This window comes from Cupressus sempervirens, chromosome 7 (genome assembly GCF_028749045.1).
Source record: "Cupressus sempervirens isolate cs-2001-9-10 chromosome 7, ASM2874904v1, whole genome shotgun sequence".
Lineage (NCBI taxonomy): Eukaryota > Viridiplantae > Streptophyta > Pinopsida > Cupressales > Cupressaceae > Cupressus > Cupressus sempervirens.
Window position 1 is genome coordinate 890,634,507 of NC_143124.1, and position 144,179 is coordinate 890,778,685.

The 144,179-nt window shown below is 35.6% G+C and overlaps 1 protein-coding gene and 1 pseudogene across 1 annotated transcript; both read left to right on the top strand.

Annotated features, from left to right (window-relative positions):
• Positions 1–11,252: 11,252 nt before the first annotated feature.
• Positions 11,253–78,581, top strand: LOC149550357 (uncharacterized; annotated as a pseudogene).
• A 4,483-nt stretch (positions 78,582–83,064) lies between these two features.
• LOC149550358 (9-cis-epoxycarotenoid dioxygenase NCED4, chloroplastic-like) lies at positions 83,065–84,861 on the top strand. The gene has a single exon (XM_089794462.1). The coding sequence runs from the start codon at positions 83,065–83,067 to the stop codon at positions 84,859–84,861; it is 1,797 nt and encodes a 598-aa protein (XP_089650588.1).
• The last annotated feature ends 59,318 nt before the right edge of the window (positions 84,862–144,179 follow it).

A 144,179-nucleotide genomic window follows, 5' to 3' on the forward strand; every position in this document is an offset into this window, starting at 1 on the left:
ACATTGTTTTGAGACAATTGTACTTGTACTATGTTTATAAAGTACCATGGGGGGATAGTTGTATGCTGCTTTTGTGGCCTCTTCCTTTTTGCCCCATGATATGTTGATGACACATGCCTTTATAGGTGTTCGTACCTCTCACTCTCTCTCGTTGTTCTTAGTTCTTTCTATAGAGTCCTTGGGCCCGCTTTCTCAGTTGCCTATCACCTCACCCTATCTATATTAAGAGGGTTATATTGTTGTTTCTAATGCTTCCTTGGTTTGATGGTTCATTAGAGTGAGTTATGCATTTAGTACCTGATCCTATATAATAGGTGATTATAGTGGCTGACTACCTATGCATTTCAATGAGATTGATCATCTACCATATAGACACTCTCGGTTCATGCCTTCTTTTTCCATGGAGGTTCTTCAAATCACCAACTTCATTTTGACAAAGTTTGCAGCTTCTTCATGCTTTAGTGATGATCTTCATGATCTTCTTGTTCCTATTTTCTGGGACATTCCTCTAGTTGGAGGCTTCTTCAGTCCTTCACTAGGTTTTTGTTATCTCTTTTTGGAAAGGGGTTCTTCCCACTGGGTTTTCTCCTTTGTCTCCCATTTACAAAGATTGTATTGCATTTCTTATGCACTTGTTCATGGGTACTTAACATGGCTTTGTTGCCGGGACCCATCCTGCATTTCATCTTAGCTTTTGTGAGGTTGAGTGCATTCCCCTAAGTTGTACTTAAGGGGGGGTGTTAGAGTAAATAATTATTTATTATTATTTACGCTTTTACTTAAGTTTACTTAGGTTAAATGCATTAGACATTAGTTGTCACCTTGGAGTTAGCATAGCTTTACATGTTGACAACATAGAAGTTTGTGTACATGTTGTCAACAACTTGTCATACTTATCCTTTCACCTACTTGGAGGATAATCGACTTTTTGTGGATGTATTCTTAGTTGTCATGCTTATCTCCTAGCACTTTCTAGCTTGTTCTAGAAGCTTCCTTGAGGCCTTTATATTCAGGCTCTCTCATTGTATTTCATAACATATTGGCATTGAGAATATTGTATAGCAAATTTAAATTTTTTTATGTGTTGGAATATTTTTCTCTCAAGTCTGTTTAGTTTCTCCAAGTTCTTGCTCCTTCCTCCTTTGGTTTCTCTTCGACAGGTTATTTGCATGCAGGTGATCTTGGTGCACTGTGAAGTTGGCTTTGATCAACTTCTACAACCTCTTCATGCACTAGAAATAACTTACATCAAAATAATCTAAAATCAAAACTTGCTTTTAAAAAAGTGTATAGAATCAAGTGTAGAATAATAATATGTAATTTATTTTCCATTTGGTTAAGTAAGTCAAAAGTTATTAAAAAATGGTAGACATATGTTTGAAAGGATTGTCAAGAAAGTGATATAGAAAATCAACTTCACAATGCTAATCTTGTCCAAAAATTAAAAAAATAATATGGTTAGAAAGGTAAGAAAATGTGTGAGATTATGGTGGTAATTTAAGAGATACCCACTTCACCATTTACAAACCTAATGAAGTCAAAGATGACAATTGATTTTTGAAGTTGAAAAAACATCTAAACCAATGAAAAATGGAGGGAAACCATCAATCCAAGCCTAAATGGGATCACATTTTTGTTAACAAAATGCGATCGCGTGATGCTTTGTATGACTAAGCTATCATACTAGACATAACACGATTGCATTATGTCTATGCAAACATATAGTCAATTATTCAGAGGCCTATTAGGCCTAATTACACCAAATTAACGAAGCAATTACCTAAAAATGGATTAAATCATCAAATAAATGATTGGAGGGATGATGGAAAATGGGTTTTATACAAAGAAAGAGTGTGGTGGAGGGATGAAGCACAATGGGTTTTATCTAGATATTCAAAAGCCATATGTTTCAAGGAAAGTTTAGCTTTTGGAACTGAGAATGTGGGTCTTGGAATCATTCAGTTTGTTGTTCATCTAGATGGAGTTCCTTACAAGTAAAACCTAATTACAATGCAACAATATGATGTAAGGTCAGGATATAGGAGAGAATGAGAAACGAAGAATCCTATAGCAATATTCTTCTTGAGTGGCCAGAGAAATTATTGGAGCTCTTGCCAAGATGAAAGAAAAAATTGATGCTCAATATTAATAGCCAATTTAGCATAGATATTGAAACAATGAAACATGTTTTACAATCCAATAGTTATAGGTGCCATCTTCATCACAAGTTTTCCATGACTGACTAGTAGTTGGAGGTGTCATTTTCATCACAAGTCTTCTGTGATAATCTAGTAGTTGTAGGTGGTATCTTCATCACAAGTTTTACATGATAGTCTAGTAGTTGCAGGTACCATCTTCATCAAAAGTTTTCTAAGTATATACATATTGAAGACATTCTATCACTACTTGAACTACTAGTAGATGGTGGGTATTCTTCATCATCATCTGACATAGGCTCACATGTGCATATCACGTGTTAAGTGTAACCAAGATGAATGTTAACTAGGTCTTACCAGTATCGACAATCTCAACAATCATTAGACCCCATCAATATGCCACCACCACCAGATTTGGAGGTCATGAAAATGCAACCATCATTATCCTATGTGGTACACTTAATTTCATATATTGCGATCATTTTGTCACTTGTAAATATGAGCTTGTTTCCATTGTAACAAATTTTTGTATATGTATTTGGGTTTAAGTATGTAGTTATGACTCTGCATGTTAATGGGGTATGTAGAGCTTATCAATAAACTTCAAATTTTGAAAGCTTCAAAACTTAAAAAATGACATGACATCAATTGACATCAACTAACAAGATGGTGATTATTCATCATCATCATCTGATAGAGGCTCACATGCATATCATGTGTTAAGTACAACCAAGGTGAGTATTAACTAGGTCCTCCCAGTCTCAATAATCTTAGGATTCATTCAGAGCCTATCAGTATGCCACCACTACGATATTTGGAGGGTATGGAGATGCATATCTAGTATGGGGTAAATATTGTTGATTCCATGAAATAAACATTTCTTTTGGATTTATCATGAAGCTTCTATACAACCATTGAATCTTAATTCATAAAATTCATTAGAGTGGCAAGAGAAAGATCAATAACAAATTGGCTGGGTCTAATGTTTTGAAAGGGGTCATGAGGGGCCATAGTTTATTGAAAGGGACATTAGGACCACTTAAGATCTCTTAGGATCCTATAAGATCCCTTAGAATATTGTTTCTAAGTACATGTGCATGGAAGACTTCTTGTTACTACTTGAGCTACTAGTAGATGGTGAGTATTCACCATCATCATCATCTGAAATCTAGGCTCACATGCATATCATGTGTTAATTGAAACTAGGGTAACTATTAACTAGGTATTTCCAGTCACAACAATCTTAGGAATCATCAGAGCCTGTCAATGTATGAGACTCTAGGAGCTCAAAAACTATCACAAGTAATAGAGAAAAAGGACGTGCCTATTTCAAATATCATCTATTTGCATAGACTTCAAGTAGGAGAAGTTTTGTTAAAAAAAGGTTTTTATATGATTATCCTTGGATATCTTGCCTATCCATCATTCAAATCATCAACATATAGAAGGCATCAAGTTGTTAGAGGTCTTTTGGAGTCTATAGCTTGTGAAGTTGATAAACCCTTTGCAGTTATGTACACTCTGACAATAATAACTAAAGATGATAAGACATAGCACATTAAAGTGGTTGTACATTCCTATGTATGTTGGGAAAAAGACATTAAGACCTGATTTTGATACTAAAATCTAATCCACACAACTGAAAGGAAAATACATGCTTGACAACTGAATTTGCTAAAGTAGTTGCAAAGTTTTAGACAAGCATTTGAAAACATGAAAGAAGCCTCCCCCAGTTCTTTGAAGATTAAGCTGGTAAGAATCCTACTCCCTTCAGAATCATTGGATAAAGAACAATTAGAAAGTAGTTTAGTACTGGAATCTAAGCCACATAACCAAAAGGAAAAAATGTGCTTGACAACTGAATTTGTTGAAGTAGTTGCAAAGTTTTAGACAAGCATTTGAAAACATGAAAGAAGCCTCACACATTTCTTTGAAGATTAAGCTGGTAAGGATACTATTCCCTTCAAAAGCATTGGATAAAGAACAACCAGAAAGTAGTTCAGGTCTTCATCTTATGAGGATGATGGGGGATGACTACCTTAAAATGCTTTTTCTTTCAAAAGTTCTTGTTGTCAATGAAAACTGTCAAATGGTGCAATTAAAAGTTGAAAATTTACTGGGTTCATGATGAAGTTTTAAAATTGCGGATCTAATACCACTCTTCCATAAGATCTAGATTTCAATTCTTTTGTGGATCTAGAGATTCAATCATATGCCTAAAGGATTGGCCAATAGAAAACTATGATTGTATATCAACTAATTACAAAATGTTCAGTTGAGGAGAAAATATTGCAGCAACCAAGAAGAAAACTAGCTATGGAGAATATGATTATGAATTCTATTAAGAATGAAACTAGTAACCAATTACTTAGGATTAAGAGACAAAGTCCACCTAGTTAATGGAAAAGAGTGGGAAGAGCTTCTTGGACCCTTGAAAAAAGTTACAGATAATGACCTGAAGGGCAAGGAAGGGGAAATAAACAAAGGAATGAAGTAAGATATGCATGTGAGCCTATGTATCATCATGATGATCATGGATATTCACCATCTACTAGTAGTTCAAGTGGTGATAGAAGGTCTTTAGTACACATGCACTTAAAAATAAAAATTTCAAATAGAGAAGTGACAAGTGCTATGGAATAATCCATAGAGAAATGTGAACTCTATCAACCCTCCCCCCTCTCTCTATCCCCATTAATCTCTCATCCCTCCCTTGCATCTACTTCACCCCCTCTCTCTATCTCTCTCTCTCTCATTGCTTCTGGTTCTTCATAACCCGATGGGGTTATGAAGAGTTAGAAACCATGCTTCTAGTTCTTAATAACACAATTGCATTATGTTAAGCATAACACGACTGCGTTTGTGACATGATTGTGTTACTTAAAAGTTCAAAATTTTAAGTGTTTTTTCCTTGACTTGTTACTGAGCCAGTGCCCATTTTGAAATTTGATCGAAAGTGAACATAACATGATCACATTATGTGTACTTTTGACTTTTTTTCATGGTGTCCAATTTTTTGCACATTGTCTTTGTGCATATGCCCAACTACGGAGTTGTTAAAGTGCCCAGGTTATTTGTGTTCTACTTGGTCTTTGTGTGTTTTGGTTAGTGGTCTTTTTGAGGTAGCTTTTCCCTTTTTGGTCATGTTGTCTTTTTCTATGGCTAATATTTGTCCTTTTCCATGCTTATTTTATGTTTGTTTTTGTTTAATGGTTGTTATTTAATGATTTAAATCTTTAGCTTTATTCTGTAAAGGGTTTCAGGCTTCCTTTGAAACCTGCTATAACTTAATAAAAATAATAATGTAACACTAACTATTATAGTAATCCTAACCATAACAAGTGTTAAACAAAACTCCAAATGTAAACCTATACCTAAATCAAAATGTATTACCAAGTATGAAACTAATCCTAACTCTAAAACCTCCATCCAATCATTAATTACATCCATAATCTCACCCTCCCACAAACCCTTTAATATTAACACTATCATTTAACCTATGTGAAATGCTAAAGTAACTATTATATTAACCCTAATTCTAATTTAACCTATGTGAAATGCTAAAGTAACTATTATATTAACCCGAATTCTAATCATAACTATAACAGTAAGTTTAACACTAACCCTAGTTACAACATTGTGTTAGTGTAGTTTTTTATTTTTCCTATTGCTAGGTTTTTCCTACACTTTTACTAATCTCGCTTAGGTTAATAAAGCATGTCTTATTAGGTGAATGGTTGTGAGGTGTCACCTTCCTACATGTGAGCATCCATTAGCTATCTTGGGAAGATACTTTGCTATCTTTAGTCCGATAGATGGTTGCTCCTCATTGGTTGGTGTTGCCACCTCCTCTCTCTTCCTTGCCTATATAAGCATGCTACCTGGCTTGTATTTACATCTCTTGTTTTGCATCCTCTTAATGCTATTTTGCTTCCAGCATTTGCATTACTCTCTTGGAGACTAACTCTATGATGCTATTTTGATTTTGTATCATTTGCATTCATAGTTTAGATATTTACTCTTTGCACTAGTTTTCTGGGTTATTAATCTTTTCAGATTCTAACATGGTATCAGAGCTTTTCTATGTGCAAGAGTAGATTTTAGTTTCCTTATTTGAGAGATTTGGGGGGGGCAAATAAATTTTATTGTAGTTTTTTGAAAAACAAAGTATGCTCTTCTCTTGCATCTTTGGATGATCCTGAGAATCAGAAAAGTTTTGACAAAAAACACTTTCTGGGTTTTGTTCGCAGCCCCGAAAAACCATCTGGGTATCTTTTAGATTTTGCATGCAAGCTGTATATTTTTTAGAATCGAGCATGCAAAGCTACGTCCATACTCCTCTCCGTTGGCGGTCGCAGATTTGAATGCAATTTTTCTTCAAATAAGGGGATCAGCAAATTTTCGGAGCACTTTGGGCCCGAACGGACATCACCATTGGATCCGGAAGGTCGTTTGCAGTCAGGATTCATATAAAGCTTTTCGATTTTGGAGACAGAGCTCCAGGAGGCAAAAATTTTTTCTAGGTCATTTCCGTACGGATCGTACGGATTTCTAAGCGAGAAAATTTAAAAGAAAAAAAGAAAAAAAAAAAGGTTTTAGGGCGCTCAGCTGGGCGGCCACCTAGCGGCCACCGCCGCACCACCCAGCGGCCGCCGCCATGCAGCTCGCTGGCCGCTGCCACCGGTAGCGCCGCCACTGAGCCACTGCGGCTCGACGCCGCCTGCGGGCCACTCCAGCGCCGCCCTGTGGCCACCTCCTCCGGTGGCGATTCCTGGTTCTGCCACCTCCGCTTCGACTGTGGCCACCTCCGCCTCTCTGCTGAGTCACCAGCTACAGTCACCGCCCGCGTGGCATTTCAGCCAGTTCGCGCCTGACACGTGGCACGGGTGCCACGTGGCCCCTGCCACGTCAGCCTGTCCGCCACGTGGCACTGCCACGTGGCACTTTTTGCAGCGACGGCTGACGGGCCGTCAAATTTTTTCCCTTCAAATGCTGACGTCAGCGGTGTGTCATCATCCTTGCTTGCACTCTCCTTCTATTTGGTTTTGGACCTACTTGTGGTTTTTTGGCCATAACTTTTGCATACGGAGGTATTTTTCCGATCCGAAAGAAGCACCAAAAAGCTGGTTCTGAGACGGAGATGCTGGTATAGGTGTTTTTGAGTTTTGATGCAGTTTGGTTGCCTATTATGGCAGTCAAAGTTGGATGTTCTATTTTGCACTCCGGGAGGCGTATCTTGAGCTTCTGATCTCCGATTTTGGACTTCTTTATATCGTTGGAAAGCTCTTTTTGTGCTCTTTCCAGTGATGCTACTTGTTGTTCTAGATTCTATTCCAGACACATCCTATTCATTCTTTTGCATTTTAGCATTCTGGTGGATATTCTGTTTGTTTTAGGTCCAGAGATCGATTTTGTTGCTTCAGTTGCTTCGTTTTGGGCTTTACCTTCTGTTGTTTCAGCCTTATGTTTTTTCTGATCATTGTTGATATTCACTGTAAGCATCTTTATGCAACGCACTGAGATAAAGTGCCACTCTTGCGATTCAGGATCCTTTTCATCATTGTGATTCGTTGTACTCGCACTATTATATAAAGTTCCATGGGGGGGATAGTTGTTTGCCGCTTATAGGCCCTCTTTCTCTAATTCCTCATGCAGTGTCGACGACACATGCCTTTATTTGTGTTTGTACCTCACTCTCGATGTGTTTGGCTCCTGTTTTGTAGGAGATTTTTGGCCCATCTTTTCAGCTGCCTGTCACCTCACCTACCTTAAGTGGAGGTTATATTGTTGTTCTATGCTTCTTTGGTTGATGGTTCGTGCCTTCTATTTCCATGGAGGTTCCTTTGGTTGATGGTTCGTGCCTTCTATTTCCATGGAGGTTCCTTTGGTTGATGGTTCGTGCCTTCTATTTCCATGGAAGTTCCTTTGGTTGATGGTTTGTGCCTTCTATTTCCATGGGGGTTCTACAGATCAGCATTTTGACAGAGTTTTGCGGTTCTTCATGCTTCAGTGATGCTGCTTCTTCATGATCACTCCTTGTTCCTATTTTAGGGGACAATTTCCCTAGCGGGAGACTTCTTCAGTTCTTCACTAGGTTCTTACCTCTTTTTGGGGGAGGGTTTTTCCCTTGTGGTTTTCTCTCTTTCCCCGCTTTCAGAGGTTGCATCTTCTTACAATTGTACTGGGGTACCTAACATGGCCTCGTTGTCGGGACCCATTTCTACATCCACCTAAGCTTCGCTTATGGGGGGGTGTTAGTGTAGTTTTTTATTTTTTCTATTTTGCTAGGTTTTTTCTACACTTTTACTAATCTCGCTTAGGTTAATAAAGCATGTCTTATTAGGTGAATGGTTGTGAGGTGTCACCTTCCTACATGTGAGCATCCATTAGCTATCTTGGGAAGATACTTTGCTATCTTTAGTCCGATAGATGGTTGCTCCTCATTGGTTGGTGTTGCCACCTCCTCTCTCTTCCTTGCCTATATAAGCATGCTACCTGGCTTGTATTTACATCTCTTGTTTTGCATCCTCTTAATGCTATTTTGCTTCCAGCATTTGCATTACTCTCTTGGAGACTAACTCTATGATGTTATTTTGATTTTGTATCATTTGCATTCATAGTTTAGATATTTACTCTTTGCACTAGTTTTCTGGGTTATTAATCTTTTCAGATTCTAACACATTGAACATACCCTAACTCTAATCTTAACTGTAACCCTAATACAGATGTTAACCATAATGGTACCTCTAATTCTATTAAATTTAATAATTTCTAGCCATAACCCTAGTACTATTTTTTTTAATTTGATTTTACATTGATCATTGTTGCCCTAACACTAACCTTGATTGTAACTATAGCACTAACATGAACCATAACCATAACACAAACCATAACAGTAACCCTTACAACTACATATTTAAATATTAAAAATCATAAAATGTTTACTATATTGGGCCGCTACCACTACTAGCTTATATATACTTATATATAATACCTTGTGAGAAATCCTTCTCGAGACACTCATTGTAATCAAATTACAAGGTGCAAAGCACCTTGAGAAGGATTACTCTCGATGTATTATATATATTTAAAAGTATATATACACTAGTTTTTAGTACATTATTTTTGCACAAATTATGCCTAAAAAAAAGAAATTGAATACCTAAAATTTAGCATAAAGCCTTCAAAAAAATAAATCCTACAATAAATATCCGATCTTCATTTCTAAAAATCCACCTTTAAGATTTTTTTTAGACACTTTCATTAAATGGATGTAGATTTTATAAGAAATAAATTTGAAAAATAAAAAACATTTGCTTATAATTGATTCATTAAAAAAAAAAAAGATTAACATAACTCAAAACTCATTGTAATAGTTCTATGCCTTTACCTGTAAGGCACAAAGTTTGTGAGCTACCAACCAACGAAAGCCACCACATAAACTATTTAGAGACTTGATATGGGCCCACTTGTGCCTGAAACTTCTTCAGCTTAGAGCCAAGGATAAAGGGGCATCTATGCTGTCAAAATCACTCGGAGCACGATCTTGACCTCATCCGTTATGATGTTGGAGCCTTGCACTCAGCAAGACTTGATCCTTGGTGGGCTCTTTGTGAGCCATTCAACTTCACCAGTATACTAAGGCCCATTGACTCTATGCCTATTTAGAGACGCTTTAATATTTTTCTTTATCTATTAAAAATTTATAAATTTTCTTGTCATGTAGAATACAATTTTTAATAATTGAAATAATGCATTTATTACAAAAGAATATTACAAGAAGGGCAACAAAGACTTCCATAGAAATCTAAACTTTGTCCCATATTTCAAAAAAAAAAAAAAGCAAGTTGGCTACTAAGTTTATAGCAACCTACACACAACACTTACACGTGTAAATTTGTTATCTCTAACTACATTTTATTTATATAATATAGATTGTTCATTTTAATTATCGATTATTTATTATAGTTTAAAGGGTGAGCTGACTCAAGAAGTTCCCGTGTTTCATCTCTATGAACATCACCTAGAACCAATGAGTGCTAAGTATTCCATTTATAATATACGAGTCAAACTCATAATCCTCGAAACCAGGAAACTATATAACATTTTCGAATGGTAAAAAATAACAAACAAAAAAAAAGTTGCCCACAAAATTTAAGCTCATCTCTCCCCGACATCGTTGTTAGGGATGGAGACGAGTGATGATAGAAGCCGTATCGGCCATGTGAAAGAGGGATCGAACACACGTGAATAGACTGGAGAGCACACTCGCATTTTGGCACTAACGTTAATAGACGTAAAATGTGGGTTGACAAAACACTAGCCCAGACAAAAGAAACCTATCAAAACTCAAATCACTTTCCCTTCAATTTATGGAGAAAAATCCAACTGACCGCAAAAATCTTGTATCTTTCTAGTCAGATTAAAACTAGCCACGTCACCAGAGACAAAACAGGGGCAAGCCATTGACAGAGCATACTCATCCAAATGTCTTCCCGGCGAAAAGCCTCATGCGAATCCCGCACCGAAAAAAACACAGAAACATACTACGACGTGCTGAGCCAACGTGACAACGTGGCCTAAACGAAAATTTACAACCTTTGTTTGGATCCCTGAAATGAACAGCGCCGTTCAACTGAGTTGATCACAATTACAAAAATCGGAAAAAGTGCAGAACTTTCCAGACTGTCAGTCATCTGCGAAACCTTGTGATGTGCGGGAGCTTCAGGTGCCCGCGTAGGAACCTGTTGTAACACTCCCCCCAAACAAGAGTGGACAGGTGTCAACCCACGTACCAGCTGTCTATAAAAACGCATAGAAAAAGGCCTCTCCCCAAACACCCCCGGACGGGTGTCACTCCTCTAATGTCAATGCTATATATCTGTGTGTGTGTATATGTTTATGCATTCCTCTGCTCCACCAGACAATTATTATTTCATGTCGTATTTCAGCACACCCACTTTCTCGTCCTTGTTGAAAGTCCACTTTTTTAAGCACCGCAAATAGTAACTGAAGTTACATATATACATACATCTGTTTGTGAGAGAGCTTTGACGGCGTGGAGGGGGAGAGAAAAAGAGAGAGAGAAAGGTGGCGATGGCGTGTGAATGCTTTCATGGCGGCGTTGCTGCAGGGAGAGTGCAGAATTACTTGCAGAACAACAAAGCATGGAGCGTACGAAGAAGGGCGAGCTGCAGGCCCTTCAAATTCAATTTCGAGCTCAAAATGAATCCAAATTCGAGCTCAATGTGAACTCTATCATCCCCCCATCTCTCTCTCTCCCCATTTATCTCTCACCCCTCCCTTGCATTTCCTTTACTCCCCTCTCTATATATATCTCACTCTCATTTCTTCTGGTTCTTCATAATTTCAAGGGGTTATCAAAAACTAGAAGCAATGCTTCTAGTTCTTAATAACATAATTGTGTTATGTTAAGCATAACATGATCACGTTTATGATGTGATTGCGTTACTTAAAAGTTCAATTTTTGAAATATTTTTTCCTTAGCTCGTTACCGAGCCAAAGCCCATTTTGAAATTTGATCGAAAGTGAACATAACATGATCAAGTTGTGTGTACTTTTGACTTTTTTTTCACGGTGTCCACTTTTTTGCACATTGTCTTGGTGCATATGCCTAGCTGTAGAGTCATTAAAGTTCCCGGGTTATTTGTGTTTTGTTTGGTCAGCATAACGCAATCATGTTTATGACATAATTACATTACATAAAAGTTCAAATTTTTAAATGTTTTTTTCCTTGGCTCATTAGTGAGCTAAGGCCCATTTTGAAATTTGATCGAAAGTGAACATAATGCGGTAAGTAATGTGTACTTTTGACTTTTTTTCATGGTGTCCAATTTTTTGCACATTTTCTTGGTGCATATGCCTAGCTGTAGAGTTGTTAAAGTGCCCAAGTTATTTGTGTTTTGTTTGGTCTGTGTGTGTTCTGACTAGCAGTCTTTTTGTAGTGGCTTTTTCCCCATTTGGTCATGTTGTCTTTTTCTTTGGCCAACTGTTATCCTTTTCTATACATATTTTATGTGTGCTGTTGCTTAATGGTTGTTTTTTAATGCTTTATATCGTTAGCTTTATTCTATTTCATTCATCAAATTGTCTTGGGTGCTAGGAGGAGGTCTTTCAATCGGTGAAGGTTGCAAAGGTTCTTGCTCTTCCTCACGAGAGTTTTCATTTTGATCTTGTGGAGGGTTTTCATTTCAATTTTGTGGAGGATTTTGTTGATCAGGCTGGATATTTGGTGGTTGATTATTCACATTTCTTGATAATAAAACAATTGCATTAAAAAAAAAAAACTTGAAGCAAAACTAAAAAAACATACAGAACAATGCTAAAACAAGTTTAGAAAACATACTTGATGAACCCGATCTTGATCTCCAGCGATGAGGAGACATTTCAGGGAGGAGAGTGAGCAAAGATTTCACCTTCTACAAAATGCATGTGCGTTGTTGGGGGCAGAGAAGGCAACCAACAAAAGAAAACCAAAAGATGGAATAGGCCGTAGGTTGCAATCCATAAATAGGTTTTCCAATAGAGCATGCACGCTATTGAAATTTTCTAAAATAAAGATGTGTGTCATCTTTTTGGCACCACAACTTGATGCATTCACCTTGGGGTTATGAAGAACTAGAAGCAATGCTTCTAGTTTTTAATAACACAATTGCATTATGTTAAGCATAACACGATCACATTTATGATGTGATTGCATTACTTAAAAGTTCATTTTTTTAAAATTGTTTTTTCCTTGGCAGCCAAGGCCCATTTTGAAATTTGATCAAAAGTGAAGATAACATGATCACGCTATATGTAATTTTGACTTTTTTCATGGTGTCCACTTTTTGCACACTATCTTGGTGCATATGCTCAGTTGTGGAGTTGTTAACGTGCTTGGGTTATTTGTGTTTTGTTTGGTTCCTATGTGTTCTGGCTAGCAGTCTTTTTGTGGTGGCTTTTCCCTTTTTGGTCATGTTATCTTTTTCTATATGCCAACTTTTGTCCTTTTCCATGCCTATTTTATGTTTGTTGTTGTTTAATGGTTGTTATCTAATGATTTATATCTTTATCTTTATTTAAAAGGTTTTAGGGTTCCTTTAAAATCTATTATAACTTAATCAAATCAATAATGTAACACTAACTATTATAATAATCCTAACCATAACAAGTGTTAACTAAAACTCCAAATGCAAACCTACACCTAAATCAAAATGTATTACCAAGTATAATACTAATCCTATCTCTAAAACCTGCATCCAAACGTTAATTACATCCATAATCTCAACCTCCCACAAACACTAATATTAACACTATCATTTAGCCTATGTGAAATGCTAAAGTTAACTATTATATCAACCTTAATTCTAATCATAACTATAATAGTAAGCTTCACGGGCATATGCACCGAGTTGTGGTGCCAAAAAGGTGACAACAATTTTTTTTTTCCTATTTTAAACAGCGCGTACGCGCTATAGCACGCACACACTATAGCACGCACGCGCTATAGCGTGTACGTGCTTTCTAAAAAATAAAAAGTATGTATGATGGGCTGCAAACCCGCAGCCCATCATTTTCATTACCATTTTCTTTTACTCCTATAGCGAGCAGCGCGTACGCGAGTTGAAGACTCAACATTTGCACCACCATTTGCTAAAATGCCTCCTCGTCGACGAAATCCAAGACCACAAGCGCACCCACGACGACGCCGTAAGTGATATAAACCTAACTTTCCATTGTTTGATATATTTTTCATATTGTTTTGTAAGTTTTTTATATTCTTTTGTAGGGTTTTTACAAATTTCATTTAGATTTGTTTATTTATTTGAATTTCAATTGATTTTTTATCAGGAAATGTTCATAATCAACCAGAAAATCCACAAGAACATCAAAACCCTCAAGAAGCCCAAAACCAAAACCCTCCTCAAGAAGAACAAATTCCACAACCCGAACCAATTGCAAGACCTCCACCAGGCACACAAGAAAATCTAAGAAATGAAATAGAGAGAGGCAAAACTGAATTAGAAGGAATCATTGCTCGGTTGAAAGAATCTGGACAAACCAATCCAATGAGGGCTCAATTGGCATCATCCCTCGAATCCATTAACACTCAGATAGCCTCAGTTAGTGGTCAGTTAGATATTTGGTGGGCTAAGAGGGATGAACAAAAAAGATTTTATGCAAATAAATTGTCATATGAAGATGTTAAAAAAAAGGAAATACCAAAAGGTAGTATATGTGCATTATTTAGAAAACCCAGTGAGCAAAATACTGTTAGAGAGGGTACTAAACGATTCCCCATCCATTGGTGCATACATGATGCTATTAGAAATAATTTTTGGGATAGATGGTGGATGGTTTTTGATGCCCCTCCTTGCAACAATCACGAGGTCCCCATGTATTTTTTGAAGAAATTATATTGTGAGTTTGTCCTTGGGGAGATCCCCAATTATTTTGATATGTTAGACTCCCAGGGTAGAGGTGGGGGGTCATCATTTGAGAGGCCCGGAGCACGTCGTGACCCTAATGTAGTTAGGGCACCCGTGGTCCATCCACAGTGTGAGCATGTGATTATTCCTTTAGTTGCGAAGGAACATGTAGAGGCCAGCACTCTAGGGACCATTAATGCTTTGACACAGACCCTCATCCATTCCACGAGCCCATTAGTTGAGGGGGAGCCTTCTATACGTCGTGGTCACATGTGCACTTCATGTGGATCCCTATGCACATTTGGCACTCATGTCGGAGATGGTGCAGATGATGGGCTTGTCACCGATCAGTTCCTGAATGAGACATTTGGCATTGACACACAGGTAAATTACTAATTTGATCACATTTCATACGTATAGTGAATGATTAATTAATTAGGATTTATTGACATTGTTCAAAATTTAGGGTCAAAGTGTTTCTGGGCCTAGCAGTGATCCTCCAGGCCCATTTTTTGTCCCTTCGACGAGTCCTGAGGTATGTATCAATTTAATCATTTTAATTAATACATATATTTATTGCGTAATCATATTAAGGATTGACCAAAAAAAATATGCATGTGCATCAGTTCTCCACAGGACCCTCAACCTTTACCACAGATGTAGAGCAGAGACATCATACGAGCTTCACACAGGTATAGTTGTTTCATGTTAATTTAATTCATTTGATTATATTTATTCCATGTTTCATGTTAGATATAACGTGTATTGTATGACGTGCAGCTCATGATGTCGGACACACCTCCTCATCTGCGACAGTTTGTTGATAGTGGAGTGGCCGCAACTGTGGCTAGCTCACAGCCACTGACGGAGGTATGAAAGAATTTTCTTCATTTTAGTTGTTGTTTATAATAGTTAATCTCAAAATTTCTAATGCTATTTATAAGTGATTATATTTATTGAATTGTTGTAGGGTCTTGTCACGCCTGATCATCCACGAGCATTTGAGGTGGACTTACAGAGTGACTATTTGTTGGCGGTAAGAAAATAATTGATTTTGTGAGTACATATATTTGATTTCAACGTATAATAAATATTGATTCATATCTACTTTCTTTGTATTAGTTGGACCTGGAGAAGAGCCTCAACAAGAGGTCAAGTGAGCGTGTCAGGAAGCCCCCGTCATCTCCACTGTCTCCCTCCACACAACGGCAGAGGACGTCGAGAGACTTGTTTCCTTCCCCTCATGGGAAGGAAAAGATGTAGTTGAGATATTTGATACACACACACATATATATATATATATATATATATATATATATATATATATATATATATATATATATATATATATATATATATATATATAGAGACTTGTTTCCTTCCCCATGTATATATATAGGCATCTGAGAGACATATTCGATACACATTTGATGTACATATGACATTCTATATTTAATGTATGACATATTTGATGTATGACATTATTGGTTAATATATGATATGTTTGTTCATATACGACATTATTGGTTATCATAGAATATTATGTGTTTGTTAATGTATATGACATTATTGGTTATCATTTTATATTATATTTTTGTTCATGTATGACGTTAAATTAGATATGTTCGTGTATGACATTAAATTAGATATGTGCATGTATGAAATTAAATTCAATTGCTAGAGAGTTTCCATTATGTCTACCAACTAGTAGATGTTCTTTTTTGCTTTATTAGTATTTCTCAAAAACTGCAAAGAAGCTGTTTCTGGTAGTATCTACTATAGTCCTACTCAAATATGTTTTAAAAAATACTTAGTATGGCAAAGAAATGTCTATGGAAAGCTTGTCAAATAGGATATTAAAGAACTAAATGTGGATAGTCATTAGTACCCATCAATAAGAACACAGACATCTTTCTCAAGCAAGCCATATGACATTAGCAAGTAATTTATAAATTTCCTTTGCAAATAACTAGAAGATGCTATGAATCTTAATACAGAGTTAATCATGAACTCATTATTCCATCCAAGAAGCATATATCACCCTAAGCCAATTAACCGACAGGATAAAAATTAATTCAATTTCAACAAAATTTTGAGTATAACAAGCATCTTAGGGATTCTTACAAGAATTAACACGATGTTCACAAGAGCATTACAAGTTCTTGTAATGCTATTTCACATATTGTAATCATATTCAGTTTTGAATGGCCATTTGTGTTACAAGCATAAATGTTCTTTAAGGTCTTTTAATTCTAGACATGAATTTTATTATGAAGTTTTTTTATGACAACCCACTCAATGCATATATTGTTGTTCCACATTATGCTAATTTGACTTTCATTGGTTGATTTGGGTCTAGACATGACGTTATTCACTACCTTTTTTATATATTATTTTTTTGTAGTGAGCTTCTGGCCTGAATGAATGTATTAATCATCAAAGTTGTGAACCTTGGTCGAGATCCTTACAAATATATTTTCAAAGTGGACCTCAAATAGTTTTCTCAGTCACCCCCTGTACACAGATACTGAAATTGTAGTTAATTACAAAATTAATACTGAATTAACACAAGTTTAATTGAGAAGTATTATGTACCTCAATAGGCTAGATTATTATTGACCGGGAAGCTTTATCTTAGAGCAGTTGGTTTCCTAAATCTTTAGCGCAATGACAGTCTTATGGAATGTGGAATTAGGTCTGCTAGCTAAGGAACGTTCTTTAAAAGGTAGAGGAAACTCAAGACTCACATGTTTCTAATCAATATAAATGTTTAAATCGCTTCTCTAATTTTTTCTATTTATGATCTTCTTCAAACTTAACTTTCTAAATGCATTGATGGGGAAATAAAGATCTTCTAGGAACTAAAGGCTAATCATGTTTAATACTTACAATTCTCTGTTTTTATCTAATAATTTAAAAAAGATTGTACAAGTGTTTTCAAAGAGCAACACTTGTCACTAACATCATAAGAAGGAATATCCAAGGAGTCTTACCACTGATCCCCCACCACCAAATTCAAGAGAAAACAAAATTCCACTACTAAAGAGATAGTAAAAATGATCATCCCTAGTCTCTCCCTTATCAAAAAATGATTACCATCAAAATTTGCATTTCCAATTGCATCATGTGCGTTTAAGTGATAGTAACATTTTCACTCTCTTACCTAATGTCTCCCATTTCTGAAACTCTTGAGGAAGGGCAAGGCCATCTTCTCAGTACTTCAAAATAAAATGAGTTCCATTTTTTCACATATTGATAATCGTTGACTTAAAGTATAGTCGAAGTATTGACAGCCCATAGATATGCCCCGTCAAAGATCGCATCCCTGTGGCATTTAGTGACCCTTAGGGACATTCTGGTTCAGTGTGCCTGAGAACGTTCGAGCACTGAAGGGGATAGGAAGAGGTTGGGGATAGGGTTTACCCGGCCACCCAGATCTAATGGAGCAGACATTTTGATCCCATGACGAAAGATGAGAGAGATTTGGCAGTTGGCAACTTTGTACTGGCCAACACTACAAGTTTCAGCATCACCCGAGATGGCATTGTAGAATGAAAATGGAATGTGATCTCCAAAAAGTGAGAGAGGTTATTGTAGGTCTCTGCAATACAGTCTTGTAGGAATTAGAATCTCATCCATATCTTGCACGAGCTCCGAGATATGCCCCGTCAAAGATTGCAGCCCTGTGGCATTTAGTGACCCTTAGGAACATTCTGGTTCAGCGTGCCTGAGAACATTCAAGCATTGAAGGGGACAAGAAAAGGTTGGGGATAGGGTTTACCCGGCCACTCGGAGCTAATGGAGCAGACATTTTGATCCCACGATGAAAGATGAGAGAGATTTGGCAGTTGGCAACTTTGTACTGGCCAACACTACAAGTTTCAGCATCACCCGAGATGGTGTTGTAAAATGAAAACATAATGTGATCTCCAAAAAGTGAGAGAGGTTATTGTAGGTCTCCGCAACACGGTCTTGTAGGAACTAGAATCGCATCCATACCTTGCACAAGCTCTGAGATATGCCCTGTCAAAGATCGCAGCCCTATGGCATTTAGTGACCCTTGGGGACATTCCGGATTGGCGTGCCTGAGAACGTTCGAGCACTAAAGAGGATAGGATGAGGTTGGGGATAGGGTTTACCCGGCCACTCGGAGCTAACGGAGCAGACAGTTCGATCCCACGACGAAAGGTGAGAGAGATTTGGCAGTTGACAACTTTGTACTGGCCCACACTGCAAGTTTCAGCATCACCCGAGATGGCATTGTAAAAAAAAAATGAAGTGTGATCTCCAAAAAGTGAGAGAGGTTATTGTAGGTCTCCGCAACATAGTCCTGTAGGAACTGGAATCGCATCCATACCTCGCACAAGCTTTGAGATATGCCCTGTCAAAGATCGCAGCCCTGTGGCATTTAGTGACCCTTAGGGACATTCTGGTTCAGCGTGCCTGAGAACGTTCGAGCACTGAAGGGGACAGGAAGAGGTTGGGGATAAGGTTTACTCGGCCACTGGGAGCTAATGGAGCAGACAATTTGATCCCACGATGAAAGATGAGAGAGATTTGGCAGTTGGCAACTTTGTACTAGCCAACACTACAAGTTTTAGCATCACCCGAGATGGCATTGTAGAATGAAAACGGAATGTGATCTCCAAAAAGTGAGAGAGGTTATTGTATGTATCTGCAACACAGTCTTGTAGGAATTGGAATCTCATCCATATCTTGCACGAGCTCCGAGATATGGCCCGCCAAAGATCGCAGCCCTGTGGCATTTAGTGACCCTTAGGGACATTCTGGATCGGCGTGCCTGAGAACATTCAAGCATTGAAGGGGACACGAAAAGGTTGGGGATAGGTTTTAACCGGCCACCCAGAGCTAATGGAGCAGACAGTTTGATCCCATGACGAAAGATGAGAGAGATTTGGCAGTTGGCAACTTTGTACTGGCCAACACTACAAGTTTCAGCATCACCCGAGATGGCATTGTAGAATGAAAACGGACTGTGATCTCCAAAAAGAAAGAGAGGTTATTGTAGGTCTCTGCAACACAGTCTTGTAGGAATTGGAATCTCATCCATATCTTGCACGAGATTCGAGATATGCCCCGTCAAAGATCACAGCCCTGTGGCATTTAGTGACCCTTAGGAACATTCTGGTTCGACGTGCCTGAGAACATTCAAGCATTGAAGGGGACAAGACAAGGTTGGAGATAGGTTTTACTCGGCCACCCAGAGCTAATGGAGCAGACAGTTTGATCCCATGACGAAAGATGAGAGAGATTTGGCAGTTGGCAACTTTGTACTGGCCAACACTACAAGTTTCAGCATCACCCGAGATGGTGTTGTAAAATGAAAACAGAATGTGATCTCCAAAAAGGGAGAGAGGTTATTGTAGGTCTCCGCAACATGGTCCTGTAGGAACTAGAATCGCATCCATACCTCACACGAGCTCCGAGATATGTCTCGTCAAAGATCGCAGTCCTATGGCATTTAGTGACCCTTGGGGACATTCTGGATTGGCGTGCCTGAGAACGTTCGAGCACTAAAGGGGATAGGACGAGGTTGGGGATAGGGTTTACCCGGCCACTTGGAGCTAATGGATCAGACAGTTCGATCCCACGACGAAAGGTGAGAGAGATTTGGTAGTTGGCAACTTTGTACTAGCCCACACTGCAAGTTTCAGCATCACCCGAGATGGCATTGTAAAACAAAAATGGAGTGTAATCTCCAAAAAGTGAGAGAGGTTATTGTAGGTCTCCGCAACACGGTCCTGTAGGAACTGAGATCGCATCCATACCTCGCACGAGCTTCGAGATATGCCCCGTCAAAGATCGCAGCCTTGTGGCATTTAGTGACCCTTAGGGACATTCTGGTTCATCGTGCCTGAGAATGTTCGAGCACTAAAGGGGACAGGAAGAGGTTGGGGATAAGGTTTACCCGGCCACCCGGAGGTAATGGAGGAGATAGTTTGATCCCACGACGAAAGATGAGAGAGATTTGGCAGTTGGCAACTTTGTACTGGCCAACACTACAAGTTTCAGCATCACCCGAGATGGCGTTGTAAAATGAAAATAGAATGTGATCTCCAAAAAGTGAGAGAGTTTATTGTAGGTCTCCACAACATAGTCCTATAGGAACTAGAATCCCATCCATACCTTGCACGAGCTCCGAGATATGCCCCGTCAAAGATCACAGCCCTATGGCATTTAGTGACCCTTGGGGACATTTCGGATTGGCGTGCCTGAGAACGTTCAAGCACTGAAGGGGATAGGAAAAGGTTGGGGATAGGGTTTACCCAGCCACCTGGAGCTAACAGAGTAGACAGTTCGATCCCACGAAGAAAGGTGAGAGAGATTTGGCAGTTGGCAACTTTGAACTGGCCCACACTGCAAGTTTCAGCATCACCCGAGATGGCGTTGTAAAACAAAAATGGAGTGTGATCTCCAAAACGTGAGAGAGGTTATTGTAGGTCTTCGCAACACGGTCCTGTAGGAACTAGAATCGCATCCATACCTTGCACGATCTCCGAGATATGCCCCGTCAAAGATCGCAGCCCTATGGCATTTAGTGACCCTTGGGGACATTCTGGATTGGCGTGCCTGAGAACGTTTGAGCACTGAAGGGGATAGGACGAGGTTGGGGATAGGGTTTACCCGACCACACAGAGCTAACAGAGTAGACAGTTCGATCCCACGAGGAAAGGTGAGAGAGATTTGGCAGTTGGCAACTTTGTACTAGCCAACATTGCAAGTTTGAGCATCACCTGAGATGGCGTCGTAAAATGAAAACGGAGTGTGATCTCCAAAAAGTGAGAGAGGTTATTGTAGGTCTCCAAAAAGAGTGTTTAAAAATGCAAAAACAGCGGGGGGTCCTTTGTATGGTTTGGGATTTTGACCATTAAAACTAGAAATTGTCCTAGTAGTAAGTGCTGGTAATAGTTTTGAAATTTGATTGTTGAGTGTTGAGAAACCTCAAGTTTGGGATTTTTCTTGTTGGTTTGAGTCTATAATAACCATTTCCATCTGAAAAGTTGAGTGTTGAAACCATTTAAGAAGTATTTGCATAGTTTTCCCTAAAATTTGAGTGCATAAAAAGGGGTATGTGATTGCTCCCAAGGTGGATTTAGTGTTTTCTCCAAACAAGAGTTGCATTTTATGTTTGAAGTCATCTAATATAACCAAAGTGAAGGTGGTTGAACAATTTTGGGGTTCTAGAGACGTTGCAAAGTAAGAGTTCTAGAAAGCCCTAGGGTAAAGGGGCTAGAAAGGAGGGTTTTCTAAAAACCATTGTAAAGTTGATCATGAGACCAAAAAAAAAAAAGAATCCTTGCATTTGAGTCGTTTATTAAGACTTTTTTGGGTCATGGGAGTTCCAAAAGTCAAGGGATTGTGAGTTGCTTTGTAAATGGCCTCAAACTAGGCCTAGTTGGCAGACTGAAATAGCCAGTTTTGAGTGATATTTTACAAAACAAGTGTAGTTGGTTTTGGAGTATATTTTAGAGTGAGGAAAAGGGTATTTTAATCACCCAATAGTTTAGGACTGGCAAGGGCTAGTTGGAACAAGCCTAGAAGAGGCAAAATTGAGAAAGTGTAAGAGATGAGTTGCAAGAAACAACTACTGTAGATGATGCAAATATTGATGAGTTGTAAAGCGAGGGGGAGGAAATCACTATTGAATCCTTCCTAAAAATCAATGGCTTATTAGATGAACCAATTAACACTTTGTTGAGGAGTTATGGACAAAATATGAAGGGACTAGGTACAATTGCACCTAAAAATACCCAACCAGAAAACCTAAACCAACCAGTGGACTATTATAGGAGATAAAACCTTGAGCATACAACAAACATTGATATTAGATTAAGCTTGCTAATGCAAGATTCACAACCAGATTGGTTGTAGGAGGTTGTCACAAACCTTGGGTAACCAAATACTTGTGGGGATGAAAATGTTTCCCTTTTAATTCCATCCCCACCACATTTTGACCCCAAGGACGTCATCTAATGCTTTGAAAATGGTGGCAACCATGATGAAATAAATAGTTAACAATTTTTTGATACCCAGGCCCAAAATGACTATGATGGAGATGATGATTTTATACGTTACATGCCACTAGACAGAAAACAACATAGTGGTTTACCCAGTAGATTCCTATAGCTACCAAAGAAAAGGATACAAAATTCTAAGGAACAAGAGAGACTAAGAAGTTATTTGAGGCTAATGCACTTTACATGAAGGAGAAGATCAGGGATAGGAAAGATGGGAGAGAGGAAAAGATTGCAAGAAATGAGATCTTATATGCTATAGAGAGGGGAAAATGAGTTGCGGAGAAGGTTGCACTAAAGGAATAGAAGAGGAAAGAAAGAGAGGATAATCTAAATGTTTGAAAGAGATATAGACCAAATATTGGAGGTGCACCTTCAACAAAAAGTTTATACAAAAAGTAATAATTTATACAAAAAGTTTTAATTTATTTTAAATAATTAAATAATAGAAACATCGTAGAATTAATAATTCAGTATAATCATAACAAATAGACACTAAACAATCCCAAATTCAAACATACGAAGGTCCAACTAGAATAATGACTTTAAATAACCAAATACCAAAGCCAAACAAAGGAAATGGGACTTTTACCTTAAATGAATAAATTACATGAAGAAGGGTGGCTGGCTGTTTGGAAATCTACTTATTTTTCTTCTCTCCCTCCTGTCATCCAAGAGAACATGCAATGAAAGAAAAATATCATCACAATAAGAAAATATGAAAAATATTGTTCTAGATTTAAAAAAATTGGAGACATCAAAACATAAAATCTAGATTCTAAACAAATCAAAACATAAAATCTATGATTTAAACTAAATCTCATCACTTACGCATCATAACAATACGGTCCACCTTATTCATGTGGACAGTCTTGGGGAAGAGGTTGCAACAATGTATTTGGATCCAGTTGATCACTCTTTCTCTCTCTCCCTCTCTCTGTATTCAATCTAATGAGCCAACTGGATCTGCTCGACATTTTAATGTCTCAAGTATTGCCTCGTGGTCTGACTCGCGAACTCTCCAAAGATTCTTATTATGTGGTTTTCCACCATATTTTATCAAGTGGACATTTGATGCAACAACAAGATTTGAATAATGAAGAATCTTCCTCTCTGTTTGCCAATCCTCGAATAACCACAAGTCAGGGTTCTTCATAGAATATCGTCTAAGCCATGTGCCAGTTACAACCACCGCACCGACATGGTACTCTAAACCTTCACCATCTATAACCGAGTGATCCAATTTTTGTTTGGCTTGAACACAACGACACAAATAATAATCTATCCCTTCTTCATTGTCTTCAGGTGCAATAACAACAAAAACATGGCCTGTAGTGACAAATGTACAAAATGCGGTCATTAATTCAGAAAATACTTGCGTAAAAGTTATAAAGTTACATATTGAAATTACAAAGATATATAAATATATATATTACCAGGTTGCACTAGATCAGACAAGCGGTCAAAGTCAATAGATGATTCCATCTGTACCATTTCTAGTGCTTGTGGGGGACGATAGGTGTCAATTGGGTCCAAAACCCGTATATCCCATTTGTCCACCCATTCAGTCGACTCACAGTCATCCCAATTTTCCTCTGCACATGATGGACAATAGCATGCCATTTTTCATGTGTGGATACTCCATGAACCTGCATCAGAGCTTCTAAAAGAGTGCAACTCACTGGATCCTGTTAGTGTGCAACAATCCTGATATGGTGCAATGTTAGTATTATCTATCAACCAAAAAAATCTACGAACCGTAGACTCACCTTCCTTACCTGGACCAATTGTAGCGTTACACCACTGGACGATGGATTTTGCATCTGTCAATATTGCTCCATCTTTGTACTTTAGTTCTTCACGAGCTAAGGCTCTTTTGATGCATGCGCCTGCACCATCATGCTCTCCCTTTCCATGACCAGCCTCTGTGAAATTTCACATGTATTGAATTCTACACAACTTGTGCATCCTGCTCAACCAATAGAACATCCGTGCATTCTTGAATTGAGATGCACAATTGTCTGACCAAATAATGTGCTGACGATATGTGATGCCCCTGTTAGCCAAATCTCCATAAAATAGTTGAAAACAACCATGTACGAACTCCGTAGAATGTGATCGATCATCGCTGATGTAAAAATGGTACTCCCTCAAAATCTTCCTGTCATCCTCTGTACTTGTAGGTGAATGCATGAATAATATGTGAACAAATATGGAAACCTGTTGAGAAGTATAATACTTTGCTTGCACCTCATTTTGTGGTTGTAGTGTGTAGTTCTGTGCGAAATCTACAACCGAAACAATGGTATCCAGTGGAAACGTATCCTTGCACAACTTGAATTGCAAATCTAGCCATCGAGCTCTATGGGTATGCCTTGCATACTCGTAAATAATATTTTCACAAAAAATCTTCATGAACTCATACACTGGAATCTTTTCAATGACTAAATCACATCTTTTACCATGTTTCCCATCTTTTAGAGCATATGTCACTGTCTTAAATTTTCCATAATCTACTATTTCATTTCCAATTGCATGTGTACTATCCATATATTGACAAGTTGATAAAAGTTGCAAAGAACCACAAAATAAGCACGTACCATCCAAGCATGATGTCTTGTAAAATTGTTGGCCGTCCCTTATTTCACATAAAATGTTGGATATGAATTCCCTTGAAGATCTTGGTGGCTCATTTATGTCACAATCCTGCAAAACAAACTGAGAATGCAAAATTATGCATATATGCCTAAAAACATCAAAATGGTGTAGCTTCACAATTCAATTGTCTTCTTGAGCGTAACAATCTCATTTGTTCTCTTTGTCTTTCCAATTCCTCCTCTTTGTTTCTTGGTACCGGTGGTTCTTGATCCTCTTCGAAAGTCAATTCTTCATTATTGCTTTGCAATTTTCTTTTCTCACGTAGTAATTTGATTTTATCTCTTTTAATTGCCAAATCTCTCTCCCTATCTTCATTTGTTTGATTTTTTGGTTTCTTCCTTGGCATGATGATGATTTCTACATGTCAAATTATTCAAACATTTGAATTACTTAAAATGTGTAAATTACAAATTATTCAAATACATATAAAAATTATAATTATTTGAATGAATACACTATATATATATATATATATATATATATATATATATATATAAAATGACTTGTCAAATTTCTAACCATTTCGAAATAACATTTCATTGAAACATACAAATTTCAATGAATTCACTATATATTAAACAACATGTCAAATTATAATCAAATTTGTATCTATATATCAACAAACAATATTTAAAATAGATTGCACTAACCTTTTCTATACAAGAAATATTCAAAAAGTCTTCAAATCGTGTATCCAATGATTGAATTTGGTGTTTGTTAGCTTCCAAAAGTGTTTGCCACCTTGAAATAGTGTTTGTTAGCTTGAAATAGTGTTTGCCACTTTGAAAGAATGTTTTCTGTGTTGAAACCCGCGATTTCTATCGGGATAATAGAGTGCAGAACAGAACAAAAGTAGAGAATGAATGAAACGGGCCCCAAAGTTGCTTTTTGACCGTTTTTAGGTGATTTCACATAGTGCGTACGCGCTATAGCGCGTACGCACTATATTAGAACACATCACTCTCCACCCTCCCTACTCTCTCTCTCTCTCTCCCTACTCTCTCTCTCTTCCTACTCTCTCTCCCCTCTCCCATCCCCTACACTCTCTCTCTCCCCTCTCCCATCCTTTACTCTTTAGATCTCTCACACACACTCCCATCCTCCCTCTCCCACTTCTTACTCTCTCTCTCTCTGCCACCTCCTACTCTCTCTCACACTCTTTCCCATCCCCTACTCTCTCTTACACACACTCCCATCTGCTACTCTCTCTCTCCCCTCTCCCATCCCCTAAACTCTCTCTTTTGTAGATACACACTCCCATCCCCCTCTCTCTCTCCCCTCTCCCATCCCCCTCTCTCTAGATCGCTCAAACGCACTCCCATCCCTCTCTCTCCTCCTCTCCCACTCCCTCTCCCACCACCTACTATCTCTCTCTCTCTCAAGTTCTCTCTCTCCCTCTCTACTCTCTCTCTCTCTCCCATCCCCTACTCTTACTCTCTCTCTCTCTCCAATCCCCAACTCTCTCTCACACTCTCTCCCATCCCCTACTCTCTCTGACACTCTCTCTCATCCTTTCACTCTGTCTCTCTCATCTTGTACTCTCTCTCTCTCTCTCTCTGTCACCTCCTACTCTCTCTCACACTCTTTCCCATCCTTTCACTCTGTCTCTCCCATCTCGTACTCTCTCTTTTCCACCCCCTACTCTCTCTCACACTCTCACACTCTCTCCTATCCCCTACTCTCTCTCTTTCATAGACACACACACACACACTCACACTCCCATCCCCCCTCTCTCTTCTCTCCCATCCCCTACTCTCTAGATTTTTCACATGCACTCCCATCCCTCTCTCTCCTCCTCTCCCACTCCCTCTCCCAGATCACCTACTATTTCTCTCTCTCAATTTCTCTCTCTCCCTCTCTACTCTCTCTCTCCCATCCCCTACTCTTACTCTCTCTCTCTCTCTCCCATTCCCAACTCTCTCTCTCACACTCTCTCCCATCCCCTACTCTCTCTCACACTCTCTCCCATCCTTTCACTCTGTCTCTCCCATCTCGTACTCTCTCTTTGCCACCCCCTACTCTCTCTCACACTCTCACACTCTCTCCTATCCCCTACTCTCTCTCTTTCACAGACACAGACACAGACACACACACTCACACTCCCATCCCCCCTCTCTCTTCTCTCCCATCCCCTACTCTCTAGATTTGTCACACGCACTCCCATCCCTCTCTCTCCTCCTCTCCCACTCCCTCTCCCAGGTCACCTACTATTTCTCTCTCTCAAGTTCTCTCTCTCCCTCTCTACTCTCTCTCTCCCATCCCCTACTCTTACTCTCTCTCTCTCTCCCATTCCCAACTCTCTCTCACACTCTCTCCCATCCCCTACTCTCTCTCACACTCTCTCCCATCCTTTTACTCTGTCTCTCCCATCCCATACTCTCTTTCTCTCTCTGTCGCCCCCTACTCTCTCTCTCACTCTCTCCCATCCTTTCACTCTATCTCTCCCATCCTTTCACTCTGTCTCTCCCATCTTGTACTCTCTCTCTGCCACCCCCTACTCTCTCTCACACTCTCACACTCTCTCCCATACCCTACTCTCTCTCTTTCAAAGACACACACACTCTTATCCCCCCACTCTCTTCTCTCCCATCCCCTACTCTCTACATCTGTCACACACACTCCCATCCCCCTATCTCTCTCCCTCTCCCTCTCCTACCGCTTACTAGATCTCTCTCTCCCTCTCTACTCTCTCTCTCTCTCCCATCCCATCCCTTACTCTCACTCTCTCTCTCTCCCATCCCCTACTCTCTCTCACACTCCCATCCCCTAATCTCACTCTCTCTCTCCCATCCCATACAAGCTCTCTCTGCCACCACCTACTCTCTCTCACACTCTCACACTCTCTCCCATCCCCTACTCTGTCTCTCTTACACACATTCCCATTCCCCCCCTCTCTCTCTCCCTCTCCCACTCCCTCTCCCACATCCCCTACTCTCTCTCTCTCCCCTCTCCCATCCCCTACTCTCTCTCTTTCATAGACACGCACTCCCATCCCCCCCTCTCTCTCTCCTCTCCCATCCCCTACTCTCTAGATTTGTCACACACACTCCCATCCCCCCTCTCTCTCCCTCTCCCACTCCCTCTTGCACCACCTACTATCTCTCTCTCTCTCTCAAGTACTCTCTTTCCCTCTTTACTTTCTCTCTCCCATCCCCTACTCTCACTCTCTCTCTTCCATCCCCTACTCTCTCTCATACTCTCTCTCTCTCTCTCTCTCTCTCACCCCCATCCTGTACAAGCTCTCTCTACCACCCCCTACTCTCTCTCAAACTCTCACACTCTCTCCCATCCCCTACTCTATCTCTCTTATACACATTCCCATTCCCCCCCCTCTCTCTCTCACTCCCTCTCCCATTGCCTACTCTCTCCCATCCCCAACTCTATCTCTCTTACACACTTCCATTCCCCCTCTCCCTCTCCCTCCCACTCCCTCTCCCATTGCCTACTATCTCTCTCTCTCTCTCTCTCTCCCTCTCTCTCCCATCCCCTACTCTCACTCTCTCTCTTTGCTACCCCTACTCTCTCTCACACTCTCTCCCATCCCCTACTTTCTCTTTTACACACACTTCCATCCCCCCCCCTCTCTCTCCCTCTCCCACTCCCTTTTCCATTGCCTACTCTCTTTCTATCCCATCCCCTACTCTCTCTATCTCTCTCTCCCCTCTCTCATTCTCTACTCTCTCTCTTTCACACACACCCATCCCCCCTCTCTCCTCTCCCATCCTCTACTTTTTCTCTCACTCGCTCTCCCTCTCCCACTGCCTACTCTCACTCTCTCTCACTCTCTCTCTCTCTCTCTCACTCTCTCCCTCTCTACTCTCTCTCTCTGCTACCCCCTACCCTCTCTCACATTTTCACACTCTCTCTCTTTCTCTCTTACACACATTTCCATCCCCCCTCTCTCTCTCTCCCTCTCCCTCTCCCACTCTCTCTTCCATCCCCTACTCTCTCTTCCATCCCCTACTCTCTCTCAAGCTACTCTATCTTCCCCCTCTCCCATTCCCTACTCTCTCTCTTTCACACACATGCACTCCCATCCTCCTCTCTCTCGCTCTTCCTCTCCCACTCCGTCTCCCACCACCTACTCTCTCTCTCCCCCATCCCCTACTCTCAATCTCTCTCCCCCAACTTGTACTCTCTCTCACACTTCCTCTCTCTCCCATCCCCTACTTTCAATCTCTCCCCCCCATCCCATACTCTCTCTTTGCCACCTCTACTCTCTCTCTCACACTTCCTCTCTCTTGCATCTTGTACTCTCTTTGCCACCCCTACTCTCTCACATTTCCTCTATCTCCTATCCTATACTCTCTCTGCCACCCCTACTCTTTCTCACTTCCTCTCTCCCCTCTCCCATCCCCTACTTTCTCTCTATCTCTCACACACACACAAATAGCCATTCCCTCGCCCCACCCCCCCAGCTCTCTCTTGGTTTTGATTTGCAATTTAGGTCTCAATAGTGCGTGCGCACTACCTCGAATTCAATAGCGTTTTAATAGGGCGTGCGCACTATAGGGCGCATGCACTATTCAAAGCTTTGCATTAAAACCAAGCCTAAGGCTTGGTTTTGCCTTGGAGATCCAAACCAAAGGTTTGGAGTTTATAAACAGGCCTGAGACATGTTTTCCAGCAAACATACAAAAAATGATTGATTTTTCTTGTGTGCTCCCCTTCAAGATTCTTCATGGTTGGGTATCAATAAGATCAGGTTACATAACATTATAGGTCTCTGTGTTAGCTATCTAACCATATAATTTATTTTTAATTTGAACTATTTTAAGTCTTTCATCTATAATTTCTTTTGAATGTATGTTCATTTTTTGTCAAAAACCACCATGTACTAATTGGGCCGTAGATTTTAGCTCATTCATCGAATTTTGTAACAACTTAGTTTTTTAGAAACCAGACTCCATTCTACACACTTTGAAAAAAAGAAGTTTTGATTTTAGATTAGTTTTCAATCATTTCTAGGGGGAGCACACAGATATTTCACATTTTTGGGATGGGTGTAATTTAAAAATTTATTAAAAAAAAATACACATTATAAAATTACCCAAAAAATCTGGGATAAACTACATAGTGTTAGGTAACTTTTGACCAGAGCGATTAAAGAATTTCAAAAAAAAAGTTAAAATTTTAGGGGGGCCACACTTTGTACTATGTTATGTTTTTTTGGAATAAATAGTACCACTTTCTGTGGCCCCCTTTTTTGAGTACCTAAAACTAAACCATTTTGAAAAAAAATTAGTAGTTTAGAAACTAGATTCAAAGGACTACGACTTTTGTTTTTGTCATATCTTAAAATTTTGAGCGTAACTATCTTCAAATTCTTGTTGAAGTCCAAAATTTTCTGATTTCAGGAAAAAGATGTCCACTTATACCCCCCTTTTGGCACCACAACTTTGTGCACTTACCCTCACACTAACCCTAATTACAACATTGAACATACCCTAACTCTAATCTTTACTGTAATCCTACACTAGTAAGTTTGAACTCAATTTTCAATGAATTTTGGTCAAAATTCTAACCCAGTTTGGTTATAATTTTGACCAAACAATTTGTGGCAATTTTTCTCATCGAAATTTTGACCAATCTGCAGTTGGTTGAAATTTCAACCAATACATTTGTCAAAATTTTTTATATTTTTGCTAGCTCTAATTTGTCATTGTTGGTCAAAATTTCCACCAATGTTTGGTTGAATTTTTTTTAGAATTGGTGGAAATTTCAACCAATTCTTGGTAGAAAACTATCAAGAATTGGTCAAAATTTCCACCAATGTTTGGTCGAATTTTTTTAATAATTGGTGGAAATTTCAATCAAGTCTTTGTAGAAAACTAACAAGAATTGGTCAAAATTTCCACCAATGTTTGGTCAATTTTTTAAAATGTTGTATCAAGTAATTGTTTCTTATCTAAGCCATTTAATTTGTAACATTTTAAATCTCTGCAAAGATAAAGTTGGAGCAGGAGAATTTTTCTTCTCAAAGGTGTCCTCTAATTGTAAATTGTCCATTACAATCAGAGGACACCTTTGAGAAGAAAAATTCTCCTGCTCCAACTTTATCTTTGCAGAGATTTAAAATGTTGCAAATTAAATGGCTTAGATAAGAAACAATTTCTTGATACAACATGGAACAAATTGACATTTATGCATAAAGAGATGAATCAGAAACATATTAAACTTCTTGCCATCCTAAATTTGATTATGTTATTCTAAGAGCATTATTGATATTACTAAAATTGACGTAACAGATATAATTGTTTACATAAATTTATCTCCATTATTTGAAGTAGTCCAGATATAAGGTTTATATAATTGATATTTGTTTGATCTAGATAACATCCAACAATGGTAAATAGTTAGCCACTCATATGGGAGGTTTGGGTTTGAGTCTCCTTGAACTTAACATATAATAATAATTAATTTCAACAAATAATAAAATAATGAATAAACTAGACTTCAACCCTTTACCTATAAAAAAAATTGGTCATATTATGACAAGTAAGGATATAGGACAAGTACTAAAGTTCTTCAATTGTTTTACCTACCTGCCTGTCCACCTAAAGTATAAAATAATTACAAGGATGCATAGTTATGGCTATAGAAAGTTGGCAAGAAAGAAAGTGTACTAAGATTTGATGATGTTGAAATTCTTCTTACTAAGGTAAACAAATTCAACTATGCAAAACACACTTTTTTTTACCAGATTTTTTGTGGTTTAATGGAAATGGAGATGAAGATCATGAAGAAAAATTGCTATTTTTTTTTTGTAAAAATCCATTGTGTTTCGCACAATCCAAAAATAGTACGACAATCGAGGCAATTTCTAAATTCTCTCCTAAATTGGTTTTTGTCCTATGACAATCAGGGGCATCATAACCAGAAACTTAAGGAGTTTTTGTTGCCATACAAGACATGTTGCTGGTAAAGCATATGTACATGCTTCAAACTCAATGAAATGAGAAAATCAAAAGTACCATTAGGAGTCAACACGTTATACACAAATATGAATACAATTATAAATAGATGAAAATCTAAAAAAAAACCTCCCAGGATGTCATAAGATCATAACTCTTGCTATTATTTTCCATTTTGTTCAACAAATTGAACCCAAATAGTGTTGGACAACCTTTAGTAATCATGACTCACTGTACAAGAGGAAAAAAGTAAATCAAAATACAATCCTACTTATTTCCACACAAGATGGCATGTAGAAGTAAACATATAAACCTGGATTAGTTAGTTTCACAGAATTATTTAAACATAGGTATCTATTCATGCTCTAATCAAGAATATTAACTATAGAAACAAAATCGTGAGTTGACTTCTACAATTAGCTTTGTACATCTAGGCATTATTGGCTTGCCTGCAATTAGCTCAACAAGTATGCAACCTACACTACTTTTTATGATTGCATACCACTAATTGGTGGCTACATTGAGATGTAAATAGAAATGTCATCGTGCCATATTGCACACCTTGGAAGAGTAGATAAAGTCTTCCAGGAAAGATCCTCAAATAGATACTTCATAATGTGGACACCTAGAGAAGAAAAAAAAGAATAAATCTTGTGTAAGAAAAAGGGAGAGAATATATCTTGTGAAGAAAACATGGTTTTGCATTCATAAAAATAGGAGTTGAACATTGTGATGTGAATTATACAGCTCCACAAGGTTTCTATTTATCTAAAATCCATAACCTTGAGACAACTTATACTCTATTCAAGTTTAAGATGTTTGCAACAACTTTAGGAGATTGTGCCTCACTTTTAGGTGTTGTGCCCTTCTCTCATAGCCTTGCATTGAAATTTTCTATGATTGAGAAAAGTTGATAGAAATCAACACGGTTCTAATTAAAATCTAGCTATAATTTCATGTCTACCATATTTCTTAAAACACTATAGATAAAATTGCAGATTGCATCTAGGCTTGTTTTTGTTTATAGTTTAAAAACAAGAACTACTCTAAAGTAATGGCATTGTTGTAGACTGAAACTTTGAAACAACTGAATAATACTACAAATAGTAAAAAGAAGATCTATATGAAAAGTACATTACCATCTACGATAATGTGAAGACTACATTTCAAGATTAATGAGCTACTGTTTACTGAAAGTTTGTGATTGCAAGAGAATTGTGTATCGAGGGTAATTAGTAGATAACAAGCTATCAAATAATAAATAAATAAATAAAGCATTATAACTAACCTCCAACACAGACAATGCTTTTAATAGTAACAAAGCAATTTTATTTGCAGATTGCTTCAAGATCTACAATAATGGACAAACAAAAAGTTTTAGGATTATAAAACACATCTGTTGAGGTAATTCAAACAAAAACCTTCAATTCTTTGTTGCAGCATATATATATATATATATATATATATATATATATATATATATATATATATATATATATATATATATATATATATATAAACTCAAACCAATTTTTTTTTTGAGCAAATGTCAAACCAAAATTTAAACTAGAATCAGAATCGAAACTAGCATCTCACAGTAAAAAGCAAATCTATATGGAGGGGAATTTACCATCTATGATAACAAAAGGGCAAGATGTTTCAAACAAAGATATATTTGTAGTTTTGGAGAATTTTATAAACAACTTCTAGTTTTCCTATGCTATTGGCGGGAGTCTATTGCATGGACCACACAACTTGGGTTTGGATCTAAGTCACTGTAGCATCTTTCATTAACTTATTTGGATATGAATGGCAATAATTATTGTTGGCAAGAATTAAAAAAATTTGATTTTGGTTACTGCCACCCTTACTGGTGTTGCTCTCTCTGTTATAGTACACAAGAACAAAAGCTCCATATTGTGCAAATATTATCACATTGTTTTGTGTTTGGTTGATAAACATTATCAAATGCAAGCTTTCCTATCATTAGTGCCAACCAAAAAAACCAAAAAAGTATTTAAGGCAAACTTGGAAGTAATTGAGGAAGAGGAAATTGATACTTCTGCCACCAGTTAAGTTGAAATTGATTGTGACATTTAACCATGGCTCTTGTGGCATTCATTAGATAGTGGTTACCCCCATCTAAGTCTAGTTCAACATTAATCTTCTTTTAGGAATAGACTAATAATGTAGGCAACTTTAAAAATGATGAAGTAAAAAATCTATTTGATTGTGCTAAATTGTTACCTTCAAGAAGCACCTCAGACACACATTGTCACCTCCTGGAAACCTTGAAATTTCTATAGATGCTGATAAAACTCCAAAAGTGACCACTAAGAAGAATTGATTTAAATTATTGGTTCCATGCACATCATTGTCTAGACTCTAACTAAAGCTGCATAGTTTCTTTGTGCATTATTTGGGCCTATTTCTTCTTAGGCTTGCCCTGATTAAGTATGCCCTTCTAACTTGAAAGACTGCAAAATGATTTGGAATAGTTTAGTAATACCAATGTGCTCCCATAAATGGTACTTTAAGAAAGAACACATACATCCCATAGTCATTTATTGAGCACATTACTGATGTTAACAATACTGATGACTTCAATAAATATCCCAGCAAGAGATCATCAGATAGTTGCTGATGGTTAATGATCAAAAAAGCAACTTGGCATGCAATGATTAGTGAACAAAAAGGTTCAGAACTAGACAAAGAGAGAAATTTTATAATTCCCAATCCAATCAATATACTAGAAATTTTGCATACAGGATATGTGTGTGTGTGTGTGTGTGTGTGTGTGTGTGTGTAAGCATGCACTTTGGAATACGATAAAAGTGGACCTTTGGTAAAATGCAATTTAACATGTGGATATCATTCCAGACAGTGAAACAAAGATATTTCTTTATAATATTTCTTTGGTCATCACATATGCATAATTAGACTTGGGGATATAATCATGGTGGCATCCTATAGTGAAGTTCAACTAGCACATCCATAAGTTAAGCTCTCAATTGTTTTGAAATTTGAAACTGATTTCCTTATTTTGTGACTAGAAATTGAGTATTTTATTTATTTTCTTTAATACTAGGGAATATGCATAAATTCACACAACTCTTTACACACAACACATCCTGCAATTTAGAACATGTCGAGCAAATTCAAAAATTCAAAAATCCCTTAAACCCCCATGACATAGCATAATGATATGTAATATGATGATTCCTTAGTCTTCTAACTGAGCTATGCACTATTTTTTATATCTCAACTCTTGAAATAAAAGCTATTTATGCTGGTAATTTCTCAAAAGTTACTACTGAGGACCCAAACCTTGAGATTTCCAAGAATTTTTGATGCTAGTGCCTCTACATAATCTGCTATAGCATGATGCAAGTATATTGTAGTAGCATGTTGCAATAGTTGAGTTTGATTCATAATGGCCTTAACAACATCTGGATGACAGTGTCCATAGGAAACTATGACAATGCCCCCAAAAGAATCAAGATATCTACGCCTATCTTCATCAAATAAGTATTGCATTTTACCCTCAACAATGATCGACTGGAAAACAAAGTAAAAACAACACAAGAAAATTATTAGCATTCTTTTACAAAACAAACCCTTCAAAACCATTGCGATGAAACAAACTTCATTAAAATAAATACCAAAGGAACAAGAATTCTAATTATGACCACATTCATGGACTGTCAAGAAAATCATTTTTTTTCTTGCAGCTCACAAAGAAATTATTTGATCTTCAACTCTAGACGTTCACCCAACATGATATTATTGGAGATTTCTGCAGCATGTAGATGCACCTTAATATGGAAGATTAAACTTTTAGACACAAAAATAACATATTGTGTTGTCATGTTTTGAGAATGAAAATAATACACCAATGATAGCCTAAAAGACAACTTTTTGCCTCTTCCTAAACTATCTATCTATCTCTTGTTCAAATGGAAAGGCATCAAGAAAAGAATAGGGTTGTAGGAGTTTGAAAGACTATAGTAACCTTAGAGAGGTTGTGATAGACTCACTAGTGATCCATGGAAACCTAGTAGATCTGACTAGTAGATAGATGACAATATTTGTCATTAGTAAAGACTTAAAATAGTGGATTAACATGGTTAAGCTCTTTTCCATTCTCAATTTAAAAATAAATAAGTCTTCATCTACTAATCTATCATTTCCTTAACTCACTGTAGTGATTATTTTGGATATTCAAGTTAAATAGTGAACCACACTATTTAATAGAAGATAATGCAATACTTGCATAGGATGCAGTGTGCACATCAATTTGATGGTAATATCACCTAAGTTATCGGTTTGGGTTCTGTTCCAAGTTCAAAGTTCAAGAACTAGTTCGCAAGTTTGTCAAAATTTTGGAAAGGGGTTTGAGTTCATTAGTGCAAAAAAATGTAAAAATTAGAATGTAGCATAGTAGCATAAACAAATTTAAACAAAAAAAACACCATAAACTTGTAATCATAGTGATCATACCATCATATAGTTTAACATTAAAATAAACCATAGCATCAAGTTCAAGTTGTTGGAAATATAGATGGAGTAATTGGGGGGGGGGGGGTGGTTTGTAAATTAGTTACCACAAAAACAAATACACAAATCCCTTAGATGTCTTATAAAACTAGTTACTGTTGTCACTTAGTAACCACACAGAAAAATGCTATAACTCGGTAGATGTAGTGTATGTTATTCTAATAGAACTTAAACATTCACAATGATTAACATGCAACCATAAAAGAAATAACATGAACACATGAGACGCCAAATTTAACGTGGAAACCCAATATGGGAAAAACCACCAAGTAACTAGCTACTGATTTTCACTCTTCTGAAGTGAGCCCTATTAGGACCAACCCTATTAAAGGTTACAAAACACACTGTTAGGTGTGACCTTGTTAGAGGATTTAATTACCTTGCTAGGAGTGGCCTTGCTAGAGGACTTTAGAACAATTCAATAGAACTGTCACCTTGTTAGAGGATTTACAAAATGACTTTTAGACCAACTCTGTTAAGAGATTTAGAAATCACTGCTACAATGGTGAGAAAGTAAGAATGACTAGACCAAAATGAGATGCAACTGAATTGCTGATATAGATCTCAATTTTAGATCCTCCTTGATTGAATACTACTTTGCTGCTCCTTAAGGATATCAGATCCTTTTTCAAAATTTGCTCACACTTCCTTCTTCACACAATCAACACACTTGCATGCTCACTCATTACACACTTTAGAATTCTCAGCTTAACCTTTTATTTATACCTTACAAATTGTTAAGTCATCTCATTCACAAGTTACATTTATCGATAATCATTACCTCAGTCGACTACAAACATTACATGAAATGATTAAACTTTATTTTCTAAAACAATGAAATCCTTCATTGGCTGACCCTGCTCAGTAAACACTATTCTAGAATTGATTTCCAGTGTTAACCAACTGAAGCTTGGTTAACACTATGAACTTTGCAAAATCCTTTGGAGACCGAGTGAACTTGATAAACACTGTCTTTCCTTTGTTAACCTTGTGAGCTCAGTTACTACTATCTTATAAAACTAGTTACTTCTGTCACTTGGTAATGAAACAGAAAAATGCTGTAACTCGGTAGATGTAGTGTGTCTTATAAAACTAGTTACTACTATCACTCAGTAACCACAGAAAAATGTTGTAACTCAGTAGATGCAGTGTATGTTATTTTAACAGAACTAAAGCATTCATAGTGATTAACATGCAACCATAAAAGAAATAACATGAACACATGAGACACCAGATTTAACATGGAAACCCAATATGGGAAAAACCACCAAATAACTAGCTACTGATTTTCACTCTTCTGAGGTGAGCCCTGTCAGGAGCCAACCCTATTAAAGGTTACAAAACACACTGTTAGGTGTGATCTTGTTAGAGGATTTAATCACTCTGCTAGGAGTGGCCTTGTTAGATGACTTTAGAACAATTCAATAGAACTGTCACCTTGTTAGAGGATTTACAAAATGGCTTTTAGACTAACTTTGTTAAGAGATTTAGAAATCACTGTTACAACTGTGAGAAAGTAACAATGACTAGACCTGAATGAGATGCAATGGAATTGTTGATACAAATATCAGTTCTACTTCATTAGATCCTCCTTGATTGAATACTACTTTGCTGCTCCTCAAGGATATCTAATCCTTCTTCAAAATTTGCTCACACTTTCCTCTTCACACAATCAACACACTTGCATGCTCGCTCATTCAATGCTTTAGAATTCTCAACTTAACCTTTTATTTATACATTACAAATTGTCAAGTTGGCTCATTTACAAGTTACATTTATCAATAATCATTACCTTAGTCGTCTACAACCATTACATGAAATGATTAAACTTTATTTCCTAAAATAATGAAATCCTTCATTGGCTGACACTGCTTAGTAAACACCGTTCCAGAACTAATTTCCAGTCTTAACCAACTGAAGCTCGGTTAACACTACAAACTCTACAAAATCCTTTGGAGATCGAGTGAACTCGATAAACACTATCTTTCCTTTGTTAACCTTGTGAGCTCAGTTACCATTGATTTCTGCCACATAATCCTTTGATGCTCGAGTGAGCTTGGTAGAAATTGTTTTCACAGAGTAATTTTAAGGAATGCTTAGTAGACTTTAGAATTTGCTTTGTTGACCAACTAAGCTTGGTAGACTCTATTAACCAACTGATATGACATTTGTGTAACATCAAAGACAACACACAATTGAACAATTGTATCCAACAATCTCCCTCTTTGGCATTGATGGCAACATAACATGTCATAGCACAATGAAATTTGAGAACAAGTCTTTTTCTAATAGAACATTTCTCCCTCTTAGATTTTATGCCACAAACTTCTCTAATGTTGTAATCTTCCTCTATGAAGGAATTACATAGCTTCTTTCCAAACAACAAACTCTCCAATAAACAATTTCAAATTTCAAAAAGATATGACAGTACACTCTCCCTCTTTGACAACACATGCCAAAGACAACACATACCAAATGAGTAGAAATGTACCTTAAGTACTGATTCATATGCAATGTTTCCATGACTATGCTACATCAACTGATAGATCTTCAACTTGGTTCCTGTGCATCACTAAAACTTTATTTTAGTGAGCTTCAGATCGGGGAATGATCCATAGCTTACCTCTTAGATACAATAATGCATCCTTAGGTAATGGCTTGGTGAATATGTCAGCAATTTGTTCTTTTGTATGGAGATATTCCAATCTGATCTCCTTATCCTACACTAATTTTGACAAAGTGATACTTTATTGCAATGTGCTTGGTTTTGGAGTGCATTACTAGATACTTTGATATGTTGATTGCACTTGTATTATCACAGAACATAACAACTAACTCTTTGATCTCAACCTTCATGTCTTCCAACAACTGTTTGAACCAAACAATATTAGAACAGTTCACTGCAGCTACCACATTCTCTACTTCTACTATAGATTGGGATGTACAATTTTTCTTTTTACTTGTCCAAGATGTTGGTGTTTTAAAACTATTGAACAAAAAAGGTCCAATACCAAATTGATAGTACTCATGTGACCTAAGGATTAGCCAATTCCTATTAGCAATTACATGTGTAAACCATTCAAACCCAACTTCAACAAAACCAAGGGTGGTTTTCTACTCTTTAGGCTCTCCAAAACCAGGGTGGTATACCTAGGGATAATTCAAGACTGGAAGATACTGTATGAGAATTATATTAGTTTCATTCTAATTTTCATCCCAAATCCTCAAATACATGCATGGTTCTGACATTTTAAACAAGATACATCCCATATAGCAGATTTGGTCATAAAGTATAGTGTACATTTGCAAGCACTATTAGCAATAGTGGCTAGCTAAGGCTAAAGTGTTCCAGGCAAACAAGTATTGACCAACTTTGAAAATCTTCAGGAAAGCAAAGTAAACTTGATTGTAATTTTACATTTGATGCTCATCTTGTGATCCATCTATCTTTCAACTAATTTAATTTGACCAGTGCTTAATCCATTGGGGTTCATAGTGCACTACAATTTTGTGGATCTAATTTGTTTCCTTACAACAAATATCATTAGCAATTCTTACTGGACTTTTTCATTCAAAACATCCTTCCTATTACTACAACAACCTCATCAAATTCATCAAAGCTTTTACTTAATTCATTGAACTAACAATAGTGATGAAAAGACATGCAACCTATAAGGATTGCATTCAATTGCACAAGCTTTAATCATACAACATCAAGATAACTAAGTAATCAAAAGGAGACAAAATTTAGAAAGAACTAATATGAGGACAACTCATAATTTGTATTCATTTTCCTTGAAAATTGTACACATTTGCAGGAAACTCAGAATGACCTTAGAAAGAAACACAAAGATCATTCCATATTAATGTATTCTCAGAACGCTTGCAAAGAAGATACCAAAATATGCCACCCCTTTAAACAAGAACATGTGCATCAACAAGGAATAGTGTCCAAAGGTCTTCTCCACTCTTCCTTTGACAATTCCAACCAAACCAACATGGATTTCTTCTGCTAAAAAGGAAGCAAAATAAAAATAACATCTACAAAAAAAGAGGCAATTTGAACCATCATATACATAAGGCCAATGGGCATGAAATCTTTCTCCTCTTCACCAAAAACATGACACAGGGTCCTGTATATCTCTACAGCTCAGGAAGTGAAAATACTCTTCTTAAAAGGTTCCCTAGAGGCTACAATTTTTACTGGTAAAGTTCCTATTGTGCCAATGTGTGCCCTTAGTGCACCTCTCCTAATCACATCCTTCTTTGCCTTGTATTCATTTTCTAGTTTTAGCAGATTAATTGGCACATGATAATCTGACAATGGCTCTAGGTGAAAAACCTCTCTAATTTCCTTAGGACTAATTGAAATCAGAGTCACACCATTAGTTCTTCTCACTACCCTAATAGCTTGGTCATAATTCTTGGCAATGGCTTCAAGCAAATCATAATCCATGAAAACACTTGGGACTACTAGTTTTCCCAAATCAAAATTCTAGACATTAGCATGTGGGGCAAATAAATTCCTCTCTGATAACCATTTTTTGAACAAAATAGGACCATTTTGTGTAGTTGTTGCATCCCTAACCTAGTTCCCTTTGCCATACAAGCCATCAACAATATTAAGCCTAGGGTTTAAGGAAATTAACTTCTTAACTTGTGTAGGTTCGGTGGTGGACTCTGGGAGTAATTCTAGTAAATCATCATGAACATTCCTATCCATATAATTTACTTGCCTAGAAAACGCTTTCTTGGGAGGCATCTTGATTATAATTCACAGGAACTAGAATGCTACAAAGTTTACAATATTAGTACTTACTTGATTTTCCAAACTTGTTCTTCTTTGAACCTCTACAACAACTCACACATAGATGGAGGATTTCTTCACGTCTTTGCCAAGCTTAGCACAATATCATTAGTAGGCTCTTATGCTCAGAAAATGTGAAATCTTTGTTTGCGTGAGACTAGAAATGGAAAAATCTCCTGTATTATACTTTATTTTTCTCACACACGAAGCTTTCATCATCATAAATGCACATAATAGAAAAACAGAGTGGCATCACATTTCCTTTTGAATTTGCACCATTGATCCTCAAAAAATCCTACAATCCAGGAAAGAAAACTAGGCTAATTCACCTTTCTTCTTAACACACTAGTAGTCAAGCCAATAAAATGCTTCCATCTATACCTTTCTTCAATGCTGGCATTTTAGTCTGGGCCCATTGATGACTGGGGACATGTGTCATCAAGTCGCTACCTCGCTATACATAACTTTCGAGCATCTTGCTATAGCAAAATAGTGACAACCATTGATTATGCTTTGGTCACGTGGTAGATATTTGATACAACTCTTACGAGAAATACGATGGGTCCCTCATTTTCTATCTCGCTATACATAATCTTTGTACAACTCTTCATAGTGAGATAGCGATGGCCATAGATTAGAAGTTGATCTGAGGGCATGGAAACTACATGAATCTTTTAAGTTGTGGTGGGACCCTTACTCGCTTCCTCGCTATACATAAAAAGTGCACATCTTTCCATAGTGATATAGCGAGTATCATTGATCCATGCTTGATCTGACAATCAGAATCCCCTATATGTTTTATGCATGAGGCGTGGGTCCAGGTTACTACTGAGGCTAAGCTGGCTTAACCTGCTATCATATACATATTATTATTTTAATCTCGAGTGACATCACACCTCCTTGACTTTACCGTGCTTGTTATTTTTCAAGTGGGTTGCTACATCAGTATTGACGAAATTCATTAACTTTTCAATAGTGACATGGCAAGGTTTGGTGGACTCAAAATTTCTGGTGTATAATTGCTTATTAGGATGCCACCATGTCATTCGATCTACACAACTCATTTCTTACGAATCACTCATTTGGGGCCCACCTTTTTGAAAATTATCATTACATCACAACTTTTTGGCTAGTTTCTACCTTGCTACCGATGAAAATCACCTATCTTCCAATAGCAACATAGTGACTTCCAGTAACCCATCAAAAATTAGTGTTGGGAAAATTAAAAAAGAAAAACCATGAATGACATGACTGCCATGGAAATAAAGACATAGTTTGCAAGATATCTTCCTCGGGATCCTCAAAATCAATGCCCATTTTAAAAGAACATCATCTTTTGCAATATCTGGGCACTCACTATGTCACTACCAGAAAATTGATGATTTTCCCAATCGCAATGTAGTGACCTCCAGTGGATTCAAAATTTCGGTGACAAAAAATATGTAACAGATTGATTGAAATTTCACCAATTAATAATGTTTTCAGAAAAGGTGGTTGTGCACATTGATGAAACTTCATGGGAATTTTGCGATCATATCAACTTTAAAAAGTTGATACTTTCTTTATATTTCGAGAACTCAATATGTCGCTACTAGTAGGGCGCATAGATTTTCTGGTCGCAATATAGCGACTCGCCGAAATATCTTAGATTTTGATGACATCACTTGTGAATTGTTCCGCGTGCATCCTTTTTGATACTAACAACCCTGGGATAGAGCACATGACCATAAAGTTTTCAAATTGATACACTTCTTTAGTGCCATATCACATTTTCAATACCATGATAGAGTTTTTTGATGGTCGCTACATTGCTATAGTAAATAGCCTCGCAACTTTTTATAATGAGCACATGGCATCTGTGGATCCAAACAAGATCCAACAGTAGGACAAGACCTTTTCAAAAGGACTCAACAATGACTTCAAAGTAGGCAGGAAAATAATATTTGACCACTTTTAAAAGACTTCACGCCAAGATAAATTTAAAAGGGCAAGATCTAGAGTTTTACACAAATTGTAAAAGATATCAAAAATACAAGACCCAAAACCTAAAACCCTAGGATCAAATAAAAGGAATCACATCTGATTTTTTATACCATGATTTTAAGAAAAGTTTATGTAAAAAATCAAACCAATAGTGGCTCTGTCTAGGGATGATAGACTACTTGAGTCTATGCAAGAATTCAAAATCTTTGGGAGAGCAAACCACAAACTTGATGCAATAATGACAACTTCTTCCAAAAGCACAAGATAGAACACAAAATTAAGGAAAAAACCACTATATAGGGATATTTACATTGATCTACAATATACACAAAATGTATAGGGGAAACATGAAACCCTAAACCTACTGTTCATGGAAAATGGATACTTTTAGGAAAAGTATCTCTTCAAGAACTATCTATGAACTGGCAGTTCCAGAATATTGTCTGATAAATCTTTAAGGATATAGGAGTGTTCTCCCCAAGCATTTTCAATTAAATAAGGACCTAGCCAGATAGGATCAAACTTTATATTTTTTCCTTTATCTTCAATTCTGGCATTCCACATAAGGACTAAATCTCCATCTTGAAATTTTTTGCTAATTGTCCTTCTGTTATACACTGTCTTGATTTGTAACTGCAACTTTTGATTTTTGACTGATGCTTCCTTTCTCATTTTTGTTAACCCTACAAACTCATCAAGACTTCCTTGCATATCATTTGTAATATCTTCATCATATAACTAGATATGATTGCAGAGTCCCATTAAGTTATTCTGAGGCATCATTGCCTGAATTCCATACACTAGATGCCTAATTTGTAACTGCAACTTTTGATTTTTGACTGATGCTTCCTTTCTCATTTTTGTTAACCCTACAAGCTCATCAAGCCTTCCTTGCATATCATTTGTAATATCTTCATCATATAACTAGATATGATTGTAGAGTCCCATTAAGTTATTCTGAGGCATCATTGCCTGAATTCCATACACTAGATCAAAAGGAGCTACTCTAGTGGCTTTTTTCACAATCACTATGTTAGCCCATATTGCAAGTTGTAGCTTAGAGTCCAATGCCTTCTTATTATCATCTAGGGTCCTCTTAATGAACTTTGACAAGCTCTTATTTGTGGATTCAACCTGTCCATTCACTTGTGGATGATATGGGGAAGATGTTGATCTAGTTATTCCATATTTGTCACAGAACTTTATAAATGCCTCACACCTAAAGCACATGGCATTATCCGTGACAATTCTCTAGGGGCAACCAAATCTAGAAATAAGCAAGAAATTGTTGACAACTTTACTTGTTGCATTTCTTGTGGGGATAACTTCTACCCACTTTGTAAAGTAGTTAGTAGCAACTAGAATCCAAGAATAGCCAGTACTAGATTTATGAGAGATCTCACCTATGAAACCCATACCCCACTGCTGAAAGGGTGCTTGAACCTCAATTGGCTTCAAAGGATTATTACTTGAAAACTTTAATTTTCCTACAAACCTTTGACAAGAGTCACACTTCCTAACCATGATTTGAGCATCTTTAAAAAGGGATGGCCACCAAAATCTGACTCTCATTACCTTGTGTGTAGTTTTTTTAGCCATATAATGTCACCCACACACTCCAGTATGCATCTCATTCAGAATTTTTTTGGCCCTTTCTTGATCAACACATTTCAGTAATATTCCCTCAAAATTTCTCGACCACAAACTGCCTTGGATAATTATGTACTTGATAGCCTATAATTTAGTGCTCCTCTTCTCATTTTTAGTCAAATGAAGTGGGGCTTCCATGTGTTGCAGATAGTGGATAACATTAGCATACCAGTTACAGTGATCCATGTCACATAAATCAGATCTAAGGTCATCTATAGCCATATTTATCTAATTAGCATCCAAATTAGATTGAGCCATGAGTTTAGCTAAACCTTGACCTCTTACCAACTTTGTTATCTGTATCTCAATGTCAAACTCCTGGATCCTATTGATCCACCTACATCTTCTTCCTGATACTTCTTGTTGAGAAAAAATATCCTTTACAATAGCACTAGGCACAAATGCAATAACAATAACATCTAAAAGCCTTAACAACCTTTACTAAAGCATATGCTTGTTTTTCATTTATCTCATATTTTAATTCAGTAGGCTATAGTGACTTACTGAAGAAAGTAATGGGTTGTTCATATCCCTCCTCATTCTTTTGCAACAAAACTGTAGCTATAGTGTGAAAAGATGCAAAAGAAAATATGTGCATTGGCTTAGTGTAATCAGGGGTCCTCGAAACTAGGGCATTCTTTATAGTAGTCTTAATATCTTGAAATGCCTACGAAGGTTCACCATCCCAATTGATAGTAGCCCCTTTCTTGAGCATTTTAGAAATAGGCCTACTAATTTCAACAAAATTTGTGACAAATCTTCTTAGAAAATTAACTTGCCCAAAAAAAGATTGAATTCCTTTTAAATTCTTTGGCTTAAGGACCTTATCAATGGCCACTACTCTTTTAGGGTCTATCTTTACCCCATCCTTTGATACTATATGTCCTAATAACTTACCTTCAGTTACCTCAAATGCACATTTCTTAGAGTTTAATGACACTCCATATTTCAATGCTTTGATAAAAATCTTTTCCAAATTCCTACAATGGTCCTCAACCTTTTTGGAATAAGCTGTGAGGTCATCTTGATACACAACCATAAATTTATTTATGTACTTATGGAAAGCCACATCCATGGCTCTTTGAAAAGTGGCACCAGTATTAATCAATCCAAAAGGCGTCCTTACATATACATAAGTCCCCTAAGGAGTTGTAAAGGCTGTCTTGAGTTGTTCTTCTTCTTTCACCAAGACTTGGTTATATCCTGAGAATCCATCCATTATTGACATAAGTTTAGACCTTGTTACCTACTACAACATATCCTCCATATTAGGTAACCCATAATTATCTTTCAAGGAAGCAATCTTCAAATTTTTGAAATCTACACAGAGTCTGATATCTCCATTCTTTTTTCTGAAAGGTATGAAATTAGAGACCTAAGTGGAATGTCTAATAGGCTTAATTATTCCCCCATCCCTTAACTTCATTAGTTCCTCTTGCATTTTAGGGGCCATAGTAGGATTAACTGATCTTTGTTTCTGCCTAAAGGGTTTGACATTATCCTTCAGAGGTATGACATGCTGGAAAGGGTCTTCTCTATAAGCCTTTAAATCATCATATGACCAAGCAAAGACCTGTCTATATTTTCTCAATAGGTCAATTAGAGGCTTTCTAATTTTTGTTGACAAGTTCTGGCCATTGTAAACTTTCTTAGGAGCTTCAGTAGTACCCAAATTTATCTCCTCTAATTCTTGAGGTTTACAGTCTTTAGCACCAGGCCTTGCCCTATCTTGGTTATCAAACATGTTCTCCAAAACAACCAAACATTTAGGTACTTTATTAGTTTTTAACTGTATAACCTCTTGACCAAAAATTGTTTCCTTCCCATTTATGGTTTAAACCAAATCACTACAGTCTAATTCTTGTCCACGGTATTTATCCTCATCTAGCAAGAAATTCACAATGTCCTTGTCATCTTCAAAGACTTGCCAATGCTCAATGTTGTCAGGTATTGATGACCTATTTTGAGCTTCAATTTGTGAAAATGATATCTCCTGGGGCTTAATTACTACATTTGCTAATTAGTCAGCCATCTCATTTTGAGTTCTATCTCTCCATGATATACCAAATGCATCAAAAAATTCAATCTGATCCCAAACAACATTTCTATACTGTTTCAACCTTCTATTCTGAGAAAAATATGTTCCCTTTATCTATGAGATAATCAATTTAGAATAACCTATGACATGTAACTTCTTGATCTAGTGATGGGTAGCAACTTTCAATCATAACAACAAGGCTTCACACTCAGCTATATTATTAGTACATGAAAAATTCAAGGTAAAATAATATCTGAAAGTGTTTTTCTCTAGAGAAACAAAAACTACCCTTGTCCCTGCACCTTCTTTAGAACTAGCCCCATCAAAGAACATTGTCCACAGTATTTGTGAGTCCATATAACACGCAACTTCATGTTCAATAACAACAGGCAATTTCTTGACTTCTTGAATAATCATTTCAGCTCTAAATGCATTCACACTAGTATCTAAAAAGCAAGTAGCATCTTTGCCAATTTCTTCACCCAAGATATGGCTAACCCTTGGCTCTCTGTCTACTTTAACAACCTTATCACCTATGTGAAAAGTTGCATAAGTTAAGTCACACTGTAGGCTACCTCCCATAGTAGCACTCCATTTTCTAGAGAGAAACATTCTATAGTGTGGAGGTATATCCACTACAAGGACTGACATGGTCAACTCTACCTAAGGATATGTAGCTAGTTTAAATGGAAAAGCATTTATTGTACCTAGGACTGGGACTTCCCTAGCATCCATACCTTTGCATCTACATTGTTTAGTGTCTACTTTCAACCCCAAGGCTTCCATTACTTTGAAAGACATTATGGTGTTAGAGGCTCCTGAGTCTATCATGCAATTTTTAAGGGTCTTTCCTTTTATAATTAGATTGAGAAAAAATGGGTCAATATATTCTATGTATGCTACTGATGAATCATCCAAGAACATTTGGGAAATTTGGGACATGATACCACTATCTTCTATTACTAAGGGGGTTTATTGGGTAACATTTTGTTCTAAATTGTTATTAATATTTCCTATCACTCCCAACCATGACAAGGCTTTACTCTTATGCTTTTCAATTATAAAGAGCTCAGACAAAGCTACCTTAATAGTGATTTGGGACAACATGGATATCATATCAATTGGCTTAGACACAGTGGGTTTCACAATCATACCTGGAGTAGGAGCCTTCTAAATAGCAAGGATTATTATTTGCTTGGAATTATCAGATCCTGATCCCTTCTCTTGCAAAATTGCTTTTGCTATCTCATTAGCTTGGAATTGCACTTTCTTCTTGGGTTCTCACTTCTTAGTTTTAACATCTTTAACCTTGACTATCTCTGCACTAGCCTTCTTCTCTCCATCTTTCATCTTATGTGTGATATCTTTTATGAATATACCAAAAGGCTTCCCAATTTCATTGTTAACTATTTTGTTTCTCAAATTATAATTGCTATGTACTTGGGAGATCATTTCTGCAGTGATCCTATCAATTTATTCTTTGGAAGGCATTCTTAAACTTACATGACCAGCTTCAGAAGATGTAACACATACCTAATCTTCATCATAGCCTTCATTATCTGAAAAAACTTGTTGATGATGTAATTGACAAGCAATTTTCTTATTCTCCAGACCACTTTCTATTTCTTCTAAATCAGAATTAACAGTCACTACACATGCTTACCATATTACAACTTAGATCATCATGACTCTTTTCTTCTTCCTCCTCCTCAGTTTGTAAATTGTCATCAGAAGCAAATGATTGAGAAACTACACAATATTCTGCTGAGTGGGGTGATTGACGAATAATACACCATGGCACATTATCATTCATATTTACTGAAATTTTTTGCAGAGGATCTGATGTACCTTTATCTTTCACATTTTGAGTCTAGTTAGGGATTGGCTTGCCATCCTTCCATTGGGTGGTAGAAGGGTAATTCTGCATTCTAGGTTGTCTATTGAAATTGCTATTGTTCACAGGGGTTTTATCAACAACATTTGGCTTATTGAAACTAGTAGGATTCATCTCTTTTAGCAATTTCAACACTTGGCCTATTGTAGGTTCTTCTGGCTTCTTTCCTATAGGATTTTTATCAACCTCCCTTTTGTTGTTATTCTTGGGATTAAAAAGCTTTGGGTCATCTCTCCTACCCAATTTGCCAGATGCCTTCCTATTATTCTCTATATTTACTGCAACCTTATAGGCATCCCTTAAAGTTTTAGGATCCTTATCCCTCAACTAATAAGCCATTTTGCTATCAAAAGCATTAAAATATGTTGTGAGACAAACATCTTCATTTAACCTTATAACTTGAAATAGTTTGTACATACCTTTCTGGAATCTTACATTTAAATCAAATGTGGACTCATTAGGATTCTTCTTGATGTTATTGAATTCACTTAGCATGAATCCTGTATTAGTGTTGTCTCCATATTGCTCCTTGAACACTTTTTCCAAGTCACTCTAGGAGGTAATACTGTAATCAATTAACCTTTTGAACCAGTCCCTTGCATCCTCAGTTAGTGAATGATTAAACAACTTCATGACCATATCTTCATATTCAACTTCATAATCATTTAACATGTCTATGAAAAATCTCAAATTTTCTTCACCAGTAACAACATTATTTCTAGAAAACTTAACCACTTTATCTCTTAAATCAAAAGATATGGGATGTGGAGCACTAGGAATACTTGCAAATGATATTTTTCTATACTTTTCCATGTATACGGGTTTCTTCTATAAACCAAGAACATTTGAGGTGCTTGCTATATTGGCTTGGTTTAGATGAACACTTTGGGATTGTTGAGGTTAGACAACATGGGCTTGAGTATAAGTGGTGGATGATGAGGCATGAGCAAACTGAGATATTCCCTGAACTAAAACTACTAGTCCACAAGGAAGTATAGAAACTAAAGCTGGGGTGGATAAATTTGGCCATGAGGCTAATGTAGAAGTAGACTTAATGAACTAATTTTTTCTCCTAGTTTCTCTAGCTTGTGCTTCATTCTCCACCTTCTCAAGCTCTTTTGCAAGATTTTCCTTCTCTTGTCTAGCTTTTTCCAGATCTAGATCTAATTTTGATATGGAAGGTTTTACAGGTTTGCTTGGTTGAGCTTGATGTTCATTTATTTGAACTCCTATAGCTTTACCCTTTCCTTTGTCTACAACTTTCACAATGGGTTCTATAGGAGTTAATTGTATAGGTTTATAGTCTTAGACTTGAGCAATACCCTATTCTTGCTTTTGATTCAGGCATTTTTCTTGCTCTTGAACTTTAGCTCTCAAACTATCTACATCTCCAAAAACATCAGTATAGAGAGTTGTAGTTTTCTCTTCTAACTTTTTATTCTATTCTTTCAAGGCAGACATTCTTCTCAGCAGAGTATCTCTTTCTATTATAGCATCCAAGGTGGCTTGCTCCTTCTCTTTTTCAAGATGAATGCGCTTAGCTTCTTCCTGAGCAACCCATTTATTCAAAAATCCTATCTCTAATTGTACTTTTGCAGGATCTACAGAAGTAGCTTTTGAAACAGTAGGGTCATCCAAATCTATGAGATTTGGTTCAATATATGGGACTATTTTAGGATTAGAAGGATCTTCAAAAGAACTCCTGAATCCTAACCTATGATGCATTTCAACTATGAGACCTAGTCTAGGGGATATATTCCCTACTAGTGACATATCCTTATCTTGATATGTTCTTTCATCTAGTACTAGGGTAGTAAATATCCCTCCTAGGAGTCTTGTGGTTTTTGATTTAGAGCTGAGTGAAGAAGATTCCCTCCCTATCACTGGTTGATACTGGGAATTGACTGATACACTACTTCTGGGTTTCCAGGTGGATTTGGATTTGTCCTTTTCTTACTTAGGTTCTTCCTACCACCTTTAGGTAAATTAGTATACATTGGTTCATCAGGATGGACTCTTGTGTAAGTTCTTGTGTTTTTCTTTTGTCAGCCATTTCACTATATACTAAATAAGCACTAGCTTGAAAACCTTGACTGAGTCACCACCCTTTTCTTGGGAAAATATAAAATTACAATTATTCCTGACTTAGAGAAAAAACACAAATAGTAATAGAAAATATCTGACACAAATGGACCAATCACTGAAATTATAAGACTGCAACTCTTGCTTTGTTAGATAAGACACGTGGAAAGGCTGGATATGTCAGTTTATCTTTGTGGCATTTGGGTTTTTCTTTCTTTCTTTTTAAATTCTCAAGGTTTATCACTAAAACAAACCCTTATAACCACGGGTAAAACTAAACAATCTGACACCCATGTACACAAAAACACCAAAGAAACTACAACACTTTTCATAAATGTGTTGGACAACTCCCCAGTAGAGTCACCATTTTGTTGGTGTTTTAAAACTATTGAATGAAAAAGGTCCAATACCAAATTGATAGTACTCACATAACCTAAGGATTAGCCAATTCCTATTAGCAATTACATGTGTAAACCATTCAGACCCAACTTCAACAAAACCAAGGGTGGTTTTCTACTCTTTAGGCTCTACAAAACCAGGGTGGGTATATCGAGGGATAATTCAAGACTAGAAGATACTGTATGAGAATTATATTAGTTTCATTCTGATTTTCATCCCAAATACTCAAATACATGCATGGTTCAGACATTTTAAACAAGATACATCCCATATAGCAGATTTGGTCATAAAGTCTAGTGTAGATTTGAAGGCACTATCAGCAATAGTGGCTAGCTAAGGCTAAAGTGTTCTAGGCAAACAACTATTGACCAACTTTGAAAATCTTCAAGAAAGCAAAGTAAACTTGATTATAATTTTGCATTTGATGCTCATCTTATGATCCATCTATCTTTCAACTGATTTAATTTGACCAGTGCTTAATCCATTGGGGTTCAAAGTCTATTACAATTTTGTGGATCTGATTTGTTGCCTTACAAAAAATATCATCAGCAATTCTTACTGGGCTTTATCATTCAAAACATCCTTCCTATTACTACAACAACCTCATCAAATTCATCAAAACTTTTACTTAATTCATTGAACTAATAATAGTGATGAAAAGACATACAACCTATAAGGATTGCATTCAATTGCACAAGCTTTACTCATACAACATCAAGATAACTAAGTAATCAAAAGGAGACAAAATTTAGAAAGAACTAATATGGGGACAACTCATAATTTGTATTCATTTTCCTTGAAAATTGTATACATTTGCAGTAAACTCAGAATGACCTTAGAAAGAAACACAAAGATAATTCCATATTAATGTATTCTTAGAACACTTGCAGAGAAGATACATCATAAAACTTGCTCGAATTACTGGACCAAACACATCTTAAGTGTAATACTAAAATGCATTAGAAAATCAAACCATTCTCTAGCCCTAGAATCTCACTTATATAATGTGAGATGCAAAAAGTTTCAGGCTTAGAGAATTGAAAGGTGTCCTTTACAAGAGATATTTACATACACCTATCACAAAATGACAAAACTATGAGTAACAAAAAGATTTCTAGATCAAACATTCCTTTTGGTGGGTCCCTTCTTGTTACATCCTCTCATGTTGTTGATTTGGCTGCTATTCTGATTCCTTTGTGTATGTAATTTCCAAGCTAGCCAATGATGAAGGGTGCTCCAATGATTGCAAGTGAATCTTTACCCATGGATTTTCACTATCTTCATCTTGTACTATTAGAGTTACTTTTACTCTATCCTCCTCCTTGGTTGTAGCAACATCTTATAGGTCTGGACTCGCAACTGAAACTGACTGATCATTCTTGTCTTCTTCTTCCTATTGGCCTTGTGTAATGATAGTTTCAATGATTTGGATATCATCATCTTGCACCTCATCACTGTCAGTTTCAACTTCCTCAAATTGTTCACTAGGAGCAATTTCTGCCATCCACTTGTCAAACAGTGTGTCATCTGGCCAATCAAACTGTAGAATATCCTATTGCTTCTTGATAATGAACTTTGCTTTACTGTCAATATCAATTAATTCTTGTTCCAAAGAATCAAAGAATAATTGAACTTTTACCATTTCTTCTGTAGTTGTAGCCCACCATGCATGCCCTTTTTAATTGATAACTTTATTCATTCTTAGACAGAATAAATCATCTAACTGCTTTGTCCATTCATCTTTACTTTTCAATTTATTTCTTCTATCTAGGGCATGAGGGAATAAGCTAAACCTTTGGCTCTTATATCTATCTAAATAGCCAACAATTATTCTCTATAAGTGAATTCTGTTTTCATCAAACTCTAGGAGATCAACAACAATGTCATAGGTTTTTTCAATAAGGTCATGGGATGACCTTATAACAGAGTAACATAAAAAGGTCATCTCTCTCCTCCTCTTTTGCTTTCCCCATTTGTTTACAATAGGCTTTAAAGCCTCATCATTTTCTTTCAATTCATTCCAAATACTCACCACCCTAGCCAATTGGTCATAAAATAATGGCCATTCAATTTTATTAGCCAAGTATGTAAGAGCTTTTCTCAATTTATCTTCATATTGTGTATTTTGCTCTACATGTAAGGTCCACAGTTTACTCTTTTCTTCTTCAAAATCTTCAGCAGTGTAATACTGTAGCCTTTGGGGTGTATTTGGTATTTATATGAGGGGAGTGGATTTGAAAGGTTCAACTGGAGGGGGTATGTTATTCTTGGCCTTATGGACCTTCCCAATAACTTGTTTTCAAGTTCAATTATCCTCTTTACCTCTTTATTGTAGGCATCCACAATTACCTCATATTTTCTCTGCAACTCATTCATTTCTTTTTCCTCCCTTTCTATAGTAGCCAAGGCAAATTGAGAATAATCTACATTCATATGGGCTTCTTGTACATGTGAGGTGTTAGCAACTCTCCTTACAATGCGTCATCAGGCTGTGATGAAACATCCCTGGATCCTCTTCTCAATGACCACATGACTAGAGCATCTTGGTCATTACTAAATGCAATTCCCAAGAACTCTTTTTATTTGGATCTTGCAATCCCAAATTATTTGACACAGAATTGAAAATTAATGTATCAACAATGTCCCAATTGGGCAATAATAAAATATTTGAAGCTTTTACCATCTGTCTCCCCTCTTTAGGGGTTATACTTTGGAACTCTTGAATCATTTGTTGCTTTATTTGATTTTGAATGGAGGTTTCATCCATTTTTGGATGCTCTATTTTTAGAATTTTACACCTTTCTTCAAAGTTATTCATGTTTTCCCTCCAAGAAAACTGGTGGAAAGCCCTAGACTTTACAAAATTATCATAAGAAAAAAATTGCTTACTAGCTTGTTACAAAATAGGGTCCAATTCCCTACCTCTGTAATCTGCAATAGTCAATTCAAAACTTGGCATAGGAGGCTCTTAGGGGTTCCCTTCATCAATCTCTACCTAGGTAACAAAATCTCCCCCTTGTGATCCAATTTGCTCAACTTTCTCATCAGTGAGCTACTCCTTCTCAATTCTCATGGGGGTTAGGGAAGGTGAGTGCTCCTCAACATGAGATTCCTCTTCCATTAATATCTTTCTCCTCTTAGGAGAAGGTTCAGGAGGCCTTTCTTCAAGAATAGCACTAGTAGATCCAACTATCTATTTTCCTTTATCTACAATGGGCCTTTGATTTTGAATGATAGTATATCCTAGCCTCCTTTGAATAATTAATGGACCTGCCCCTATAGTGGGAGTGAAACCCAATCTCCTCATTATTTCCCTAACCTTATTTGGAAAAGAATTAATGAAATATTGCTTCTTCTCATTCATTGCCTCCATTATTTCAGGGACTGTATTCATAAGCTTATTGATTTTATCTGCAGTAGTTACAACATTACTTAAAGGGCTATAATCTTCATCAAAATAGTTAATAAAATTCAAAACTTTTGAGTAGACTCCATTTTTCTTTCTTTGTCTACTACTCCTATAAAGAGTACTCATTTCTTATTATATCTTTAGGTAAATAAAATTCATGCTCAACTTTACCAAGCTTGATCCTATGCCTAAGAGCCAAATGATAGAAACCCTTTGCATCACAAAAATGAGGGTGAGAGACAACCATCTTATACTGATCCAAAATTTTATGCAAAAAGAGCTAATCCCCTTTGGTAATCACAAATTGGTGCGCCATAGTACAAGCAGGAAAAATTAACCCCAATGACCTTTTCTATAGAAACATCTCCTCCACTCCTCCTAATTGCCACAATACTTCGGCCATTCCTGCCTTCAAAGGTACTTAGTAGGGCAATACATGAGGGCTCACCCTAAAGCCATAAATTCTAAAAATAGTAGAATAGAATAAGGAATAATATCTCCCCAATTATGTGAAACTTTCAAAATATGGGGGTTATCCATAGGCCTAATGAGATTCATTAGTGCCTTGGGGATTTTGGGATTGTCACTCAATATGAGGCATCTCAATTTGGAGGCAAAATACCAATCAAATCTAACAAAACTAGCCTTATCTGCATCTTAGGTCATATTTTCACTCCACAACTGGATTGACAGTGCTTCCCCATCCTCCTCTCTATTCAATTCCATCTCTTTACCAAAATATGCCACCCCTTTGAGCAAGAACATGTGCATCAACAAAGAATAGTGTCCAAAGGTCTTCTCTACTTTCCCTTTGGCAATTCCAACCAAACCAACATGGATTTCTTTAGCTAAAAAGGAAGCAAAATCAAAAATAACATCTACACTAAAAGAGGCAATTTGAACCATCATATACATAAGGCCAATGGGCATGAAACTACTCGCCTTCACCAAAAACATGACACAGGGTCCTATATATCTCTATAGCTCAGGAAGTGAAAAGACTCTTCTTAAAAGGTTCCCTAGAGGCTGCAATGATTATTAGAAAAGTTCCTATTGTGTCAATGTGTGCCCTTAGTGCACCTCTCTTAATCACTTCCTTCTTTGCCTTGTATTCATTTTCTAGTTCTGGCAGATTAATTGGCACATGATAATTTGACAATGGCTCTAGGAGAAAAACCTCTCTAATTTCCTTAGGACTAATTGAAATCAGAGGCACACCATCAATTCTTCTCACTACCCTAATAGCTTGGTCATAATTCTTGGAAATGGCTTCAAGAAAATGATAATATATGAAAACACTTGGGACTACTAGTTTTCCCAAATCAAAATTCTAGACGTTAGCATGCGGGGCAAACAAATTGCTCTCTAAAAACCATTTTTTGAATAAAACAAGACTAGTTTGCATAGTTTTTGCATCCCTAACCTAGTTCCCTTTTTCATATAGGCCATCAGCAATCTTAAGCCTAGGGTTTAAGGAAATTAACTTCTTAACTTGTGTAGTTTTAGTGATGGACTCTGGGAGTAATTCTAGAAAATTTTCATGAACATTCCTATCCATATAATTTACTTGCCCAGAAAACACTTTCTTGGGAGGCATCTTGACTGTTATTCACAGGAACTGGAATGCTACAAAGGTTATAATATTAGTATTTACTTGATTTTCCTAACTTGTTCTTCTCTAAACCTTTGCAACATCTCAATCACAGATGGAGGATTGCTTCATGTCTTTTCCAAGCTGAACATAATATCATTAGTAGGCTCTTGTGGTCAGAAAACATGAAATCTTTGTTTATGTGAGACTAAAAATGGAAAAATCTCCTATATTATACTATATTTTTCTCACACATGAATCTTTCATTCATCATAAATGCATAGAATAGAAAAACAAAGTGGCATCACATTTTCTTTTGAATTTGTGCCGTTAATCCTCAAAAAATCCTATGATCTAGGAAAGAAAACTGGGGTGATTCACCTTTCTTCTTAACACACTGGTAGTCAAGCCAATAAAGTGCTTCCATCTATACCTTTCCTTCAATGCTGACATTTTAGTCTGGGCCCACTGATGACTAGGGACATGTGTCATCAAGTCACTACCCTACTTTACATAACTTTTGAGCATCTTGCTATAGCAAGATAGTGATAACCATTGATTCTACTTTGATTGCATGGTAGATATTTGATACAACTCTTATGAGAAATATGGTGGGTCCCTCATTCACTATCTCGCTATACATAATCTTCATGCAACTCTTCATAGAGAGATAGTGACGGTCGTAGATTGGAAGTTGATCTAAGGGCATGGAAACTGCATGAATCTTTTAAGCTGTGGTGGGACCCTTACTCACTACCTCACTATACATAAAAAGTGCACATCTTTTCATAGCGATATAGCGAGTATCGTTGATCCATGCTTGATCTGACGATCAAAATCCCTTATATGTTTTATGCATGAGGTGTGGGTCTAGGTTACTACTGAGGCTAAGCTGGCTTAACCTGCTGTCATATACATATTATTATTTTAATCTTGAGTGACATCACACCTCCTTGACTTTTTCGTGCTTGTTATTTTTCAGGTAGGTCACTACATCGCTACCACCGAAAGTCATTAACTTTTTGGTAGTGACATGGTGAGCTTTAATGGACTCAAAATTTCTGGTGTATAATTGCTTAGTAGGATGCCATCGTGCCATTTGATCTGCACAACTCATTTCTGACGAATCACTCATTTGGGGCCACCCTTTTGAAATTTTTCATTACATCACAACTTTCTAGCTAGTCGCTATCTCACTACTGGTAAAAATGAACAACCTTCTGGTAGCGACATAGCGACTTTCGGTAACTCATCAAAAATTGGTGCTAGGAAAATTGAAAAAGAATAACCATGAATGACATGACTATCATGGAAATAAAGGCATAGTTTACAAGATATCTTCCTTAGGATCCTCAAAATCAATGCCCATTTTAAAAGAACACCATCTTTTGCAATATCCAAGCACTCACTATGTTGCTACCAGAAAATTGATAATTTTCTCGGTCACGATATAGCAACCTCTAGTGGATTCAAAATTTTGGTGATGGAGAACATGTAACAAATTGATTGAAACTTCACCAATTAATAATGCTATCAGAAAAGGTGGTCATGCACATTTATGAAACTTCATGGGAATTCTGCAGTCATATCAACTTTAAAAAGTTACCACTTTCTTTATATTTTGAGCACTTGCTATGTCGCTACTGGCAAGGCACATAGATTTTTTGGTCGTGATATAGTGACTCGCCAAAATATCTTAGGTTCCAGTGACACCACTTGTGAATTGCTCTACGTGCATCCTTTCTAATACTGACAACCCTGGGATAGAGCATGTGACCATAATGTTTTAAAATTGATAGACTTCTCCGGCGTCGAACCACATTTTTGGTACCATGATAGAGTTTTTCGATGGTCGCTACATTGCTATAGTAAATAGTCTCACAACTTTTTATAACGAGCACATGACATCCGTGGATCCAAACAAAATCCAACGACGGGACAAGACCTTTTCAAAAGGACTCAACAATGACTTAAAAGTAGGTGGGAAAAGAATATTTGACCACTTTTAAAAGAATTTGCGCCAAGATAAATTTAAAAGGGCAAGACCTAGGGTTTTACAAAAATTTTAAAAGATATCTAAAATACAAGACCCAAAACCTAAAACCCTAAGATCAAATAAAAAGATTCACATTTGATTTTTTATACCATGATTTTAAGAAAAGTTACTATGTAAAAAATTAGACCAACACAAGAAACCAACCTCTTTCCAAGAAAGAATGCTCCACCACTTGTACTCTTTCTGTCATCAATGTTTCCTACCCAATCAACATCAGTAAACACTTTCAAATCCATAATTCCTCCAAATTTATACCACAATCCATAATCTTCAGTGCCTTTCAAGTATCTCAAGATCCTCTTGATTGCCATCATGTGATTTTCTTGAGGTTTTGTTGAAAATCTTGCTACTATACCAACTGCAAGAGCAATATCAAGTATTGTATGAACTATATACTGCAACTTTCCAATCATTGATCTATATAAGGTTTGATCTACCTGTTTTGATTCATCATCCATGGTAAGCTTTAGTCCAGTACACATGGGAGTTCTAACTGGTTTACAATCTTCCATACCAAATTTCTTGAGTATCTCCTTGATGTATTTAGACTGAGTGATGTAGATACCATTCTTGCTCTGCTGAATCTGAAGACCAACAAAGAATTTAATCTCATGAAACATAGACATCTCAAATTCTTTGTTCAATTGCTCTAAAAATTCTTTGCATAGATCATCACTCCTTGTAAACAAAGTATCATCGACAAATATTTCTACCAAAACAATCTCGTTAGCTAGTCCTTCCTTGATATACAAGCTATTGTTATCATTAGTTCTCTAAAAACTAATTTGAATAAGATAGTTATGCAATATTTCATACCATACTCTAGGGGCTTATTTCAGACCATACAATGCTTTGTGTAATTTGCAGACCATTTCCTTCTTGTCTGGATCAACACAACCTTCAGGTTGTTCAATGTAGACTTCTTCATCTAGAATACCATTGAGAAATGCTGATTTGAAGTCCATCTGATATACCTTAAATCCTTTGTATGCAACATATGCAAGTAAGGTCTTGACACCTTCCAGTCTTGCGATAGGAGCAAAAGTCTCTCCATAGTCTATTCCTTCTTCTTGAGAGTAGCCTTTACATACCAATCTAGCTTTGTTTCCTGATACCTTACCATCTTCATTCAACTTATTTTTGAATACCCATTTAGTTCCAATCACATTTTTATCTTTGGGCTTGGGTACAATAGTCCATGTTTTGTTCTTTTCTATTTGCTCTATCTCTTCATTCATAGCCTCAATCCAACTTTCATTTTACAATGCATCTTTAACATTTCTAGGTTCAAAATCAGCAAGTAAACAAGTACCTTTTAGCTTACTTCTTGTCATAGTACCTTTAGATTTGTCTCCAATAATCTAATCTGGTGTATGATGTTTCCTGACATACTTGGCCACTATAGGTTCCTTTCCTTTTGAATTAATTGCATTGTCATCCTCTTGAACTTCAACTTCAAGTTCTGGCTGCTCTAGCTTGGTAGGCATTAGCTCGGTAGCATTTGAATGTGACTCAGGTTCCTGCAACTCAGTGACTGAAGACTTGGGAGTAGAAATTTCCTGATTGAAAGATGTATCTGGCACTGTATTAGGTTGATTGAAAACAAATCTCCTGTAATCTTCTAGTTCCTTTTAGCTTTTTGCTTCAGTCCTTTCTACAAACTCATCTACTTTCATATGTGCACTTTTTATGACTTTGTGAGTAGACAAATTCAAACATCTATATGCCTTACTCTTGCAAGAATATCACAAAAATATGCCTTCATCACCCTTCACATCAAATTTTCCTGTTCTAGATTCTTCCAAAATATAACATTTTCTTCCAAATACTTTTAGGTAACTTACATTGGGTTTATAGCCATACCATAACTCATAGGGGGTTTTGAATGAGTCCTTTTTCAACTGTACTCGGTTCAAGGTATGAACTGTAGTGCTGATAGCTTCCTTCCAATAAATTTGATAGCAATGTTCTTTTTAATCATTAGAGTACTTGCACAATCCATGATAGATCTATTCCTCCTTTCAGCTATTCCATTCTACTTGGGAGTTCTAGGAGTTGATACCTATCTTTTGATTCCTCTTTCAATGCAAAAGTTATTGAATTCATGGGAGATGAATTCACCACCTCTGTCTAATCTCAAGAATTTTAGTCTTTTCCCTATTTCCTTTTCTACTTTGGCCAAATACCATTTGAACTTCTCAAATGCTTCTGACTTCTCTCTCAGATACATGACAATCATCATTCTACAGTAGTCATCAACAAAAAGAATGAAGAACTTATCTCTAGTATAGCTCTTAATTCCAATAGGTCCACACAAATTAGTATGCACAATTTCCAAAATTTCTTTAGACTAATAGTTTTTACTTTTAAAGCTAGTCTTTCCCATCTTACCAATCTAACAATTCTTGCATAGACTAACATCAGGTTTCTTTATACTAGGAATGCCTCTTACTTTTTTGAATTTACTTATTTTCACCAGGTTATCAAAATTCACATGACATAACCTTCTGTGCCATAACCAACTTTCTTCAACTTGAGAAATAAAACATGAATATTCACCAAGTTCAAAATAGAACAAGTTACCTTTTGTTTGCATGCTTTATCCAATCAGATTTCTTTTTTCATCTAGTAGTCTTGCTTTTCCATGCATGAATTCCACCTTGAACCCACTATTGATTAGCTGTGCCACACTCAATAGATTTTGTTTTAGTCCTTCAACCCAATAGACATTATCACATACAAGCTCTTTGGTTAGTGAGATTCTTCCTCTTCCTTTTATGCAACAAGGTTCATTATTACCAAACCTCACACTAGCACCATCATAGTCTTCAAAATGTGCAAACTTTGTTTTATCACCAATCATATGATTAGAGCAACCATTGTCTATGATCCATGTATCATTTTTGCTTACATGAGAGATAAGTGCCATCTTATTTCCCTTATCATTATCAGATTCATCTTTCATTGCAATGTAAACAATTTCATCTTCACTATTGTCAGAATCCTTAGAATCTTTAGCCATGAAACAGGTTTTCTTACCTTTTTCCTTGAATGATTCGAAATATTTCTTGCCATTGCACTTGTGACCCTTCTTCTCATCCTTGTTTTGATTGTTTGGGCACCTAGCAGCAATATGACCAATTTCCTCACATGAAAAATAGATTAGAGGAACCTTACCTTTGTAGTTTCCTTTGCCTCTATAATAGTTCCTTGCAAGCAGAGCTTCAACCACCTCAAGATCACTGTCAGAACTTTTTTTTGATTCTTCCTCACTTTCTAACTGAGAATCCTTTATCTTCTTTCCCTTTTCTTTGAGTGAAAGCTTGGCTTCAAATGTTGATTCAATGTTCTTGAAAGTTGGAACATAGTTTTCATAGTTATCTAGCTCAAATGTAGTCAATCTTCCTACTATGGCCTCTAAATTTATCTTATGATTTGCTTCACATCTTCTTTCTTCAATTGCAGAAACTCTAATTCCATAAATGGGAAGCAATGTTCTAAGAACTTTACTTACAACTATTTCCTCTTTGATATCTCCTCCAGAAGCCTTGATTGCACTGATGCTTGCTTTGACTCTTTCAACATATTTAGCAATGTTCTCATCCTCTCTCATCCTCATTTGATCAAATTGTCCTCTTAGACTTTTTGCTTTGGCTCTCCTCACAGGGTATATGCACTGAGTGGTTTTTTTTTTTTTTTTTTTTAAAAATTCTTTGAATAGCGTGTACACGCTATAGTATAGCACATACACACTTTAAAAAAAGTGAAAATATATAAATGGGCTGCATACCTACAGCCCATTTATTTTATCTCAATTTTTTAGCTTCTTCCAACAGCAACATGTATGCGAGTTGGATAAAATGAAACTTTGCACCACTCGCCTTGCTGATATGCCTCCTCGTTGGCAAAATTCAAGATCACAAGCATGCCCACACCCACACCGTATGTGATCTAAACTTCATTTTGCATTGTTTGATACATTTTTCATATTGTTTTGCAAGTTTTTTATATTGTTTTGTAGAGTTTTTACAATTTTTATTTAGATTTGTTTATTTATTTAGATTTCAATTGATTTTTTATTAGGAAATGTCAATAATCAATCAGAAAATCCACAAGAACCTCAAAACCCTCAAGAACCTCAAAACCAAAACCTTCGCCAAGAAGAACAAAATTTTTTGCAACCTAAACCAATTGCAAGACCTCCACCTAGCACACTTGAAAATATAATAAATGAAATAGAATGAGGCAAAACTGAATTAGAAGGACTCATTAGTCGGTTGAAAGAATTTGGACAAACCAATCCAATGAGGGCTCAATTGGCATCATCCCTCGAATCCATTAAGACCCAGATAGCCTCAGTTAGTGGTCAATTAGATATTTGGTAGGTTAAGAGGGATGAACAAAAAAGATTTTATGCAAATAAATTGTCATATGAAGATGTTAAAAAAAAGAAATACCAAAAGGTAGAATATGTGCATTATTTAGAAAACTTGGTGAGAAAAATACTATTAGAGAGGGTACTAAACAATTCCCCATCCATTGGTGCATACACGATGCTATTAGAAATAATTTTTGGGATAGGTGGTGGATGGTTTTTGATGCCCCTCCTTGCAACAATGACGAGGTCCCTATGTATTTTTTGGATAATTGTATTGTACATTTGTCCTTGGGGAGATCTCCAATTATTTTGATATATTAGACTCCCATGGTAGAGGTGGGGGGTCATCATTTGAGAGGTTGGGAGCACGTCGTGACCCTAATGTAGTTAGGGCACCTGTGGTCAAGTCACAACATGAACATTTGACTATTCCTTCAGTTGTGAAGGAACATGTAGAGGCCAATGCTCTAGGGACCGTTAATGCTTTGACACAGACCCTCATCCATTGCACAATCCCATTAGTTGAGGGGGAGCCTTCCATGCATTGCAGTCATATGTGCACTTCATGTGAATCCTTATGCACATTTGGCACTCATGCTGGAGATGGTGCAAATGATGGGCTCGTCACTAATAAGTTCTTGAACAAGACATTTGACATTGACACATAGGTAAATTACAATTATAATTTACTAATTTGATCACATTTCATATGTATAGTGAATGATTAATTAATTAGCATCTATTGACATTGTTCAAAATTCAAGGTTAGAGTGTTCGCGGGCCTAGCAGTGATCCTCTGACCCCATTTTTTGTCCTGTCTGCGAGTCCAGAGGTATGTATCGATTTAATCATTTAAATTAATACATATATTTATTAAGTAATCATATTAAGGATTGACAAAAAAATATATGCATGTGCATCAGTTCTCTACAGGACTGTCACCCTTTACTATGGACTCGAAGCATAGACATCATACGAGCTACGTACAGGTATATTTGTTTCATGTTAATTTAATTCATTTGATTATATTTGTTTCATGTTTCATGTTACATGTAACGTGTATTGTATGACATTCAGCTCATGACATCGGACACTCCTCATCTTCGACAGTCTGTCGATCATGGAGTGGCCACAACTATGGCTAGCTCATAGCCATTGACTGAGGTATGAAAGAATTTTCTTGGTTTTAGTTGTTGTTTATAATAGTTAGTATCAAAGTTTCTAATGTTATTTATAAGTGATTATATTGATTGAATTGTTGTAGGGTTTCGTTACACCTAATCATCTACGAGCCTTCAAGGTGGACTTACAAAACGATTTGATGATGGTAAGAAAATAATTAATTTTGTGTGTACATATATTTGATTTCAATGTATAATAAATATTGATTCATATCTACTTTGTTTGTATCAGCTCGAGTTAGAGAAGAGCCTCAAGAAGAGGACGAGTGAGCGTGTCAGGAGGACCCCATCATCTCCACCATCTCCCTCCACACGACGACAGAAGACCTCGAGAGATTTGTTTCCTTCCCCTCATGGGAAGGAAAAGATATAGTTGATGTAGACATGTATATATATAGGCATCAGTGGACATATTTGATACACATTTGATGTATATGACATTCTATATTTGATGTATGACATTTATTTGATGTATGACATTATTTGACCTATGACATTATTTGTTAATATATGATATGTTTGTTCATAGATGACATTATTGTTTATCATAATATATTATGTGTTTGTTAATGTACATGACATTATTGGTTATCATTTTATATTATATGTTTGTTCATGTATGACATTAAATTAGATATGCTCGTGTATGACATTAAATTAGATATGTGCATGTATGACATTAAATTAGATATGTTCATGTATGACATTAAATTCAATACCTAATCTATTCAAAACTTTGATAGAATACTGATTAACAATAAACTTTATCACTATTTAAGCATAAGTTAATCATTTCCAATATGTCATCGTCATATGATTTATGATCTTGTTCATGTTTAAAGTTTTCCTTCTCTATCATTTGTTTATCAAGTTTAATTCAATACCTAATTAGTTTGAATTTTTGATACAATATTGATTGGCAATAAACTTTATCATTCAAAATTGATCTCACAAAGTTTAAGAGGCACTACTTGATAGCTTGACTTGTTTTTGAGGTAGTCACAAAAGGATCAAATGCCCTAGAAAGAAATCCATTACTGTAATATAACTAACAATTCCTTTAACAAAAATAATATCTGCTAATAGTTTATTCCAAATCGAAGCAATCAAATTCAAAATACATTGAGCATTAGATAAACAATTGATAATATAATACAGGCCCCAATAAGCATAGAAACAATGCAAGATCTATAATGGTATTACCTACAAATCAACATTGCACCAATCCTACCCTTTAAAGTATTAACCCAATGCATAAAGTGATATTATAACTATGCTCCTACCCTCTATTTCACCCATATATTTTATGTCTTAAGTTTTCTGTCAGGATTAGTGGTATGGAAAATACCTTGGGAGGGATCACTAGATCACAAGAGTTGTGTTATCTTGTGTTATCCAAGGTCAAATGCTTCAACTACACCAACGTTGTATTCATACAAACAATAATCAACCATGCAGGTGTCCTAGATTAATGTGTAGATTAGATTCATTTTAGTACAATGCAATGGTTATAAATGATTCTTTCTATGTAAAAAAATTATAAATTTAATTATTCAGGTTAATCTTAAATATTGTTACATAAGAAGAAGATCAAGTTTTACAATTGCTAATAATCATTAATGTATGCACATACACTTAAAATTAAAAAGGATGACCTAAAGAAGACAAATTAAGTATGAAGTCGATACAAAATCAATAAGAGAGTTCTAACATGATATCTTCAATATTTTCTTGAATTAGAGAAAACTAAGTATTAATATGATGATCTCTATGAATCTATATCACCATCTAGATATCTCTCTGTGTCTCCCTAACTCTCTCTATTTTATCTCACATTCATCCTCTTCTTATATATCTATTCATTCATCACTATCTTTTTATTTCCTTTAATCTTCATGTCTACCTACACCTTCTTTTGTTTCCCTCTATCTCTATGCATCTTTCCTTCTCTCCCACTCTCCTTCTCCCTTTATAATTATATTTCCCTACTTCTCTATCTCTATCTCTATCTCTCTCTATAATTTTTTTTCATATATCTCTATCCTTGTATCTCACTCTCTCTTATTCCCCCCCTCTTTATATTTCTATTTTTTCCATATCTATGTAGCCATCTATCCTCTTTATCTCCCCCTCACTAATGTAGAGATGTTGAGCAAGAAGTGAGGTTTAAGCACTTTCTTCTTCCTAATCTACCAAACTCAACTTGTGGCCTTCCTAATATCTTATTCCTTTAGGATATCATTTTTGTGGCCTATCCAAAGTGATAGGGTCATTTGTGAACTCCTCCAAGGTGAGTACTTCTCCAATCAAGATCTTGCACCTTTTTGTTTTAGGGACACTAGCCCTATTGCAAGCCAATAACTGTAACTCTTCACCAATGGCTTCACCAACCCCAAGTTTCTATTCAGACACCTTCCTTGTGTTGAACAAATTGAGAATCAACTCTTGGTTTAACCCTCTAATTGTCGTATAGTACAAAATGTTGACTATCATAGAATTCCTTGTAGGTCTCCTACACTAATTTTCTAGACTTAAATTCCTCTTAGGTTGAAATATAACTATTCTATGGGTAGATTCAGACACCCTTTTAGAATTTATTTAAGATTCCAAAGCCTAGATTCCCAATTCCATTCCTGTAGCACCTAACCCATGCAAAGTACATAGACCTTATAAGGTCACACTAGGTTTGTGTTTTCAAAGTAATTACTAGATAATTGGTGCATGAATTAGTGCATGGCCTCAGACTTCCTCTGCTAACCAAAAATAACTTAATCCACCACTAAACTACACCCATCAATTCAATTCAACATTTTTAAATCTTTTTGGTCTCAATCCTACATGAATACACTAAGCTATTCAACTTAGGGACTAATGCAAACATGGTTTTTCCATCGAGACACTTCCTGAGCTCTAGGAATCTATAATTATACCCTCCTTGAATTTCCTAGAATCTTAGAGAATTCCATTAGTTCAAATACAAGTTAGGGCTTCATTTGTGGAATGAGCTCTTAATAAGCCTTTTCCTAGATTGTTTCTAGAAAACTTGCCTTAAACATTTTAAATCAAAACTAAACTATCTCAAACTAATTTAAAATATCACAATAACATAAAGGGTCTTCAACAAATCAACCTAGTTTGTAAGAATCACCACAGATATGATCGCACAACTAAAATCATACTCCCTAAGACCAAATAACTTAAGTCCCTTTAGTTAGGAGTTCTTCTAAATTGAAAGTAGTCTTCTTAATGTTTTTAAGTGTCAACCAAGTAGCATCCTCCAATAAATGGTGTTTCCATTTTACCAGGTATTCATAGTAAGTAGACCTCTTGGTCTGTTTGGCTATCCTCTTGTCTAGAATGCATTCAATTTCTTGTACTGGTGGTTGAGGGAGGTCTTGTAGCTCCTTGTCTTATGGTAGATATTCATTACCTACAATGGTGATACCAGTAATAGGACCTTTATATGCATATAGGTCAGTTATATCATATAATAAGTTAAAATTAGATAACCATTAGACACTTTGTAAAGTACTACCTACATATCATTACAGCCATGTCAACTGAGATCAAATTAATATTTAGAATCTAGGATCACATCAAGAAAGACATACGAAAGGTGAGAGAGATTTTGGAATGTTTACCTAGCCAAATTGATTTAGCCACGTTTATCTAGCCACCCAGAGCTAATGGAGCAGACAGTTCGATCCCACATGAAAGGTGAGAGAGATTTGGCAGTTGGCAACTTTGTACTGGCCAACACTACAAGTTTTAGCATCACCCAAGATGGCATCTTAAAATGAAAATAGAGTGTGATGTCCAAAAAGTGAGAGAGGTTATTGTAGGTCTCTGCAACATAGTCCTATAGGAACTAGAATCACATCCATACCTCACACGAGCTCCAAGATATGCCCCGTCAAAGATCGCAGCCCTATGGCATTTAGTGACCCTTAGGGATGTTCCAGTTTGGTGTGCCCGAGAAAATTTAAGCATTGAAGGGGATAGGAAGAGGTTGGGGATAGGGTTTACCCAACCACCCAGAGCTAACAGAGTAGATAGTTTGATCCCACAACGAAAGGTGAGAGAGATTTGGCAGTTGGCAACTTTGTATTGGCCAACACTGCAAGTTTTAGCATCACCTGAGATGGCATCGTAAAATGAAAACAGAGTGTGATCTCCAAAAAGAAAGAGAGGTTATTGTAAGTCTCTACAACATGGTCCTATAGGAACTAGAATCGCATCCATACCTCACACGAGCTTCGAGATATGCCTCATCAAAGATCGCAGCCCTATGGCATTTAGTGACCCTTAGGGACGTTCCAGTTTGGCGTGCACTAACCTTTTCTATACGCTAACCTTTAAAATGGATTCCACTAACCTTTTCTATACAATGAATTTTCAAAAATTCTTCAAATCGCGCATCCAATGATTGAATTTGGTGTTTGCTAGCTTCAAAAAGTGTTGAAATAGTGTTTTCTATATTGAAACCCATGATTTTTGTAGGAATAACAATGTGCACAACAAACCAAAAGTAGAGAATGGATGAAATGGGCCCCAAAGTTTCTTTTTGACCATTTTTAGGTGATTTCACATAGTACATACGCACTATAGCGTGTATGCACTATGTGAAAACATATCACTCTCCATCCTCACTACTCTCTATCCTCCCTACTCTCTCTCCCCTCTCCCATTCCCTACTCTCTCTCTCTTGCTCTATCTCCGACCGCCTACTCTCTCTCTCCCTCTCTCTCCTTCTCTCCTCTCCCATTCCCTACTCTTTAGATCTCTTACATACACTCCCATCCTCCCTCTCCCACTTCTTACTATCTCTCTCTCTCTCTCTCTCTCTCTCTCTCTCTCTCTCCCCCACCCCCCTACTCTCTCCCATCCCCTACTCTCTCTCACACTCTCTCACATCTGCTACTCTCTCTCTCTCTCTCTCTCTCTCTCTCTATCTCTCTCCCCCCCCCCCTTCTCCTATACTCTAAACTCTCTCTTTTATAGATACAAACTCCCATCCCCCCCTCTCTCTCCTCTCCCATCCTCTACTCTCTAGATCTCTCACACACTCCCATCCCTCCTCTCTCTCCCCCTCTCCCACTCCCTCTCCCACCACCTACTAGCTCTCTCTCAAGTTCTCTATCTCCCTCTCTACTCTCTCTTTCCCCCATCCCCTACTCTTACTCTCTCTCTCTCTCTCTCTCTCTCTCTCCAATCCCCAACTCTCTCTCACACTCTCTCCCATCCCCTACTCTCTCTCACACTCTCTCCCATCCTTTCACTCTATCTCTCTCATCCCATACTCTCTCTCTGCCACCTCCTACTCTCTCTCACACTCTTTTCCATCCTTTCACTCTGTCTCTCCCATCCCATACTCTCTCTTTGCCACCTCTTACTCTCTCTCACACTCTCACACGCTCTCCCATCTCCTACTCTCTCTCTCTTTCACACACACACACACACACACACACACACACACACACACACACACACCCATCCCCCCTCTCTCTTATCTCCCATCCCCTACTCTCTAGATTTGTCACACACACTCCCATCCCCCTCTCTTTATCTCCCTCTCCCTACTCTCTCTCACACTGTCTCCCATTCCCTACTCTCTCTCACTCTCACTGTCTCATGTCCCCTACTCTCTCTCTCTCTCTCTCTCTCTCTCTCTCTCTCTCTCTCTCTCTCTCTCTCTCTCTCCCATCTTGTTCTCTCTCTCTCTCTCTCTCTACCACCTCCTACTCTCTCTCACACTCTCTCCCATCCCCTACTCTCTCTTACACACACTCCCATCCCCCCCTCTCTCCCTCTCCCACTCCCTCTCCCACTACCTTGTCTCTCTCTCTCTCTCCCATCTACTACTCTCTCTTTGTCTCTCTCTTGGGCTACTCTCTCTCTCCCCTCTCTCATCCCATAAGCTCTCTCTTTTATAGATACACACTCCCATCCCCCCCTCTCTCTCCCCTCTCCCATCCCTTACTCTCTAGATATCTCACATGCACTCCCATCCCTCTCTTTCCTACTCTCCCATTCCCTCTCCCACTACCTACTATCTCTCTCTCCCTCTCTACTCTCTCTCTCCCATCCCCTACTCTCTCTCTCTCTCTCTCTCTCTCTCTCTCTCTCTCTCTCTCTCTCTCTCCCATCCCCAACTCTCTCTTACACTCTCTCCCATCCCCTACTCTCTCTCACACTCTCTCTCCCATCCTTTCACTATGTCTCTCCCATCCCGTACTCTCTCTCTGCCACCCCCTACTCTCTCTCTCACTCTCTCCCATCCTTTCACTCTATCTATCCCATCTCGTAATATCTCTCTCTTCCACCCCCTGCTCTCTCTCTCACTCTCTCCCATCCTTTCACTCTATCTCTCCCATCCCATACTCACTCTCTTTGCCACCCCCTACTCTCTCTCACACTCTCACACTCTCTCTCTTTCACAAACACACACACACACACACACACACACACACTCCCATCCCCTTCTTTCTATCTCTGTCTCCCTACTCTCTCTCACTCTCTCCCATCCCCTACTCTCTCACACTCTCTCCCATCCTTTACTCTCACTCTCTCCCTCTCCCACCGCCTACTCTCTATCCTCCATCCCCTACTCTCTCTCTCCCCTCTCCCATGACCTACTCTCTCTCTTTCACACACACACACACACACACACACACACACACACACACTCTTATCCCCCCACTCTCTTCTCTCCCATCCCTTACTCTCTAGATCTGTCACACACACTCCCATCCCCCTATCTCTCTCCCTTTCCCTCTCCTACCGCCTACTATCTCTCTCTCTCTCTCTCTCAAGTTCTCTTTCTCCCTCTCCACTCTCTCTCTCTCTCCCATTCCTTACTTTCACTCTCTCTCTCTCACTCTCCCATCCTGTATGAGCTCTCTTTGCCACCACCTACTCTCTCTCACACTCTCACACTTTCTCCCATCCCCTACTCTATATCTCTTACACACATTCCCATTCCCCCTCTCTCTCTCTCCCTCTCTTGCTCCCTCTCCCATAGCCTACTCTCTCTCCCCCATCCCCTACTCTCTCTCCCCTCTCCCATCCTCTACTCTCTCTATCTTTCATAGACACACACACTCCCATCCCCACTCCCTCTTGTACTGCCTACTATCTCTCTCTCAAGTACTCTCTCCCTCTCTATTTTCTCTCTCCCATCCTCTATTCTCACTCTTTCTCTTCCATCCCCTACTCTCTCTCTCTCCCATCCCCTACTCTCTCTCTCTCTCTCACCCCCATCTCATACAAGGTCTCTCTGTCACCCCCTACTCTCTCTCAAACTCTCACACTCTCTCCCATCCCCTACTCTATCTCTCTTATACACATTCCCATTCCCCCTCTCTCTTTATCGCACTCCCTCTCCCACTACCTACTCTCTCCCATCCCCTACTCTATCTCTCTTACACACTTCCATTTCCCCTCTCTCTCCCTCCCATTCCCTCTCCCACTGCCTACTATCTCTCTCTCACTCTCTCACTCTCTCCCTCTCTCTCCCATCCCCTACTCTCACTCTCGCTTTGCCACCCCCACTCTCTCTCACACTCTCACACTCTCTCCCATCCCCTACTTACTCTCTTACACACATCCCATCCCCCCTCTCTCCCCCTCTCCCACTCCCTCTACCATTTCCTACTCTCTTTCTCTCCCATCCCCTACTCTCTCTATCTCTCTCCCCCCTCTCTCATTTCCTACTCTCTCTCTTTTACACACACACACACACCCATCCACCCTCTCTCCTCTCCCATCCCCTACTTTGTCTCTCACTCGCTCTCCCTCTCCCACTCCCTCTCTACTGCCTACACACACTCTCTCTCTCTCACTCTCACTCTCACTCTCACTCTCACTCTCACTCTCACTCCCACTCACTCTCACTCTCACTCTTACTCTCTCTCTCTCTCTCTCTCTCTCTCTCTCTCTCTCTCTCTCTCCTACCCCCTACTCTCTCTCTTTCTCTCTTACACACATTTCCATTCCCCCTCTTTCCCCCTCTCACACTCCCTCTCCCATTGCCTACTCTCTCTCTCATCCCCTACTCTCTCTTGAGCTACTCTGTCCCTTTCCCATTGCCTACTCTCTCTTTCACACACATGCACTCCCATCCTTCTCTCTCTCACTCTCCCTCTCCCACTTTGTCTCTCACCGCCTACTCTCTCTCTCCCCCATCCCTACTCTCAATTTCTCTCTCCCAACCTACACTCTCTCTCCCATCCCCTACTTTTAATCTCTCTCCCCCATCCCGTACTCTCTCTTTGCCACCCCTACTCTCTCTCACACTTCCTCTCTCTCCCATCTTGTACTCTCTCTACCACCCCTACTCTCTCACACTTCCTCTCTCTCCCATCCTGTACTCTCTCTGCCATCCCTACTCTTTCTAACTCCCTCTCTCCCCTATCCCATCCCCTACTTTCTCTCTATCTCTTTCTCTCTCTCTCTCTCTCTCTCTCTCTCTCTCTCTCACTCACACACACACACACACACACACACACACACACACACACATAGCCATTTCCCCACCCCCTAGCTCTCTCTTGTGCTTGCATTGCAATTTAGGCCTCAATAGTGCGTGCACACTACAACGCGTGCATGCTATAGGGCACACATGCTATTAAAAGCTTTGCATTAAAACCAAGCCTAAGGCTTGGTTTTGCCTTGGAGATCCAACCCAAAGGTTTGGAGTTCATAAACAAGTTTGAGACATGTTTTCCAGCAAACATATAAAAAATGATTGATTTTTCTTATGTCCTCTCCTTCAAGATTCCTAATGGTTGGGTATCGATAAGATTAGGTTACATGGCATTATAGGTCTCTGTGTTAGCTATCTAACCATATAATTTATTTTAAAATTTGAACTATTTCAAGCCTTTCATCTATAATTTCTTTTGAATGTATGTTCATTTTTTGTCAAAAACCACCATGTACTAATTGGGCTATAGATTTTAGCTCGTTCATCAAATTTTGCAACAACTTAGTTTTTTAGAAACTAGACTCCATTCTACACACTTTGAAAAAAAGAAGTTTTGATTTTAGATTAGTTTTCAATTATTTCTAGGGGGAGTACACATATATTTCACATTTTTGGGATGTGTCTAGTTAAAAAATTCATTAAAAAAAGTACACATTATAAAATTACCCGAAAAATCTGGGATAAACTACATAGTGTTAAGTAACTTTTGACCAGAGCGATTAAAGAATTTCAAAAAAAAGGTTAAAATTTTAGGGGGGCCACACTTTGTACAGTGTTATGTTTTTTTGGAATAAATAGTACCACTTTTTGTGGCCCCCTTTTTTGAGGACCTAAAACTAAACCATTTTGAAATTTTTTTAGTAGTTTAGAAACTAGATTCAAAGGACTATGACTTTTTTTTTTGTCATATCTTAAAATTTTGAGTGTAACTATCTTCAAATTCTTGTTGAAGTTTAGAAATTGCTGATTTCAATAAAAAGGTGTCCACTTATACCTCCCTTTTGGCACCACAACTTGGTGTACTTACTCCACATTGTCATCACCTCCATAGATATCTTTTAGCTTGTTCCATATAGAAAAGATAGTTTTGCAGTCTTTGATATCATCAAATTCTTCATGGCTTAGGGCAGATGCAATGTCTATCATCATGGTGTTATGAGTCTTCTTCTTAGCAATGTCATTGACAAATAATGTACTAGCAGGGGTTACATATTCTTCATCAAGGTATTTCAATCCTGTATCTCCAATGGAAGCTAGGTGGAGTCTCATGAGACCTTGCCATGCTGAAAAGCTATCCCTGTTAAGCCTTGGAATTTCCCTCTTGTAAGACATCCTGATCTTTGGCTTAGATCCTTGAAATCCTTCTCGGAAGCACCAAATATGCTTTAATACCAATTGTTAGAAATATAGATGGAGTAACTGAGGGGGGGGGGGGGGGGGGGTGGTGAATTAGTTACCACAAAAAAAAATCCACAAATCCCTTAAATGTCTTATAAAACTAGTTATTGTTGTCACTCGGTAACCACATAGAAAAATATTGTAACTCGGTAGATGTAGTGTATGTTATTTTAATAGAACTTAAACATTCATAGTGATTAACATGCAATCATAAAAAAAAAACATGAACACATGAGACACCAAATTTAATGTGGAAACCCAATATGGGAAAAACCACCAAATAACTAGCTATTGATTTTCACTCTTCTGAAGTGAGCCCTATCAGGAGCCAACCCTGTTAAAGGTTATAAAGCACACTGTTAGGTGTGACCTTGTTAGAGGATTTGATCACCCTACTAGGAGTGGCCTTGCTAGAGGACTTTAGAACAATTTAGTAGAATTGTCACCTTGTTAGAGGATTTACAAAATGGTTGTTAGACCAACTCTATTAAGAGATTTAGAAATCACTGCTACAATGGTGAGAAAGTAACAATGACTTGACCTGAATGAGATGCAACTGAATTGTTGATACAGATCTTAGTTCTTCTTCACTAGACCCTCCCTAATTGAATAATACTTTGCTACTCCTCAAGGATATTTGATCCTTCTTCAAAATTTTCTCACACTTTCCTCTTCACACAATCAACACACTTGCATGCTCCCTCATTACACACTTTAGAATTCTCAACTTGACCTTTTATTTATACCTTACAAATTGTCAAGTCAGCTCATTTACAAGTTACATTTATCAATAATCATTACCTCATTCGGCTACAAGTATTAAATCAAATGATTAAACTTTATTTCCTAAAACAATGAAATCCTTCATTGGCCAACCCTGCTCGGTAAACACTATTCCAAAACTAATTTCTAGTGTTAACCAACCAAATTTTAGTTAACACTGTGAACTTCACAAAATCCTATGGAGATCGAGTGAACTCGGTAAACCTGTCTTTCCTTTGTTAACCTTGTGAGTTTGGTTACCACTGACTTGTGCCACAGAATCCTTCGATGCTCAAGTGAGCGTGGTAGAAACTATTTCCACAGAGTAATTTTTAGGAATGCTCGGTAGACTCTGGAATTTTATTTGCTGACCAATTAGGCTTTCTTAGACTCTGTCTGCCAACTGATATGACATTTGGGTAACATCAAAGACAACAATTGAACAATTGTATCCAACACAAGTATCATCATTTGATGTTCATTGTTCAACTAATGGAATAAAAATCTATTAATATTCTAACTTCTTCAATCTTCTTCTTCTTCTTCATATTCTTCTTCTTCTTCTTCTTCATCTCTAGCATTAGTTTAATTTTTTAGAAAAATATATGAGCTTTTGACTATAGCTTGCTATTAGGAGAAGTTAAAGGGAGTTGTGACCTTATTACTGCCTGTACTGCAACAACTATACTCTGTTAGGGCATGATATACTACTAAGCAACATTCTTTTTGATCAACAAATATTTGAAGTTAAAAAAATGGCCATGCTTTTTGGTATGTTGTGATAACTTATGGATTTGCTATAGTCAAACAAGAAGAATCATTTTCTAGTTGTGTTTATGGGCCTTATTTTGATTTTGGAGCTCTTGAATAATCTATATCCATTTAAAATGAATGAAAATTGGATGATGTGAATATTAAAACTCTCAATTAGCAGAAGTAGCACTAATGAATCAGTTCTTTTTTTGCTATTGAGTGTGAATCTTAAAGACACATTATTTATTGTTTTCTTTTGACAAATTTCCTAATTGACTATTATTGATGATTTTGTGGCATGTATCTATGAATGAATAATCCTATTTACAAGGGTTATTCTTATTTTTGTCAGCATCCTTAACATTGAATTTATTTATTGCTTGTATTATGTAGACACACCTGGAGTCTGGTATGTATGGCAAGATTCATATGTTGATAAACTTAATAAAGCTTATGGAGGTTGGTGTAATGCATGTTTTATTTCTTTTTTCTTGAAATAAGATAGGATTTATGAGTGTTTATGATGACTTGGTCTTAGTTAACCATTTTGTTCTCATTTAGGGGATGGTTTATTGATGGAAAAGTAGTTCTGAGGCCTTCTGAGAGGGAGAAATTGATTAATGGTGATCCTGGCAAGACAATGGACTTTGGATGACACATTGCCATGAGTTTAGCAATAATGAAAGTCTCATCTCCAGTCTTGTAGGGAAAAAAATATGTAATCAACATACTAGAAGTCTTAAAAGTCATACTACAAGAAGCAATTATGGTGCAATGATCCCAGTGAATTCAATTTAAAAGAAAAATGTTCAAAAACAGAATACTACATCACTAATAATGATCATAGACAAACTTGCAAAAAAAAGCATAAAGAATACCCAGTCTAGGGGATTCGAAAGCACCATTAATTATATGCAAAATTGCACTGCTACAATTGAATGCAAGAATGGCACTCTCTGCTTGCATCAACAAAAAGTATGATTTAATAGATTTAAGTAATGTCTTCCCTGCAAATAGCAGATAATAAAAAAATTTAAATTGGTTTATGAAAAACATGCCAACTAACATACAAGGCATTCTATAGGAAAACACAACATCCATGGCTTAGGTAACCAAAAGTTGAATCAAATCACACATTTAATATCTTCCTAAAGCAATATCTTGACATGTATTCAAGCTATTTGTTAGATACTAGAAACAACCTCCAATCTATTTCTCAACAACATCCCTAATTTTGAGCAAGGACATGATAAACATCCTTCTGATGAATGTGCATGTTTCACAATAGAAAATTTACCTCAAATGACAACCATGTCTCATTTAATTAGTAATAACAACAAACTGAATGCTTTTAAAATTGGACTAACATTTACCTCTAATGTTTCTTTTGAAATAGTTATTTTTTCTTGATGAAAAAAGTCTAATTTGGTTGAAAAGCCATGGAATGGGGGTCATGTGGCTCCTCATTGTAGCTAGTCCACTGTCCACTAGTGAAAATACTTCATTCTAAGTATGAAAATCTTGAAATCGAAGAGAAAAATTAGCAGAGTTTGGCATTGACAAACATTATATTTTAATGAGGACAACTACAATAGAACTATAGTAATTAGACTCTCTCCAAGAAAACCATAAATACTAAGTGGAAACTGAAACAAAATGACTTGGAATGGACTACCTCTCTAGGTTCTGATGGCATACCTCCAACTTCAGCTAAACTCTCCAACTTTGGGTAAACTTGAGCAAGGGCATCAACTAAAAAATGGCTTGAATATGACTCTTTTTAAGAAGTTGAGTCTTTTAGCCTTTTTTAACATGTTCAAATCTTCTTAGTAAATCAATCCATCTGTAGCCCAAGTTCTATGTCAATTACTAGGATATATTACCACACAAATTAAAAAATCTATAGTTTAAAAGAATGTCAGGAAATTAGGAGATGAAGATATTCTCAAGAAATATGAGTCATCATGTGTGAAAGGAACTATATTGTAGGCAAGGATGAAAAAACATAGGTGCGTGATTCTGTGAAAGAAAATTCACGACCAACAACTGCTGACAATTTATTGAATAGCAAGATGGGTTAGGGCAGTGATAGTTTTTGGAGTGTTTGGACATAGTCAGTAGAATTCCTATGGAAAGGGGATGTGGAGTCATCATTTGGTGAGGTCCTTTGCATTGGGGATGATCTCTTGTTGATTAGGCTTATGAATCAGACTAGTCTTGTGCTGTAACATTTATCTAAAGGAACCATTTTGGAAATGATGCAAGCTTATAAACATTTCTTGTTGAAGCAAAAATTCTTGGGTTCAGTAATCCCGTGGATTCAATAGGTGATTTATCCAATGAACCTATACTAATAAGATGTGTATTCTTTTGTTTTAGTATAATGATAATTATAGTTTATTTTTTTAGCTAAAGGTTATATTTTTTGTTAATTTCGAAGATTATATCGATGTAGTCCCTTAAAACAATTACTATGACTACATCATTTACATGTAATCCCCCATCTCTTTGTTATCAAGAAATTGTAAGAGGTCTTTTTAAATATTATATCCCTCAACATTTGCACGATTGTCATAAAGACTGGTCCAGATCAATGGTGTGGTTCACTAATTTTTGTTTCAAATCTAGGATATCTTCTATGCCCAACATTTAATTTAATTTTCTCCAAATTTCTGCACACGTATCCAAACCAAATCACCATTTTGAAAGAAATAACCAATATAAGTTTCTTATATTATTTCATTTATATTACATTTTTTCTTGATGTTCAAGTTATTGACTTGATCGCAAACAATGGCTCAGATTATCTGGGCCTCTCTCTTGATGTAAATAAAGACATGTTATCAGCCTTACAAGAGGCTTTGTCAAAGCATTTTTCTAATTCTTCAAATGGAAACTTCATTGCTAAGAGTGCATCCAAGTTGTCTGTTCTTTGGATGGTGGACTCATTGAAAGGCAAGTAATTAGAAGAGCATAAAATATTTTTTGTGTCAGCACTGCTCTTTCTTCCAATGGAGATTGACAAAAAATGAGTCGAGAGCTTCTCTATGTTATCTTCTTTAGGCATGCAAATGTTCCAATTGAACAGTCGCTTCCACCAAAGAGTATGTTTTTCCTTTTTCATAGACACTAGTCCCATAGTCTTGTCAGACTCTCAACATTGTATCTATTGATAGAACTTGATATTTAAAACAAGTTATATTTCTTTCCAAACCCTATAATTTATCAGAAAGGTTACATTTATGAACAACACATCTGCAAGGAAGAGTGTCAATATTGAACATAAGACCAACATCAAACAATGATTGGCGTTGAGAGTAGCTAGCTGATTTTGTGACTATATATTCACCATTTAAACCTATTTATGATTTCAATTGCTATAAGAGTTTTATGAATCTCATTGATATGGCCATGTTGCAACTCACCTTTCAAAATTATCACAAACATCAGACTTTATTTTTCAAGGTTGGGATTGATTTCTTATATCTTAAACATATTTCAAAGCTAGAACTTAAATAAAAAGAATCAGTGAACACACAATCAATTTAGGATTGGCAACATTTTAATCCAAACTTGTTCCACTATCAGTACTCAAGAAAAATCCTGTTAACACTATTAGTCTATTTGACATAATGTTTTAGTATTGTTATTTATGACTAGTTCAAACCTTTGAATCATTAATAAAGATGAGTATCAAGATACACCTTGACCAAACACCATGCACAACTTCATTAACAAATAACGCCATGCGAACAACTTGATAGGCAGCCTTTGAACAAAAATATTTCACATTTATCACCTTAGGGTCAGCAACAAAGCTCCAAGACATAACTAAAGCTTGACTTGATGTCAAATCTCAAGCCTTCGCCCAATTCATGTGCAGGATTTTTGTTAATAATTGAGACACTAGAAATACTTGCTAATGAAATGCATTGATCCAAATACCCAGTCAATGGTCATATGCATGCAAGACTGAAGGATTCATTTGATTATTTGGAGAACATATGACCCAACATATAGGTAGGTAGTAAACTATACATTTGGCAAACATTGAAAATCGAAGTTTCCTTTATTGGGCATTCACAATAAGCACAGAATAATTCCCCCTCACAATATATACATGTTTCTTCACAAAGCACAAGATAAAATCGTTTAAAAGAAAACATAAGATAATATTACCAGTCACTATGGTATAGAGCCTGGATTTCGAACTTCCCTCTATTCATAGAGTTCTTGGATGGTTAGGACTAGTTTCTCAAACCAAATGTTCCCAACCCACTTTAAAAAATTGGTGAATATAAGAAAATTTATTCTCCCACACCATGTCAAGTCATGTTGGCCTGCTCAGCCAAAAATATATAGGGTAGCTGATAGGCTTCTAGAGAACCACGAAAGCATAGAAGAGTTCGAGTAAACCCTAGCTTCAGAAAGCCCAAGCACTGACTGAGGATTCAAGTGTAGGATATCATCATATGACATCCTTACACACAAGATAATAATGCAGAAGAAAACCCTTACACAACTCTAGCTCCTTTGCGCACTCCATCAAAAATTGAAAATGTTTTTTCGTTTTAAAGTTAAGCTCGTGTTGGTCGAAATTTCAACCAACATGTGCTTAGATTTTGAAAAAAATGAAATTTTTTCTTCTACAATCCGACCAACCTAAATCTTTTTAATTGATGGTCAAAAATTTTGGTAGAAAAATGAGGTCAAATGTAGTAGTGCTAATATCGATGTTAACCATAATAGTACCTCTAATTCTATTAAATTTAATAATTTTTAGCCATAACCCTACTACAATTATTTTTTAATTTGATTTTACATTGATAATTGTTATCCTAATAGTATCCTTGATTGCAACTATAACACTAACATGAACCATAATTGTAACACTAACCATAATAGTAACCCTTGCAACTACATATTTAAATATTAAAAATCATAAAATGTTTACCATATTGGGCCACTACTACTACTAGCTTATATATACTTATATATATTACCTTGTGAGAAATCCTTCTCAAGACACTCATTGTAATCAAATTGCAAGGTGCAAAGCGCCTTGAGAAGGATTACTCTTGATGTATTATATATATTTAAATATATATATACTAGTTTTTAGTACATAGTTTTTGCACAAATTATAAAATTTAGCATAAATCCTTCCAAAAATTCCTAAAATAAATATCCTATCTTCATTTCTAAAAATCCATCTGTAAGAATTTTTTTTTAGATACTTTAACTAAATGCATTAGATTTTATAAGAAAATAGATTTGAAAAATAAAAATATTTGCTTATAATTGATTCATTTAAAAAAAAACTAATTAACTAACAAAACTCAAAACTCATTGTAGTAGTTCTATGCCTATTTAGAGACCTAATATTTTTCATTATCTATTAAATATTAAACACCTAACAACACATCTTCACAGACCAAGAACTACGAGATCACCTTTTATTCTAGGGTGACGGAAGGATCATATCATTCGAATTCATGCTTTTTTCTTTGTGTAGGATGCGGGAAATATAGTAAGTATATGTCCGGCCGGGAGACTTTTTCTTTCTAAACCTAAAATAGTGGATAGTTAAATACTTGCTCGGTCTTTGACTCATTCAATTACTATGAACAATTTCCAGATCAGTAGATTAGGAAATGTGTAGAATACAATTTTTTATAATTGAAATAGTGCATATATTACAAGAAGGGCAGCAAAGACTTCCAGAGAAATATAAACTCTGTCCGATATTGTACTCATAAAAAAATAATAAGCAAGATGGCTACCACGTTTATAACAACCTACACACAACACTTACACGTGTAGATTTGTTATCTCTAACTATATTTTATTTATATAATATAAATTGTTCGTTTTAATAATCGATTATCTATTATAGATTAAAGGGTGACCTGATCTCCCACAGAATTCTCATATTTCATCTTTGTGAGCATCACCTAGAGCCAATGAATGCGAAGTGTTCCATTTGTTTTCTTGAGAAATAATCACTCACTACTCACTACTCACAATATATTAGTAAAACTCATAATATAAGAGTCAATGAGTTTTGAGTAGAAACTCCAAATCTACGTTAACATTTTTGAATAGTTGTTAACAACAACAAACGAAAAAACTTGCCCACAAAATTTAAGCTCATCTCTCCCCGACATCGTTGTTAGGAATGGAGACGAGTGATGATAGAAGCCGTATCGGCCATGTAAAAGAGGGATCGAACACACGTGAATAGAGTGTGGAGAGCACACTCGCATTTTGGCACTAACGTTAATAGACGTAAAATGTGGGTCGACAAAACACTAGCCCAGACAAAAGAAACCTATCAAAACTCGAAACAATTTCCCTTCAATTTATGGAGAAAAATCCAACTGACCGCAAAAATCTTGTATCTTTCTAGTCAGACGTAGACCGCCAATTGTAACTGAGGATAAGAGGTTCTAAATTTTAGTTTTTTCATATTCATGCTCTTGTTTACTTTCCATAAAAATAACTGTTTTTCAGAAAGCTCGTTTAAAATTTGATAATTGGATGAGAACAATTAATTTTGAGTAGGAAAAATGAAACATTTGGACCATTCCTGTAACTAAAAGAATTGTGTCACTTAGATATCTACTCTCAAGATTTCTTACTCTTCGAATTTGTTTAAACCAAATACAACGGACGCACCAAACGTAGCTACCTATATCATCATTTTAAAAATGGCATTTCTCAAGTCAGATCTGTAAATCTACTCGAAACCAAAAACATAAAATCGGCCACAAGCACAGCCAATTAAAACTAGCCACGTCGCCGGAGACAACAGGGACAAGCCATTGACAGAGCATACTCATCCAAATGTCTTCCCCACGAAAAGCCTCATGCGAATCCCGCACCGAAAAAAACACAGAAACATACTACGACGTGCTGAGCCAATGTGACAACGTGGCCTAAACGAAAATTTATAACCTTTGTTTGGATCCCTGAAATGAACAGCGCCGTTCAACTGAGTTGATCACAATTACAAAAATCGGAAAAAGTGCAGAACTTTCCAGACTGTTAGTCATCTGCGAAACCTTGTGATGTGCGGGAGCTTCAGGTGCCCGCGTAGGAACCTGTTGTAACACTCCCCCCAAACAAGAGTGGACAGGTGTCAACCCACGTACCAGCTGTCTATAAAAACGCATAGCAAAAGGCCTCTCCCCAAACACCCCCGGACGGGTGTCACTCCTCTAATGTCAATGCTATATATCTGTGTGTGTATATGTACCAGACAACTATTTTTTCATGTCGTATTTCAGCACACCCACTTTCTAGACTTTTCTCGTCCTTGTTGAAATTCCACTTTTTAAAGCACTACATATAGTAACTGAAGTTACATTTATACATACATCTGTTTGTGAGAGAGCTTTGACGGCGTAGAGGTGGAGAGAAAAAGAGAGAGAGAGAAAGGTGGTGATGGCGTGTGAATGCTTTCATGGCGGCGTTGCTGCAGGGAGAGTGCAGAATTACTTGCAGAACAACAAAGCATGGAGCGTACGAAGAAGGGCGAGCTGCAGGCCCTTCAAATTCGAGCTCAAAATGAACCCGAATCGGTCCCGGGCGGTCACGGTTTTGAACTCCATGGCAAGCTCGTGGAAGCTCAACGACCCAGCTCCGGACGACGAGCAGGCGGAGCTCGGTAAAGAAGTGAAGAAGTGGAGTTCGTTGCAAACATTGGCGGCAACCGTGCTGGACTCGGTGGAGAAGGCGGTGGTGAGGTTGGAGAGCCAGCGACCCATGCCGAGCTCCTGCGACCCGGCGGTTCAGCTCATTGGGAACTTCGGGCCCGTCCCGGAGAGGCCTGTGACGGAGGATTTGCCCGTCGAAGGGACAATCCCGCCGGAATTGGAGGGGACGTACCTTCGGAATGGAGCAAATCCGTTGTTCCAACCATCCGGTGGGCACCATCTCTTCGACGGCGACGGCATGATACATGCTGTCACCCTCCGCAGTGGCGGGAAGGCGAGCTATGCATGCCGGTTCACCGAGACGGAGCGGCTTGTGATGGAGCGACGGGTCGGGCGTAGTTTGTACCCCAAGCCCATCGGCGAGCTGCATGGACATGCAGGGCTTGCGCGGCTCATGCTCTACTTTGCTCGTGCCCTTTGCGGGCTCATCGACCCTGCAAAGGGCACGGGCGTGGCCAATGCTGGCCTTGTCTACTTTGACAACCGGCTCCTTGCCATGTCAGAGGACGACAAGCCATATGTGATTGAGATCACGGACTCTGGCGACTTGCGCACCATGGGACGATTCGACTTCAATGGACAGCTGTCCGAGTCGATGATCGCGCACCCGAGCATCGACCCGCGGACTGGCGAGCTCTTTGTGGTGAGCTACAATGTCCTGCACCGGCCATACCTCAAGTACTTCCGGTTCGGGCCCGACGGGTGCGCGCCCCCGCCCGTCGACATCACGCTCCATGAGCCCACCATGATCCACGACTTCGGAGTCACGGAGAACCACATCGTTGTGCCGGACCAGCAAATGGTGTTCGACCTCAGCCGGATGTTGAAGGGCGGGTCGCCCGTTTTGTACGCCGAGGAGAAGATCCCCCGGTTCGGCGTCCTGCCACGGTACGACGGCGACGAGAAGAGAATGCTCTGGATCGACGTGCCGGGATGCTTCTGCTTCCACCTTTGGAACTCGTGGGAGGAAAATGACGGCGACGAGATCGTCGTGATCGCCTCGTGCATGACGCCGCCGGACGGAATATTCAAAGAACATCCCGGCGAGTCGTTCAGGAGCATTTTGTCGGAGATAAGGCTCGACCTTAGATCCGGGTCCTCTTCCCGGCGGGAGATCGTCGCCGGAATGAACTTGGAAGCCGGGCAGATCAACAGAAACTACGTCGGAGTTCCAACGCGGTTCGTCTACATGGCAATCGTGGAACCGTGGCCGAGAGTTTCCGGGATCGCGAAAGTGGATTTGCAGAGGAAGGAAGTGGTCGGAAAAGTGGTGTTCCCGGAGGGGTGTTATGGCGGGGAGCCTTATTTTGTCCCCCGGCGGCCGGATTCTTCAGAGGACGACGGTTTTCTGGTGACTTTTGTGCACAACGAGAGAAGTGGGAAATCAGAATTTCTGATTCTTGACGCGAAAACTGAGGGCCTGGATAAACTGGCCTCTGTGAAATTGCCGTCAAGAGTGCCCTACGGTTTCCATGCAACTTTTGTCCCACGTCACGAGCTTCGCCGCCAGAAATGCTCTCCCTAGATCTGATTTTCTGGGGATTTGTAGAAAGAAGACAATAAAAATGAGTTGGGTCAAAACCCAAAAACCCAGTTCTCATAATGTAGATTTTGTTATAAATATCATGTTCCTCTCTGTGCTTGTCACTTATTTTATGACAGGCTCCAATTTTGTATTCGTGGAAAGAGTTTTTTATAATAATAATGGCCGCCGTTTCCTTATGTCGCTTTTTGCTGCAGGAGCAGCTACAGGTGCTGGGCACAGGTATAATGTTTACAGTAAACTAAAACACATTTAGATTGTTTTTTATCATTCTGCTTTATATTATTTTACGGTTTAGCTGGCTATTTAGCCACCACCTTTACCTTTATCATGTTGGTGCGAACGGGGAAACCGTTTGCACTCTTTTGTGGGAGACAGCAGAATATCTTTTGTCAGAAACAAACATTGAATTTTCTCGGACTGAGCGGAGTGGAGTTTTCATTTTGTTTTCGGCGACAATCTGAAATGCGCTTTGAGAGTTGAACCAGGTCACGTGCAGCCATGTTTATCGCCGGGTCCTGCAAGTGTAAATAAATCTCTGACTTCTTTATCGCCGGCTCCTGCAAGTGTCAATAAATCTCATAAAGTGAACAGCATGATCAACTTTTGATTGACTTTTTGTATATTATTCTTTTTGCATTATTCAATAACAAAAAAAAAATGTAAATAAATCTCACTTCTTTTATCTGTTATAAGGCATGCATCTTATTGTAACTTTTCGTAGGAAGCCAATATACGTGGAACCTCTGCACTGGAAAGATACTCATAACAAAATAACCTTTCGAGAAAAATCATTACAAATAAAATTTCTAATATATTCATAACAAAAACTACATCATATTGTAAATTCCCCATTCCCCATGATATAATGATTACTACATCTTCATAAATATTTGTACATATATTTATGAATTTATGCTAGAAAAATACATTGTAACTTGAGAAATACCATTACATTAATTATTTTTGTTTCAAATCGTAAACAATTAGTAATATTGAATGGGAGGTGGGAATGGTGTGAGTGCTTCATCTTCAATCATATAGTCCTACGGACTTCCCAATGCTCCACTTCCCATACATGATCATAATAGAGTACCACATATGATGAGAATCTAATGGAGTCTACTGTAGAGTTGGTCATATATATATTGTGTATAATCTAATTCATGGCCAAAATTTAAAAAAATAAAACCATCTTTTTTTAAGATTAAAATTTCAAGGGAGTATACAAATGGAAACATATGGTCACATATTAATGTTACTTTTTTCCAACTTATATAATGAGATGTAAGAAATCATCTCTCAAAGTTAGAAGATATAAGACGAAGAAGATGGTTGGCAAATGTTTAATATATAGACTAATTATGCTACATAGTTAATGTTTACCTACTTCTTATGGTAGTAGGCTTAACTAACATTTACCTACATAGAAGTAAGTGTTGACCACATTAAGCTTGCACATATACATATAGTAGAGTTTACAAAAAAAATGAACATCTCTTGAAACGATGCAAAAGATTCTATGATTTACAATGTACACTTTGAGATTCTTGCAAAATAAACTAACTCCCATTCACCCCTAAATCGATGGATCTAATTTGGATGAAGAAAAACACCAAGTCTAATAGCTAAATGTAATCAAGGTTCACGAGAAACCATAGTTACACCACCCTAGGAGACAGGGGGATGGGGGGACAAGTTTTCGAGACTGGGGGACAGAGGGGCCTTGATTTGGGGATGGTGAGGGGATGGCGGGGGGATGGTGGTGGGGGGTGGCGGAGGGGGCAGGGGTGTATATACTATACATATGATACTTAAAATGCTAGTTATGAAAAGATGTACTACAATTATACAATATAGGATACAAAGATGTAGAAAACTTAAACATTGAATATTGCATTGAAGTTTTCAACTAGAACGTCATGATTCATGATCAAATGAAAAACAAACAATGAACATTGAACATTGAACATTGAATGATGAAGTACCGCTCCACCCTTGCCCACTCACAAGCAAGAATGCAAGAATATGGAGACCAAGAGAAATAAAAAAAATGCTCCACAAGCAATTTTATTATACTTGGAGATCCTTACAACACCCACAAGATGATATCAAGCTTCTCCTTGAGCTTCTCCTTCCACAACTTCTACTTCTCAAGTTTCTACTCCTCGGGCTTCACCTTGAGCTTCCACTCCTCAAGCTTCTCCTTGAGCTTCTACTCCTCAAGCTTCTCCTTGAGCTTCTATTTCTTGAACTTGATTACAAATGATAATAGGCCTTTCTTAAATAGGCACTTCTAACCCAAGACATTACAAACACAACCAATGTGGGATAAAAAGTAAATACAACTACCTTTAAATAATTATTAAATTCTCACCCAAATACAACTAAGCACCCAACAAATATTAAATACATGATTTATCCAAAACCTTCTAGAGTTTCCACATACACACTTCGATTAATGGAATGACAACTATTTTTATTATTTTCTATTTATGCCACCCATGCACCTTGAAAATAGAAATTCCTCTTTTCTCCTTTTTCCCTTATTTTATTTTTAAATTATTTTTCCTTCTATTTTCGTCACTTTCTCTCTCCTCCAGTTTTTTTTTTTTTTTTTTTTTTTAAATTTTACATTCAACATGTCTCCCCTTTATTTTGGATGCAAGATGCTCCTGCATCAGACTCCCCAGGTCCGAAAAGATGTTCTAATAGCTGGAAGAACATCTTTGGGATTCAGTACATAAATCCCAAACTGGTTCTTCACATATATGTCCTCCAAATCTTCAACTTGCACACTCTTTCCCTTGTTTTTCTTCTTCTCCTTTACATCCACCATAGGTGTTCTATAGGTTTGCTTCCCATGCTGATTTTCAATCTTCTCAAAATTTGCCAACTCAACTCGACTGCCAACACTCAGGTTTCTCCTACCGAGCGCTTCATTCTGCAAAGGAATCAAGGAAAACTTCCTACCACCTTTCTCAATGGTAAACACATTCCTAACACAATCATGCATAGCCCTGCAATCATACTGCCAAGGTCTACCAAGTAACACATGACAACTATTCATATCCACAATATCACACAATACTTGATCCTTATACTGCCCAATCTGAAAATCAACAAGACATTGTTCTCTCACTTCCAAAGCATGCTCACCTTGCAACCAACCAATCCTATAAGGACAAGGATGTCTCAATCTCTTCAAACCAAGTTTTTGAACCATCTCCTCAGCAACAAGGTTATCAGTACTACCACTATCTATAATCACCTTGCAAACTTTCCCACCAGACTTACAACAAGTTCTGAACAAACTAGTCCTCTGACAAGAATCCAATGTCTTCTTACCCATTAGTACTCGCCGAGCCAACAAACTTTCTCCTTCCTCAGGCTGATTTTCCTGGACTTCAACCTCATTCACAATAGTAGCTGTCCTACTAATAGAACATTCAAAAGATCTATGCCCTTCTTGACCACACTTGAAACAATTACCTCTGAATACACCTCCACCTGTCCTTCTTCTTTGTTCAATAGGTTTTGGTTCACCTTCTGCTTTTGGTTTAGCTTGTACCGAACTATCCTGCTTCTCCTTCCCTCGAGAACTACCTTGATTCTTCCTCTTTAGCTTTTCCTCTGCTCTCAAAGCATACTGATAAGCATCTTCCACTGTGAAAATATTTAGCATACCAACCTCATCCTGAATATTGAATCTCAAACCATTAATATACCGTGCTACCTTCTCCTTTGACAATTCTCTATGCCCAAACCGAATAGTCAACTTGTAGAACTCCTCAGTGTAATCCTTCACAGTCATATCCTTCTGTTTCAGATTCTGCAACATCTTAAACAATTCAAGTTCATAATCAGCCGGAATGAACTTTGCCTTTAACTTGGTCACCATCAATTTCCATCTAGTGATCTTCATTTCACCTTCCTCTTCTCTATCTCTTTGTAGTTCCTTCCACCAAAGAGCAGCATGTCCCTTCAACTTAGTTTGTGCCAACCTTACTCTCAATGGATCTTCAATACCCTCAAGCTCAAAGTAGTCCTCTAATTCACCAATCCAATCAATTAGGTCTTCAGGATTCAAAGTACCTAAAATATTAGAAACCTCCATCTTATGCTTCAACTTCAACTGAGATCCAGGTCGAGCAAACTGACTAGCCCTAATTCCAATAGGTCTCTCCTCATGATCACTTCTATCCTCACTAGTAGCTTCAAAGTCTTCAGCAACTTCGTCATATCTGTCTTCAGTACCCACATGCCTAGGTACACCACCCAAAGCACTCACAATTTCAGCAATCATGTCACTCTTTATCAATGCAATTTCTGATTTGACCTCTGCTCTTATCTTCTCTAAAATTCTTTCTTCAATCACTTCACTAAGGTCATCATTTTCCTTGGGGTCCAATCTTCTTGGAGGCATCTTCCAAAAATTTAGCAAACCCTAAACAAATCCACCAATCTAAAAGATCAATCAACCACAAGATCAACCTTCTTTGCAAATCCTGGTGTAAACTGCCTCACGTTCGGCGATCTGTCCACACACTCAGGAACTCCTGCTCTGATACCACTTGATGAAGTACCGCTCCACCCTTGCCCACTCACAAGCAAGAATGCAAGAATATGAAGACCAAGAGAAATAAAAAAAATGCTCCACAAGCAATTTTATTATACTTGAAGATCCTTACAACACCCACAAGATGATATCAAGCTTCTCCTTGAGCTTCTCCTTCCACAACTTCTACTTCTCAAGTTTCTACTCCTCGGGCTTCACCTTGAGCTTCCACTCCTCAAGCTTCTCCTTGAGCTTCTACTCCTCAAGCTTCTCCTTGAGCTTCTATTTCTTAAACTTGATTACAAATGATAATAGGCCTTTCTTAAATAGGCACTTCTAACCCAAGACATTACAAACACAACCAATGTGGGATAAAAAGTAAATACAACTACCTTTAAATAATTATTAAATTCTCACCCAAATACAACTAAGCACCCAACAAATATTAAATACATGATTTATCTAAAACCTTCTAGAGTTTCCACCTACACACTTCGATTAATGGAATGACAACTATTTTTATTATTTTCTATTTATGCCACCCATGCACCTTGAAAATAGAAATTCCTCTTTTCTCCTTTTTTCCTTATTTTATTTTTAAATTATTTTTCCTTCTATTTTCGTCACTTTCTCTCTCCTCCAGATTTTCTTTTTTTTTTTAAAAAATTTTTACATTCAACATGTCTCCCCTTTATTTTGGATGCAAGATGCTCCTGCATCATTGAACATTGAGCATTGAAAATTAGAAAATAATAAATATTAGTCTATATATCAGTCTTCAGATCAATAGTATGAGTATCTAGATTCTATTATCTAATAGTAATAAATGATTATATGAGTCATGACATAAAGATGATTACAATAAGTATCATGTGCCATGAATCATGATATCAAAATAAGTATATAATGCAAAAAAAAACTACAATTCTCCAAGAGTCCAAATCAAAATGCCAAATCAATGATCAATGATCATCCCTTGGACGTTGGAAGTTGAAACTCATCGCCACTAGAACTATCAGTCTCTCCAAGATCAACAACCGAAGAGGGAACACCAACTAGCCCTATGGTTGGATCTAAAGAATCCTCCTCCTCATCAATTTGCGATGGCTCCTCAGGCTCTACATCCCATCGTGATGCTGGGCTTTCCTTGTACACACTTGTCTTGCGGTCATCGATACGCAACACACTGTGTACAACCACTAGCTTCTCTACTCTCTAAGAGGTAAGTCTATTCCTCTTAAGAGAGTGGATGAAGCTATATGTAGACCAATTTTTCTTAGAAGCTGAGGAACTAGAAATCTAAGATGAAAAATAATTGGCCAATGTAAAACTCTGGAATTAAAAGTTGAACAATGATCATTGAACAATGAACAATGAAAAGTTAAAAGTTGAGGAACTAAGTACTTGGGACAACAAACAAATAGCTAGTGTGGTGGTTGTAGATTTCGCTCCATAAGCTGACCACCACAAAATGAGATCCTCTTGTGCCATAGTCTTGATATTTGCCTTTGCCGGTTGATTGTAACCCCTAAGAGTAGCAAATTTTGTCCACTCAATGCAGACCTTAGCTGCTGTCTCAAGGTCATACATCCTATCTATGCACTTGAAGAACCCTTCCTTCACCTAAAAAAAATTAAAATGTACAAATTAGTAGCAAATAGAAGAATCAAGATGCTAGTAATGTAAATGATTTTAATTTATAAAATGATAAGAATCTAAGTCTTAAAGTGTTAAATAATATAAATCACTTCATCATCGTGAAGTGGTGTAACTCTACCAGGCCTAGTCATGTACCACCTCAGATTCAATGCATATGCAACCATGTGTAAGTGTGTGTTAAGTTTGTCCCATCAATGCTGAATAATAGGCTGAATGTGATCATTGTAGAAGGCTAATGTGGGGTCCTTCTCTCGCACAACTACCCTCATCTTCCCAAGCATAGAATTAATGCACTCATATACCTCTCCAAGTGTAGGCGCATCCCCATCTCCATACTTGATCACCTTGAAGACTAGCCTAATAATAGAGACAATGTATTTTGCATTGCTCAAAAATACATCACTCTTAACTATATCCTTCACCCTCATCCCCTGCTCTAACCTAGAACCATCCCACCTATTCAATTCATTCATCATAACCATTAGTTGCAGTGGCTCCTGCAACTCAAGCATTCTCTCCAAGAGAATGAAATAGGATGCATATCATGTCTCAATTGGCTTCAGGAACTCCTTCTTGGTGAAGCTCCTAAATAGTGCATGTGAGGTGTGGTGGTTGTAGATATACATCTACACATCTCTACCATCAGTCACCACTCCCTTTATCTCGTTAATATTCCCCATGTCCTTTAGAGTATTGTTCGTAGCATGCACACAACAAGGAGTCCACCAAATATGCCGATATGTGGCCTCAATAAGCCTCCTTGCAGCTTTGCGCACATGAGCTGCATCTGTCACTACTTGGACCACATTTTGTGGCCCAATCTCCTCAATGGCTTTCTGAAGAATCTGAAACTGAAAATCAACATCTTTCTAATGCCCTGAACAATCAACCACCCTAAGAAAGAATGGGCCCTTTGTACATGTGACTATGACATTGATGAGTGGACGATGTCTAATGTCCATCCACTTATCCATGACAATGCTGCACTTTGATTCCTCCCAAACAGCCCTCATGGTCTCCATGGACTCACTAATCTTGGCATACTCATCATCCAAGATTTTAGTCCTCAATTTGTGCTCACTTAGTGGCACATATGATTGTAATCACACGTTCACTACTTTTTGAAATGCCTCCTTAAAATAAGGAGACCGATCAATGTGAAGTGGAATGCCATTGGCAAATAACATTCTCCTAATGCATGCATCTAACTTCTCTCTCGTCTAGGCTACAAACAATTATGCTATAGGGTTGTTGTCACTAGACTGTGCCCTACGTTTTCCCTTGCTCATCTCAGCTACTGCTACACCTATAGAGATATAAGTAGAGGAAGGTGCAGAGGCTGCCCTTAGCAATGTAGTAGATGAAGCTCTATGCTGTGGTCTAGAAGAAGACATGCATCGATGTTTTTGTCCCTATATTTGTTGCTCATGCACCTCCTGTAACCAGCCAAGGTAGTAGGCATTAGAAAGCCCAAGTCCTCTGGAACTCCCCAAAGCTTGTTGAATTCAATTCTAATCTTCAAGTTTTTGGATTCACCCAAAAAATTACATGGTAAGACATCTTTACCTGTCCAAAAAAGGAAGTGTACATTTACTCTAGTAATGCTACCATACCAGTCTTGACCACAAATATTGCATCTCCACTTTCTTGTACCACCTATTCTTGATCCGCTTGTTATTCTAGTGGAGAATTGTTTTAAAGGAGATTTTACACAGTGGGCTAGGAGAAAGTTTGATCCAAAATCTCCTTTAAAACAATTTGCCACTAGAATAACAAGCGGATCAGGAACAGGTGGCACAAGAAAGTGGAGATGCAATATTTGTGGTGAAGACTAGTATGGTAGCATCACTAGAGTGAATGTATGCTTCCTTTTTTGGATAGGTAAAGATGTCTTACCATGTAATTTTTTGGTTGAATCCAAAAACTTGAAGATTAGAATTGAATTCAACAAGCTTTGGGGAGTTTCAGATAGTATAAAATTAGTACCCATGTAAGTGGAACTAGTTTGGGCCCGTTGCTGATTTGGTCCAACCAGAACCCCAATGTCACTCTCATGGTCACCCCTCTCGATGGTGTCATCATCATCCTCAGCCCTGGCAGGGTGATCCCACAATAATGGGTTCCACTTTTTGACCAATTTTGACACTGAAATCAATATTTTTGCAACAAACGTCACGTTCAAGTGACTATATCTCCAAAACTATAAATAATTTCAAGATGACATAAACTAGTGATTTTGAGTACTTTGTTCCTACTTTGTAACCATATTTTTTAATCTAAAAAAAAAAATTATTTATGTCAATTTTTTTTATCTCCTCCAAAAAGTGGTACATAATAAAATTCAATATTTTAAAAAGTGACAGTTCGTTTGACACACATAACTTTTTTTCTAGAAATGATAATGAAGTAATTCTTTCGACGTTGGATTTGTAACATCAATATCCAGTGTCTACATTTGGTTTGATTTATTTTTGTTGAATATTGTATAGTTTATGAAGTTTTGAAGTGACATGAACCATAATTCAGACATACATTCCGTTTGACACAGATAATTTGAAGTCAATTTATCATAAACCATTTTTTTTTTGAATAGAAAGGTATCTCAATAAGCTAGTGCCTCCATAATTTTCAAATTTTTTTTGACCTAATTTACTAATTTTCTCGAGGTGTCAAAGTCGGTTGATGTTCAATCGGTAATGAACCTATAATGAGTTAAACTCATATTTGAAAGTCTTAATGATTAAATTATGTAATAAAATTATAGTCGTTGGAAAGCTTGCTCCGAGTAGCACATTTTGACATTTTTTATTTTACAGCAGGAGATCATTCTCCTGCAATTATGGCAGTCAAAAGAGCAAAAAAAAAGAAAAAAGAAAAAAAGTTTAAAATTTTTGTGATTTTGCATGTTTGTGCGAACATGTTTACCATGTTCGCGTGAACGTATGTTCGCGCGAACATGCAAATCATGTTTGCACGAACATATATATCACATATGTTCGTGTGAACATGATTAAAAAAAAAGTTCGCGCGAACACAATAAGTGTGTTCGTGCGAACATATGGTAAACTCAATTTCTCATTTTGCAATTTTTTTCATTTTTGTTCGTCCCACTAAAGTGGAACCCATTATTGTGGGTTCACCCCCCAACCTTAGGCTCAAGTTCATATTTTGATTCAGTGCCACTATTTGAATGAAATTCCATCTCATCATCACTATGAGTATCAATGAAGGAGCTCATTATGAAACTCCATTTTAGAAAATGAAAAAAAAAAAGTTAATAAAGCTAAATAAAATTGTAAAACTAAAACATCAAGAATCTTAATCTATTATAATTTATTTAAATTTATAAATGATAATCATAACTATAACAAAATGAAACAAGTTACAACCAAAGAACAAAAAATCGGAAGTGGCAAGGCTTATTGTTTATTAATATTAAAAAAAAAAAAAACTTTTTTTGTTATTTCTTTCATACTGAAATCAACACAGAATAGCCCAAATCCTATGGAACCATTGGACGTCAATTTTCGTTTTATACTCTTTTTAATTTTTTTTCCCTTCTAAATATAGTTGAAAGAGAATAGAAGTCGTCGGTTTAAACAAATGAAAATAGACATTTCAGAGAGTCCAGAGATAATAGAAGTCATTTAAACAAACAAAAACATTCATAAACATGCATTTGAAAATCATTAAAATAAGTTACAAACCCTACCTTTTGCTTGAAAAACTCCTTCAACAAGATTCGATAAACCTGGAACCACCCTTTTCTTCTTCTTGCTCCTAGGTTGTCCTTTTTCACTTGCAAACACTTTCTTCACTCTTGCACAAACCCTTATCTCAACTCTTCACTCTTCTTCTTCTTGCTGTTACAAACAATGAGAAATGCAGTGAATTAAAATGAAGAATACAAGGGTTCTAAACAAAGGAGGAGGAATGGATGGGCCCCACAATCCAATACCATAAAATTAGAAACATTAAAACATATAAAAATGAGTTTAACTTTTTAATTTTTTAAGTGCCTCTTTTGCTTGCTGCGAGAGACGTCCAGGCATCCCCCCACAATGAAGGAGACTCCTTGGCGTCCCCTCACACCCCCACACTTAGAGATGTCTCCCTGTCTCAGAGACGTCTTGTCATCTCCGACAACGGTGGCGCTCAGAGTGGCGCCACCCAAAATGCCAAGACGCCATCCCCCTGTCTCAAGGACATCCCCATCTCTGAGATGGCCCAAATTTTTAGGGTGGGGGGGACGCGTCCTCGTGTTACACTGTGAGAAAAAAATCACCATATTTTGTTCTGCATCCTCTATTCTCTAAAGAGGTAAATTTTAATAATGATCCCTAAAGATGAAGTCCGCTATACTTGCTTTAACATAACTCTATGGGAGTATCATATGAATTAATCAATAATTATGAAATGTGAAATTGCTAAAATAAGGAAATACCTAATTTATCTTTATGGATATTCTTAACTAAAATGTAATAACAATAATTATATGTACACGCACATTTTTGTTAATTCAAATTGAGCTAATTAGAAAATGTGAAATTGTTATAGTAAAGAAAATACCATTTTATCTTTGTCGAGGCTCCTAGTTAAAATACGATTAAAATAATCCATATGTATGTATGTAATACATGTATGTATACATATATACACATACACACACATATACATACACACATACAAATATATACAATTTCGTTCCTACCAAACAAATATATACAATTGATCTTTTTTTTATAATTTTTAAATGTTGAATTTAAAAAAAAAATAAAAATGTTGAAAATATAGAGTTTCGTTCCTACCAACCAAATATATACAATTGATCTTTTTTTGCTCTAATTTTGAAATATGCTATAGTTGACATGTATAACTAGTGCTAGAAAAAGAAAGATTGGTTTTTGATGTATATTATTTCTGTTACAAGTTCTCAAAGGCAAACTTATTAGAAATTGATAGTTTGTTTTTTCCATCAAACTTTTCTAATCCTATGCATTTTTGAAAATAAATTAAATATTCTTGAAGAGGACTCTCTCCTCTAGATCTTTACACAAAGTCTAAGTTTTTTGACGTGATATACCATTTTTTTTTCCTTTTTTGAAGTGACACTTCTTGAATGTTAACATACCTACTTGTAAAATAACATATTATAACTAGTCAAAATACTATAAAATTTATATGACCATAGTCTTGACTTCGAGATCTACAAAAGGGTATTTTTCTAGTTTTTAAAGAAATTAGCCTTGGAAGTTAGACATTTAAAAAACAAATCATTTTTAGCTTATGGCTGTCACATAGACAATTTCTGCTAGAAAGGTTTCAGATAGACCCCTTTTGGCCGGAAGGGTTTCAACCAAACTCCAACCAACTAATTGCAGTCATATGGTGACGAACAACTTGACCTCATATAAAAGAATTCCATTTTTCATAACTTTTAATCGAATAATTAGCAAAAATCAAAGAAAATTTTTGGAATTAGTTTTGATCATATTTTTGGTGGACTACTTGGAAAGGCACTTACGAAGGATCATCAGTAAGGTATATTTTTTTCACCAAGTTATTTTTTATTTATATATATGATCGGTAAATGACTGAAGCCTAGATTAATTATTGTTATTTATTGTAACTAATTATTTTTACATGTTAAGCAAATTCGAACCCAAGACCTCCCACATGAGAAGCTCACAAGTTACCATTGTGTTGTAGGGTCTTGCCTGAAGTATTATTATATTTAGTTAAACCTATATTAAAGCTGATTTTTTGTAGATTAATTATTCAATGGGAAAAAGGGGGTAGATAAAGGAAATATGATTGAATAAGAGATGAAAAACTTAAAGGTCATACAAAATGTAATGAAAACCAACCTATTGAAGTTCATGAAGAGCTTACCAATATTCAAGAGGATGAGATTTAAGTAAAGGAACAAATTGGTAGTTCTTAACGTAGAAACATATTGTTTGGTGTAGGAAATTTGATGGATATGGATGAGGATATACTTTTTAGTTAATTTCATCTGAACATATGGTATCTAAAACCACTATTAAAATTGGGATGACTATTACAAAAATAAAAGAATATTTGGAAAGGCACAATTATTCATCAAGTTATTTAGGAGAAAAGAGATGAGTCCAATTTTGGAGTTGTTGGGTGTTGATAATAAGAAACATTATGCACTTAATATTAATAAAACAATAGTTGAAAATTTGCAAGATGTATATAACAAAATTGACAACACAACTTGAGGGCGCAATTTAAGTACTGTATGTAGAGTGTTAATGACTACAATACCTTGTAGAAAGTTGACACACATAAAAAAAGTACGTGAAATTTGGGTAAAAGCACAAACATGTATCACCCTTTAGGATATTTGATAAGGTTACGACTAAAATGATTATGACCAAAACGCTTTCGACCGTAACACTTTCAACCAAAAACATGTGGTGCCACTTGGTGTCAACATGGCATGGATTTGGCAGAAAGGTTAAGGTCAAAACACTTATAACCAAAAGTGTTACAATCGAAAGGGTTTCAGCTGTAACCAATAAAACTATATACATCTTGTAGTGTAATACTCCTTCTTTACTATCACTGTCAACTTCGTTGTTAAAGTTTTATCTGACTCTATTGAGGACATGCTAGCCCTTAATTGATATTTGAAATATGATACTTTGATATATAAGGTAACTGATTATACCAAATAATAATGGTCACTTACTTGCAATGATGATACTTTTATGTGTCTATTTGATGATTATGATTACATTCGTAATTATGATTCTTTAATTACTCTTAGTTAGTAAATGCAATTGCTTCCATAATGATGCCATATGATATGCCTTCAAATGATAATGATGAATTGTTTATATTAGAATATAATGCTACTTATACTCGTGATTTATTGATTATACTTATCCCATACTTGCATGTGTATGGTGTGAGTGTTTGTTTTACTTTTTTGTTTGATGTGTCTGATGTGGTTGAGGGAGGGAGCCATAGTCATCTGCGAGTCGAGATCTACATGATGTACCACTCCTCGTCATTGCTTGTTTAACTAAGATACATATGCATGTGTACATGCTCATCTTTTATGCAGGTTGCAAGTATCATGCATTGACTTCCCTGGATTGCTAGGATGAGCATGCATTATTGCAATAACTCAATGGTAAGAATGAGGAGATAATGTTTAGGTCTGATCCCAACCAAAGGCTAGTTAGTTGTCCTGAGAAAAAGGACATTTATCTGGTTGTCTACCCTTTTGTAACTTGTGAGTTTTTCTTTGTGTGTGTTGTTTGACTTTGACTTTGGTCAACTTTTCTTATGTTTCTTTTATGCGGGTTTGGCTATGTGATTTTCTTAATAAATGGCTTAATTATGATGCTTGGATTAATCTTATGATATTCTAATTACTAAATATTATTTGATTTAAAATAGAAATGATTAAAATATGATTTTTTTAATTAATTAGAAATTAAATATGTACTTTAATTTAAAAATTTGATTTGCAAAATTGGAGAAAGAGATTATTTTTTATAAAATAAATATTGATTTTATATAATTATTTAATTAATAATAATTAAATTAGAGTTGCATTTAAATAATAGACTTTAATTAAAATAACAAATTATGATTCCAAAAGTGTCATGCAAAATAAATAAAGTGGAAGAAGGAAAGAAAATAATATTTTAAATTAAAAATGCTATGAGTGTGCATGAAAAGATTTGATAAATTAAGTTATCTAATATTTAATTAAAAGTGACTTATTATTAGGATACCCTAATTAGGTTTAGGGTTCTTTATTAGAGGTTTTAATTTTTTTTTCAAAAATCATTTTAGAGATAGACAGGTTTTGGGAGAGCAATTGGATTGAGAGTTAAAATTAACAGGTTTATAAGAGGTTCATGGTGATTCAACATTGAAGTTAAAGAGTAAATTAAAACTTAGGAGTATTTTGGATCGTGTGTTTTGGGTTTTTGTTATCTTGGAAATTGTGTTGGTAGATTTGAGGTAGGGTCTGAGAACTTTACAAATCTTTCTTTTTAAAAGATTCTCTTATTTGTCTTAACCAAATTGTGTTGTAGTGATTATTAAAATTTATGAATGATTTTTATTTACAAAAATCTAAAGATAAATTCCTTCTCGATTATATTATTTTGATGAATTAGAATTTTTGTTTGCCTTTCTTGTGTGGAAATTTCTAATAAAAGTTAAATCTAGAAACTTTTGTTTGATATTAGCAAAACCGTGTTATATGAAATAGGTCAAAACCCTAGGTACTTATTGAGAAAACTTGCATGCAAAATAATTTTAAAAAATGACAAATTCATCCAATTTAGAATTTGTTTAAATACCTTCGAAAATGATTTATTAAAAAACAAATTAAAAATCAAAGATAAATTAGACTTTGTTATGCAAATTAGAAGCTAAATCTAATATCTCAAAAAAAAACAACTAAAATAAAATTGAGAAAGATTATATGTCAAAATATATTTGCATATTTCATAAATAAAATAGAATATATTCATTGTGAAAAGAATTATGTTTAAAATATATTTATAAAGATATACATTCAAGTCAAATTAATGTAGTTTTGCTTGTAAATGAATGCATAAAAATAAACATATTTATGCATGTGAAAATAAATAAATGCATGTTAGAAAAAAAATCCATAGAATGATCACACATGTTTAGGAGTAAGGAGGCATGTGAAAATAATGCATGCAAGCTTATTTTAATTTTATGTATTATTATTTTCAAACTTAAAACTAAAATAAAATAAATAAAAAATATTATTATTATTTAAATATTAATTTTAGATTTTAAAAATAAATTTCTAATTTTTATATGTAAGCTGTAAAATAAATAAATAATAATGCTTTTATTTATACAACTAAGTTCAGTTAACTCTTGGTGGAATATAATCTTATTAGGTGTTTATTAATGCATGTGTAGTTATAAGTTAGTAAATATTCGATTATGATTTGGTTATATTTTAAGCAAAGTTAACTAGATAATTATTTATTTATGGTGAGTAGATATGATGGGTGAAATTATATTTAATTTAATTTCAATTATAATCTAAGTATAATTATAATTCAAGTTGAGCTATCTATAATAGAACTATGAGTTCAATGAAAATTAAATATTAATATTGGACTTGAAAGGGTTAAAGTAATACTTTAAGAACGATATTGATATTAATACTTTATGTGCTAGTATAGGCTAGGATGAGAGTAGAAGAAGATGCTTGATTGTGATCTTGCATAGTTAGTTTCCTTCTCTACCGAAGTCTAGAGAGACTGTCAAGATAACCTTAGAGTTGAGTCATGTGATGAGACTTCCCCATATGCATCTTAGGTTTCCTATTTATGTTTTTTTTTGGTTTGCATCTGGGATTTTCTTTTTGTATGAGTATTACCACTTGTTGAAGAGAGATTTTAGGATCCTTTCCTAGGATTTTTTTTGTTGATTTTGTGGATTGATTATTAGTGTGTGGATCATACATTATCTCCTTTGCACGATCGAAGTGGGAGCTTGACTAGGTGACGACGCGGTCGGGAGGTAGCAACTTCTTACCATTTACATCCCCCTCAGATTGACACCGGTATTGGATGTTCATTGATGCAGTTTTACCATTACCATTCTTATTCTTATCCTAGAGATTTTATTCATTTGATATATCTATATATCATGTACCTTATATCCTAAGATCCTATGAGATGATGTATTGTTTCTTGATGTACTTGTATTTGTTATTACATTGTTGATCTCTAAGCCTATGTTGCCAATTAGTGTCCAGACACTTAGTCATTTACTAGGAAAGATTACAAGGCCATCATTATGACCAAGCTATCTAGTAAAAGTTGAGCATACAAAGCTTATACTGAGTAGAACAATAAATGCCAAGTATTCAGTAGTGATCGAGAAGATGAATGAGCTGAGAAATATAATAGAGACTGAGCATGTTGGTAAGCTATCAAGAGTTGAATAAAAAATTATATAGAATCTATGTAACAACATGAATATGTTTACATGACTAAGCATCAGAGCACTCAAGTTTCGAGTAGTTCACTTTTGACATATAAGTTTGTAATGGCACAAACTCATACGCAAACCATTTTGGCTGAATTTTCTTTGATATTTAATATTTGTAGAGTTAGCTAAGATGTTGATCACATGTCATTGCAAAAGGTAATGATCCCAAGGTGTGCAATTCAACCAATCAGAAAAAAGGGATAGAAACAATAACAGGCAATGAAGTGTAAATTGTCGATCAAGATCTAGAACCTTCACATAACATCTATTTAAGGAGAATCCTAACCCTAGAATCATGAGGTGTGAGTGTATGAAGAAGGAAGAAGAGACAAGGACAAGTATCCTTATGCTCATGTGAAAGAGTAAAGGAAAAGTCTAAAAGAAGTGTAGACAGAAAGGACTAAACACATTTATCAGATAAGGAGATCAGATCAATGATACAATAAAGAGGAGACCCAAGATAAGCTTGAAGAGAAAACTGAGGATCAAGTACTAAATAAGTTATTATTAATTGAGATAGGGTAAATCTCTTAACAAAGTGCTCCTTACATACCTATGTAAACCTCCTAATAGAGTCCTTACTTCATTGTGAGTGTAAAATCCTTTAACAAAGTGAGACTTAATAGTCTTTTAAGCTTTTAATAGGGCAGACCCCTCATAGGGTAGATCATATCTTATGATCAAACATTGTAACCCTAATAGGTTAACTTTATTGTTGCAATAGTGAAGATTTGTGGGTTTCATCCCACCCTAGTTTTAACTTCATCTTGAAGTGTTTTTGGGTAACGAAATCATTGTGTTATGTGTTGAACTATTTGTGGATATGATGTATTTCATTTATGTTTTAGGATATTAGTTTTAATGATAGATCTGTGAGATGAATTAGGCATGAATGAATGAAATTGGTTTTAAAGTCAAAAGTTTAAGATCTTGATTCACCCCCCTCTCAGTATCTTGTTTCCCATATACTTATTCCAACACCTTGTGACATGTGTAGTGGATGTGGTTATTTGGATGTACTTTATTATATTAGTTGTACTTATGTATCTGATTATGAGATTATTTATTTGTTATTCATTCATGATCATGGATGTTATATTTAAGATTAAAAATAGTTAATAAAACATTCATAAAAGTGACTCAATGTGAAGGAACCCTTGAGGAATATAAATGTTAGAGTGGGGTTGACGTTGCACCAAAAGACCAATCTATCAATGTTTGATACAACTACTCAACTTATAGTACACATGAGGTGGTTAAGCCCTTGTCATGAATCATGAGGGGAGTGCTAATTTTTTTCTAACAATCTCCCCCTTAGCATTATCCGAGGGTTTGAGGATTCGAACCTATGACCAAGCTCTGATACCACTTGTTAGAATGGGGTTGCCATTGCACCAAAAGACTGATCTACCAATGCTTGGTACAACCACTCAACTTATAGTACACAGGAGGTGGTTAAGACGTTGTCACAAATCCCAAGGGGAGCATTGAACAAATTTCTAACAAGAAATCATATTCGTAATTCCTTATGTGTATTTTATGTGTTTGTGTATATTGCTTCCACATTGTTATCTTATGTTGTATACAATTTAAAAAAAATGTTTAGTAAAATATTGTAATATAGTAGGGAAATTTCTCTTGGATTCTTGAGCGGGGTGTTACATGTAGTAACCTGTAGTGGGTTATTTTCACTATAGTGACTTCCTTGATTCGTGGAGCAAGTTAATGTGTTTCAACCATAAAAGGTAGGTGCATTTTTTTAATAGTTTTTAAAGTTTTGTTAAGTATTTTTTTACTTAATATATGTTAGTATTTGTTAGTCTTATTATTTCTTAAGTGTTTTATTAGTTAGTTAGTTAGATTTATTAGTTAGAATAATTAGATTTACTTATTTTAGTTAGTACATGTTAGATAGATTAAATGTATCAAATAATACATTCAAATTTAATCTAATCAACCATAAATGTAGGTTCAACGCAGATAATTATAGTCAAATTTAACATTAGTTAATTATAGTCATAGACTAATGTTAGTTAATTATATTTTAGAAGAAGTTAACTTAGTAAAATGAGAATCTAACATATCTAACTTTTAAGATATAGATCTAACATGGTCAACTAGAATGACTTACTTATTCAAACTTAGAACTAAAAATTAACCAATCTCAAAAGATATATAACATAAAATCTAGAGTCAACTTAGTTATTTAGTTATATATATATATATAGCCTAGTTAAGTTCTATCTATATCAAATTGAGAAAACTTGTTGAAACTTCTAGTTAACTTAGTTGTTCAAATTTAGTAAATAACCTTTATTTGTACTTAGTTTCAAATTAACGTCTAGAGTTTTTTTTATCACACATACATATTTTTTGTTCATATAGATGGGCTATACATTGTCAATATATATATATATATATATATATCTACTGATCTATATTTTTTAGTTGTTCAACTTAGATTTGATTAAATAGTGCATATACATAATGTTGTACATATATGTTTTAAACTAAAATTTGTATATGTGTTTATGCATGTGCAAATCTATCTTTATCATACTTGTATCTTAGAGATTTATAGACATATACATCTTTACATCATACATTATGACATCTAGTACTAGGGATGCAGCTACATCTTCAGAGGAGGGTAGTGCTGGTGGGGGGGTAGTGCCTAGTCTAGTATAACATGTAGAGTGGCATCATCTACTCAGGACAAAGAGTGGTTATTTAGAGATACCATTGCTAGGTTGTCTCGTGCTATTGAGGTCATTAATTCTACACTTTTAACTTCCACCTTCCTCCTTAATAGGGAGAAGGTTACTACTATGAAAGAAGAGTTGTTTGAATCATACAACCCATATGATTATATTAATACAACATCTTTTTATTCTTCTCTTTCTCGTAGTGTTACTCAAACTATGAAGTATAGGTAGATTGATACATATGTCACCATCACTATGGTGAAGACCATGTTTCCTTTTTATATGGAAAAGAATAGGTTTGGAGATTACTCAACTACCAAGTGTATGAATGAGGTTGTTGCACTATTTATATATCCTCACTAGATAGCTGCACATCATAGATGGCCATAGAAGGATGAGTTTCCCCTCTATTTCTGCAAACAATTATTTGCAAAATTTCATTTACAGTATGATGTAGATTATAAAAATTTTCTAGGTCATGCTGGACAGGGCCTAGGTAGATAATTAGAGAGATTTAGACTTGCAAACACCCCTGTGCCCATTAATAAGTAGGCAATGGTGGGTCCGAACCTTTTGGTTATCCAAGAGGTCCATAGATGACTGTTGTGGGTTTGAGTGTTCTAGATGATACAATTAGGACTCAAATATATTCTAGCATCTATAGTCACTTGTAACAACTTGTGTTTTGTTTTTTTTCATCTTAGAAGATAATAGTCTACATTTTCTACATTATCTACTAAGGCTTGGACAACAAAAATATATCCTACATGTACATAAAAATAGAAGTAAATTTTTTTAATTGGAAAATCAAATAAATAAATAAATTTTAAAGAAAACCTACATATACATGTACATATGCACAGACCTATAGTAACTAAATCATAAATTCACTCATAATTAGGTGAATATACATGATCGTGAATGCCAATGTCAATGTTAGCATCTTCAAAAGGAGGCTTTCTGACTATCTCCTTCAAATTCCTATGTGAAACATATCCATTTGCAATATTTTCACATTCACTCATTTCATTGTTCTTAATGTAGTTAGATCACAAAAATATGATTTCTCTCTTACTTTAATCATTGGAGGTTTGTGGTGTCCTATAGTCATCACTTGATGTAAACTTCTAATACCAACAATTGTTTGACAATTGTAAGGATTAGATTGATCTATATTTGTTACAAATACAAAAAAAAAAACAATTAACACATTTAAAAATAAATATAATTAAAATTTAATTTGAATAATTTACATTAGATATATAAATTACCTTTCACTTCCCAAAAATAACACTTGTTGTGTTCGGCATCTCGACTAGCAAAATGAGCTTTGAACCATTCAACAATTTGATTCGTACTCTCTATCCTATTACCCATATGTGTAACATGCATATATATAATTTAAATATGAAAGTTAGATCACAATTTTCATTTTGACTTGAAAATGTAGATCTAGAGAACACACACACACACATGCATGTATGTCTATTTATATATATCAAATACACTAAATACACATTTACCTACAAGTTCTTGTTGTCTAAGTGCACACTTTATACATATTATTACTCTGTCATGATCCCCTTTTTCATGTCTACTTTCAAAAAAGTTCCACAAAATCCTAACATTGCTTCTAGCATGTTGTATGGCTAACCAATTAAATGTTTTTGCAATTTTAAATTGTCATGTGAACATGAAATTCTTAAAAATATTTATATATCAAATTGAAATATGTGTATGCATACATGTAAGTTAAATATTAAATTTAAATAAATACATACACATGCACACTAACATGCACAACCATTGGACCAAATGTAGTGCTCTGAAATGTTTATTCCACAATTTCTAAGATCTTTAGAGAACATTGCAAAAAAATGGGCCACATTACTTCTATCATTAACTCTATCATCATCGATATAGAAATGCGTTGACATTAAGGTCAATTTGTCTATTAGTGACTAAACACTTAGTCAAATGGTTACATTGCTACCAAGCTCGACAATGCTACCAAGCTTATTATTCATCCAATAGTGTTAACCAAGTGTCTCAGTTGCTACTGAGCTAAACAAATAGTTTGCAGTTCATGTCGAGCTATACAGTATCTACTGAGCATCATAGATAGTTTGCAATATATCTCGAGTGCAGCAGTGTCTATTGAGATATTTAGTAGAAGTGATGGAGACTCTAGTGTTAACTGAGATCTGTAGTGTTAACCAAGATTTACGGTGTCTACTGAGCTCATAGTGTCAACCAAGTGATTTAGTTGTTACCAAGTTTTAGTTGGTAACAACTAAATCACTTGGTTGACACTCAGTAACAATTGAATCATTTCATATTGTAGATGTTGAGTTGGTAATTCTACTAAGTACCAAGGTCAGATTGAATGATGGTAATGTTATTGAGTTTTGAAGTTCTCTAAGTTGGTAGTTCCTATCAAGTCAAGAGACCTTACCGAGTTGAAGGTGTCTTTCTAGCATTAAAGACCAAATTGAGTAGAGGACAACTTGTCACTGAGAAAGTATATGTACGAAGCATTCATGGTGATTGAAAAAGGAAGAAATCAAATGCATTGTTTCACCGCAAATTTTTAGAGCACAGGGTGAAGAGAGAATTTAGAGCTTTCGAGCGATTTGAGAAATTATTGTTGAAGATTCTCCCATTTTTGAAACCCTACCAAGTGATGGCATCTTCAAGCAACAAAGTGAAGCAAGGATTTGAAACATTCAAGCTGAGTCTGACAATTGCAAAGACATTAGACCCTACTAGTGTGTAATCACAAATTTTGCCCAAGGTACTTCTTGTCCATGATATCCATTCGTTCTATCATTTTTCTATCCAATAAATTCAAACCATGGAAATGAAAAAATCATTCAATGAGTTATGTGTGGATGGTGTTCTCAAACTCAAGCACAATCATTTGGAAACAAAGGGCTTAACACATTCTTCATATGCCAAAGAACTTTCAAGCTAGATGAATCAGATTTATTCTGAGCATAATTCACAATGGGTAGTTGTGGCTAGATCACTCTATCCTAATAATAAAGAAGATGATACACATAATCATTGGATTTCCAATGTTAAACAAAGCTAAGATCACTAAAGCCCTAGGTTGGGTAGAACTAACAAAGCGTACTCTTTCTGAGTGAGATGGAAGAGGCATGAAGTTCAGTGACATGACAAACATGAAGTTGAAGTTTGGAATCCATGTAATTGATCACAAGATGTACAACTCAAGCTGGTTGAACAAGGTGTCATGTAAGGTTGTTGATTTGGCATACAAGGTGGTGAAGAATAACTCGTCTTTTGACCTTGCCAAGCTATTGCTAATACAATTCAACAAGAGTATGGAAAGCATTAGAGTGTCAAAGAAAAACTCGTGTAAGTTTGATTCTCTTTTGATATGTCTATTTTTCTTTGTTCAAAAGTTTTTCCCTTCTAAAGGATCTGATGTATGGAGAAAGGATGTTCCAATTTTATATCAAATCAATGAATACATAGTAGAAATGGGTAAGAATTTTATGAGCATTATGGATAATTAGTTTGAGTCATTCAAGGAAAATATGCAAAGTAGATTTAGGATACCTAGGAAGCTTGTAGAAGACTATGAGCAAGATATTTGTTTCATGGTTGACGGTGACAAAGTATATATTCAAGCAATTAGACCTAGAGTGGTAGGGGTTAAGCCTCTAGAATATGAGGTTAACATTGATGACACTAAGGATATCATTGAAGCTCTACTGAATGAACTTGTGGATCTTGAAGCCACCTATTTTGGAACCTACGATGAAGCCATGACAAGAATTGAGCTTGAGATCAAGCTACCTCAAGTAGTAAGTAGAGGAAGAAAGAGGATAGAAAAGATAATCAAGAATGAAAAATCATCAAGTTATCCTCTTATAATTACCAAAGGAAAATGAGATGATGCAAAAGATAAAGAGGATGAAGCAGAGAAATCTGAATTTGAGATGGAGCCTCCCAAGAAGAAGGGGAAATTTATTTCAACCAGACTTGCTAAGTCCTCCCCTACAGTATTTACAAGAAAAACAACCAAATCCAAGAAGAAGCTAAATTTAGATGAAGATGAAGCCAAACAGATCATCTTTAAAAGGTCTGCACCTACACTTCAAGAAAAATTAAAGAAGATGGAAGAAGGATATGGCATGGTATGTTTTAAATCTCTTAAGTATGAGACTAGGAATGAAGAAGAGAAAAAGTAGATAGAAGACACACTTGTGATAAAATTGGGCAAATGGAAATGCTCACCTTATGAGCTTTCACAACAAATTTTAGATGAACTTTTGAATGTAGTTTAACCTAGATGGGAAGTGCAATGAAGATTGCTAAGGACATCTGTGAACAAACCTTGAGACAACTTATGCCAAGTCTCAGTGAAAAAGAGGTGAATGAATTTTTGAAGCAAAATGAGAAGAAGCTCACTCTCAAATTCTATATATGTATGATATTACTTAAGGATATTGAATCTATGGTGCAGTCTACTTCTACCACATGGAAGAATATCTACGGGTTGCACAAATGCAGTGACTTTGTGGTGCATATTGATGGTAAGGATGCTAAAGGTGATGATGCATAAGAAGTAGAAATAAAGGATGATGAAATAGATGATGTTGATCTTGATGATGAGGAAGAAGGTCAGGAAACCACTGAGGATACTCTTCTAGAAATATAGAGCAATGAGGAAATTGATGTAGAGAAGATTGCAACATTGGTCATGATTTCATTTCTTCACCCTATGAGAAAAACCTTAGTACAATCAAGCTCACATAAGGCTCCCACTAAGTTGTTTGTGCTTACCACAACTACACCAAGCACCCAACCAATCTCAGGGTCTGTACTATTGAGTATTTGATTGACTAAAGTGCCTGACACATCATCTATCAAGCAACAAGTTATTCCAACATCAGGCCTGGCCAAGAAACAACAAGGTATTCTTGTTGTTAGTGCTATTTCTACATTTATTTCCATTCCATCTATTTCTAAAATTGTTTCTATTCTGAGTGTATCCATAACTAGTGCAATGACAGTTGAGAATCAACCTCAGCTGAACATTGAAGTTCTAAATAAGGGTAAAGAAATTATTTCTACCATTCTAAAAGTTAAGGGTAAAGAAGAAGAAAAAATAATGGATCTAGATGAGGATATTGTTATTCCAAATTAAGATATCTCTATCCTCGCTCCTGATCAAATGGATACCCTATTATAAACAACAGTCCACCAAGATAATTGAGAGCGGGGGGGGGGGGGGGGGGGTGTGTGAATTAGTTGTCCAAAAATTAAAACATTTATCTTCTTAAAAAAAAAAACCACTCAACCAAAGTGAACAACAACCATAATAAGATGCACATAGACAATTACAGTAGATATGTTAACTAGGATAACCCTTGATCAGAGGGAAAACCCCGGTGGGAATGATGCCCACAAGATAATGTACTAATATAAATATTCCTTGTTAGATGATGGACCCTATTAGGAGTCTATTACAACATTTAGTACATATGAGTCCCTATTAGGAGACTTTGAATCCCTATTAGGAGATTCCAACCCTATTTGGAGTTGTGCAAACCCTGTTAGGAGTTGTAGTACAATGCATGCACTACCCAAACATGAAATTTCAATTACAATAAGAGCTCACTGCTCAAACATGCAATTTACTATTATGTTCTTCTTTCCTTTATTCTGTTAATTGAACCGATCAATGTCAACCTTGTAGACGAGGTCACCAACCTTGGATCACTGAACAAAACCTCGGCAATGAAGTTTCCTTCACTTTTATTTTGCTCTGCTCAACTTCGCATTTCACTCTCTCTACTGCTTACAATCACTTCTTCATGTCACAATCCCATCTCAAATGATAAAGGAAAATGTCTTTCCTTTATACCAAGTCCATAAAATGATTCCTTGAGTCAACTGTTAGACCTTCTCAATTAATCATTATAGGACCACATTAATAACATGTTACACTTAGTGATAACATTAATCTTCTACCTTGTAACTTGAATATCTTTCCATACATGTAATATTATGATGAGAGAACTTAGTCACATAATCACCAACATGTCTTCTTCACATCCTCAACCTCAATTCTCAGAATAACAATTCTATTAAGAGATATAACAAGTTTACCAGAACATGCCTCTATAAACTCTATCTTAGAACATACATCATCAAAACTTACATAACTTCTTATAGACTTATCATTTCTTCTTTTGATATTAATTGCATATACTAGATACTCAGAAGTATCTCCCATAACCTCAGATAGTGAGAATACTCAACTAGCCATTTGTACCAACTTGATCTTTCCACTGTTCTTCTATCAGATACCATAGAAACTTGCTATGTTGACATCAATGAAAAAATTAGTCATGAATGTAACATATCATAATAGTAACATATCTATAATACTCCCCCATAGGAATATCATCAGCATTCATGCTTCCAACAATATCCCCCTTTGGCATTGATGGAAACATAGATGAAAAACATCTAGTTCCAAGAATACCAATAAAAGACTGCTCATCTTTCTCTTCAAATCCTTTTCATCAATCATTCTCCCCTATTTATATTCCTCAATGTGCTTTCGATAAAACTATCATTCCATGCTATACTTCTTCTTACTTGTCTTACCTTCTCCCCATGATCTTCTTCCTCATGATCTTCCATGATGTTTTTCATGTCGTGATTCTCCCCCATTGAAATCAATGTTAAAGGTTTCAGCAACCATCAAACTCAACAAAAAATAATTCTTACTTAGCTCAAGTGTCCAAAGAAACTGTTCAAAACAACATCCAACAAGAGCCCTAGATCACTTTGTCCATCGCAGATACTCCCCCATACAGGAAGCATCACTATTCGGTCTAGACAATAATGGTGCTCTATTACATTGGACTGATTCACTCTTGCATCATCTACTCTGATGTAGGAAGGGGCATAACCCCTAGCATACCTCACAAATACTCAAAAGTCTCTTTGGGAAGATGCTTAGTGAATATATTTGCAATTTTCTCTTTAGTGCTCACATACTCCAATCCAATTTCCTTTTTTGCAACTTTCTCTCTCAACATGTGATACTTAATAGAAACATGCTTAGTCTTCGAATACAACACTAGATTCTTAGACATATTTACTGTGCTTGTGTTGTCATAATGTATGAAAATAGGTTCACTGATTTCTACCCTTATATCCTTCATCATCTACTTCATCCAAACAACTTGATTGCAATTGTTTGCTACTACAACATATTCTTCTTCTGATGTACTTTGTAATGTATAATCCTACTTCCTGCTCAACCAAGAAACCAATCTTCCTCCAAGAAAGAAGGCTTCACCATTGGTGCTCTTTTAGTCATCCATACTACCTACCTAATCAACATCAATATAAACACTTAGAGTAAAATCATTAGATTTTTCATACCACAATTTGAACTCTGACGTTCCTTTCAGATATTTGAATATCCTTTTGAGTGCTGCATAATGTGCTTCTTTGGGATCAACTTGGAATCTTGCAACAATTCGAACTACATTTTCTATATCTGGCCTTGTGTGAGTTAGATATTGCAATCCTCCAATCATAGATCTGCACTTTTTCTATTCAACAATAGGTGTCTCATCCTTTGTAGATAGCTTGTGTCTAGTTACCATCGGTGTTCCAATGGGTTTGCATGTTTCCAAACCAAACCTTTTTAGTAAATCCTTCAAATACTTAGTCTGAGAAATAATGATTCCTTCTTTATTCTCTACAATCTATAATCCTTGAAAATATTTTATTTCTCCTATCATACTCATTTCAAATTCTTTCTTTATATCTTCAACAAATTTGTCACTTTCACCATCATTTCCTCCAACTATGGTATTATCAAAAAATATTACCAAAATCATCAAACAATAATCAATTTATTTTTAATATAGATTACTATCTACCATACCTTTGCTATAGCTTTGTCAAATGCTTGTCCAACCTTGCATACTAGGTTCTAGGTGCTTGCTTCAAGCCATGCAATGCTTTCTTCAATCTGCATACTATGTCCTTATCATCTATCAAAGGAAAACCTTTAGGTTGTTTTATGTACACTTATTCTTCAAGTTATCCATTCAAAAATGCTAACTTAACATCCATCTGATACACTTTGAATTTCATTTGAGCTACATAAGCTAAGAATAATCTTACTACTATTCTAGCCACTAGAGCATATGTCTCATCATAGTCTATTCCTTCTTGTTGTGAGTAACCTTTACATACCAGTCTTGCCTTGTTCCTTACAACTTTTCCTTGCTCATTCATCTTGTTCCTAAATAACCATTTAGTTCCTATCACATTCTTGTCTACTAGTCTAGGGACCAATTCCAATGTCTCATTCTTTACTATCTAATCCAATTCCTCTCTCATAGCTTGCTTCCAATAATCATCTTTACATGCTTCATCTACATTCTTAGATTCAATTTGAGATATCAAACATAGTTCTTCATTGACTCTACTTCTTTCCATCACACCTTTATCTCTGCTTCTGATGATCTACTCGGATGGGTGATTCTTAATCATATTCTTTCTCAGAGTAGGAGTTGCTATCTCAACTCTTGGCTCTACTAAAGGTTCTGAGCTTTGTTCATGCCTTAGCTCTCCTTCATTCTTCAAATCATTGTTAGTCTTAAGAAATACTCCATCATTCCTTGGATTAGTAACAACATCATCATTTAAATTATAATCAATCATTCTCTATTGTATCCTGAATTTTTCATCAGTTCTCACATTTTCACTTTCCATAATAGTCTTAGTTCTCAGATTATAGCATCTATAAGCCTTGATTTTCAATGAATAACCAAGAAGAATACCTTCATTACTTGTGGCATCAAACTTACCAATATCATCATCTCTTTTGATATAACACTTACTACTAAAAATTCTAAAATACTTAACTGTAGGTGATTGACCAAACCACAGCTCATAAGGGGTCTTGTTTGTGTCTTTCCTGACTTGCACTCTGTTCATAGTGTAGACTATTGTATTCATAGCTTCTCTCCAAAACATCTTGGATACATCATTCTTAGCTAACATAGATCTTGTTGCTTTTGTAATTGACTTGTTCCTTCTCTTTGCAATGCCATTCCATTCAGGAGTCTTTAACTCAACTCTTTCTTCTGCTCTAGGATCAAATTTTTGCTCTTCTATCAGATTTCCATTTTGCAAATTATTGTTAATAATAACTTTCAAATTTTCATGGTTATCCTTTGGATCAACAATAGTTACTAAAGCTATCTCTTCTACTACTTCCTTTTCCTTAATCAATTCAAGCTCATTATCACAATCTCTCAAGAATCCTTCTATACTTGCTTTAAATTCTTTATGTTCATTAGAAATCAAAATCTTTCTAGATTTCCTTATTCTCTTAGGGAATGTAGATGAAAAATGACCAAACTCTTTACATGTCCAACAAAAAAAAATTGTCATACCTTCTTTTTCTCTTTTCATAACTAGATCAATACCTTCCTTGATCTTCATGTCTTCTTCAGATAACTCACCAAGAGTCTCTAGCTGCTGTGTCAAAATTTCCACTATCTGACTTATAACTATCTTTGCTCACCATGATCTCCCAAATATGTTAAACTTTATCTTCAAGGACTTGATGCTTTGATACCAATTGTCAGAAACAATAGTCCACCAATATAATTGAGAGGGGGGGGGGGGGGGGGGGGGAGGTGAATCAGTTATCCAATAATTAAAAAAATTATCTTCTTTTAACAAACTTAACCACTCAAACAAAGCAAACAACAACCATAATAAGATGCACATAAACAATTACACCAGATATGTTAGCTAGGGAAAACATTGATTAGAGGGAAAACCCCAATGGGAATGATGCCCACAAGATGGTGTACTAATATAAATATTCCTTATAAGAGGATGGACCCTATTAGGAGTCTATTACAACATTCAATACATATGAGTCCCTATTAGGAGACTTTGAATCCCTATTAGGAGATTCCAACCCTATTAGGAGTTGTACCAACTCTATTAGGACTTGTAGAATAATGTATGCAAGATGAGCCCACTGCCCAAACATGCAATTTCAACTACATGAAGAGCTTACTACTCAAACATGCAATTTACTATTACATTCTTCTTTCCTTTGTTTTGCCAATCAAACCAATCATTGTTAGACCTTGTAGACCAGGTCACAAACCTCAGATCCAAACATCAAACCTCAGATCACTTAGCAAAACCTCATCAATGAATTTTCCTTCACTTCCACTCTGCTCTACTCAACTTTGCATTCCACTCTCTCCATTGCTTACAATCACTTCTTCATGTCACAATCCCATCTTATATGACAAAGGAAAATGTCTTTCCTTTATACCGAGTTCATAAAACAATTCCTTGAGTAAGCTATTAGACCTTCCCAATTAATCATTATAGGACCACATTAAGAACACGTTACAATTAGTGATAAAATTAATCTTCTGCCTTGAATATCTTTCTATACACGTAATATTATGATGAGCGAACTTAGCCATGTCATCATCAACATGTATTATTCACATCCTCAACCTTGATTCTTAGAATAACAATTCTGTTAAGAGATATAACTAGTTTACCAAAACATGCCTCTGTAAACTCTATCTCAGAACATACATCACCAAAACTTACATAACTTCTTCTAGACTTATCATTTCTTCTTCTAACATTAATTGCATATACTAGATACTTAGAAGTATCTCCCATAACCTTAGATAGTGAGAATACTTAACTAGCCATCCGTACCAACTTGATCTTTCCATTGTTCTTTTGTTAGATACCATAGAAAATTGTTATGTTGACATCAATGAAAAACTCAGTCATGAATGTAACATATCATCATAGTAACATATCTACAATACTCCCCCATAGGAATATCATCAAAATTCATGCTTCCAACATTCCTTGGGTGAACTATTGAAGAAAAGGGCCAAGCAACATAATCTTAGAGAAGAAAAGAAAAAGAAAAAGAAAGTTCTTGAGGACATAAAGAGCATATTTGTTGATACTCTGAGTATTGAGGTTAATAGAAAACAACCTATTCTAGATCAATTAGTTGAAATTGTTGACAAATATAATGAAGATTTGAATGGATAGGAAAATCTATTGAAAAGAGTTGAAAGAAAGTTTGAAAACAAAGTGTTGGAGAAAGTCGCACTGAAGAGTGCAATAGATCAATTAGAACTATCTAACGTTCTTGCTTTACTAGAAACATCTGTCAGTAATGTTGTTTCATTGTTTGTCAAACTGAGTGACACATCTATCTTCACAAAGGAGATCAAGGATAAATTGTCCAAGATAGATGAGGATATGAAGGCAAGTGCACACCAGCTGTCACTTGATCTAAGCTATAGTTCTTCTCATTAAACAAGGATTAGATATTTGACAAATCCACATGCATAATTATTGAGGGAAGAAGCTAGAATTAGGGCCAGACTTGTAGAAATTTAGGGCACAATTCTTCCAAACATGGATGCATTGCAAAAATACATTACACATGCAAAGACTCTCATCCATGATAACAAATTCTCCATAGCTACCCATATGATGGAATTATTAGCAAAAATTTAGATAGCCTTGCATGTAAGTAAGGTATTACAAGAGAATTAGGACAAGACTATGGTACTAATTTAGAAGGTACATTATGATTTCTTGTCACGTTTTGGTATTAACTTGTAGATATTATACACCTTTGACATTTATGTCAAAAAGGGGGAGAAGTAATTATGTGTAATGTCCCTTTACTGATTTTTTTATGATATTTCCAGCCTCAAATCAGAACATTAAAATCAAACAACCAATATTACAAAGATTTGCCAATTTCCCAATAAAACCCAAATCGTGTATGTCCAAATTAGTGCCAAAAACTTCACAACTTCACAAATTATTAATAAATCTGAAAATGGAAATTTTTACAGAAATTTCAGCAGCATAACAGCCTACAAAATGACATTTCTAGATTTTTATAGCCTTTACACAACAGCTCACAAATGTAGGGCAAAACTATGCTCAATCGGGCTCCTGAAATTAACACAAAAATGCTCGGAAACACCACAAAAAACTCATAAAATATCTCAGAAGTTTAATCACGACCCAATACATATATTCAGCTCTATTTTAACATCATAAAGTCTGAAATACATCAGCAAACCAAACTGATATGAAATACTCAACTGAAAACCCAAACTCAAACCAAAAACAACCCCGAAAACACCCAAATCGACACTATTCAGCACAAAGGCAAACTCTGTATGAGCATGCACATGGAATGGCTTCAAACTCCCATCCTTAGCCTTCTTGGAAACCTACAAACTCCCGTTCTTGGGTCTCCTTCTCCACAGGTTTGGCAGCCTCTGAAGAACAACAAGAAAATTAGCAAGAATCAAGATGTAGAATGAGCCCAAAATGCCTCCAAACCCCTTTTAAAGAGGGCATAACCCTAACTCACATCCAAGAGGGGTTAATAAAATATAATTTAATAATAATTTTTATTTATTAGTCCATTGGTTTCCAAAGATTAGCCCCTTTTTCCGAAATTTCACCTTTTTGGAGCCTGCCTGCCTTAACAAAGTTTATTTATTTTTAATTATTTGAATAGGGGACATGACATTATGCTTAATATGTAAAGGGGGAGAAATAAATATGTTAAGATTATTTGTATGGATACTATATGTGTATAGGAGAGATATATGTATGGGGAATTAGTATAACATTATGTAGATACATGAAGAAATAAGCAAAAAATATCTTTACAAAAGCAATTTTGAAAAATCAGAATAACAAAGTATGTTACCGAGCTACAACAACTAGAAGTAAAAAATAAGTTGAAGACATAGTATGGTGATTAAGAAAGTTTTGACTTGTAATTTTAAGTATTTAGATTCTTGGTTTGATAAGTGTTTTTGTTACTAATGCCAAAGTGGGAGATTGTTGACATTAAGGTCAATTTGTCTATCAGTGATTCAACACTTAGTCAAATGGTTACATTGCTACCGAGCTCTATAGTTGCTACTGAGATTATCATTCATCCAATAGTGTTAATGAACTGTCTTAGTTGGTAGAGCTAAACAGATAGTTTTTAGTTCATGCTAAGCTATACAATATTTACCGAGCATTAGAGATAGTTTGTAGTATAGCCTGAGTGTAGTAGTATCTACCAAGCTATTTAATGGAAGTGATGGGGACTCTAGTATTAAGTGAGCTTTGTAGTGTTAACCAAGCTCTCCAATGTCTACAGAGTTCATAGTGTTAACTCAGTGAATCTAGTGTTGACCGAGTTATGCAATGTCAACCAAGTGATTCAGTTGTTACCAAGTTTCTTAATGTTCACTGAGTTTGAGCTACTTGAAGAGTGATCAATATGGGCCAAGCTTCAACTTCAACCAAGTGTCAGAGTTTTTCTAGCATTGATAGTGTTTTCTATGTATTAGAACATCACTAATTTTTTCTTCAAAACTTGAGTTACAACAGTTGGGCTAACTTTGTGAATTATGATGAATTTGATATTATAGCCAACTGTAAAAGGTAATGGATTGGATTAGTATATATGTAATGCATTGTATCATATCTAAATATGAATGTGTAGAAGATTATGATGTACATGAGTGCAAATTGAAGAAGGCTACAAGTAGTATAATGGACAACAAAGACTTATCTATCACAACCAAGTGATCATTGCAATACAAGGAATCCCATTCAACAAATCAGAGTTTTAGATTAGAGATCAATCATTGATTCATCCTAACAAGTGTATTAGGAAAATCTTTTAACAAGGTAGACTTAATAGTCTTATGCTAAATCTCTTAACTGAATGCATACTTCATTGCATATTTGTAAATCTTTTAACAAGGTGGACCTCACAGTCCTTATTGCTCCTAATAGGGTAGATCACTAGAAGTGGTCAATTATAAGCCTTAACAGGTTAACTTTATACTTTAGTACTAAAGCTTGTGGGTATCATCCCCACCCTAGTTTTGCTTTCTAATTGGAAGGTTTCTGGGTCACCATATCTTGTGTCAAAGTGTTATGAATGTTTTATTGCTTTCATTCTTTCATGCATGCAATTAGATCAGAATAATATATGAATTATTAATTGGTGAAGTAAGATAAAGTTTTATTGGTTCCTAATTCACCCCACCCTCTTAGTAACCTAGCCTACCTTATATTTCCAACAAAATGAACCTCCTTGATGATAATGCGTTCATTTTGGTCCAAATTTTTTATCTTATCCAAATCAAATTATACATGTCTATAGGTCACTTGCATAAATATTGCAACTTGCTTAGAATGATAATATTGACGTTCAAGCTCTATTTGAGGTGAAAATCTATAGTTCTAAGAAAATTCTACAAATGAAAGAATACAACTTGGTGGATTTTTTTTTTTCAAATCATGAAATTGTTTAGCTTGTCATCATGCACTATGACAATGTTCGATATGTGGATATGCCAATGCACAAAATTTAGTCATAAAATCATCATACCGTAATTTACTCTCCTTGAATACATTTTTTTGGATTCATCTTATGTCTTAGTTTGCTATGTCTCATGTTCATATCTCATCCTTGAAAATGGTGTCGATTCATTAATATTCTCAATTTATAGTGGAAATTCATGCAAATCTCCACAATCTTCACATTGATTTTGTATACATTGTACTTTGAACTCATCTAAATCTTCTAATTTATCACATAGGGATGACCATATTGGGATTAAGTACTGCCATAATTTTTTTTATATGATTGCAAGTGTAGACCAATTTCAACATGATTTTGACAACAACAAGTTTCACGTATCTTATTTATGCATGCAAAGGAAGGGCACAAGCTCTCAAACATTCTCTGACATATTTTCACATTTGAAAATTCTTTCTTAAATGTTTGAAATAGTTCACTTTGTGTTATATTTGTAAAATGTTTTGGATGTTCAATTTTTTGCCCTTGTCCATTGATCTTTAATTTTTATAGTATCACGTCTATTGGAAGAAACATGAGAGGATGTGGTCCAAAATTTAATATCCTTTATTTTTACATATTCAATTTTTTTGTCTTTTCAAGGAATTCTACAAATATTTACCAAATTATCCTCAATGTTTCATCTAACATATTTATCATCCTAATGTATCCATGAAAAGTTCTTCTAGATGTATGTAGTAAATAAAAAATTGCACACTTTTTCTTCTCTGTATTAACTTTCTACTATATATTGTAGTCATCAACACTTTATGTGCAGTGCTAAAATCACCTCCTCCAGTTGTGTTAATTTTTTTATATGCAGTTTGCAAATTTTCAATTATTATTTTATTAACATCATGTGCATAGTTTTTCCTATTATCAACACTTAAGAACTCCAAAATAGGACTCATATTTTTTCTCCTAAATAACTTGACAAATAATTGTGCCTTTCCAAATATACTTTTATTTTTGAAATATTCATCCCACTTTTTTTGCAATAATTTTTAATAGTGTTCTTAGATACCATATGCTCAGATGGAATTTGCCTAAAATATAGCTCCTCATCCATTTCCATCAAATTTCCTATGCCAAATATTGTGTCTCTATCGTTACAACTACCAATTTTCTCATCTTCTTGAATCTCATCCTCTTCACAAATCTCATCCTCTTCACAAATCTCATCCTCTTCATGAACTTCAATAGGTTGGTTTTGATTACATTTTGTATGAACTTTCATTTTGTCATCTCTTATTCTATCATATTTCCTTGACCTAACATTTTTATGCCCCATTGAATACTTTGATCTACAAAAAAATAATTTTAATTTAGATTCCACTAAATACAATTCAATGCTTCAATATAAAGTATAAAAATAACTAGATGAAAAAATATACCTTATTGACGACCCTTCATAATTTCCTTTCAACTCCATGAAAAATACAATGCAAATTGCTTCAAAAAAAATTACTTCCCAAAAAAAATCCTCTATTTTTTTAATGGAAAGGTTTTTTTATATGAATCCACTATGAAATCACTAGCAGGCTTATTGAGTTAGCCATGGTTATGGCCAAAATACTTTCAATCATAATGATTTAAGCTGTAACAGTTTGGCAACCTATGTGTCAGGCATACAAGCTAAAAATGTAGTTTCTAAAAACTTCTCACTTCCAAGGTTAATTTCTCCATCAAAAATTAAGTTTATTCAAAAAATAAAAATACTCTTTTGTAGATCTCAGAGTCAAGATTATGGTCATATAAATTTTATAGTGTTTTGATTAGTTATAATATGTTATAATGTTAAAATATTACAAGTAGATATTTTAAGATTCAAGAAGATGTCCTTTCAAAAAAGAAAAAAAAATAGTAAATCATGTTCAAAAAAATAAAATTTTATATGTACCTCTAGAGGAGAGAGTCCTCTTCAATAATATGTTTTTTTTTCTTTGAAAATATGTAGATTTGATAGAAAAACTTTGACGAGAAAAAAAGCTGTCAATTTTTGATAAGTTCAACTTTGAACACTTATAAGTGAAAGAATATATATCAAAAATCAAATTTTATTTTTTTCTACTAGCTATACATGTCAACTATAACATATTACAAAATTAGAGAAAAATACAATCATTTGCATATATTTGTTTGACAGAAACAAAACTCTATATTTTCAACATTTAAAAAAAATTAAAAAATGGGCTTTGTAAATTATAAAAATTATAAAAATTATTATTCAATTTAAGAAAAAAAAAAACTACATACATAAAGTTCATCCAATTTTATACATTTCATTAATTTACATCATCTTCAAGTTTAAACACAAATGTCACTCTTATGTTGTTAAAGTTGAACATATTAAGTTATGGGATCCATTTTCTTTATAAAATATGACATAGGTTTGTGCTTTTACCCATTTATGATTTACTATAGATATCTAGAAGAAATATTCAAAAATATATTAGGAGGAAAAATATGTTAGATTAAAACATTGAGAAGAGTAGCCTACTCCTAAGGTGGCCTACTCCTACTCTTCTGTTATGAATATGAGACACATCATAAAATTTGTGGTGCTTTCTGTTAGAGTTTCCACAAATTATCTCATAGCTATGTATTCATGTGCTACTCCTAAGATATGAGTCATTGTGAAGAAAGACTTGATGTGTTCATCAGTAGTAACTTTCCCATCACCTGAAAACTTGGGAAAGTTCTTTCTTAACCCAAATAGAAGTGGATGATATGTTGTGAAGTCTAGCAGACTAGTTGCTATGGCCCAGGGAGTGTCCATGATTGTTCTAGCAAGGTATAGCAAAAAATGACGACTAGAGGAGAAACTAATCGATGTAAAGCCAATACCTAACAAGTTGTGTGGAATGGATTTTGATTTCTAGGAGGTGAAGGTGGCCTGCTCCTACTCTTCTGAAGGCTAGAATCATTTACCCTATTCATCTCTCTACATGGATAGAAAATATAGTACTAGTTAAAAATAAGGATATGAATGGATTTTAGAAATCTAAACCAAACATATTTGAAAGATAATTATGCCCTTCCTAACATGGATTATCTACTAAAAATAGTAGCCAAAGCTAAAAGGATGTCCATGATTGATGGCTTCTCAGGATACAACTAGATAGAAGTGGAAGAGAAAGATCAACATAAGATAACTTTTACCACTCCTTGGGGTATGTTCACATATCATAGAATGCCATTTCCGTCTTATCAACACTGGTACCACTTTTCAAAGGTATATGAATAAATATTTGTCTGATTTGAAAGATCGAATAATCATCATATACTTAGATGACCTTATTGTATTTTCAAAGAAAAGGAAAAATCATATAGAAGATTTGAGGAAGGTGTTGCAAAGGTGTCGAGAACACAAAATCTCTCTGAATTGTAAGAAATCCATTTTCTGCATGAAAAAAGGAAAGTTACTCGGTCATATAGTATCACAAGAAGGTATTAGAATTGATCCTAAACAAATTGAGGCCATCCAAAGATTAAGTCTACCTGTGAGCAAGACAAGAGTTAAGTCATTGTTCAAGCAAGTGAATTTCCTTAGAAGGTTCATGCTTGATTTTTCCGAAACCACTAAGTGTATTATAGATAGGATGAAAGGGAATTCAAGCTTTAAATGGAATGATGCCAGAAAACAAGCTTTCTAGAATATAAAGATTGTCATTGCTAATGCTCCTATCCATTGCCATCCTGACTACAAACTAGACTTCATTGTCTATTGTTATGCTTCTGAACACACCTTGTCAGCTATCCTCATGCAGGATAATAAAGAAGGAATACAAGCTCCTACTACCTTCATGATTACACCCCTGAAGAGTTATGAGTTGAAATATTCTCAAATTGAAAAACATTCTTTCACCATGGTCAAAGCTTTGAAAGATTTCAGATTTTATATCCTACACTCCCATTCTGTGGTTCATGTACCTAACTTAGCAGTAAAGAGTTGTTGACTCAACAAGATGTAGGGTCCAATACCAAAGGGATGCGGGTGGCTAAAACATAGGAGTATGACATTGAAATTAAGCCTACAATGTTAGTAAGAGGCAATTCCTTATGCAAGGCTATAGTACAGAATGAAAACATTGGAGAAGAGGATGAGAAACAATTGGTTTTGGTGGTGAGTCTGCAAGACCCTTGGTTCAAAAATATTACATACCTCCTAAAATATGTTGAATGTATTGAAGGATTGATAGCAAAGCAAAGAAGAGACATCAAATTAAAAGCCACTAAGTATGTGATCTAGGATGATAAATTTTTCAAAAGATCCTTAGATGAAACTTTCCTCACGTGTGTAGATAAACAACAACAAGAAAGATTGTTGAAAATGTTTCACGATGAAGTGTATGATGGGAATTTCTCTTCCTTAGTTACCGCTTTTAAGATATTGTGACAATTCTATTATTAGCCTAGATTGTTTAAAGATGCCTACTACTAGGTGTCCAAATGAAAACAATGTAAAATGTTCATGAGTATGCTCCAATTAGTTGCACTACCTCTTAGACCTATGGTAATTGAAGGTCTTTTCCAACAATGGGGTCTCAATTTCATTGGCCCTATTAATCCAGTGTCTAGAATCGGTCACATCTACATCATCACTATAACTGACTACTTCACAAAATGGGTGGAGGCAAAGGCAACAAAGAAGACCACTTTTGAAGTAGTCTATGAATTCATAAAGGAAAATATACTGGTTAGGTTTGGTGTACCCATTAAACTGGTAATGGATAATGGAACATATTTATCTTAAGCTGAAATCACTAAGCTTTGTTTTGAATATAACATAAAAGTTAGTCACTCATTTGACTATTTTCTGCAAGGGAATGGTCAAGTCGAGTCTAGCAACAAGAACTTAGTGAATATTGTGAAAAAGTTGGTATCAAATAATTAGAAGTCCTGGCACAAGAAGATTCACAAGGCACTTTGGGAAGATAGAGTGACCCCAAAGAGGGTGATTGAAATTTCTCCTTTTGAACTAGTCTATGGAGTGGAAGCTAGTCTTTCCTTACCTCTGGAATTGGCTACAAAAAGATTAAGGATAGTTATTGAAGATGACATATATAAAGATGGATTGGAGAAGAGGACCCTATATCTGAGCAAGACCAAAGAAGAAAGAGAAGAAATTGTGGATCACATTACACAACATCAGATGCATGTGAAAAAACTATTTTATAAGAAGACTAGACCGTGAAAGTTTATGATAGGAGATATTTTTATGCTATGGGATAAACAAAGGGCACCAAAGGGCATGCATGAAAAGTTTGATTTTCTAAGGAAAGGACCATTCACCATTCATCATGATTTCAAAAATAACTTATTTAAATTGGCATATCTAGATGGTGAAGTACTTCTCCTGACCTACAATGGTCAGGACTTGAAGCTCTATCAAGTTCCAAATTGAAAATAGTAACCCCTATATTGTATCATAGTTATGTTTAGTTCCCATTTTTGGTTTTCCTAATTTAGTTTCCCTCAATTTTTCTTGCTTTAGTTTTGTTGTGTAGCCACCTTTTCATTTTTTCAAAACCAAAGATCTTGGATTCCTTTCTTGGATATGGATTGCCCAAGTCCCTAGATAGAGCCAACTGTTGACCCACTTTTTGTTTTCTAACCAGTTGGAAAAAATAAGTTTTGTATGGTAGCCAAAATGAGTCTAGGTCTAAGTCCCTAAGGTTAAGTAATCTTTATCAGATTTTCCCATTTCACCTTCTCTTTCCCTCTTGCGGGGTGGGTGTTTATTTTACCTTGTGATTGGTTAGGTAAGTTAGTACCTAGTCTAATAGAGATCAAATTTTCTCATTTGATGATCAATCATTTTCCATATTCACTCATGGCGTACTACTCATTGATAAATAGGCATTGGCAAAAATTTGAAAATCATCTTCTCCTTGGTAGGTTTCTGACCCATGAAGGTGATTTCCTGTAATAACCACTTGAAGAAACATATGGATTAAAAAAATGAAAAAGGTGAAGGATTCTACATTAAATTAATGTTTGAATCTAAGTTAAGATCTTCAAGCATTTTTTAGATTCATTGTTACTCAAATATTTAAGCCTTGGCAGAAAACCTAAAGTTGTCTTCTCCTCGGCGGGTTCTCAACCCATGAAAATATTTTTTTGCAAAATGACTTAAGGTGAAAAACAAGATGTTTAATGACTCTCAAATAGGTCCTCACACCTCAACCAAGCATTCCCAACTTCCAAAAATATAATTGTTGAAGATTCAATCTAGAAGGAAGCAGTGGTAGAAAAATGGAAACTATATTCTCCTCGGTGGATTTCCAATCCATTGAGACAGTTTTCTAATTTTTCAAGAAAATCAAGTTAAAATTTAAGTTTTACCCTTGTACTAGATTCAAAGTATGTCAAAATGACATTGGAATGGATTGAATCATTAAGGAAGATGAAATATAGCAAGACTCTCATTTAGCAGATTTTCCTCAATGGGGTACCCTAATGGTAATTTTTCAAAACTTAATTGGAAAAAAAAGTAAATAGTGGGCATATAGAAAGTTATTATTGAGTTCAACGTAATAGTGAAAAGATCCCTAGATGTCTATTGAACTCTTGCATTTAATATCCAATAGGTATTTCCTTAATTTTTCATTCGTGTGGTGTGGGTTCTTAAGATCAACAGATGAATTGAAGCTCTCATATAAAGATGCACAAGCAGTAGAATAAGTTACCAATTTTTCTTTGATTTTTTCATTTTATCAATATACATAGCTTTTGAAAAACCTATGGTTGTTTCATTCATTTTCTCATTCACTTTCTTGATTCAAAATCTTGTTCACAAACTCATGGCAACCAAGTTCATGGGTTTTGATGGGTTAACTAGTATCAAGTCCCAATTGCGAAACTTCATAGATACTTCTCTTCACTTATTTGACGTGGCGCACTTCTAGAAAATGTTGAGATCTAAACAAATTCATCCCATTACTGAGAAGCTTTGAGGATGTAGTTTAGTCAAGGCCATTGGTTTCTTAGTTGTAGTCCAAGCCCCTGAGTTGATTTATGAATGCATTCATCACTACAACCTAGAAACTAGGAAAATTGTGCTACATGATGATACAGTGCTAATCTCAATTGATAGGAAAATAATGGTGAACTAACTTCATGTGACAAAGTAGGAGGTGTTCTCCAATTTAGAGTTTGGTGGAACCGTCTTAGAATTCTCAGCAAAGAAGATGTTTTGGAGGAAAAAAATCATGAGGACATGGTTCTAGAAACCATGGAGCGATAAGAGTAAAGTTCCCAAAACCTTGTTTGGGACCAACCTTAAGCCAAAAATCATTGATATTTTGGTTCTCCTACATAGGTGGAAAGGTGAGGTAGAAGCTTTGAATTTTTTCGAGCAATATTTCTTTTTAGTTTAAGTAATTTTCTCAGATACCCAATACATCTATTGGGTGCAAGAGGTAAGCTAAATTCTATCCAATGCTCTCTGGGTAGCCAAGTTCTATAATACATTCTACATGTCTTCCTTCTTGATTTACATGTTGGCCTCATTGCAATTATGGCCTGGCCTCCCAAGATTAGAGAATTTCCCTAATGATGTTAAATCTTATGAGTTTTATCCATGTATACAATTACAAAATAGTTATGCAGATTATGTTAAGGTGAATGATGCATTTACCATGAGGATTTGTAGGGAGCTACATGGATGCTTGGAAAGGAGATTTAGCCCAGAAGACATGGCCACCATCAGTCAATTTGGATGTCACTTTATTCAATTCTCATCATTTTCTTATTTGTGTCTTGCAAAATTTGACAGATTTCCCTTAAAGATATCAAGGTATCCAAGCAACATGATTTTTTTGATTGAGATCATATGGAAAGTCCTACAAGTGAATATAATGAGTGGAAGCTTGAAGAAGAAATGATACAAAGTCCCCATGAAAGTCAAAGCCTTCAGCTATAACACCCAGTCCAAAGCCAAAAACATGATGAAGGTGTTCTAGAAGAAATATAAGCTGGACATGTGTGAAGTCCTAAGGCCCATGTTTGACCCAAATGAGTGTGCCAGAGATGTCTTGTAGATAGGGAGCATGATAAAGAACATCACTACCATTGAGGACTATTGGGTCGATTGTAAGGATGAATTCAAGTCATGATCGAGCCTTTGCTAGATTGACAGTCGACCAAGTGAAGATGTATAAGATTAACATTGATGTAGAAGGAGTTGAAGATGATGGTTAACATATGTATAACAATACTTACTTGACCAAGCTAAGGAGTAATCCCATAAGTTTGGAACCTTATGAAGATGCCATGGAAGACCTAGATTTGATGATGGCTAGAATTTACAAGAGAACTAAAAAATGGGTCGAGTGGACCATGACTCAAAAAAGTAGAAGCAAAAGAACATCCACCCAATCATCCTTAAATGTAACACCAGCCTCATCTTCTCAAAGTTGTGCCTCAGGAAAAATCTTTCCCATCACTCAAGGGCCTTCTCAACTAGTCAAGGTGACCAACCTCCTAACAAGAATATCCCTCTTAAATAAAACTCGTCAGGATCATTCAGTACTAGTGATCATAACTAAAATAGAGGTTAAGAAGAAAAAGAAAGAAGAATTAAAGGAAAGTGCAGTCATGGTGGATCTCTCACCCCACAATAGTCGCATTCCATCTATAAATACTATGTTACTCCTACCAAGCAGCACCCAAATACAAGTGGTGGACCTTGGAGATGGCAGAAGTAGCGAGAGTGAATCTAATAAGTCTGATGAAGCTACAAAGAAGACTATAGAAATAGAAAAGGGTCTCGACACTTCAAAACTTATTTCCTAGGCTCCAAAGAATAATTTCTCTTCATCTACAAAGACATTAAATCCAATCAAGAGGAATTTTTTTAGTGTAGATACAGTCAGGACTGCATCTAAGGTGATTGGTATTGAGTCATGGCTCAAGGATACCTTGAACAAAAAGAGGAAGATGAAAGAAGAGGGAGCTCCCAACAAAGAAACTTTATCTCTAGCTATCTATTATGGATTGACATTGAGTAAAGTTAAGATCCAAAAGACCCTATCAATTCTCAGATAAGACCCTAATACAAGGCATTTAACTATGGAGATTGCTAAACCCACCAAGGAAGGAAGAATTGAAGACCTGAATAGAGGGGACCTTGCATTGCAATTTGTAGACCTTGAAGAAGTTAGACATGACACTAAAGTAGGCCTGTGGAAATCAAAAAATGATGTGATAAAAGGACAACTCAAAAGTCTCAAACTAGCTAAAGTCATAATGAAGGTGCAGATTCATGAGCTTAATTTCTTCATCAGGAAACTAGTTACCCCATTGGCAAGCATTTCAAGAGTGTCAACCACTAGCGATCCTACAGCCATCGACATTGAGGCTATCATCTCCCAATTACAAGAAGATAAGAACTTTGTGTAAATTGGTAGGGAGTGGAGAAAAAAACTCAAACCTGAGGAACTTGCAATCATAGAGCAACTCAATAATGTAGTACTAAGGCTTGAAACAAAGAAATATATCATCTTAGCTAACTTGGCTACCTTGTCAATAGAAAAATTTGAGAGTGAAGATTTCATTTCCTTATTAAAAATGGTTATCCAAATGAAAGATAAGGAAGCAGTAGAGGAAAAGATTCTGCCTAAGGGAGATGAGCCCTTATTTGAATGGCTATAGAGCATGCAATTCAAATCTGAAATGATTCTAGTGGTAGAAGAAGGATTAAAGGAAACAAAGATCAAAGTCAAAGAGGAACAGGACATAAACTACAAATTTTTAAATGGCCTACACACTAACTCCCAAACCATTGGACAAAGGAAGGGAATAGTCAAAGTTGCTATCATGTAGAAGAATTTCTCTAGTTACTTAGACAATCTTATAGAGAAATCTTCTAATCATCAGAATAGAGTGTCAAATCTCCAACAACTCAATAGGTGTGTACACGTGGCTATAGATGAAATAAAAGAAAGTTTTAATTCTATCAAAGACCTAGCCTGAGAGCACTACAAGTGGCTCCTAAGATAAACTAATGTTCATGTTAACTGACATGAAGATCTTATCCCTATCATTGTTGCCACCAAGGCCTATAGGGCGAAGTAAAAAAAGGGAAATAATATAAAGTGAAATATCTCCTACTCTTTCATATTTTAATGAGAATTTGTAACTGATAATTGGCTCCTTTCCATTTTCCCATTTTGAAGAGATGAACCAATTAAGTTCCTTTATGTAATGGTCATCTCAAAATCCTATATGTATCTAATTGAAAGATTAATAAAATGTTGGCTAAATTTTGTTGTGAAATACTTCATATTGCAGAGATAAGTTGAAATTATTTTATATAAATTATTTATTGTTCCATTTTTTGTGATAGCTTAGAATATCTCTTTCAGTTGAATTGAGTTAAGGAATAAATAGAGTTTTGTTCCCTTGTTCAATACAACAAGCTAAAGATAATAGTAGCATTATTGAAGGTTAAAAGAGATTTTGTCTTGCATAATTCTTTAAGTTAGCCCATTTCATGTTAGATTTATAAGCATTTTATTAAATAGGTAATTCATAGATGGAATTCATTACTATATCATCAAATTTTGCGGGTTCGTAAGATGTATGAGTTCATAGATTTGATTAGCATTAACACCTAAATCTTTGCCTAAGTTAGTTCCTATTTAGGCCTAATTTGGTTTACCTCTTCTATTCTCAAGTCAAGAACATACCCCCTTATTAGGATTAGGAACAAAAAAATTCATTTCAAATCATAACCATAAGGGAGTTGTACCTATAAAATTCAAAGAGAAATCAATCGTTTAGCTATGATTTCCCAACTATTGTTTAGAAGTTTTGGCATTCAAAGAGTTAATAAAAGTCAACAATCTATTTACCAACATATATTATGTGGTAAATTAGAATATTTAGATGAGTTCAAAGTACAATGCATAAAAAATAAATGTGAAGATTATGGAGATTTGCATAATATGTCCACAACAAGTTGACAATACTGATTAATCAACACTAATTTCATGGGAGATATATGAATATGAGACACATTGAACTAAGATAGGATATGAATCCAAAAAATTGTATTGAAGGAGAGTGAATTATAGTACAATGACTTTATAACCTGCTGATGATAAGCTAAATAGTTTCGTGATTCCAAAAATTGTTTTCCAGCTAGTTGTAATCTTTCAATTGTAGATTTCTCTGAGAACTATATCTTTTCACCTCAAACACAACTTTATGGTCAATTTTATCATTCTAAACAACTTTTGATATTAGTGCAAGTGACCTATAAACAAACACAATTTGATTTAGCTAAGATACACATTTTTGAGTGAAATGAACAAATTATCATCAAGGAGGTTCATTTCTATATTAGTGATGATAAAATTCATGATAGGAGCTATGTGGCCCTTTTCTTGCTATGTTCTTTGAAGATCTTAGAAATCATGGAATAAATGTTTTAGAGCATTGGGTTTGGTCGGATGGAGGTGTAGGTTAGTACACACAAATTTCACTAATTCAAATTTAAGTTTACAACTTACATGTACACTCATATTTCAATTATTTCAATTTGATAAATATTCAAGTATTTCTTTCTTACAAGATAATTTAAATATGCAAAAGTCTTTAATTTTTTGGCTATGCAACATGCTAGAAGAAATGTTAAGATTTTGAGTGAATTCTTCAAAAGTGGACATGGAAAAGGGGAGCATGATGGAGCAAGAGAATGTAAAAAAATTCACTTAGACACCATGAACTTGTAGGTATATACACATATTTATAGTGTTCAATGTACATACATACATACATACATATATCTTCTAGATCTCCATTTTTATTATTTAAAAGTGTTAATGTTATATATACACATACATACATACATGCATACATACATACATATGTATATATGTATCCATGTATGTATCTATATACGTATGTATACACACACACACACACACACACACACACACACACACACACACACACACACACACACACACACACACACACACACACACATATATAAAATCTTATATACTTAATATTTGTATAATATGCATTAATCCTAAATAATAAATAAATGAATATACATGTCTCATAAAGGGACATGCCTCTTTTTGTCTTAGCCACACTATAAATGCAATAGATTGTTTCCTTTGAAAAACACATAGCGAACATGCAGTGCTAATATATTTGCAACAATCATCTAAACTCAATATGGTATTTGAGCTAGATTGAGACTGCAAATGTGAGAAAAGAAGGAGAACAAGAAAAGGAAAGGGAGGAAAAAAACCAAAAAATCTTCCATTTTGTACAACTGTACAAAGAGACAATGACAGGTGGTGTGTAGTTTGATCCAATCTGTAGAGTTTTCTTGGAATCAACACCAATTTTAGTATTAGACAAAGCTAGTTTACGAGAAGAGGAGTGTTTGACATCACCTTGTGCTTGTAGTGAAACACAAGCTTATGCAAATCTAAAATGTTTGAGAAGGTGGTAGAATATTTTCTTGAAATTGACAAGAACTAGAGCCAGTTTTACCACTGCTATAATGTATTAGATTTAGTTTTTAATGTTTTTTTGGAGAGTTTAGCGTCTTGAAATTTTACTAAGAATGGGCCTATGAGACATTATTGATAGCATGTTTTATTTGACTTGGTGAGGCTTGCAGTTCCATTTTTGATCTAGTTGAGATGATGGCCATTTATAATTGAGTATATTCACATGTGAGGAGCAAAGTGATGTGACAAAACTAGTCTTTCTCCTACCCTAGCTTCCTCTAGGGTCATCTTAGGCATTTCTCCTAACCTAATAGGGTTTCTTCCTACCGTATTCTCCTTAGGATCTTGACTATGAGGCCCTAAAATTTTCAACTAGGGCACACCATTTAGCAAGAACATTCCCTCTTAAACACCATTATCTAAGCTTAGCTTAGCCTTCTTGTCTACTCCACAACACTTCCACAATCAACCCAACCACTCAACTAACACCTCTAATGAAGGAACGGTCACCTAGAAAGGCTTTTGGATCCTCTTCAAGCCCCTCTACCATAATCAATCTTGAAATCCTAATCAAGTTCTGAGAAACATGTAAAATTGTTCAAGAATGCTTATAATAGAGCTACAAGCAATTAGCCCTCCAAATGAAGAAAATCCCAATTAACTAGAAAAAGTCCTTAATAAGGGGTTAAAAAAACTATTGGTCCTAATACCATTTTTAGAGAAATCAAATATTTTTTTAGTCTATAGTTCTCAAATTTTCCGTACAGTACAACCACAAAATGTGCCTAAAAACAAGGGCTTCAAAGGTCTAAAAAGCTGTCTACAAGAAAATAAGTTTTCCCCACTATGTAACCTACACCATTGCCTTCCATTTAGGTTTTATCTTCTTCACACATTCCCCTAACACATTCCAAGCTTTGATTGAAGTATCATGCATATTCAATCATCCAAACACTTATGCATTTGACTATGATCCCTAGCCATGCATCACTAACTTGCCTAGGGCATCACCAATAAATCACTTGATTTTATTTCCAAGGGCCCTAATTTTCTATAAAATATGTACAAGGAGTCATCTCCCAAATCCCAAGAGGATTTATAGATCCTATGGTGGGAGAGGGAGTTATGACTCCATTTTGTTCAATCACTAGATTCAAAACAACATGACAATAGAAACCAAAATAATTTATTCAAGTTACTAAAAATATACAAAACCACAAAAAATCAATTTATAGTATTTCAGATCAATCTATTATAATGATTCCAACCACAAAAGATCACAATCTAATCCATTGAATGCCAATCAAACTCAAAAGCATAAAACTGTGATATTAAGCTTGCTACTTAGTCTGTACAACCAACATTTACTCCAAGTTCCAACCCTGCAACAAGGTCGAGGATGAAATTATAAACACATAGCAAGTTTATCCCTAACTTTTTTAGATAGTTACAAGGTACTAACTATAAATTTTCAGGAATACAACAAAAAGTTGTCAATGTTGTCATTGACAACATTGACAACTTTTGATCAATTTTTGGAATTTTGAGTGTTTGACCCTCAAACTTGCTCCAAATGTTGTCAAACCTTGCCAAAGGTCTTAAATGGTTATAAAAAAATGTAATAAGGCCCTTCAAACACTTTTTTGACCATTCTACCCCTTAAAACACAAAAACTTCCTATATAGCCTAATTGAGCAACTATGAGCAACTTACCCTGAACAACCTCACCTTAGGACTAGGCTAATCCTATTATTGACCTAGTGGTGTGGCTAGCACCACTACAACTCAAAATACCCTAGGAGCCCTAGGTCTTTCACAAGCCTACCTAGGTGCCTCTGCACCACAAAGGTGGTAAACAAAGTTAATTAAGAAGTAAATTACATTGAATATGAAACATCATCAACTTGGTAAATTGACCCATGCACCAAACAAAAGATAATTTAACATATATTAATAAAGAAATAATATTTTAGGAAAGATGAAGATATAGAAAGACACAAGGATAACATAATATAAGGGAAGGAATAATAATAAAGTATAGGGAATTAATTCATATACAATTGAAAACTAGTTATAAAGGGATTTGACATGTAGATGTCTCATGTAAATTCCACCATATCATCTATGCACCAATCTAAGACCTTTACAATCTCTAACGAGCCCACCAACTTATATAAGGTGAAGGATAACACTTATTAAGGTGCCACAATTTATGTCAAGGAAGAATCAATTATTATAAAAGTTCATATGTAAGATGGGACTTTCCCATTTTCAACTCACATGATCATGTAATGTATGGACAATAGAAATCATGCATGGTCTGTACAAATCAGCAAGCCCCTACATATTTGTACGTTCCACCTATGTATTGGCTTAGTGACATCTACGAAGTATAGAAAGGATCAATAATATTAGGGGATCCAACCCTACATAAAATTATCAAATCATAGTAAATAAAGAGATTTGAATAGAGATTGGGGATTATAGAATATTAAAGGTTGTGAATAGGGAAGACACATAAAATACATGTAATTGATAAGAAGAGAGCGATAAGTACTTTTATAATTATTATATCTTGAGAACTATCTTTATTTACTTTTTACAATTAATCCCTCATTTGTATTTCTCTATGTATTATAAGAGCTATTTTCCTTTACCTTTTCCTTTCTTTCAAGGATGTTCTTGTAGGAAAACAATTATTGTGATCAGATTCAAAGAGAATATGACACTTTATTAGAGGCAACATTGGATGAGGATCTTAAAAGATTGATATTCTTAGGAAGTATGAAAATCTATGTGTGTGACTCCATGATTTGAATGGGCCTAGCCCCTGTGTACATCGTGAGGAAGTGACAAATCGCAAATGATTATCACTTGTATTTGTAAAATTTATTAAAAGATGAGATCTTACAATAACTTTATCTTATATTATGATAGACATCTTACGATGTCTAAGAAAATCATGATAGATTATAACTTGCATGGTAGATTAAGTTCCTTCAATAGATAATGGTCTTCTATTATGATGGACATATTATGATGTCTAAACAAATCGTGATAGATGATAACTTGCATGGTGGATTAAGTTCCTTAAACAAACTATGATCTTCTATTGTGATGGGAATCTTATGATGTCTACAGATATCATGATAGATGATAACTTGCATGGTGGATTAAGGTCCTTAACCATACCATGACCTTCTATTGTGATGGGCATTTTATGATGTCAGAGACATATCATGATAGATTATATCTTGCATGGTGGATTAAGTTTCTTAAATAGAACATGAATGTTTCTATGATAAATATTATTAAGGATACATTATCTATGGACATTTTTGAGTAATTTGTAGCTATCATGTTGATGCAAGAAAGGATAGGGAAAACTAGTGCCAAAGGCACACCTAGCTCTCTGGATCACCCTACAAGAGTTAACACAATGGGAATCTAACATATAGAATCAACAACCAAAGGAGGAAGAGAAAAAACTTTCATTGATTCTTCAAATATTCAACATACATGCCTAGCTGTAAGGCCTTCTAGGTTACAGAAAAATACAAAATACATTCATATTCAAAGGTCTAGCTTCAAATTCACACTTTCCAGTTCTGCTCTCCAAGCTTCTCTTAAAACTATCCTAGCACTAAGCCTAAACACTCTATTTATACTAGCTAAAATGGCTTACAGATCATTCTAGAACATAGAGAAGCCCCAAGTTTTCTCTCAGCAAATATTAAATGAAAATAAACCTAAAATTAAATTCTTGAAGAGCCATAAGTCAGCCTGCATCAACAAGTAAATGTCAAAAATTGATGTCCGAACAAAATTGCTATATCTCCTAGCTCTGATTGAATTAGAACTCCCACTTCGAACTAGGTGAAAGCATAGATCTGTGTCACTGTTTATGATACCAAAACCTATTTTGGTCAAATCTCATTTCTCTATCAAAATTCAATTTTTTTCAAAAACTAAAAATACCCTTTTATATATCTTAGACTCAATATCATCATTATATAAATTTTTGAGTGTTTCGATTAGTTATAATATGTTATAATCTCAAAATATTATAAGTCGATATTTCAACATTTCAGAAGATGCTCCCTCAAAAAAAGAAAAAAATAGTAAATCATATAAAAAAAATTTAAAAATTAAATTTATCTCTAAGGGAGAGAATTCTCTTCACAAATATGTAATTTTTTTTCAAGAAGGTATAGATTTGATATGGAAGTTTTGACATGAGGAAAAAACTGTTAGATTCTAATAAGGTTGAACGGGAAGTTTTGACATGAGGAAAAAACTATTAGATTCTAATAAGGTTGAACTTGAGTACTTATAAGAAAGAAAATATACATCAAAAATAATTATTTATTTTTTTGTTCACTAGCTATACATGTCATCTATAAGATATTTTCAAATCAAAACAAAAAAAGATGATTTGCATATAATTGTTTGATGGGAACTATGCCCTATATTTTTTACAATTAAAAAAGGGACTTCAAAATAAAATAAAATGAATAAATTATTATTCAAAAAAATTATAAAAATTATAGGCATAAAATTCATCCAATTCCACACATTTCATTAGTTTACATCATCTTCATATTTTAAACACAAATTCCATTTTTTTGTCATTAATGTTGAACTGTCACATTTTGATATCCTATTTCTTCATAAAAGGTGACACAGGTTTGTGATTTTACCCAATTGTGGGTAGTATTTTAGGTCCTCTACAACCCGTTAAGTGCACAAAGGCTGATTCACCAAGGAAAAGTGCACATCTAACCTAAAAGTCAAGCACATAAAACTGTCATGTAGAACTGCTAGAAATTGATACTCCGAGAGAATTTCCATATCTCCCAACTTATAAGGAGTTAGAACTTGCACCTTGGACCATAGATGGTAATACAAGCCCTCTTCAATCCTTGAAGTGTGAAACCTCTCAATCATTATGGAAAATTAGTTACATAGTTTGTAACAAGAACCTAGAAACTAGAAAACATAGTTTCAACATAACATAATTTTAGCAACAAGATAAAAACTAAAAACATGTAGGATAGTAGTAGTGCAACCTAGGATGCTTCTACATTAGACAACTAGGGTTGGAAGAAATGATTCTCCTGAATCATTAAGGTGTCACAACCTGAGTTGAATCCAACTCAGATTAAGAAATCCATGAAGCATCTTCCATAGGTCTGTTCTTCCACTTCACCAGATATTCATAATAATATTTTCCTCTTGTGCTCTTACCAATTCTCTGATCCAATATCTATTCAACTTCTTCAATCTACTTCTTAGGATAGTCCTTTGATATAATAACTTCATCATCTAGCTCATGATATTTGTATGAATTAGCAACATTGAATATAGGAGATATATCCATGTCATCAGGTAACTCAATTTCATAAGTTTTTCCACTGTCAAACTTCATCAATATCTTACAAGGTTCAAACTCTTCATCTTTAGCTTACTATAGGTTCCAACCAAAAATCTTTCTTTATTTAGATGAACCATCACCTCATCACCAACTTGAAAATCATGATGTCTTCTAGACTGATCAACATTCTCCTTATACTTCTGATTACTTTGTTCTATTCTCAACTTCACTTCCTCATGTAAAGACTCCATAAAATTAGAAAATTCTTTTCCTGCAACACTTCTCTTTTCTTCACCAGCAATATCTCTTAAATCTGATACTCCTCTAGGCTTCATTCTAGTAACAATCTGAAAATGTGTCTTCCTTGTACTCCTATTCATAGAATTATTATATGCAAATTTAGCTTGTGCCAATACCATCTCCCAATTACTTGGCTTATTCCCAACTAAACATCTCAGCAAATTACTCAAGCTTCTATTCACAACCTCTTCCTATCCATTTTCTTGTGGATGGAATGTAGAACTAAACTTCAACTCAGTACCCATCTTCTTCCACAAAGTCTTCCAAAAATAACCAACAAACTTACTGTCTTTTTAAGAAATAATACTTCTTGGTAATCTATGCAATCTCACAATCTCTTTAAAAAAAAGTTCAACAACATGCTTAACATTTGATGTCTTCTTACATGGTCTGAAATGAGCCATCTTAGAAAATCTATCCACTACAACAAATATGGAATCATACCCCTTCACTGTCTTAGCGAATCCAATAACAAAGTCTATACTGATGTCACTCCAAGGTTTCTTAGGAATAGTAATAGGTGTATACAAACCAATATTTTGACTCACTCCTTTTGTAGCTTGACAAACCCCACAACTCTTTACAAATTTTTGAACATCCTTATACATTTATGGCCAATAATACTTCTCTTTCAACACACTCAATGTCTTATCAATTCCAAAATGTCCAACCAATCCACCACTATGCTTTTTATTAATACAATTCAACCTCATAGAATATATAGGAATACACAACTAAATACCTTTGAATAACATACCATCTGGAATGAAATATTCATCATACTTGCTTATGTGATTTGTCAGATTTCGTGCTCTGCACTCTCTCCACAACTCAAAAAAATTAGGATCAACATCATACAACTCTTTCATTTCATCAAAACCAAGAACTTCAACCTTCATTTTAGTCAACAAAGAATGTCTTCTACTCAATGGATCAACAAATCTATTAGTAACTCCACTCTTATGCGTAATTACAAAAGTAAAATTTTGCAAGTACTCAAACCACTTCATATGTCTTTGATTCAATTTATGTTGACTTCCCAAGTATTGTAAGGCTTTATGATCAGTATACAACACAAAATCATTAGGAATCAAATAATGTCTCCACTTCTTCAATGCTTGGACAATAGCATAAAATTATTGATCATGCATATAATACTTCCTTTTAGCATCATTCAACTTTTCACTAAAGAAAGCAACAAGTTTACCTTCTTGACTTAATACAGCTCCTATGGCATTACCACTTGCATCACATTCAACTTGAAATAATTTGTTGAAATTAGGTAAAGCCAATATAGGTAATTCAACAACCTTTTGTTTTAAAATCTCATAACTCTTATCAGCTCCATGTGTCCACTTGAATTCCTTTTTATCTCTCCTCATTGTCTCAATCATAGCATTACAAGTAGCACTAAAATTCCTTATGATTTTTTGGTAGAAACTAGCCAAACCATGAAATGGTCTTACCTCACCCACATTTTCAGGTGTAGGCCACTCCAAAATTGCTTTAACCTTCTCATGATCCATCTTCAATCCATCAGCTAGAATCACAAATCCCAAATACACAATCTTCTCTTGCATAAAAGAATGCTTTTTCAGATTAATCAACAACTTTTTCTTTTTCAAGCTCTGCATTACATGTTTAATATGCTCAAGATGTTCCTCCTTAGTCTTACTGAATATCAAAATATCATCCAAATAAACAATCATAAACTTACCCAAGAATCTTTTCAGAACTTCATTCATCAACCTCATGAAAGTACTAGGTGCATTAGTCAAACCAAAAGGCATGACCAACCATTCATACAAACCATCCTTTTTTTTGAAAACAGTCATTCATTCATCACCTTCTCTGATTCTGATCTAGTGATATCCACTCTTCAAATCAATCTTGGTAAAATAATTTGCTCCACTTAAACAATCCATTATGTCATCCACTCTCAACATAGGAAACCTGTATTTCATTGTGATTTTGTTAATAGCTCTGGAATTAGTACACATCCTCCATTATCCATTTTTTTAGGTGCTAATACAATAGGTACAACACATGGGCTCAAAATTTCACTGATCAAACCTTTCTACAAAAACTCATGCACTTGTCTATTAAGTTTTTCATTATCTATAGGCATCAATGTATATGGTGCTTTGTTTGGAAAGCTAGCTCTATGAATCAGATCCATACAATAACTTATGCTTCTTATTGGAGGTAAGCCATTAGGAAGATCCTCAGCTACAATATCTTTATACTCATTCAACAATTCTGTAATTTCTACTACTACTCTATCATTACCAACTTTTGTTACTCAGTAATTACTACCAACACTCAGTCCTCTAGGAACTGTAGGAAATCAAACTTGATTCTTCTTTACTTCCTTTTCAAATTTCTTTCCATTAACTATGCAAACTTTTATTACAATACAATTGACCTCATCTAGACTTTCAATCAAAGGCAACAATATTTGTTTCTTCCCATTTACCCAAAGAGTATATTGACTCAATCTTCCATCATGCATAACATATCTATCATATTGCCAAGGCATACCCAAAAAAATATGAAAAAAATCCATAGGCATAATATCACGCAAAAATTCATCAAAGTAATGTCCAATTTTGAACTTCATAATACATTGCTCACTTACCAATATCTTATGTTCATCTTTGATCCATGAAACATGATAAAGTTTGAGATGTTGCAGCCTCTACAATTGAAACTTTGTAACTAGCTCTTTTGATATCAAATTTGTAGAGCTTCCACTATCAATGATTACCTTTCAACATTTTCCATCCATCTTACATCTGGTCTTGAAAAGACTTCTTCTAAGGATGGGTTCTTCATCACTTCCCTTATTACATAAGGTTCTTCTCACCATCAAATTTTCTCCAGCCTTAGGTCCACTTGGTAAACTCTCAATGTCTCCTTGAATCACAATATTTCTATCATTCTACCCACTTTTAGAAGATCTACATTCAAAAGATCTATGTCCTTATTTACCACATCTAAAATAATTACCACAAAAATCACCTCTAGGATAAGAAGTACCTCTTCCTCGGTAAGATCTAGTACCTCCTCAGTATGAACTACCACCTTTCCACTTGGTCTTGTCTTTGTCATCATTCTTCCATTCAGATTGGCCTTTATCATGCACAGAATTATTAGATCTGCCACCTTCTCCATAAGATCTACCTCTACCTCTCTGGAAGCTACCACCTCTACCTCTTTGTCTTTGTTCATTCTTCTTTGTCAAGATCTCCTCAGCTTTCAAGGCATATTGATACGCTTCTTTCACACTCTCCAATTTCACAAAACTTATTTCATCTTGAATTCTAGATCTCAATCCATTTACGTACCTTGCAATTTTCTCAACATCTTCATCCACATGTCCAGATCTGATGTCCAATCTAGAGAATTCCTCAGTATACTCTTTTATAGTCATGCTTTTTTGTTTCAAATTTTGCATCTTTCTCAAAAAGCTAACTTGGTAATCAGTAGGAAGGAATTTGTTCTTTACCTTGTTCACCATCTTTGGCCAAGTTCTGCTCTTCTCCTTTCCTCTTCTTTGTCTATCAGTTTGCAAATGCTCCTACCATAGTGATGCATGACCTTTCAACCTAGTAACTACAATTTTTACCTTCTTATTATTAGGAGTGTTTTCATACTCAAAGAACTTCTCCATATCTAAGATCCAATCCAACATAGCATTGGTATCCAATTTTTCATCATAAGGAACAACTTCTATAGTAGGCTTTGAATTTTCCCTAGATAATACTCTCAACAACCTTGCTTCATCTTGATCTTTTTCAAGTTCTGGATTAGGGTTTCATGCTACTGCTTCATCATTAATTACATCATCAAGATGTGCTCTTCTCCTCTGGGTTGTCTCCACAACATCTAATCTGGTTGCAATTTGTCTCAATTGATCCAATATAACATTATCAACATTTCCTTTGCCATGAACCATCTTTACAAATCAGGTTCCTACAAGATCGTAACCCTCTGCAAGTTATAGGTCAAATCTGTAAGTCTACAATCCTACAACCAAATCCAAACTAGGGTTCTATACGATATAATCACCACAAAGATGAACCTCAAGCTCTGATACCACCTATAGCAAGGATAGATATGGAAAACTAGGACCAAAGGCACACCCAATGCTTCAAATCAACTTGCAAGAGTTAACACACCAAAAATCTAACACATAGAATCAACAACCAAACGAGGAAGAGAAAACACTTTCATTGATTCTTCAAATATTCAACATAGATGCCCAACTATAAGGCCTTCTGGGTTACAACTAGATACAAAATACGCTCATATTCAAAGGTCTAGCTTCAAATTTGTACATTCCAGTTCTGCTCTCCAAGCCTCTCTTAAAACTATCCTAACTCTAAGCCTAGACACTCTATTTATACTAGCCAAAATGTATTACAAATCATTCTAGAACATAGAGAAGCCACAAGTTGGCTCTCAGAAAATATTAAATTAAAATAAACCTAACATTAAATTCTTGAAGAGCCACAAGTTGGCCTACATCAATAATTAAATGTCCAAAAATTGATGTCCAAGAAAAATTGTGATATCTCCTAGCTTTTATCGAATTAGAACTCATGCTTCAAAATGTGAGTATTATTTTAGGTCCTCTACAATTTCTTAAGTGTACAAAGGCTGATTCACCAAGGAAAAGTGTGCATCCAACTTGAAAGTCAAGTACCAAAAATTATCGCGCAGAACTACTAGAAATTGATACTCTAGGAGAATTACCATATCGCCCAACTTATAAGGAGTTAGAAATTGTGCCTTGGATCATAGATAGTAATCTAGGCCATATTCAATCATTGAAGTGTGCAGCCTCTCAATCATTATGAAAAATTAGTTACATGGTCTAAAATAGCCACCCAGAAACTAGAAAACACAATTTCAGCAGAACATAGTTTCTAAAAACATGCAAGATAGCAGTGCAACCTAGGATGCTCCTACATCACACGTGACATGTTATTATGAGGCTATTACTCTTGATATCAAAAGATTATATCTAAATGGTGGATATCTTCTGATCAAAGGTATCCTCAAAAATTTTCATTCCTAATATAACATTGAGGTAATATATATTCATGTGTTTATCCTCCCTAGATAAGTGAGTGTTAATGTTATATCTTCAATTGGAATGATTTAACCATATGATACATTGGTATGATTACTAGTTAATCATTATAATTAGTAATCATTACATACATACATACATACATACACACACATACATGTGTGTGTGTGTGTGTGTGTGTATAAAATCTTATATAATTAATAATTGTCTAATATGTATTAATCATAAATAATAAATTAATGAATAGACATATCCCATTAAGGGACATGTGTGTTCTTCTCTTAGCTACAATATAAATGCAAGAGATTGTTTAATTTTTTGGAAGTGAAAGTTTAATTTATTTTGAAATGTGATGTTATTTTTACTTAAAAAAATCACATGTAATTTTTTATTATTCTTTTGAAATGTGCATTATTTTATAGTTTATACTTCATATTTGTAACAAATATAGATCGATCAATCCTTGCAATTGTCAAATAATTATTGGTATTAAAAGTTTACATCAAGTGATGACTACAGTACACCACAAACCTCCAATAATTAAATTAAGAGAGAAATCATGTTTTTGTTGATTGTCTTATGGACAATCGAATGAGTGAATGTAAAAATATTACAAATGGATATATTTTCCTATGGGATATGAAAGAGATAGTCAGAAAACCTCCTTTTGAAGATGCTAACATTGACATTGACATTCATGATCCTATATACTTCATTGATTATGAGTATGTTTTTTATTTAGTTATTACAGGTGCATGCATGTGTGTGTGTGTGTATTTGTATATGTATATGTAAATATGTATATGTATGTATGTATACATATATGTGTGTGTGTGTGTGCGTGCGTGCGTGTGTGTGTGTGTGTGTGTGTGTGTGTGTGTGTGTGTGTGTGTGTATGTATGTATGTGTGTATGTGTGTGTGTGTGTGTGTGTGTGTGTGTGTGTGTGTATATGTATTTGTGTATATGTATGTATGTATCAAGTGACAAGTGAGGATCAAATCAATTTATATTTTTAATTTTAATTTTATTTCCATTTTTATGTATGTCGGAGAATTTTTTTTGTCCATGTGAAAGTCAATAATGCAAAAAATGTAGACTATTATCTACTAAGATGCACAAAAGAAAAATACAAGTTTCTAGAAGGAGCTATGGATTGTGATGGGCAGTCATATCCAATTGGTTCAATTGTCATTAAAGGCACAAGTTATCAACAAATACAAATAGACAAAAATGATATTCAATTAAATACATGTCTAGACATTTTTTATATATTACAGTAACCATCTTATAGTGACAAAATTATAATTTGAAACATTATAAAAAAGAGGACATGGAAAGAAAATGTGGAGGTTGCCTATTGAAGAACATGCAAAACTTTTAGAGATAATAAAAGATAGATAGTATTTAAAAAATACATTATTTCTAGAGCTCTAAGATAAAATTATTCACGTAGCTCTCATACTTTCATATTTGAACTCTATAATTTTAACACTTATTTAATGTATTGGATGTTGTATATGTTTTATGTATACATTGAATATTGGATCTTGGATATGCTTTTATGTGCATTGTTATTTATACTTTGATGATTCAATGGCTTTATTTTAAATTTATGCTTTGATCTATGTTTTTATGTATGTTCATATGTATTCTTTGAGGATTGAATGGTTTTAATGGTTTTAATGAAATTTTTAGGACATCCCCTTCAGATATCACCTTAAGACATCCTCCTAAGACCTCCCCTTAAGACATCATTTTATGACACTTGTTAGATTAAAACATCACCCTAATGGATGTTGTTAAGACCTCCTCTTAAAACATCCCATTAAGACATGACCCCTTTAAGATATCTCCTTTTGACACCTGCTATAGTCATCACAACTTTAGATTACTACAACATTAGGGGCTTTTTCCAACACCAATTTGCAACGACAATGGATTTATAATCGATCCCCTTAAGACATCTCCTTTAGTCATCATAAATTTAAAGCACTTTAGGAACCTAATGGATTCCCTTAAAACCTCCTCTTAAGATATTTATGTTGATAGGCATCCTCTACAGTGAAAGATGGATCATAGTTTTTTCGTGTCGATCAAAATGATCCAAGCTGTAATCACAGCCATCATCACCATCAAATTATAATAAAAATAAGTTTTTCTACAATTTGAGAAACACTTTACAAGTTGTACAAGTTGAGATGGCAAGCTGTACAAGTTGTGTATAGTAGTGCCATAAGTAACATTAGCAACAATAAATAATGAAGATTGCAAGCATAGAGTTACATTCACGAAAAGTTTGCAAGAATGCCTGAAGCTTATAGCTTACTGTGATGGAGATTGGTAAGTGGTTATTAATAGCAAGAGAAAAAGTTCAATAGTGTTGAGTTATGATAGCCAGACATAAATAACCACATCTTTAGGAATTTTGATGTGTATAGTTAGAGGTTTCATTTTGGTAAGAGACAACATAAAGAGTAGCTTTGCAAGCATTGTTAGGTACAACTTTTCGTTCAGATTTCATTTTATCTTGAGTTACAAATTGACAGTATTGAATAGGGCCAATTAATGAACTATCACTCCCCATTCTTTCTTAACGGGCACAATCGAC

Bases quoted from the DNA above. Each gene is read 5' to 3' on its own strand.
- LOC149550358 (XM_089794462.1), top strand. From the start codon at position 83,065: ATGGCGTGTGAATGCTTTCATGGCGGCGTTGCTGCAGGGAGAGTGCAG.